A 144179-nucleotide genomic window follows, 5' to 3' on the forward strand; every position below is an offset into this window, starting at 1 on the left:
TCATTCTCTACTACTCTCTCTGCTACTCAGTCTCCACTACTCACTCTCTACTTTTCTCTACTACTCACTCTCTAATACTCACTCTCTACTACTCTCTACTACTCACTCTCCACTACTCTCTATTACTCACTCTACTACTCACTCTTTACTAATCTCTACTACTCTCTACTTCTCACTCTCTACTACTCTCTACTATTCACTCTCTACTACTCACTCTACTACGCTCTCCTACTCACTCTCTGCTACTCTCTCTACTACTCTCTACTACTCTCTCTCCGCTCTCTACTCTCTATTACTCATCCTCTACTCTCTACCTCTCTACCTCTCTCTACCTCTCTCTCTACTACTCTCTACCTCTCTACCTCTACCTCTCTACCTCTACGTCTCTACCTCTACACCTCTACCTCTCTACCTCTCTCTACCTCTCTCTACACGCACACATATGCACATATGTGCATTTATATATATGTATGTGTATATATATATATATACATACATATATAAACATATTACCTACTGGCGGTCGCCAGTAGGTAGTTATAGTTAGGACCCCTTTTCCATAGGAAAACCTCAACATTCTATTTTGAATAACTTTGGCGCCGGTCGATGAATCCTCGCGAATTTCGCAAAATAGGTGGGGCGCTACGCTCCGCTCCTACCCTGAAAGTCTCGGGGGGATCCGTCAAGCGGGGGCTGAGATAAAAGGGGGGTCCCAAAACGCGTTTTTCCCATGCATTTTTCCATAGGACCTTTAGAACGAGCTACAGCCCGAACGGCTGAACAGAATTACTCGAAATTTGGCAGAGAGGTAGTCCCTAGGTCAAGGAAGTGCCTTTTGTAGGTTTGGTGTAAATCTGTTCAGTAGATTCTGAGAAAATAGCCTTTAAATCAATATATATATCTGAGCCCGCTTACGGTACGCTTACCGTACGCTTACCGTAAGCGTACGGTGGCGTGCGCGAGCGCGATTCTGATTGGCTCTTAGATCTTAGTAAACATTCGAATCGGCCGAAACCAGGAAGCGGCGGCCGCCATTTTGTGTATTTCACTCTGAAAAAAAAGAGTGAAAACAAGGAAAGGGGGCAATGAGGAGAGTTACAGACCCCCTAACATTTGTAAGGGGGTCAAAGAAGGACAGAAAAGTACAAAAAAAACATTTATTGATTTTTAAAAAAATCACGGGGTACGCGTACGGTAAGCTTACGGTAAGCGTACGGTAAAAAAATAAAAATAAATAAATGAAAAGCAGATTTAAGAGCTGTTGTGTTTATGAAGTCATTTTTTTAGTGGTACCTACAAGTAAGTACCGATGCAGAGTCTAAGGTTCAAGAGGAAGACTCTGTTCCCTTCATCATTGAAGTGCACACCATCTCCTCTATAAATGTCTTGCATGTTGTAACGCAAGTTGTTGTGGTAAATGGCACCCATACCATAGTCACGGAGGAAAGCAGAAACAGATTTGTTGACGTGCTTTCTTGCTTTGTCAATCTGTGGACAGAAATGATTGGACCAGTTCCATTTTTGCCTTTGGCATATGTTGGAAAACACAAAGGCAGTTTTAGGGAAAAGTGAAAACAGTTGTGCAAAGGTGTCCTTCATAAGCATTTCCAGACCTACCCCAGTCAAAGTGCCTTGGTCATTGCCACCACAGTGCACTATTATGAGGTCAGGGTGTTGGATTTGCATGAAGGATTTCACCAATGGCATCAATTGGTGCCACTTTAACCCTCTCTGACCAATCCATTTAATGTCTACATTTGGCAAAGCAAGGTCTCTCACCATATCTGTTTTCTCTGCAAACTTTTCACTCCAGAAGACATAGCTGTGCCCTACAATCCACACTGTGAACATCTTCAAAGGAGAACTGGATGCACTCAGGAGGTGTCTTTCAGTAGAATGGCAATATGAAAAGAAAGACAGTTTGGAAATGGAGGCATACATATTTTTTTCAAAACAAAAAGAACTGATTGGCTGTTTCATACCATTCTAGAATAAAAACTAGGCTGTATGTGTAAATTAATAGAAGCATGTTTTGTATTGGTACAAAAAAATGTGTAACCAAAGAACAGTACTATGGACTTGCTGTTAGGTTTGAAAAGTCAAGCACTCTTGCTCTGTGGAATTGAAACATTGTTTGGCGAACTTCTGACCTAACTCCACACAGCAGTGTTCCATGAGCTGTTGCTATGGTAGCAGGCAGAAGTCAAGTTGGGGGAAGGGTACTAGGCAGAAGTCAAGTTGGGGGAAGGGTACTTTTGGAAAAGGGTTGGTTTTCAACCAATAGAAATGTGTGATTACATTTGAAAAAAAGGGGGAAGCACTGTGTCAGTCTGTAAAAGTGATTTTCACTTGCCCCGAAAAAAAAAGAGCAGTAAGTGTGCTTTCAAATTGGCAAAGAAATTTCGTTTTGGGACTAATGTGAAAACATGACTCTGTGTGCAGAGAGGAATTATAGGCAGAGATTTATTGCATATTGCTCTGGTGATTTCACAGTTGCATTAGATGGAAAGGGGGAGCGAATTTTTGGGGGAAGAAGCAGACTTAGCACACACCCATGTGCTTGCCATGTATAATCATGCACAGTATTTACAAGCGAGTGGGGTTTTCAGGTTTCAGTCTGTAATGCAAATACATTCAGCATCACTAAGGCTGGTTGCCCTTGCTGTAGTGTAGCAGTCTGGACATGGGCTTTTTACAAAATCTGAAAAGTGGTTTCATAATGTGACAGTAGTCTCTCAAGGACCTTGTAATGTGATAAATGATTTTTAGTGTTTTTTTAAAAAAAATTAAAAAAAAGTACGCGCACCGTACGCGTACGGTAAAAAAAAATAAAAAAAAGTTTTTAAAAACATATGTAAAAAAAAGATGAAAGATAAGGTTGGCTCTTAAAAGAACCGTTGTGTTCATGCAGGGACAGAGGAAAGGAAGCATGGGAAAATTATTCAAAGCGACAAATGTGCTGATCTATTTTGTTGTTCACTAGGGAAACACTGGTCTCCCTATGGCAAATTAGATCTTGACAAAATGTGCATCGAATATCAACCTTCCGAAATCGAGGGTTAATTTCCAGAGGGCCAGCAAAAGGAGATTCTCCCCCCACAGATGAAGGGCTCACCTGACCTGCAGAAGAAGGAGTCAGCCCTGCAGATGATGGTCCAGGCTGAGCTGCTGTGGATGTACTGGCTTGTCTTTCTGAAGAGTTACCTCCAAAAAGATGACCATGTGTCCTTCTGTGTACATCCTGGAGGTGTCTCTTCATGGTGTGATTCCCAAAGGAATACTTCCTGTCAGGATTACCTCTAGAAAGTACACGCTTACACAGCCTGCAAGTTACTAAGGGTGCATTCACCTTTTGCTGGCCTTCAGGAAAAGTAAAATAATCCCATACATAAGAGGGCTTTTGTTTCCTCGATCTCTGCCTCAAGACAGTGCTGCTAGTGCTAGCCTCACTCTCAGAAGAGCTCTGCTGTTCTGCCATTGTATCCCAAAGACAAACCAGCTCCTTCTCCCAAGGGATCACAAGCAGAAATGAGGGGAATGGGTGTGGTGTAGGAGAGTTCTAGAACTGAAAGTAGTTTCAACCAATCAAAAGTTGTGTTTCATGATCACATGACCTACCGTACGCTTACGGTACGCTTACAGTACGCTTACGGCAAAAAGTACGCATGCGCGTAAAAAAGACACGCGCTTGCGCGCATGCGCATAACAGTCACTCCCCGGCACTTCCGCGTAACGTGCGCGTGTAGCGTACACGCGTACGCGTCCCACGCGGAGTACGCGCGGCTATGCAAATTGCGTAGCTATACGCAAGCAGCGTAGAAAAAATACGGGCGTTGCGTAAACCGTACGCTTACCGTGAGCTTACGGTACGCGTACTAAAAAAATAAAAAAAATAGATAAAAAGTAATGCAAATAAATTTTACATGTTTATTTTAAAAAATATATTAAAAAAACATATTAAAGAATTTTAAAAATTTAATCATAGTCTTTATAAAAGGTAAGAAAATTAAAATAAAAATATGTTAGAAAAAATAGAAGAAAAACAAAAAAATAACATTTAAAAAACCTTGCAAATTCACTGAAAAAACCATGGGTTTCACACACGTTATAGTTAGGAATTAGCATTTAAAAAACCTTGCAAATTCACTAACAAAACCATGGGTTTCACACACGTTATAGTTAGGAATTAGCATTTAAAAAACCTTAGAAATTCACTGAAAAAACCATAGGTTTCACACATGTTATAGTTAGCTGGACATTTTTCTCGTAAAAAACCATTGAAATTGCCCCGTTATAGTTAGTTCAGCTAACTATAACTCGCGCGCCCGCAATGCACTGCTGATGACGTCACATATTACATCACTCATGACATGGTCAGTGACATCACTCATGACATCACTGATGACATCTCAAATGACATCACTGATGACCTCACTGATGACATCATCCTTGTGAATGTGTGTTTTTCTGAAAATTAAATATGTTTTATATATGTATATCTCAAGGTCGATGGAAGAATAAATGGTTATATTACTGTCTAAATGGATGATTTATTTTTGAAAAATTGATTGTGTAACTGACTGATTAAGTGTATCATAGTGAATACATGGCTTAGTGAGTAATGTTTAAATATGTAAATATCTGTATCAGTCTCTCACTTTGTGTATAAGTGGCTGCATGGGTTGGTGAGTAGCTACATGGGTGTCTATATAGGTTATTAGTTGTTTTTCTGAGTATCAGTCTGAGTGTCTGCATGGTTCGGTGGGGGGTATTACGTAGTGCATAGGTGCATGAATGAGTGACTCACTGTTTGCATGTGTTGAAGACAGCATGTGTGCAGGACTGTATGGGTGGATGAGTGTGTGTATGGGTGTGTTAGTGAGTGAATGACTGTCTCAATAGTGTCTTTATGAGTAACTACATATGTTTTAAACTAGTATATGTGACTATTGGTGTATATATGTGAGTATATGTGAGAGTGAGAGATTGAAAGAGTTCCTGTATGAATAAGTATGTGTTTCTATAAGTGATTGCTTAAAAGACTAAGTATGTGTAAGTTTCCGTAGAAGTAAGTGTGGTGGTGTGTGTATAACTGTATATGCAAGTAAAAGGATGTTTGATTCTTTATTAGCATGAGTGACTATGTGTGTGAGTAACTCTATGGATGAGTGGCATTGTGTAACAGGATGTATAGGTGTATGAGTACATATGATGAGTGAGTACATGTATGAGTGACTGTATTGAACAGTTGGTGAATGAATGGATGTGTATGTGGATCTTAGAATGACGGAAGAGGTTGTTGTTACTGGTATTGGTATGTCAATTCGTTTGTAAATTTTAGTCTCTATTTTTGTATGTGTGTATCAAAGGTTATATTAGGGTGAGAGGAGGTCTGCCACTCTATCACAAGGATGATGTCATCAGTGAGGTCATCAGTGATGTCATTTGAGATGTCATCAGTGATGTCATGAGTGATGTCACTGACCATGTCATGAGTGATGTAATATGTGACGTCATCAGCAGTGCATTGCGGGCGCGCGAGTTATAGTTAGCTGAACTAACTATAACGGGGCAATTTCAATGGTTTTTTACGAGAAAAATGTCCAGCTAACTATAACATGTGTGAAACCTATGGTTTTTTCAGTGAATATATATATAATCTGCATATCTATATAAATACAAATATAAATGCATGCATATATTTACATATATGCATGTTATGTACATGAAATTTTGAAAAACACTAATAAAAGCAAAGCTAAAAAGCCACCTAATTACAAACAGAATTGCTTTAATTTAAACGAGGACGAGACCTATTGCATTTTCAATGCTTGTTTACTTTGGTTCCATCAAGAAGGCATTCAGAGGTGACACATTTGCCATAAATTCTGAATGGTAGCACTCTAGTTCCTCATTAGATCACTGTAGTAAAGCTTCTGCTCACCAGGGAAGTCTGCTGCTGGTATTCAAAGTGCATGTTTCAGTCTGCATGTCAGAACTTTTTAATGAAATAGAAGAGGATTTGAGAAGTCAAAATGTGCCCTAATCTTTCTTTCTGCAGCACTAATCATAATTTCTATGGCAAAATGAACCCCCTCATTTTGTTCCTTTGCAAATTAAATGTTTTAAGTGTTACCACTTTATTCCAATCAAGATGGCATCATGTGTGCCATACTTTTGTCATAAGTAGGGGTGGGCGGAATTTGCGGAATTGCGTTACGCAAATCTCCGCGAAACGGTAAAAAATCTCCGCGAACACGCAGAAATTCCGCGAACACGCGGAATTGCTTGTTCGCGATGCTTTTTTCCTGTTCGCAATTGCTGTTTGCGTGCTCGAGGAGAAATATCTCGCGAACATGCATTTTGAGAACGCGAACAAGCAAAAATTTCGCGAAAATCGTGGAAAACAGACTTTTGAGCAATTTCGCGTTCTCCGCGGAACGCGAAATTACGCAAATTACGCAAATTCCGCGAGCGGAACGGAATTTTCCGCCCAGGCCTAGTCATAAGTAAGACTGTTAGCGCTCTAGTTGTTCTGTAAAACACTCTGGGACATTCTGTCATTGGGCTATAATTGGACTACATCTCGGTGATATTTGTGCTACATTTGGGCTCTTTTGTCTCTGGTGGCCATCTTGGGAGACTTATTTGTTTTGAAGTTTCCTAATTTCCTCATTCACAACAGTCTCCTCAGTAGGAAATACTTTCTGGTTTTTTACTTTCATTCCATCAAGAAGGCATTCAGATGGGTCACACATTTGCCATAAATTCGGAATGTTAGCACTTTAGTTGCTTATTAGATCACTGTAGTAAAGCTACTGCTCACCAGGGAAGTCTGCTGCTGGTATTGAAAGTGCATGTTTCAGTCTGCATGTCAGATTTTTTTAATGAAATAGAAGAGGATTTGAGAAGTCACTGAAAATGTGCCCTAATTTTCTTTTTTCCGCACTAATCATGATTTCTATGGCAAAATGAACCTCCTCATTGTGTTCCTTTTAAATTAAACTACTCACTCTCTACTACTCACTCGCTACTACTTTCTACTACTCACTCTCTACTACTCTCTCTCTACTACTCTCTACTACTCTCTACTACTACTCTCTACTACTCACTCTCTACTACTCTCTCTACTACTCACTCTCTACTACTCTCTACTACTCTCTCTCTACTACACACTCTCTACTACTTGCTCTCTACTACTCACTCTACTACTCACTCTACTACTCACTCTACTACTCATTCTCTACTACTCTCTCTCTGCTACTCAGTATCCACTACTCACTCTCTACTACTCTCTACTACTCACTCTCTAATACTCACTTTCTACTACTCTCTACTACTCACTCTCTACTTCTCTCTACTACTCTCTCTACTACTCACTCTCTACTACTCACTCTACTACTCTCTACTACTCTCTCTCTACTACTCACTCTCTACTACTCACTCTCTACTACTCTACTACTCACTCTCCACTACTCACTCTCTACTACTCGCTCTCTACTACTCTCTACTACTCACTTTACTACTCACTCTCTACTACTCTACTACTCTCTACTACTCTCTCTGCTACTTACTCTCTACTACTCTCCACTACTCACTCTCTACTACTCACTCTCTACTACTCTACTACTCTCTACTACTCTCTCTACTACTCACTCTCTACTACTCACTCTCTACTACTCTCTACTACTCTCTCTCTACTACACACTCTCTACTACTTGCTCTCTACTACTCACTCTACTACTAACTCTACTACTCACTCTACTACTCATTCTCTACTACTCTCTCTCTCTGCTACTCAGTCTCTACTACTCACTCTCTACTTTTCTCTACTACTCACTCTCTAATACTCACTCTCTACTACTCTCTACTACTCACTCTCTACTACTCTCTATTACTCACTCTACTACTCACTCTTTACTAATCTCTACTACTCTCTACTTCTCACTCTCTACTACTCTCTACTATTCACTCTCTACTACTCACTCTACTACTCTCTACTTCTCACTCTCTACTACTCTCTACTATTCACTCTCTACTACTCACTCTACTACTCTCTCCTACTCACTCTCTGCTACTCTCTCTACTACTCTCTACTACTCTCTCTCCGCTCTCTACTCTCTATTACTCATCCTCTACTCTCTACCTCTCTACCTCTCTCTACCTCTCTCTCTACTACTCTCTACCTCTCTACCTCTACCTCTCTACCTCTACGTCTCTACCTCTACACCTCTACCTCTCTACCTCTCTCTACCTCTCTCTACACGCACACATATGCACATATATGCATTTATATATATGTATGTGTATATATATATATACATACATATATAAACATATATATATATAATCTGCATATCTATATAAATACAAATGTAAATGCATGCATACATATACATATATGCATGTTATGTACATGAAATTTTGAAAAACACTAATAAAAGCAAAGCTAAAAAGCCACCTAATTACAAACAGAATTGCTTTCATTTAAACGAGGGCGAGACCTATTGCATTTTCAATGCTTGTTTACTTTGGTTCCATCAAGAAGGCATTCAGATGTGACACATTTGCCATAAATTCTGAATGGTAGCACTCTAGTTCCTCATTAGATCACTGTAGTAAAGCTTCTGCTCACCAGGGAAGTCTGCTGCTGGTATTCAAAGTGCATGTTTCAGTCTGCATGTCAGAACTTTTTAATGAAATAGAAGAGGATTTGAGAAGTCAAAATGTGCCCTAATCTTTCTTTCTGCAGCACTAATCATAATTTCTATGGCAAAATGAGCCCCCTCATTTTGTTCCTTCGCAAATTAAATGTTTTAAGTGTTACCACTTTATTCCAATCAAGATGGCTTCAGGTGTGCCATAATTTTGTCATAAGTAAGACTGTTAGCGCTCTAGTTGTTCTTTAAAACACTCTGGGATTTCTGTCATTGGGCTATACTTGGGCTACATCTCGGTGATATTTGTGCTACATTTGGGCTCTTTTGTCTCTCGTGGCCATCTTGGGAGACTTGTTATGAAGTTTCCTAATTTCCTCATTTACTACAGTCTCCTCAGTAGGCATACTGTCAGTTTTTTACTTTGATTCAATGAAGAAGGCATTCAGATGTGTCACACATTTGCCATAAATTCAAAATGTTAGCACTGTAGTTGCTCATTAGATCACTGTAGTAAAGCTACTGCTCACCAGGGAAGTCTGCTGCTGGAATTGAAAGTGCATGTTTCAGTCTGCATGTCGGAATTCTTTAATGAAATACAAGAGGATTTGAGAAGTCTCTCAAAATGTGCCCTAATTTTTCTTTCTGCAGCACTAATCATACATTCTATGGAAAAATGAACCCCCTCATTTTGTTCCTTTTTAAATTAAATGTTTTAAGAGTTACCACTTTATTCCAATCAAGATGGCTTCAGGTGTGCCATACGTTTATCATAAGTAGGAGTGTTTGCGCTCTAGTTGTTCTTTGGAACACTCTGGGAAGCTGCAGTAGAACACAAAGGAATCAACTGACAGTCTCTGTGATTTGTTGGATTACATGTTTTACTGAGAATGTCAGACTTCATTCTCACATGACTAAGATAATGTGAATTTACAGAAAATATGCTCTCGGTTTAGCTTATAGATCACCTTCTAAACCTCTGTGGGAAAAGCATGTGAAAATAGTTTTCTATCAAACATGATTCATGTTATCCCAGCAGAAGGCTTTTTCACATGGTAAAATCACATTAGAACATACCACAATTCCTAAAATGAGAAAGGTAGCATCAACAAATGATTTATAATGTAACTAAAGTCTTAAAACCTTCTATTAACTGCAATGCTTTTTAATGAGGTGCTATCATGTATATTGGTCCCAAGATGGCTGCCAACACTTCTTGGGTGAAGTGCTGACAGCCAATCAGCTCTCACGATGAGATGTGTTGTTAGGCTCTGCCCAGATATATATGTGATTTTACTTTTGATTTTCTCAGGAACTACTCAACGGATTTACACCATTTAAGTAAAAGGCACGACTCTGAACTAAGGTCTACCTTTCTGCCAAATTTGGTGTAATTCCTTTCAGCAGTTCGGGCTATAGCTGCGTCAACAGGTCCTATGGGAAATTGCATGGGGAAAAAGCGTTTTGGGACCCCCCTTTTTTCTCAGCCCCCGAAACTTTCAGGATAGGAGCGGACCGGAGCTGGCCAAAAGTTTGGAAAATTTTGCGAAGATTCGTCAACCGGCGCCAGACTTATTGGGAACAGAATGTTGCGGATTTCCTATGGAAAATAGGTCCTAACTATAACTACCTACTGGCGACTGCCAGTAGGCAATATACATATTTATATATATATTCACTGAAAAAACCATAGGTTTCACACATGTTATAGTTAGCGGAAATTTTACTGATAAAAAACCTGTGAAATTGCCCCGTTATAGTTAGTGCTGGCAACTATAACTCACGCGACCGCAATCCTCTGCTGATGCTAATACTGTATTTAGACACTTATTTGCCCATGTCTTCTTCCATACATTTTTAGCTATACATATATTACAAATATTTTTTTTTCATAAAGACACATATGTCATCAGCAGAAGATTGCGGTCGCGTGAGTTATAGTTGCCAGCACTAACTATAACGGGGCAATTTCACAGGTTTTTTATCAGTAAAATTTCCGCTAACTATAACATGTGTGAAACCTATGGTTTTTTCAGTGAATTTGCAAGGTTTTTTAAATGCTAATTCCTAACTATAACGTGTGTGAAACCTATGGTTTTTTCAGTGAATTTGTACGGTTTTTTAAATGCTAAGTTACTTTACGCCATTCGAGGCGTGCGCGCCCACTTAACGCAGTTCGTTCCGTGCACGGTTTTTATCAACTTTAATAAGCCCTGTACATTTGGTGGCCTTCGGCCACCAAAAGCACAGGGGGTGGGGTCAATGTGGATAGTGTTTTTTTTATTTCGATTTTATAATTTCATGTTGCCAAAATTTAGTTTTTTTTACCTATTAATACCAAAAGCACACGGGGTGGCGTTAGTGTGGATAGTGTTTTTTTTATTTTTATTTTTTTACCGTACGCTTACGGTAAGCGTACGGTAAGCGTACCCCGCGCAATTGCCGAAAAAAAACAAAACGTTTTTGCTCTTGGGGGATGTTTGTGGACTCCCTCAACATGACTATGTGGGAGGGAGTTGTCAAAACAGCCCCGTAACATGTTTTTGGCCGTCATGTTTGATAAACAACACTCAGTGCGAGAGACAAAATGGCGGACGCCGCTTCCTGGTTTCGGCCGATTCGAAGGTTTGCTAAGATCTAAGAGCCAATCAGAATCGCGCTCGCGCACGCCACCGTACGCTTACGGTAAGCGTACGGTAAGCGTACGGTAAGCGTACCGTAAGCGGGCTCAGATATATATATTGATTTAAAGGCTATTTTCTCAGAATCTACTGAACAGATTTACACCAAACCTACAAAAGGCACTTCCTTGACCTAGGGACTACCTCTCTGCCAAATTTCTAGTAATTCTGTTCAGCCGTTCGGGCTGTAGCTCGTTCTAAAGGTCCTATGGAAAAATGCATGGGAAAAACGCGTTTTGGGACCCCCCTTTTATCTCAGCCCCCGCTTGACGAATCCCCCCGAGACTTTCAGGGTAGGAGCGGAGCGTAGCGCCCCACCTATTTTGAGAAATTCGCGAGGATTCATCGACCGGTGCCAAAGTTATTCAAAATAGAATGTTGAGGTTTTCCTATGGAAAAGGGGTCCTAACTATAACTACCTACTGGCGACCGCCAGTAGGTAATATATATATATATATATATATATATATATATATATATATATATATATATTTTGATGGGCACTACTTACTGTCCATTGGAGGCATTGACACCCCCATGTGCGATGCTTCTCTGCACATGGCAGAGTATGTTTAGTCGACACAAATATCTTTCACTCAGCAGCTCAATGTTTGTTAGCAACACAACCACTACTTTGCCACTATATTGCTTGTGGTGTTACAACCAGTATGTACGCGCCGACCCCCCCCAGCCCCCGTATGTATGCGCCAACCCCCCCAGCCCCCATATGTACGCGCCGAACCCCCCCCAGCCCCCGTATGTACGCGCCGAACCCCCCCCAGCCCCCGTATGTATGCGCCGACCCCCCCCAGCCCCCGTATGTACGCACCAAACCCCCCCCAGCCCCCGTATGTACGCGCCAAACCCCCCCCAGACCCGTACGTTTGAGTCGACCCCCCCCAGGCCCGTACGTTCGAGTCGACCCCCCCAGCCCCATACGTTCGAGTCGTACCCCCCGTGTATGTACACCCGTGTACGTGTCGAACTGTACGTGTCGTACCCCCGTGTATGTACACCCGTGTACGTATGAGTCGTACCCCCACCCGTGTATGTACGCACTGTACATACACGGGTGGGGGTACGACTCGTACGTACACGGGTGTACATACACGGGGGTACGACACGTACAGTTTGACACGTACACAGGTGTACATACATGGGGGGTACGACACGTACAGTTCGACACGTACACGGGTGTACATACACAGGGGTACGACACGTACAGTTCGACACGTACATGGGTGTACATACACGGGGGTACGACTCGAACGTACGGGGCTTGGGGGGGTCGACTCGAATGTACGGGGCTGGGGGGGGGTCGACTCGAACATACGGGGCTGGGGGGGTCGGCGCGTACATACGGGGGCTGGGGGGGGGGTTCGGCACGTACATACGGGGGCTGGAGGGGTTCGGCGCGTACCGGGCACCTGTTTGGACGTCTCCATGGTTGTTATGGGAGTTCGGTGCGGACGGTCTTTTTACCATACGGTTGTAAAATCGGACGCCCGGGACGGATCGTACTTGCACGGTCGGACTTCACTTTTCACATTTGTACGTAGAATCGTCCGAGGACGTGTCGGACACTTTTTCCGACCCGAGGACGTGTGGGGAATATTTCCCAATGCGATTCGTATGGACTTTTTCCCATGCGAATCGTACTTGCCAGTTTGTACGGCACTTGTACGAATCGTACGGTAAAAAGACCGGATACGAGTCGTACGGGAATTTTTTTTACCGGATCGTAATCGGCACCTTAGTCTGTTTTCCATTTTTGTGAAACAAATGGGAGGAGTTTTTCATGCTTGTAACTTTATCTAATCACAAGAAGGTCTTGACATGTCATGTGATCAAGCCCAGGTAAACCTGGGCGAAACGCGTCATGTTGCTGTGAAGGGGAAAATAAAAACGCACACTGAAGAAATCTCATCTGTGTGGTGGTCCGTTCCTGGTTGTGTTATGCGCAACTCACGATAATCAGGACTGTGGTCGTGATATATATATATATATATATTCAATGAAAAAACCAAAGGTTTCACACATGTTATAGTTAGCTGGACATTTCACTCGTAAAAAACCATTGAAATTCCCCCGTTATAGTTAGTTCAGCTAACTATAACTCGCGCGCCCGCAATGCACTACTGATGACGTCACATATTACATCACTCATGACATGGTCACTGACATCACTCATGACATCACTGATGACATCTCAAATGACATCACTGATGACATCACTGATGACATCATCCAGTGATTGTGTGTTTTTATGAAAATTATATATTTTTTATATTTATGTATATCTCAAGGTCAAAGGAAGAATAAATGGGTATATAAGTGTCTAAATGGATACTTTTTTTGGGAATTTTTTTTGTGTAACTGACTGTTTAAGTGTATCATAGTGAATACATGGCTTACTGAGTAATCTTTAAATATTTAAATATCTGTATCAGTTTCTTACTTTGTGTATAAGTGGCTGCATGGGTTGGTGAGTAGCTACATGAGTGTCTATATAGGTTATTAGTTGGTTTTTTATCACTATGAGTGTCTGAGTTTCTGTATGGTTCGGTGGGGGGTATTACTTAGTGCATAGGTGCATGAATGAGTGACTCACTGTTTGTATGTGTTGAATACAGCATGTGTGCAGGACTGTATGGGTGGATGAGTGTGTGCATGGGTGTGTTAGTGAGTGAATGACTGTCTCAATAGTGTCTTTATGAGTAACTACATATGTTTTAAACTAGTATATGTGACTATTGGTGTATATAAGTGAGTATATGTGAGAGTGAGAGATTGGAAGAGTTCCTGTATGAATAAGTATGTGTTTCTATAAGTGATTGTTTAAAAGAGTAAGTATATGTAAGTTTCTGTAGAAGTAAGTGTGGTGGTGTGTGTATAACTGTATATGCAAGTAAATGGATGATTGATTCTTTATTAGCATGAGTGACTATGTGTGTGAGTTACTCTATGGATGAGTGGCATTGTGTAACGGGATGTACAGGTGTATGAGTACATATGATGAGTGAGTACATGTATGAGTGACTGTAGAGGACTGTTGGTGAATTACTGTATGTGTATGTGGTTCTTAGAATTACTGAATAGGTTGTTGTAACTGATATTGATATGTTCATTATTTTGAACATTTTAGTTTCTATTTTTGAATGTGTGTTTCAATGGTTATATTAGGGGGAGAGGAGGTCTGCCACTCTATCACAAGGATGATGTCATCAGTGATGTCATCAGTGATGTCATTTGAGATGTCATCAGTGATGTCATGAGTGATGTCAGTGACCATGTCATGAGTGATGTAATATGTGACGTCATCAGTAGTGCATTGCGGGCGCGCGAGTTATAGTTAGCTGAACTAACTATAACGGGGGAATTTCAATGGTTTTTTACGAGTGAAATGTCCAGCTAACTATAACATGTGTGAAACCTTTGGTTTTTTCATTGAATTTCTAAGGTTTTTTAAATGCTAATTCCTAACTATAACGTGTGTGAAACCCATGGTTTTTTCAGTGAATTTCAAAGGTTTTTTAAATGCTAATTTCTAACTATGCCTACAGAGATAGGACATGTGAAAGAAGAAAAAATGCACAGAAAGAAACAAAAGAAGTGCAGAAAGAAGCAACAGAAGTCCTCAAATACGAAGATAAGTGCAGGAAGAAGGATAACGTGCAGAAAGAACAAAAAGAAGAGCAGAAAGAAGCCTTGTTGCAAAATCATCCTGTACCCTCAACTTTTTCAGACGGATACTGGTGGTAACTGAGTCTGACTAACCAGTCCTAGAGCCAGTGATATGTTAAAAGACACTTATAATACAGTGAAAACACCTACATACACTAGGGAACATTATGCGTTGGGGTCCCCCTGTGATTAGCATGACCTCCTCTGTAAGCCCCTAGTATATAATAGGGCAGGGGGATTAAAACTACCTCTTAAAACAGGCCACAGGGCGTTTTTGCACACATTAACTCAGGCCCCGTCCCCTCCCTTCCCCACTGTGTAAACACGCCCTGTGTCCATTTTTAGTTGGGAGATTAAGTTCATTTGAATCCTGAGGGTCCCTAGGGTCCAACTAGCCCACTAGGTACCTCCAGTAAGTGCCACAGAGCTGCGTTGCAGAGAGGTGTAAAAAGTGGCACGGCCTGGACCACCTCTCTGCAATGCAGCTCAGTGGCGCTTACTGGAAGCACTTGGTGGGCTAGTTAGCCCCCAGGGGCCCTCAGTATTGAAGGGAAATTATATCCCCAATTTAAAACATGCCATAGTGCGTGTTTGCACACGTCACCTCAGGCCCCGTCCCCTCCCTTCACCACTGTGTAAACGCGCCCTGTGGCTGTTCTAAGTTGAGAGTCCCCCTGAATCCTAAGGGTCCCTAGGGTCAAACTAGACCACTAGGTACCTCCAGTAAGCGCCACAGAGCTGCGTTGCAGAGAGGTGTAAAAGGGGGCTTGGCCTCAGAACACCTGGCTGCAGCGCAGCTCCCTGGCGCATACTGGAGATGCCTGTTGGGGGCGCGTTTGCAGAGTGCTGCACGGAGGGGGCATGGCCTCCGGCACGATGCCAGTCTTTTATTTATTTTAGTTTTTTAAGAAGGGGGGCTGTTTGGTTCCCCTTCTTATTCTAATTTATTGGCCCTGATGACCCCATCCCCCAGGGCCAGTCTCCTAATTATATTTTTTAGACCCCAATCTCCAGGGCCGGCCACTGTTTTTTATTATTTTTAAAAAATATATATTTATAGACACACCTAGGACATGCTGGACAAACCGTACGTACCTATCACCATGACGATTTGCGTGATATTCATTAAAAGGCGACTATGCATGCAATGAATCCACGTGGAATGTATTTACACCACTAGTGAAGCTCTGACATGTCTGATGCCCTACCGTGCCTAATCCTGGTAGACACCCTTGTCGTTTATTTATACAAACATGGGTAGCTATTGACGGGCACATTTAATACACATGCACATTTGCACACCAAGCCATTCAAAGGGGATTCGACAAAAATTCGACCAAAACTATGCAAGAAACCCCCCTCACGGTTAATAAAACACACATCCACTGCCGGATGTGTAATACTTTTTATTTTACTCTCTGGAAAGGGGACGAACATCACTTGAGAGTCACAGCGTGCTCCTGACAGAGCCCAATGCTGTGTTACACCCACCATTGCCTGCCGAGTGCCACACACCTCTGTGTTGTATTCCACTAGCTAGTGCATATGCTATGACACTCTCTAGCCCATGTGCACTGTAACACCACCCCGTGAATATGTCATGCCACACTTGTCTTCGCACGAGTTATATTGCCCCATCTAACGTGCCTTTCTCGATGCCTATGTTATAACGCACAGTGCTATGCCATACATATTACAATCTGGGATCCATATATTTGTCACAGTGCATATGCAACGTTACACTCCCCAGCACATATTTTATATTACAACTTTAGAGACTAGTTAGGTTACACAACACTGCCCTGTGCATATTACACTCCAAGGCGCATATCGCATAGCACGCGCTAGTGCCTGTGCTATCTCGCGCTCTCCAATGAATGTCATTGCGCACAATGTATTGCAAATTATATTTCACGCCCGGTTCATCTTATATCACACTTTTTGGTGCATAGTTTATACCATACACTATATCTAGTTTTCATTTTCAATCGTGCTCTCAGGACTATGTTCTATATAACACTGTGTTCACCTACCCTTTTCACGGGCATTACATTTTGCGATAGGGGGTGGAGGGTCAGGGGGTGTTTCTGCCAAGTGAGCCCGGAGTCACAGTCACAAACGTCCTCTTCTTCCTGAATAAAAGTGAGATTATGCTGCATACTTGTTCATATTTTAAGTAGTTCGCACAGACACAATGTTTTAAAAACAATAAAGTTCCTAATACCCGCCTTCTCTGAACAGTTAGCTTGCTGCCCCATCCCCTTCCTCCCTATCCTCTGTTGTGTGAATCTATGGACTAGCCTCCTCCCTCCTGCCATGCATGGTCTGATGTGCTGCCACTGCCCTCAATTTAGTATGATGTACCAGTCCAGTCCTCCTGCCCTCCATTGCCCAATTCTATGCCCCATCATTGACCTCCTGCTTAAACTCTGTGCTTAGCTTGCTGCCCCTATTCTCCTTCCCCCTGCCCTCCGATGTCTTTGTGCATGCCCCTGCTCCATCCTTTTTGCCCACCATGTCTCATGGACCTGCCACTCCTATCTACTCTGAGTGTTCTGTTGAGCTGGCACTCCCCTCCCACCTGCCTAGCATTGTCAGATGACTGTAACCTGTCCCTGCCACCTCCACCCTGCCTGTCCACATGCCATGCCCCTATCCTCTTCCTCCTGTCCTACATGGTCCATTGTACTGCCACACCCTTCTGCCCTCCCTGGTCTGTTGTGCTGCAACTGCTCCTCCTGCCTGCCCCGTGTGGTCTGTTGTGAGGTCCCTTCCCCTGAACTTTCTTGTCTGTGCACAGGTCCTGACCCTCCCTTCTATCCTCCATTGTCCTTTGTGCATGCCCCTCCACCCTCCTTCTTGCCCATCATAGCCATTGTGCTGCCACTAACCCTCCCACTTGCCATGCATGGTATTCTGTGCTGCCATGGCCCCTCCCACCTTCCCTGTGTGGTCAGTTAGCTGCCCCTGACCCCCTCCCACCTTCCCTCCATGGTCTGTGTGTATGCCATCACAGTCTCACTGTTGCTCTTCATGGTGTGTCTTGCTTCTAGTGCCCATCCTGCCTGACCTCCATGGCTATCTTGCTGCTCCTGCCCTGCCCCCTTGCCCCCAGCCCTACTCCCTCCCTCCTGGCTTGTCTGTTCCATTGTAATGCCCCTGATCCGTCCCTCCTGCCCTTTATGGTCTGTTATGCTGCAGCTTTCTCTCCTGTCTGTCCATTATGGTCAGCTAGCTACCATTGCCTCTTGCCCCTCTGTTCTCTGTTGTCCATGTGCATGGTCCTGTCCCCTCCCTCTTGCTTTCTATGGATTGTTGTGCTGCACTCCCGTCCTGCATGCCCTGTGTGGTGTATTGTGCTGCTGCAAACCCTGATGCCTGCCCTGCAGGGTCAGTTTGGTGCACCTCTCCATGTCCCTCCTGTCCTCTGTTATCCAAGTCCATGTCCCTATCCCATTTCCTTCCATGATCCAATGTACCATACTTGCGAACATTTTGAACTTGGTAAGAGGGAGATTTTGAAAAAAAACTGGGGTATTGATTTTCCCCTTTGAGTTACATTGAAAAAGAGGATATTGTAGACAGGAGACAGATCAAATAAAGCCCATTTGAGCTTAAAAACATTGGACGTTTCCTGGCTGAATCGGGTCTGTTGGCATGTATGGTTGTACTACCATTGCCTCTTCCTTCTGCCCACAATGGTCTATTACATTGCCACAGCCTTGAAGGAGGGTAGATTTTGTATCACAGGGGGCCCCTGGCCCGTTCTGTCCACACCTGAAGTATGAGACCCTTGTCCTTGCCCTGACAGCTGCATTTGTAGGCCGTATTAAATTGACCAGCGGGTCCTGTATTGCTATATAATTATCCTGAGACATCCTTACCACTCAGCCAGCATAAAACCCCTGTGTAGGCCCTTCTGTTCAATATGTAGGCCTCTTTGTTAAATTGACCATAGCTCTGCAATTTTAGTGTATAGCAGTCTGAAGGCAGGTCTGCGAGGCCTTCTGATCCAAACTAGTAGCCCCCACCCTACCCGAGTGCTCCGTGCTCGGTATCAAAGTTCAACATCCCCCTGAAGCTGTCGACATACAGTAGGCTGCATCCTGGACTGGTACTTGCTTCCTGGGCAGGTTTCCCGCTTTTAAGGAAGTGGCAACCGCAGAGCGTCAAGTTAGGAGAACTGAGGAGATTTTATACATGAATATATTGAATTCCCGTACAATACCCATTATTTTCTGCTTGCTCTATGGAACTTACGATAAGCGATTGGCCTGAGAGACTGACCTTTTCACCCAGTCCATTGTCAGCATTAAGTGGGTAAATGACGAAATGTCTGGTAAAATCTGCAGTCGAAGCTTTTGGGTAGCATACGTAGGTAGATGTAGCGTGCAAAGGAGCCCACAAAATGATATAAAAAGGGAGCACCCACAGATATCGACTGACTACCTCGCCGTCTGTATGTAGGTTAACAGGCAGTGCAGGTTTTCCCCAAGAGCTGGGAGCTCTTGTCTTCCTTTGCTTAAAATGTCTTGCTCTGCTTTGCTTGAAGTATCTTATTCTATTTTACCTATATGAAATGTCATGTTATGTTTAACCATTGTTCTCTTTACTTTTGCATTTAAAAGATTTTGTATTGTAATTGCAGGAATGCTTGCTCTAAGAGTAAACATGAGTGTTCATAGGTAACATTTTCCTTGGTGTAACTTGTTTCTCATGATGCATTTATAGATGTGTTTTCTCTCTCTCTCTGTCAGTACATTAATTGAGATACAGAGAATATTATGACAGCTGTATGATTATCTGGATTCTGTTTTTTGTACTTTATGTCTCTATTCTGCGGTTTCTTTGAAGTTGCATCTTCTCATTAAACTGCCATTGTATTCTGCCTCCAATTCCATGTCTCATATGTCTGTTTTCTTCATTTTTGGAGCAAGCGTTCCTAGGCACCCCGGCTCAAATTAAGGTGCCCCTTTTGTCCCTGACTACCTCTCCTGCTCAGTTCTGTGGTGGCTCCCGGGGATCTGGGGACCGCCCCTAGCTTCCTTGACCCGTAATAGATCTTCCCTCCAACAGCCTCTCTTGCAAGTCCTGTATTGTTGGTTTGTTGCCCCTGCCCCCCTTTCCACTGCCCTCCATAGTCTGTTGTGCTTCCACGGCCCTTCCTGCCTGCTCAGTGTGGTTAAATTGTTGCCTTTGCACCCTCCTACCTGCCTTCAATTTTCAGAGTCCGTGCCCCTGGCCTCTGCCTCTCAACAGTATCCTAATGAACAACTAGATTGCTAACATTCTATATTTATTACAAAAGTGTGGAACGCCTGACATCATCTTGATGTAATCAAAACTGTAATACCTAGAGCATTTCCTTTAGAAATTACATATATGAGAGGGTCTTATTGGCATCAAAATTATGGTTAGTGCTCTAAAAGACTAAAATAAGGACATATTTTCTGAGTTTACAAATAGCGACAAAGCACTTTTAAATTATTTGTTATCTTTATGTTTTTTTATCCAGTTGACCACTTGATTAAATGTTGCACTTAGGGGAGAGGATGTGGTGTTACTTCCAGAACTGCAGACTTTGCAACTGGGGAACCAGGTTGAAGTTTCTGCTTCAGCTCGACATTCTGTGATTCTGGTCAAATCACTTAGTCTCCCCATGTCTACAACCAAAATGAATTTGTTCTTGTGTGATGTAACCAATGCTCATGTAAAGCACTCCAATACCTGACAAGTCTGCACTATATAACACTGCAAAAACACAAAATAATACGTGTTTTGCACACTTCTGTCATTGGGCTATATTTGGGCTACATCTGGTTGATTTTGGGCTACATTTGGGCTCTTTTGTCTCCGGTGGCCATCTTGGGAGATTTATTTGTTATGAAGTTTCCTAATTTCCTCATGTACTGCAGTCTCCTCAGTAGGAAATGCTTTCAGTTTTTTACTTTGATTCCATCATGAAGGTATTCAGATATGTCACACATTTGCCATAAATTCTGAATGTTAGCACTCTAGTTGCTCATTAGATCACTGTAGTAAAACTACTCCACCATGGAAGTCTGCTCCTGGTATTAAAAGTGCATGTTTCAGTCTGCATGTCAGAATTTTTTAATGAAATAGAAGAGGATTTGAGAAGTCACTCAAAATGTGCCCTCATTTTCTTTCTTCAGTATTAATCATAATTTCTATGGCAAAATGAACCTCCTCATTGTGTTCCTTTTTAAATTAAATGTTTTAAGTGTTACCAGTTTATTCCAATCAAGATGGCTTCAGGTGTGCCATACTTTTGTCATAATGAAGACAGTAAGCGCTCTAGTTGTTTTTAAGAACATTCTGGGACATTCTGTCATTGGGCTATACTTGGGCTACATCTGGGTGATATTTGGGCTACATTTGGGCTCTTTTGTCTCTGGTGGCCATCTTGGGAAACTTATTTGTTATGAAGTTTCCTAATTTCCTCATTTACTGCAGTCTCCTCAGTAGGAAATACTTTCCGTTTTTTACTTTGATTCCATCAAGAAGGCATTCAGATGTGTCACACATTTGCCATAAATTCAGAATGATAGCACTCTTTTTGCTCATTAGATCACTGTAGTAAAGCTACTGCTCACCAGGGAAAACTGCTGCTGGTATTGAAAGGGCATGTTTCAGTCTGCATGTCAGAATTTTTTAATGAAATAGAAGAGGATTTGAGAAGTCACTCAAAATGTGCCCTAATTTTTCTTTCTGCAGCACTAATCATACTTTTTATGGAAAAATGAACCCCCTCATTTTGTTCCTTTTTAAATTAAATGTTTTAAGAGTTACCACTTTAATCCAAGCAAGATGGCTTCAGGTGTGCCATACGTTTATCATAAGTAGGACTGTTAGCGCTCTAGTAGTTCTTTGGAACACTCTGGGAAGCTGCAGTAGAACACAAAGGAATCAACTGACAGTCTCTGCCCTTGTTGGATGTACATGTTTTACTGAGAATATCAGACTTCATTCTCACATGACTGAGAAAGATAATGTGAATTTACAGAAAATAAGCTCTCAGTTTAGCCTATAGATCACCTTCCAAACCTCTGTGGTAAAAGCATGAGAAAATATTTTTCTCTCAATCATGATATCCCAGCAGAAGGCTTTTTCACATGGTGAAATCACCTTAGAACATACCACAATTCCTAAAATGAGTATGGTACCATCAACAAATGATTTATAATGTAACTAAAGTCTTAAAACCTTCTATTAACTGCAATGCTTTTTAATGAGGTGCTATCATGTATATTTGTCCCAAGATGGCTGCCAACACTTCTTGGATGAAGTGCTGACAGCCAATCAGATCTCAGGATGAGATGTGTGGTTAGGCTCCGCCCACATATATATATGCTTTTAAATGCTATTTACTCAGGAAATACTGAACAGATTTACACCAGACCTGCAAAAGGCACTTCCTTGACCATATGGCTACCTCTCTGCCAAATTTCTAGTAATTCTGTTCAGCCGTTCGGGCTGTAGCTCGTTCTAAAGGTCCTATGGAAAAATGCATGGGAAAAACGCGTTTTGGGACCCCCCTTTTATCTCAGCCCCCGCTTGACGAATCCCCCCGAGACTTTCAGGGTAGGAGCGGAGCGTAGCGCCCCACCTATTTTGAGAAATTCGCGAGGATTCATCGACCGGCGCCAAAGTTATTCAAAATAGAATGTTGCGGATTTCCTATGGAAAAGGGGTCCTAACTATAACTACCTACTGGCGACCGCCAGTAGGTAATATATATATATATATATATATAAAACCATAGGTTTCACACATGTTATAGTTAGCTGGACATTTCACTCGTAAAAAACCAATGAAATTCCCCCGTTATAGTTAGTGCAGGCAACTATAACTCACGCGACCGCAATCCTCTGCTGATGACATCAGATATTACATCACTGTATTTAGACACTTATTTACCCATGTCTTCTTCCATTAATCTTTAGCTATACATATATTACAAATATTTTTTTTTCATAAAGACAAATATGTCATCAGTGATGTAATATCTGACATCATCAGCAGAGGATTGCGGTCGCGTGAGTTATAGTTGCCTGCACTAACTATAACGGGGGAATTTCATTGTTTTTTTACGAGTAAAATGTCCAGCTAACTATAACATGTGTGAAACCTATGGTTTTTTAAGTGAATTTGCAAGGTTTTTTAAACCCTAATTCGTAACTATAACGTGTGTGAAACCTATGGTTTTTTCAGTGAACTTGTACGTTTTTTTAAATGCTAAGTTATGTATTTATTTATTTTCAGTTTTTTCACCGTGCGCGCACCGAGTGCCCACGGTTCACCGTGCGCGCAACGTGCGCGCACCTCGCGAATTTTAAAAAACAAAAAAAATGTTTTTTTCGCCCTTGGGGGTCCTTCTGTGACCCCAGGACCAAGGGTAGGGGGTCAGGAACTGTCCACTCTGCCCCCTTTTCACGTTCTCCACCTTTTTTTTCACCCCCTCAGACTGCGAGAGACAAAATAGCGGCCGACACTTCCTGGTTTCGACCGATTCGAATGTTTACCGACATCTAACAACCAATCAGAATTGCGCTCGCGCACGGCAGGGTGCGCGCACTGTGCGCGCACGGTGCGCGCGTATAGATATTGATTTGCTTTTAAATGCTATTTTCTCAGGAAATACTGAATAGATTTACACCAGACCTGCAAAAGGCACTTCCTTGACCTTATGGCTACCTCTCTGCCAAATTTCACGTAATTCTGTTCAGCCGTTCGGGCTGTAGCTGCGACTAAAGGTCCTATGGAAAAATGCATGTGGAAAATGCGTTTTGGGACCCCCCTTTTTTCTCGGCCCCCGCTTGACGAATCACCCCGAGACTTTCAGGGTAGGAGCTGAACGGAGCGCCCCATTAGTTTTGAAAATTTTGCAAGGATTCGTCAACCGGCGCCAAAGTTATTCAAAATAGAATTTTGAGATTTCCTATGGAAACTAGCTTGTAACTATAGCTATCTACTGGTGACCGCCAGTAGATAATATATATATATATATATATATACTCACCCCTCATATTTTTACACAAAGCCATAATGAGTATTTCACGTCACCAATTATTATGATGACCAATAATACTTGATTTGATTCTATGCTTGGTCCAAAATTTTGGCATTATGTCATAAGTGAATAACGATTCATTACCGTTTTTTGCATTGCTTCTATGTCTATGATGACTCAATCACTGTGTACCATGTGACTATACACTAGCACTTTAAAAACTGTGAATGTCGTCCTCGCATGTCATGTGATCAAGGCCTCTTTGCAGGCCGAAACGCGTAATGGCGGCAGTGCTGGGTGACACGAAATAAAAACTTCTGCACTGATTTTGGGTCTGTGTTCGTCTTTCCGAGGAGACGTGGAAGTTGGAGACGAATCTTGTTATATATATATATATATATATATGTCACCTAAGTAGTTATATTTAGGACCAAGTTTTCCATAGGCTTCGTTTGATGAATATTCATGAAGTTTTCCAAACTAATTCGTTGTTCATATCAGCTCATGTGTTGAAAGTTTGGGGATGATTCGTCAAGGGAGCGGAGAAAAAAGGGGGCTCCCAAAACATGTTTTCTCAATGTTAATTTCCATAGGAAACTTTAGACCAGGCTACAGGTCGAACAGGTAAACGGAATTACCCCAAATTCGTCAGGGAGAAGGGTCTTGGTCTACAAAGCCCACTTTTGTTTATTTGTTGTAAATCCGTTCAGTAGTTTTGGTGAAATATCGAAATTTGCAGATATCGATATTTGGGAATTCTGCCATCTGATTGGCTGAGGCGTTACGAGCACGAGCTTGATGCTTATTAGCTGCGAGCTGTTGCAACTAGGAAGTGTTGGCAGCCATTTTGTGATTCTGTTGAAATGAGTAAGGGGGAAAAAGGTCGTAAAGAGTAGGAAACAGGAGGATAGGAGCACTGTAACCTCTGTGGGTGAGTGCAAAGTGAAGTAGTCACTCCTACTGGACTGAAAGTGCGGTGTTACTCAGAGTTACATGCTGCTGAGATGAGATGCTGCTACACTCGGGTATAAAACCGAGAGCCTAAACCGTGAGGTCATTTCTGTAAAGTGATGTGCTCTGGTCTTTGTAGCATACCTGTGGAAGTAGTGTTAGTAGGCGTTTATACCATACAGGGAGTGGGAAGCGAACTACTGACCTCTACCGTACGTTTATACTATACCGGAAGTGGAAAGCGAAGTACTCACGCCTACCGGTGTGAAGAGTCGGGGATCAAACTGAGCTGATTGCTGTAAAGTAATGGGCTCTGGGTGCTGTAGCATACTGGCCGCTGTAGTATAACTGTGTAAGTAGTGTTAGTATGCATTTATACTATACAGGGAGTGGGAAGCAAACTACTCAACCCTACTGGTCTGAAGACTCTGGGATTAAACCGTGAGCTCATTGCTGTAAAATCATGTGCTCTGTGTAGTATTCCAATGTAAGTCATAGTAGAATGTTAGTATAAAATGCTACTATAATGTAAGTATGTAATGTTAGAATGTTGGGCTGTCATGAGGGGAATCTTGGGGAGTTTGTACACAGTGCTGGAGAAGACGGTTGCCTTGCTGTCGGCTCCTGTTGGTGGCTGTTTAAGCTGTCTTTTTTTCCTGCAATAAATCCAATTATCGGATCCACTGCTGTCTTCCTTTTCACTACATAAATTTGGCGATAAGTGGGAGAAGGTAAAAAGAAGGCAGCACTCACCAACATTTTGAGCTTCCTTGCATTCTGCTGAAGACCCGTTTTCTTGGTGAAACTGTTTCTACTCATCCTAGGGTCATCGGCTCATCGAACTATGTGATCCTACCTCTTGTAGGATTTATGTTTTTGATTTTGGGCTTCCTTTGCCTCTTCACTACACTCTGGTTGCTGTACTACACATGTGCAAGTAGTGTTAATATGCATTTATACTAATTCTGTAGTTATGCAGTAACCAATGCATCATGGCCCTATGGAGCGCCACCTCCCAGGCGCAGCTCATACAATGTCCCGGGGTGTGCATCCGTGGGACATTTATGTTTGCTATTACAGGGCGGAAGCAAGGCTTCCACCCTGTGATAGTAAATACTTGTTTGCCTCGTTGAAGCGAAAGAAGGAAAACCTCGAATTGCTTCAATAAAGCGGATCCGGGTGGTAAAAATGGAAAAAAAACATGAAGCGGGGTCTCACCTGTTCATTTAAATAAGCCCACTGGTGGGTAATGTTCCGGGGCCAATCCTATTATATTATATTGCGGGGTCTCTGCAGCACTGGGGACCTTAATCTCACATGTAACTTAGGCGCGGGAGGGCACAGAGACGTTTCGCAGCCTAGGGGATCAACACCTCCCCAGGTATTGTTTACAAATTGTTCGGGGGGCTTTGAGGCCAACTCAAGACCGGGGATCTGCAACCTCCGGGGCTTTACTTAAATATGCAGGGTGGGCCTTGCCAGTCCTTGAAGCCTCAGTGGCCCTATGCAGTGCCTTATTGGTTCTGTAATCACACGGGCAGCACTCATGGTGTTATAAAGTGATACACTCATAGAACCCTTGCCTTGTAGAGTTACCCAGGCTTCTTTCATGTAAAAGTCTGTTAGTTTATATTTTTCTAGGTGCACCGCAAAATTACATATGTTTTCCCACTTAACCTCCTATCAACCGCTGATTTTCACAACAATCTACAGACAAGTGTTGTCAGAAAAAGAAGACCCATACACTCACTTATTTATATGTAAAAAAAATAACTTTTATTTAAACAATACAAATAAATGGAAACGTAACTTTATTCGAACAAACAACAGTAAAACATGAAAGAAGTGGGTGGGACTCCTCCGGAAGCAGCGTACAAAACCTACAAGAGAAAAAAGAAACATAAGTATGTGTGCCATGTCCAAGAGAAAAAGAAAGGTAGTCAGAATGAAAGGAAGAAAATGAGAATAGGACAGCGAGCAAGTGGGTGGAAGGGAGAAGGGGAGGGAGAGTCAAAAGAACAGAGGAAGGAGGAGACAGAGCGTCGACCTACTGCACCCAGCCCTCACTGTTCACCTCCCGTCACCTGTGTGTCTGGGATGCTGGGGTCAGCGAGAAACAGTGTGGTCCAGCAAGTCTTTAAAATGAAACAGAGATATGAATGAGGCCAGAGATTATATTATTATCTACGCCAACATAGCTTGCCTGCACCTGTGCACCCAGGCTGCTGCACCCCAGCCCCTTCTCCCACTCTGTGCTCAAATGCAGCTTCTGCACACCAAGGCTTCACTGCTCACCTGCCACAACCGGTGTGTCTAATGATGTGCCGGTGCAAGCTCCGACTCCAGGGTGCCTCTCAGGGTGGCACAGCAGGTCTCCGGTCTGGGACGGTGTCTTGGTTCCACGATGGAAGGCATCAGCAAGGCCAGAGCATCATCAATGGTTGAGCACCTGCTGCGTGCTTTTTCGTGCAATAACTCAGTGCCTGAAAAGGGAGAAATAATATAATGGTGGAAATGTCTTAAGGTAAATGAAGATTTATTTCAAGCTTGAGAGAGAACACCAGTTGAGTGCATCCTTCCTTCTTGAAGTATGATCTACCAACTGTTAGTGGTAATCGTGGTTCAAAGAGGAGTTGGAGTGCACGAGAATACACAAGGGTAAATAATAATATGTTATGCCAACGTTCACATACAGAGGAACAGAGCGCAAGCTAGAAGCATAATGTACACGTGCAATGCAGTTGTGCAAGCCTGTGTGCATGTACACTTAGTAGTCAGCTCACTACAGTGCCCCAAAAGCCAACGGCACGTGTCTGGAGGGCAGTGCTGCCCGCTGGCTCAGGTCTACAGTACGGTCCAGCAGGTCCTTAAAATGAGACAGAGATGTGACTGAACGAGGTCAGAGATCACATCATTACGCACGGCAACATCGCTTGTTTGCACCTGCGCACGCAGGCTGATGCACCCCATCTCTCCCGCCGCAACGCCCTCAATTGCAGCCCCTGTGCACCCAGGCCCCAGGCCCCACTGCTGGTGTGTGTCCAAACACAACGGCCAGCAGGATTCACAATTCAGATGTAGGTTTGATTGTCAGGATGATGTACACCTCATGGATCCCTTTTTTTTATTGCGCATTGTGATATGCGAGGTGGATGCGACCATATCAACTGAAGCAGTGAGGAAGAACTGGGACATGTGGCATCATCGTTATCCTATTTATACGTACGCAAAGTGGGCTGGGCTTGCTTACGCCAGGCCAGCGTAGGGGTGTGAATAATTATTCCGGGGACCTGGGCGTTGTTCAGTTCCTGCCTGGGCAGGAAGTGTACTTATGTTTGTGTCCCTGTTGCAGTTTTGTCGTAGTACAATCCGGAATTTACATTAATGTAGCATATCTGGGAGGGTCTGCAACTATCGCTAATGAGATGCTGTCTGTAAACATTGAATGGACAACATCACATGTTGTTGTCAAGCTGGTGGATATGCGCAGACACGCATGTCAATGGTGTGCGGTATTATTGAAAGTGTTGCTATCGCGAAGCGCACACATGTGAATGTGCTCGGATGGAGGGAGGATCAGCAATGAGGTTACGTCATACACAGTGATAACGCTCACTACAGTCAAGCAATGCATGTCAAACGTGAAGCTGAAAGTCTCACATATGACACACTACTATACTGGTAAAGCCTGACAACAGAGCATACTGAAACACAAATCTACACATTACTCTTTACTGTTCTAGGATGTGCGCTCTGCCCGTGGCTGATGATACCCCTTCGAGCCACCAATACCCAGGCCGAAAGGCAGCACAATAATGCGCGCACACACAAACACCAGGGGCATCGTGTAACACACATTTGTTTTTTGATGTAATGTTTCAGATGCATGGCTATCACACGTGGAAGGCTACTGTACAGAGCATGATTATTGATCAAGATGATCGTTGCATGTTGTGTGTACTATAAGATATGTGTACACAGCAAAAAAAAATCAAAAGAGCTCTGTAAGCAGAAGAGGTGTCTCTCATCAAACGGTGTAGAGAGAATAACTAAAATGGGTGGGGTCCTCCAACTGTTACAATGGGAAATGTTATGAACCAATCAAAAGCTTTTTTTAACCCCTTCTGTGCCCATGACGAGTTGGATTCGTCATGGGCCGCGGTTGCGCTGTGCCCATGACGAGTCCAGCTCGTCATGAACCCCGCCCGCTAATGCAACGAGCGGCACAGGGCGGGGAAAGGGCGTGGCACTGAAGGGGTTAAGGGCACATGGCAATCGCGCACCAAGCGCACAAGGAGGCCGCACACAACGTGATTTTGAGAAAATATGTTTACCATAATATACGTTTATTACAGTTAGAAATATATAAATTTGGAAAATATTTTAGATTATGGCTTGCTCTCATATACACTTTAAACTTATTTAGATATAGTTTTGAGACATAAAAAAAAAAGTGGGAATGGCGTACCCGGCGCGATACCATACGTCTGTGACGTAACACAGGGCCTGGTGCGACCCTATTCATATTCGTATATGAAGTAACGCGCGGATTGGTACTGCGCACCCGTTGCATACCAAACTGGGAGCTGGAGCGACCTTATTCGTATATGATTTTAGGCGGGACACAGTGCTATAAAGCTGTCGGATACGAAATGCGCATCCTTAACGAGTTTCGCAATATGGCGGATAGGATTTGCGTGGTGATGGAGCTTGGTACACTACCGGTATGGGAGTCTAGTTTTCTCAACAAAAATATATATATACATACTTTTTTTTGAAGATATAAAAAATTACATAATAGAGTTCCAATTTATTACAAAAAAATAGAAAAAATATAAGTTTTATAACTATTAAAATATGAAATTAACATTTAAGAAACCTTTGAAATTCATTGAAAAAACCATAGGTTTCACAGACGTTATAGTTAGGAATTAGCATTTAAAAAACCTTTGAAATTCTCTAAAAAAACATAGGTTTTACAGACGTTATAGTTAAGAATCAACATTTAAAGAACCTTTGAAATTCACTGAAAAAACCATAGGTTTTACAGACATTATAGTTAGGAATTAGCATTTAAAAAACCTTAGAAATTAACTGAAAAAAAACATAGGTTTCAGGGACGTTATAGTTAGGAATTAGCATAAAAAAAAACTCAGAAATCCACTGAAAAAACCATAGGTTTCAGGGGCCTTATAGTTAGCTGGACTTTTCACTCATACAAAACCATTGAAATTCCCCCGTTATAGTTAGTTCAGCTAACTATAACTCGCGCGCCCGCAATGCACTGCTGATGACGTCACATATTACATCACTCATGACGTCACATATTACATCACTCATGACATGGTCAGTGACATCACTCATGACATCACTGATGACATGTCAAATGACATCACTGATGACATCACTGATTACATCATCCAGTGAATGTGTGTTTTTCTGAAAATTACATAGGTTTTATATATGTATATCTCAAGGTCGATGGAAGAATAAATGGGTATATAAGTGTCTAAATGGATTTGTTTTTGAAAAATTGATTGTATAACTGACTGATTAAGTGTATCTTAGTGAATACATGGCTTAGTGAGTAATGTTTAAATATGTAAATATCTGTATCAGTCTCTCACTTTGTGTATAAGTGGCTGCATGGGTTGGTGAGTAGCTACATGAGTGTCTATATAGGTTATTAGTTGTTTTTTTGAGTATCAGTATGAGTGTCTGAGTGTCTGTATGGTTCGGTGGGGGGTATTACGTAGTGCATAGGTGCATGAATGAGTGATTCACTGTTTGTATGTGTTGAAGACAGAATGTGTGCATGACTGTATGGGTGGATGTGTGCATGGGTGTGTTAGTGAGTGAATGATTGTCTCAATAGTGTCTTTATGAGTAACTACATATGTTTTAAACTAGTATATGTGACTATTGGTGTATATAAGTGAGTATATGTGAGAGTGAGAGATTGGAAGAGTTCCTGTATGAGATAAGTATGGGTTTCTATAAGTGATTGTTTAAAAGACTAAGTATGTGTAAGTTTCTGTAGAAAGAAGTGTGGTGGGGTGTGTATAACTGTATATGCAAGTAAATGGATGTTTGATTCTTTATTAGCATCAGTGACTATGTGTGTGAGTAACTCTATGGATGAGTGGTGTTGTGTAACAGGATGTATAGGTATATGAGTACATATGATGAGTGAGTACATGTATGAGTGACTGTATAGGACTGTTGGTGAATGAGTGGATGTGTATGTGGATCTTAGAATTACTGAATAGGTTGTTGTAACTGGTATTGGTATGTCCATTGTTTTGAAAATTGTAGTTTCTATTTTTGAATGTGTGTATCAAAGGTTATATTAGGGGGAGAGGAGGTCTGCCACTCTATCACAAGGATGATGTCATCAGTGATGTCATCAGTGATGTCATGAGCGATGTCACTGACCATGTCATGAGTGATGTAATATGTGACGTCATCAGCAGTGCATTGCGGGCGCGCGAGTTATAGTTAGCTGAACTAACTATCAAGGGGGAATTTCAATGGTTTTGTACGAGTGAAAAGTCCAGCTGACTATAACGCCCCTGAAACCTATGGTTTTTTCAGTGAATTTCTAAGGTTTTATAAATGCTAATTTCTAACTATGCCTACAGAGATAGGACATGTGAAGAAAGAAGAAAAAACGCACAGAAAGAAAAAAAAGAAATGCAGAAAAAAGCAACAGAAGTCCTCAAAGACGAAGAAAAGTGCAGGAAGAAGGATAACGTGCAGAAAGAACAAACAGAAGAGCAGAAAGAAGCCTTGTTGCAAAATCATCCTGTGCCCTCATCTTTTTCATTACGGATACTGGTGGTAACTCAGCCTGACTAACCAGTCCTAGAGCCAGTGCTATGTTAAAAGACACTCAGAATACAGTGAAAGCAACTAGGGAACACTATGCGTTGGGGTCCCCCTGTGATTAGCATGACCTCCTCTGTAAACCCCTAGTATATAAAAGGTCAAGATTAAAACTACCTCCTAAAACGTGCCCTGTGGCCGTTTTAAGTTGGGAGATTAAGCCCCCTTGAATCCTGAGGGTCCCTAGGGTCCAACTAGACCACTAGGTACCTCCAGTAAGCACCACAGAGCTGCGTTGCAGAGAGATGTAAAAAGGGGCACGGCCTAGACCACCTTTCTGCAACGCAGCGCAGTGTCGCTTACTGGAAGCACCTGGTGGGCTATTTGGCCCCCAGGGTCCCTCAGGATGGAAGGGGAATTATTTCCCAACTTAAAACGCGCCACAGGGTGTGTTTGCACACGTTAACCTAGGCCCCGTCCCCTCCCTTCACCACTGTGTAAACACGCCCTGTGGCCGTTTTTAGTTGGGAGATTAAGTTCATTTGAATCCTGAGGGTCCCTAGGGTCCAACTAGCCCACTAGGTACCTCCAGTAAGCGCCAGAGAGCTGCGTTGCAGAGAGGTGTAAAAAGTGGCACGGCCTGGACCACCTCTCTGCAACGCAGCTCAGTAGCGCTTACTGCAAGCACCTGGTGGGTTAGTTAGCCCCCAGGGGCCCTCAGGATTGAAGGGGAATTATTTCCCCAACTTAAAACGTGCCATAGGGCGTGTTTGCACATGTCACCCAGGCCCCGTCCCTTCCCTTCCCCACTGTGTAAACACGCCCTGTGGCTGTTTTTTAAGTTGGGAGATTAAGTCCCCTTGAATGCTGAGGGTCCCTAGGGGCAAAATAGCGCACTAGGTACGTCCAGTAAGTGCCATTGCAGAGAGGTGTAAAAAGGGGCACGGCCTGCACCACCTCTCTTCAACGTAGAGCAGTGGTGCTTACTGGAAGCACCTGGTGGGCTAGTTGACCCCCAGGGTCCCTCAGGATTGAAAGGGAATTATTTCCCCAACTTAAAACGTGCCACAGGGCGTGTTTGCACATGTCACCTCAGGCCCCGTCCCCTCCCTTCACCACTGTGTGAATGCGCCCTGTGGCCGTTCTAAGTTGAGAGATTAAGTCCCCATGAATCCTAAGGGTACCTATGGTCAAACTAGCCCACTAGGTACCTCCAGTAAGTGCCACAGAGCTGCGTTGCATAGAGGTGTAAAAAGGGACGTGGCCTAAGAACACCTGTCTGCAACGCAGCTCCCTGGTGCATACTGGTGATACCTGTTGGGCTAGTTGGCCCTCAGGGACCCTCAGTATTGAAGGGGAATTAATTCCCCAACTTACAACTGGCCAGGGGGCGCGTTTGCAGAGTGCTGCAAGGAGGGGGCGTGCCTCCGGCGCGATGCCGGTCTTTTATTTATTTAATATTTTTAAGAAGGAGAGCTGTGTGGCCCCCCTTCTTTTTCTAATGTATTAGCCCTGGGAATCCCATCCCCCAGGGCCTGCACCCTAATTTCTTTTGTTGAAAAAAATTTATTTCGCCCTCCCAAGGCCTTAATCGGCCCCGGGGACCCCAACCCCTGGGTCATGGCCTTTTTTTTTTTATTATTCTTTATGAGGGGGCTGCGTTGCCCCCCTCCTCAGGCCACTTATGGCCCCGGGGACCCCATCCCCTGGGGCTGGCCTTTGTTTTTTATTATTTTTAAAAAATATATATTTATAGAAACCCTTAGGACATGCTGGACAAACCGTATGTACCTATCACCATGACGATTTGCATGATATTCATTAAAAGGCGACTATGCATACAATGAATCCATGTGGAATGTAGTTACACCGCTAGTGAAGCTCTGACGTGTCTGACACCCTACCGTGCCTAATCCTGGCGCCCCCGCCGGTGGGTACTCTCCAAGTAGACATCCTTGTCGTTTATTTATACATACATGGGTAGCTATTGACGGGCATATTTAATACACACGCACACCAAGCCATTCAAAAGGGATTCGACAAAAATTCGACCAAACTATGCAAGAAACCCCCCTCATGGTTAATAAAACACACATCCACCGCCGGATGTGTAATACTTTTTATTTTACTCTCTGGAAAGGAGACAAACCTCACTTGAGAGTCACAGCGTGCTCCTGGATGAGCCCAATGCTGTGTTACACCCACCAGTGCCAGCCGAGTGCCACACACCTCTGTGTTGTATTCCACCAGCTAGTGCATATGCTATGACACTCTCTAGCCCATGTGCACTGTAACACCCCGTGAATATGTCATGTCACACTTGCCTTCGCACGGGTTATATTGCCCCATCTAACGCGCCTTCCTCGATGCCTATGTTACAACGCACAGCACTATGCCATGCATATTACAATCTGGGATCCATATCTTTGTCACAGTGCATATGCAACGTTACACTCCCCAGCACATATTTTATATTATAACTTTAGAGACTAGTTAGGTTTCACAACACTGCCCTGTGCATATTACACTCCAAGGCGCATATCGCTTAGCACGCTCTTGTGCCTGTGCTATCTCGCGCTCTCCAATGAATCTGTAATTGCGCACAATGTATTGCATATTATATTTCATGCCCCGGTTCATCTTATATCACACTTTTTGGTGCATTGTTTATAACACATACTATATCTAGTTTTCATTTTCAATCGTGCTCTCAGGACTATGTTCTACATAACAGTGCGTCCACCTACCCTTTTCACGGGCATTACATTTTGCGATGGGGGTGGAGGGTCAGGGGGTGTTTCTGCCAAGTGAGCCCGGAGTCACAGTCACAAACGTCCTCTTCTTCCTGAATAAAAGTGAGATTATGCTGCATACTTGTTCATATTTTAAGTAGTTCGCACAGACACACATTTTAAAAACAATAACGTTCCTAATACCCACCTTCTCTGAAGAGTTAGCTTGCTGCCCCATCCACCTTCTCCCTATCCTCTGTTGTCTGAATCCATGGACTAGCCTCCTCCCTCCTGCCATGCATGGTCTGATGTGCTGCGACTGCCCCCTTCCATTTAGCATGATGTACCAGTCCACTCCTCCTGCCCACCATTGCCCAATTCCATGGCCCATCATTGACCTCCTGCTTAGCCTCTGTGCTTAGCTTGCTGCCCCTATTGTCCTTCCCCCTGCCCTCTGATGTCTTTGTGTATGCCCCGGCTCCATCGTTTTTGCCCACCATGTTCCATGGACCTGCCACTCCTATCTACTCTGAGTGTTCTGTTGAGCTGCCACTCCCCTCCCACCTGCCTAGCATTGTCAGATGACTGTAACCTGTCCCTGCCACCTCCACCCTGCCTGTCCACATGCCATGCCCCTATCCCCTTCCTCCAGTCCTCCACTGTCCATTTTACTACCACACCCTTCTGCCCTCCCTGGTCTGTTGTGCTGCAACTGCTCCTCCTGCCTGTCCCACACGGTCTGTTGTGAGGCCCCTTCCCCTGAACTCGCTTGTCTGTGCCCAGGTCCTGACCTTCCCTTCTATCCTCCTTGGTCCTTTGTGCATGCCCCTGCACCCTCCTTCTTGCCCATCATAGCCATTGTGCTGCCACTAATCCTCCCGCTTGCCAAGCATGGTCTTCTGTGCTGCCATGGTCCCTCCCACCTTCCCTGTGTGGTCAGCTAGCTGCCCAATACCCCCTCCCACCTTCCCTCCATGTTCTGTGTGTATGCCATCATAGTCTCACTGTTGCTCTCCATGGTGTGTCTTATTTCTAGTGCCCATCCTGCCTGACCTCCATGCTCATCTTGCTGCTCCTGCCCTGCCCCCTTGCCCCCATCCCTCTGTTTACATGCACAGACCCCTATTCCCTCCCTCCTGGCTTGTCTGTTCCATTGTAATGCCCCCGATCTGTCCCTCCTGCCCTTTATGGTCTGTTATGCTGCAGCTTTCTCTCCTGTCTGTCCATTATGGTCAGCTAGCTACCATTGCCTCTTGCCCCTCAGTTCTCTGTTGCCCATGTGCATGGTCCTGTCCCCTTCCTATTGCTTTCTATGGATTGCTGTGCTGCACTCCCGTCCTGCATGCCCTGTGTGGTGTATTGTGCTGCTTCAAACCCTGATGCCTACCCTGTAGGGTCGGTGTGGTGCACCTCTCCATGTCCCTCTTGTCCTCTGTTATCCGAGTCCATGTCCCTACCCCAATTCCTCCTGCCTACCATGATCCAATGTACCATACTTGCGAACATTTTGAACTTGGTAAGAGGGAGATTTTGAAAAAAAATGGGGTATTGATTTTCCTCTTTGAGTTACATTGAAAAAGAGGAGATTGTAGACAGGAGACAGATCAAATAAAGCCCATTTGAGTTAAAAAACATTGGACGTTTCCTGGCTGAAACGGGTCTGTTGGCATGTATGGTTGTACTACCACTGCCTCTTCCTTCTGCCCACAATTGTCTATTATATTGCCACAGCCTCTCTTGCCAGTCCTGTATTGTTGGTTTGTTGCCCCTGCCCCCCTTTCCACTGCCCTGAAGTTTGTTGTACTGCCACTGCCCTTCCTGCCTGTCCAGTGTGGTCAAATTGTTGCCTCTGCACTCTCCTACCTGCCTTAAATTTTCAGAGTCCGTGACCCTGGCCTCTGCCTCTCAACAGTCTCCCAATGAACAACTAGATTGCTAACATTCTTTATTTAATACAAAAGTGTGGAACGCCTGACGTCATCTTGATGTAATCAAAACTGTAATACCTAGAGCATTTCCTTTAGAAATTACATATATGAGAAGTTCTTATTTGCATCAAAATTATGGTTAGTGCTCTAAAAAAATAAATGAGGACATATTTTCTGAGTTTTCAAATAGCGACAAAGAACTTTTAAATTATTTGTAATGTTCATGTTGTTTTATCCAGTTGACCACTTGATTAAATGTTGCATCTAGGGGAGAGGATGTGGTGTTACTTCCAGAGCTGCAGACTTTGCAACTGGGGAACCAGTTTGTAGTTTCTGCTTCAGCTCAACATTCTGTGATTCTGGTCAAATCACTTAATCTCCCCATGTCTACAACCAAAATGAATTTGATCTTGTGTGATGTAACCAATGCTCATGTAAAGCACTCCAATAACTGACAAGTCTGCACTATATAAAACTGCAAATACACAACAAATAAGTGTTTTGCACACTTCTGTGATTGGGCTACATGTGTGCTACATCTGGGTGATATTTGTGCTGCATTTGGACTCTTTTGTCTCTGGTGGCCATCTTGGGAGATTTATTTGTTATGAAGTTTCCTAATTTTCTCATTTACTGCAGTCTCCTCCTCAGTAGGAAATGCTTTCAGTTTATTACTTTGATTCCATCAAGAAGGTATTCAGATATGTCACACATTTGCCATAAATTCTGAATGTTAGCACTCTAGTTGCTCATTAGATCACCGTAGTAAAGCTACTGCTCACCACAGAAGTCTGCTGGTGGTATTAAAAGTGCATGTTTCAGTATGCATATCAGAATTTTTTTATGAAATAGAAGAGGATTTGAGAAGTCTTTCTTCAGCACTAATCATAATTTCTATGGCAAAATGAGCCCCCTCATTGTGTTCCTTTTTAAATTAAATGTTTTAAGTGTTACCAGTTTATTCCAATCAAGATGGCTTCAGGTGTGCCATACTTTTGTCATAAGTAAGACAGTAAGCGCTCTAGTTGTTCGTTAGAACACTCTGGGATATTCTGTCATTGGGCTACACTTGGGCTACATCTGGGTGATATTTGGGCTACATTTGGGCTCTTTTGTCTGGTGGCCATCTTGGGAGATTTATTTGTTATGAAGTTTCCTAATTTTCTCATTTACTGCAGTCTCCTCAGTAGGAAATACTTTCAGTTTTTTACTTTGGTTCCATCAAGAAGGCATTCAGATGTGTCACACATTTGCCATAAATTCTGAATGTTAGCACTCTAGTTGCTCATTAGAACACTGTAGTAAAGCTACTGCTCACCAGGGAAGTCTGCTGCTGGTATTCAAAGTGCATGTTTCAGTCTGCATGTCAGAATTGTTTTATGAAATAGAAGAGGATTTGAGAAGTCAAAATGTGCCCTAATTTTTCTTTCTGCAGCACTTATCATAATTTCTATGGCAAAATGAACCCCCTCATTTTGTTCCTTTGTAAATTAAATGTTTTAAGTGTTACCACTTTATTCCAATCAAGATGGCTTCAGGTGTGCCATACTTTTGTCAAAAGTAAGACTGTTAGCGCTCTAGTTGTGCGTTAGAACACTCTGGGACATTGTGTCATTGGGCTATACTTGGGCTACATCTGGGTGATATTTGGGCTACATTTGGGCTCTTTTGTCTGGTGGCCATCTTGGGAGATTTATTTGTTATGAAGTTTCCTAATTTTCTCATTTACTGCAGTCTCCTCAGTAGGAAATACTTTCAGTTGTTTACTTTGGTTCCATCAAGAAGGCATTCAGATGTGTCAAACATCTGCCATAAATTCAGAATGTTAGCACTCTAGTTGCTTATTAGAACACTGTAGTAAAGCTACTGCTCACCAGGGAAGTCTGCTGCTGGTATTGAAAGTGCATGTTTCAGTCTGCATGTCAGAATTTTTTAATGAAATAGAAGAGGATTTGAGAAGTCACTCAAAATGTGCCCTAATTTTTCTTTCTGCAGCACTAATCATATTTTCTATGGCAAAATGAACCCCCTCATTTTGTTCCTTTTTAAATTAAATGTTTTAAGAGTTACTTCTATATTCCAATCAAGATGGCTTCAGGTGTGCAATATGTTTGTCATAAGTAGGACTGTTAGCGCTCTAGTTGTTCTTTAGAACACTCTGGGAAGCTGCAGTAGAACACAAAGGAATCAATTGACAGTCTCTGCCCTTGTTGGGTGTACATGTTTTACTGAGAATGTCAGACTTCATTCTCACATGACTGAGAAAGATAATCTGAATTTACAGAAAATATGCTCTCAGTTTAGCTTATAGATCACCTTCCAAACCTCTGTGGGAAAAGCATGAGAAAATAGTTTTCTCTCAAACATGATTCATGATATCACAGCAGAAGGCTTTTTCACATGGTAAAATCACCTTAGAACACACCACAATTCCTAAAATGAGTATGGTACCATCAACAAATGATTTATAATGTAACTAAATTCTTAAAACCTTCTATTAACTGCAATGCTTTTTAATGAGGTGCTATCATGTATATTGGTCCCAAGATGGCTGCCAACACTTCTTGGATGATGTACTGACAGCCAATCAGATCTCACAATGAGATGTGTGATTAGGCTCTGCCCAGATATATCTATCTTTTTAACTCTAATTTTCTCAGGAACTACTGAACAGATTTATACCATTTAGGCAAAAGGCACGAGTCTGAACTGAGGACTACCTCTTTACCTTATTTGGTGTAATTCCTCTCAGCAGTTCAGGCTGTAGCTGCATCAACAGGTCCTATGGGAAAATGCATGGGGAAAATGCATTTTGGGACCCCCCTTTTTTCTCGGCCCCCGCTTGACGAATCACCGTGAAATTTTCTGGATCGGAGCGGACCGGAGCTGGCCAAATGTTTTGAAAATTTTGCGAAGATTCGTCAATCGGCGCAAACGTTATTCCAAATAGAATGTTGCGGATTTCCTATGGAAAATAGGTCCTAACTATAACTACCTACTGGCGACTGCCAGTAGGTAATAAATCTATATCTATATATATATTCACTGAAAAAACCATAGGTTTCAGACATGTTATAGTTAGGAATTAGCATTTAAAAAGCCTTTGAAATTCACTAAAAAAAACATAGGTTTCAGGGGTTTTATAGTTAGCTGGACATTTCACTTGTACAAAACCATTGAAATTCCTCCATTATAGTTAGTTCTACCCGCAATCTACTGCTGATGATATCACATAATACATAATTCATGACATGGTCAGTGACATCACTGATGACATCTCAAATGACATCACTGATGACATCACTGATGACATCATCCAGTGAATGTGGTTTGGTTCGGTATTTAAATATGTATTAGATGTGTGTGTAGATCTAGGAATCACTGAGTGGGTTTTTTGAAACTTATATTGGTGTGTCAATGGATTCAAATAAGGTACTCTGTATTTTACAGTGAGTGATGAAAGGTTATACTAGTGTATGATGAGGTGTATCTGATTGTCACGTGAATGATGTCATCAGTGATGTCATCAGTGATGTCATTTGAGATGTCATCAGTGATGTCACTGACCATGTCATGAATGATGTAATATGTGACATCATCAGCAGTGGATTGCGGGTGCGCGAGTAATAGTTAGTAGAACTAACTATAACGGAGGAATTTCAATGGTTTTGTACGAGTGAAATGTCCAATTAACTATAACACCCCTGAAAGCCTATGGTTTATTCAATGAATTTCAAAGGTTTTTTTAAATGCTAAATCTTAACTATAACATGTCTGAAACCCATGGTTTTTTAAGTGAATTTCAAAGGTTTTGTAAATGACAATTTTTAATTGTATTAATTGTTATATTAATTTTTTTGATTCTGATTTACTACATTTTTTTAAACTTTTTATTTTTAGATATTTTAATTTTTAAATTACATTATAATTACATTATAAATGACATTACAAAATATACTTTCTCAGAATGAATTACTTTAGTTTAAATACTTTGCAAATAAGCAATAGACTTTTAAGTACAGTAGTTACAGTTGTTGCAATGGGCAACACAATTTCAAACACAATGCAACATTGAGCTCAATGGGAATTTCTAGTTAAATTCAATTAGTTACTTTATGGATTACTTTTCTAACCACAGGACTGGATCGTAGATTCAGTCCTGGGACATCTCCTGTAAACAGTTGAGTAAAAGCGTTTTGGGTACACTAGTGATTTTTAAGGAATAATATTGTATTTTAAAAGTTGACACTTAGAAACTTTTTCACATAGAATCACCAATGTTATCCTATGAGAGGAAATTCACTTAGCAGGTAAGTAGTGTTATCGTTACTTTTTCTTACTCAGTTGTGGATCCTGGATCCAGCACTGGTGCATCTTCTGTAAACAGTTGAAAGAATGCGTTTAAGTCATACAGGCGATTTTTAGGGAATATTTTTAGTTTGTGAAAATCGACACTTAGAAACTTTTCTGGTGAAAACAGACAATGGATTCCTATGAAAAGAAATACAAGTTACTGGGAAGTACGGTTAGAATTACTTTTCAGGGTCAGTGCCGCTGTAAAAGATGCAGCACTGGGTTCTCTCCTGATAACAGGTGAGTAAATCGGAATTCGTTGTTCGGATGATTTTAGGTGAATATTTTAAAGTTCCAAAACTCCACACTTTGAAGAATTTCCAAGTGAAACCATCAATGTTAGCCTATGGAAGGAAATTCAAGTTACTGGTAAGTACGGTTAGAATTACTTTTCAGGATCAGTCCTGGGCTCAAAGATGCAGGACTGCGGTCTCTCCTGATAACAGGTGAGTAAATCTGAATTCGTAGTTCGGCTGATTTTAGAGGAATATTTGTAAGTTCCAAAACTCCACACTTAGAAGAATTTCCAAGTGAAACTAGTCAATGTTAGCTTATGGAAGGAAATTCAAGTTACTGGTAAGTACGGTTACTTACCAGTCTTGAGGGTCCCTAGGGTCCAACTAGCCCACTAGGTACCTCCAGCAGGCGCCACAGAGCTGCATTGCAGAGAGGTGTAAAAAGGGGCATAGCCTCTGAACACCTCTCTACACCGCAGCACCCTGGCGCATACTGGAGGTACCTGGTGGGCTAGTTGGCCCCCAGGGACCCTCACGATTGAAGCGGAGTTAATTCCTCAACTTAAAACGCACCACAAGGCGCGTTTGCACAATGGTGAAGGAAGGGGGCGGGGTCTGAGATGACATGTCTGCAAACACGCCCTGTGGCACGTTTTAAGTTGGGGAATTAATTCCTCTTCAATCCTAAGGTCCCCTGGGGGCCAACAAGCCCACCAGGTACCTCCAGTATGCGTGAGGGAGCTGCGTTGCAGAGAGGTGTTCAGAGCCCAAGCCCCTTTTTACAACACTCTGCAACACAGCTCCGTGGTGATTACTGGAGGTGCCTGGTGGGCTAGTTGGACCCCAGGGGACCTCAGGATTGAAGAGGAATTAATTGCCCAACTTAAAACGCGCCACAGGACGTGTTTGCACACACATCACCTCAGGCCCCGCCCCCTACCTTCACCACTGTGCAAACACGCCCTGTGGCGCATTTTAAATTGGGGGATTAAGTCCCCTTGAATCCTGAGGTCCCCTGGGGGCCAACTAGCCCACCAGGTACCTCCAGTAAGCACCACAGAGCTGCGTTGCAGAGAGGTGTAAAAAGGGGCGTGTCCTCAGAACACCTCTCTGCAATGCACCTCCCTGGCAAAAACTGGAGGTTCCTGGTGGGCTAGTTGGCCCCCAGGGATCCCCAGTATTGAAGGAGGGGGCGTAGCCCCTGGCGCAATCCCGTTTTTTAAAATTGTATTTTATTAAGAAGGGGGGTTTCCCCAATCCCCATCCCCCAGGGCCTGTCCCCAATTTTTTTATTAAAAAAAGTAAAAATCGGAAAGGGGGCCGCACGGTCCCCCTCCCGAGGCCATAATTTGCCCCGGGGACCCCATCCCCCAGGGCATGGCCCTTTTTTTTACTTCTTATTAGTTTTTTAGGGGGGCTGCCTTGCCCCCCTCCTGTGGCCACTTATGGGCCCGGGGACCCCATCCCCTGGGGCCGGCCTTTGTTTTTAAAAAAAATATATATAGTTTATTTCAATTTGAGGAGGGGGGCCATGTGGCCCCCCTCCCGGGCCACTAATAGCCCTGGGGAACCCATTCCCCGGGGCTGGCCCTCTCCGTTTGGGCCGTGGGGGGGTCCCAAATCCCCCAGGGTCCCAGCCGGCTCCCCGCATCCTGCGGGAGCCGGCATTGCTTTTCTACAGGGGGAGCAGCTAACATGCTGTTCCCCCAGTGGAAAAGCAATCTGCTTTGCTATTTGGAAGTAAATAGCAAAGCAGTTTGCAATGACAGGGTGGGAGCCGCGAACTACAGTGTCCCAGGGGTGGGCACCCCGAGACACTGCAGGAGCCAGCCCTGGGGGTTGGCGGTCCCCAGGGCCTAAACAAGGCTCCAGGAGGGGAGCCGTGTGGCCTCCCTCCCAAATGTTCCAAAGCCGCCGGGGGTGGTGGCCCCCGGGGCTGGGGGGGTCCGTCACGGACCCCTCAAATTGAATCTTTAGTGCCCTGGGGAGGTGGCGCTCCCTGGGGCATGGGGGGGCTTGAGCCCCCCCACACAGGGTATTTAAAAAAAAATAAAGCCCCGGGGTTGGCGGGCCATGGGGCTGCGGGGGGCCGTGAGCCCCCGCCTATATTATGATAAAGCCCTGTGGGATGGTGGTCCCTGGGGCAGTGTGGGGGGTATTGGGCCCCCCCACAATTTTTTTGATCATGCCCCTGGGACTTGGCCCCCCGGGGGCTAATTAACAAAGAATCGCTTTGTTTTTATTCCATCGGCAGGATCCGCACACCCAGCGCTTTGCATAGGGATGTCCCTACCCTGCCCCATTTTTGCGTTCTGTGTTCTGAGTGTTTGTTTTTGTGCTTTCTTGTGCCTCGATTCTACGGAGGCACAAGATGGCTGCTACACTTCCTGGTTTGGAGTGTTGACAGCCAATTAGCATCCAGTTCGTGCTCGGAAGGGTGCGCGGATCCACCGCGCCCATAGATTTATCTATGATTTTACTTTAGATTCTCTCAGGAACTACTGAACGGATTTACACCATTTAAGCAAAAGGCACGAGTGTGAACCAAGTGCTACCTTTTTGTCAAATTTGGTGTAATTCTGTTCAGCAGTTTGGGCTGTAGCTGCAATTAACGGTTCCTATGGAAAAGTGCATGGGGAAAACATGTTTTGGGACCCCCCTTTTTTCTCAGCCCCCACTTGACGAATCACCCTGAGACTTTCAGGATAGGAGCGGACCGGAGCGCCCCACCACTTTTTAAAATTCCGCAAAAATTTGTCATCCGGCGGCAAAGTTATTCCAAATAGAATGTTGTGGATTTCCTATGGATAATAGGTCCTAACTATAACTACCTACTGGCGACCGCAAGTAGGTAATCTATATATATATATATTTGGGATTGTTGAAAGAATTAGCTGTTAACTTGTATACTGATACTTGTGGGGTAGGGACATTGTGGCTTTGTTCGCAACACTTTGTAATGATATTAATCACGATGTCTGCAAGGGTTTACCAAGAATGGAACTACCCCCTCCAACTGAAATTGAAAATGAAGCTTTTAATGCAGTGTTAAGAGAGGCAGTACCCATTGTCGCACCTATGGCTGTAACCGTTGAAGGTTTCGCTGTTGCAGAAACACAGATAGGGATGAACTTAAGACAGGCAGAGTGGGAACAGGCATTAAAACCACAAACAGATTCATCTCAAGGGATGGTGAGAGTAATTTCCTGGAATATTTCTGGGCTCCTATCCAAGGTTAGTAACAAGATATGGGTAGATTTTAATTTTATAAGGAACTTCAACATTCTTTGCCTCCAGGAAACGTGGCTGTTGAATGAACTACATATAGATGGCTTTAAGACCTTCCATGTACCAGCACTGCGATCAGCTCGTGGCAGGAATAAAGGGGAGATTTGCATCTATATTTCCAATATGTTAAGGGTCATTAAGATTAACATGTTTAAGTCATCTACATATTACCAAATTGTTAATATCTATTTCTCTAAACAAATTGTGGTAGTGGTTATTAATTTCTACAATAATATAGGCAAGGGAAATGTTACAAATCTCCTAAAAAATACTTAATGACGACATGTGCAATCTATCTGCACCTATAGGGAAGGATTTAATTACAATCTGGGGAGGGGACTTTAATACTGGTTTTTGTTACCAGGCGCATTGTGGGTTATAGGACAATGATGTAGATTATAACACCTATACACCCCACTTTGTTCATTCTGATAGGGGTGAAAGTCATAATGAGGTAATGGCCGCTCATGACCTTGGTTTTGCCAATAAACTTTGTTCCCCCCAGCAGAGTTTGGCCCCATGTTTATTGGCAGAGGCCTTAGCTCTACGATAGATTTAATCATTATTCCAAATCGGTATGCAACTTGGATCAATGAATTTATTATTCACCCTAATGGGTTGAGTGATCTCCTCTCGCTGAGCATTAAGATTCTGCTCCCTATTAAGAGCACTGTTTCGGTGGTTGAAAGTTTGACATGGATACAAGATAGTGTAGTGGATTGCCAAAACCACATTTTTGAGTGCCTACGCGAAAGGATCGCGTATAAGGACTGAGTATTCGCAGATTGTAGAAACGCTGAGTCGTCCCCATAAGGCGTTACCCAATAATAAGAACGGCTGGTTTGATACAGCATGTACCAAGGCTTGATCTGCACTAAAGGCTGCTTTCATTAAAACAGCTAGGGATTATGAGGAAATCAGGGGGTATAGGAAGGCATATAATTGTGCCGGAAACAAAAGAAAGAAGGAAATTAAAGATCAGGCTTAGCAGAATCTCTACAAAGCCTCTCTTCGCATGGATTGCTCTTATTTTTTGCAGGAAGTAAAGGCACTCTCCTTTGCTAACAATGAGGGAGCTAGAGTAGAGGTTTCAATTAGTGAAAACTCCTGGGCAGACTTTTTCTCCCAGGCTTATGGTAAAGAGGGTAAAGACGCTATAATTTCACAAGACCTATTAACATCGGATATTGTTACCCCCTTTCTCCCGATTGATATTCACTTCACTCATGGTGAAGTTTTGATGCCCATAAATGAGAGCAAAGGTAGAAAGGCCCCGGGCCCTGATGGGACTCCGATAGATCTGTATAAATGTACAACGGAAGTTTGGTCTCCATTGCTAACCCGAGTGCTTGCAGTCTGTTGCGCCAAGGGCTTTTTAAAAACGTGGTCGGAGTCCGTTATTATACCAATTTTTAAAAAGGGGAATATGGAAAACCCCGCTTGTTACAAGCCTATATCACTCCTAGACTCATTTATGAAAGTTGCTGGAAGGGTAATTCTTAATAGACTCCAACAGTGGGCAGAGGAAAATAATATCTTAAGTCCAGTCCAATATGGATTTAGCGAGGGTAGGGGACTGTTGAACAAGTTTTAAATTGTTCTATATTACAGGGGAAATATACTCATGCAAATGAGGGGAAATTGTTTGTGGTATTTATTGATCTTACCGCTTTTGATTGTGTTTTCCATAGCAGGTTATGGCAAATTTTGGAGGGCCTGAAGGTCCAGTCCTCCCTGTTGTTATTTTTGAGGCAATTATACGCAGGAGCCACAGCTAGGGTGAGGTACAGCCTAAAGGGAGAATGTACCAAGCCGTTCCGCGTGGAGAGGGGTGTTTATCAAGGTTGTGTATTGGCCCCGTTCCTCTTCTCATTATATACTAACGCCTTAGAAGAGGAACTGGTGGCTAGGGAAAGAGATTCTCCACAGGTTAATAACAAACAGATTGTCTCCCTCCTCTGCGCGTGCGACGTGGTCTTGATGTCAAGAACCCAACTTGGCTTACAAAGGGCCCTTACCACCTACATTGACTTTATGGATAACAGGGGTTTGAAACTTAATGCTAAGAAGACCTTTGTAATGTCTTGTGGTAAGGGAAGGAATACACAGTGTAGCCTAATAGTAGCAAGTGGTAAAATTGAATCTACTAAAACATTTTCTTATTTAGGTATCCTGTTAGAGGATACGGGATCTTGGAGATCTGCCATTAAGAATAGGACCCTCCTTTTTAAGAGAGCAACTGCGGCTGTGATACTTTTCGCGAAGAAAATTGGTAGAAGGCCCCCGGGGATCCTATTAAAAATGTATCAAGCAAAATATTTAAGTATAGCTACGTATGGGACAGGAATCTGGGGGTTTTATGATGTTCCCTCTATTCAGGTAATAGAAAATGCTTTTTTAAGATTTATATTAGCTGTTCCTCAAAGTTCATCGGTTTTTAACTGTCACAGCGAACTGGGGATTTCCCATATTGCCGATGTGATTAAAATGCAGCCCATGTTACTTTGGCACAGAGTATGGACGTCACCCTATTTAGGTGCCGATCACGATCCGGTAAAAAATTCCCCCGTGCGACTCGTATCCGGTCTTTTTACCGTACGAATCGTACAAGTGCCGTACGAACTGGCACTCACGATTCGCATGGTAAAAAGTCCATACGAACCGCATTGGGAATCATTCCCCACACGTCCTCGGGTCGGAAAATGTGTCCGACACGTCCTCGGACGATTTACCTAACAAACGTGAAAAGTCAAGTCCGACCGAGGAATCACGATCCATCCCGTGCGTCCGAGGTTACAACCGTATGGAAAAAACACCGTCCGCACCGAACTCCTATAGCAACCATGGAGACATGTGCCCGCATACGCGCCCAACACTCCCCCCAGCCCCCGTATGTCCGACACGTACCCCCCGTGTATGTACACCCCCACCCGTCTAGGTACACCCCAGTACGTTCGAGTCCTACCCCCACCCCTGTACGTGTCGTACCACCGTCTATGTACACCCCAGTACGTTCGAGTCCTACCCCCACCCCTGTACGTGTCGCACCATCGTGTACCCACACCCCAGTACGTTCCAGTCGTACCCCCACCCCTGTACATGTCATACCCCCCGTGTACCTACACCCCAGTACGTTCGAGTCCTACCCCCACCCCTGTACGTTCGAGTCCTACCCCCACCCCAGTACGTTCCAGTCGTACCCCCACCCCTGTACGTGTCATACCCCTGTGTACCCACACCCCAGTACATTCCAGTCATACCCCCACCCCTGTACGTGTCATACCCCCGTGTACCTACACCCCAGTACGTTCGAGTCCTACCCCCACCCCTGTACGTTCGAGTCCAACCCCCACCCCAGTACGTGTCGTACCACCGTCTATGTACACCCCAGTACGTTCCAGTCGTACCCCCACCCCTGTACGTGTCGTACCACCGTGTACCCACACCCCAGTACGTTCCAGTCGTACCCCCACCCCTGTACGTGTCATACCCCCGTGTACCTACACCCCAGTACGTTCCAGTCGTACCCCCACCCCTGTACGTGTCGTACCACCGTGTACCCAGTACGTTCGAGTCCTACCTAGGCCTGGGCAGTAAAATCCATTCCGCTCGCGGAATTTGCGGAATTTGGGTAATTTCGCGTTCCGCGGAGAACGCGAAATTGCCCAAAAAGCTGCGTTCCGCGACTTCGCGAAATTTTTGGCTTGTTCGCGTTCTCAATATGCGTGTTCGCGAGATATTTCACCCCGAGCACGCAAACAGCGATCGCGAACAGGAAAAAAGTATCGCGAACAAGCAATTCCGCGTGTTCGCGGAATTGCTGCGTGTTCGCGGAGATTTTTTACCGTTTCGCGGAGATTTGCGTAACGCAATTACGCAAATTCCGCCCACCCCTAGTCCTACCCCCACCCCTGTACGTGTCGTACCACCGTGTACCCACACCCCAGTACGTTCCAGTCGTACCCCCACCCCTCTACGTGTCGCACCATCGTGTACCCACACCCCAGTACGTTCCAGTCGTACCCCCACCCCTGTACGTGTCGTACCACCGTGCACCCAGTACGTTCGAGTCCTACCCCCACCCCTGTACGTGTCGTACCACCGTGTACCCAGTACGTTCCAGTCGTACCCCCACCCCTGTACGTGTCGTACCACCGTGTACCCAGTACGTTCGAGGCCTACCCCCACCCCTGTACGTGTCGTACCACCGTGTACCCAGTACGTTCGAGGCCTACCCCCACCCCTGTACGTGTCGTACCACCGTGTACCCAGTACGTTCGAGTCCTACCCCCACCCCAGTACGTGTGGTACCACCGTCTATGTACACCCCAGTACGTTCGAGGCCTACCCCCACCCCTGTACGTGTCGTACCACCGTATATGTACACCCCAGTACGTTCCGGTCCTACCCCCAACACAACCTCCTAAGTACGGAGCGCACCCCAGGCCCCAACATCACAACCGCATGTACGAGTCGTACCAACCCACACACAAGGACAGCACCGTACAACCAAATGGCCCATGTACACACCGTACACACGCTCAAAACGCACGTACACAACCAGGACAAAACAAAACAACACAAGAATACACTATTCGAATGGCACAAAGCCACTAAACATGGCCAACAAACACTACAAATACACCTTCACTGACCTGCAACTGCCAAAGACAAACAGAGGCCCAAAACACCACCACTACTTATAACACACCCACCAAAACTTCAAACACTGCCACACCCACCCATGGACCAATAAAAAGGGCCCACACACACAAACCATGAGCCTTTGCAACAGACTCACTGCTGCCAGACACCACAGAACCATACTACAAGCCACACCACACCTTACACTTGCACACCTTCACACAACCACCTTCACAAACACCCCCTCATCACATTCACACCCACACACCCACAACCATCCACACACCCCCCCCAACATCCACACACCCCCCCACCATCCCCACCCACACCCCTCACCATGCCCACTACCAAGAATCCAAAGTTCAGAAACCGAGAGTTGGAGGTCCTTGTGGATCAAATCCTCAGAGTCGAGCCACAGATCTTTGGAACATTGGTCAGAAACACCAGCCTGGCAGCAAAAACAGCCATGTGGCAGACCATCGTCGATGCTGTGAATGCTCTTGCGGACACCAGAAGGACCAGGCAGGAATGCCAGAACAGGTGGTACGATCTGCGGAGGAGGGTCCGAGCCAAGAGGCAGGAGGAACACGACCAGGCCAACGCCACCGGAGGAGGTCCCTCCCGCAGACCCGTACACTACCATCCTTGGGAGGAGAGGGTGATGGCCATACTGCCGGTGGAGGCAGTCGAAGGATTAGAAGGACTCCGAGACCCGGGTGAGTACACAAACAACGTACCTCACAAGGGGGGAACGGCATCCACAACCAAAATCACTAACAGGCACGCAACCACCACAAGCCATTGCATGACTCAACCACACTCCATGAGCACGCACATGCCACTGCTGCCACCATGCCCCATGCACCCAGCTGGACAATGTCAAGTCACAGGCCACAGAAGACAACAACACATGACACGGTAACCCGGATGGCGGGAGGCTGGGCCCCAAAAATCACCTAGTGCGACTCCGAAGCAGACAACAATGCACTCTGCCCATATGGCCTAGGTCACAGCCAGACAAACAGTGTGTACCCACACAGGAATGACTTGCCAGCAAATGACGGACGCCTTGCATCAACACATGGGGGTGAAGGCACTGTTTTGCACATGACAGCAGCTAATGAACAGCCAACGTTGTGAAAGAGTGGCAGCACACACCACCACAGCAGCAGCGCACAGACACACATCACACCCAATGGGTGCCTGGAGATCAGAAACAAACTCACATCAACAAGCCAAGGGCCACTCAAAGATCTGCTAACAGTGTGTGCCCAGGAAGCTGGGCTGAGGTGACAGAGGGTGACACACAGAGGGAGGGAGAGGGGGACAGAGAGGGAGGGAGACACAGGGAGAGCAAATCAGCCGTGTGGTGTGTGGGAATGTCTGCTCATCAGCAGGTAGACTGCGTGCATGTAGCCAAGTGTGGCCCGTGCCAGAACCCCCCCTCTTCTCCATGGCAAAACACAGGGCCATGTCACAACCTGTGCATGAGCACAATGACAGCTACCTGCATCATATAAGTGTGTGGAACAACTCCATGTGCACATGTACAGTGCTACACGGAAGGCGCCAATGCATGGCTCGCAACACCTGCCCACTCCACTGCTGACTGCAGTCACACTTGACGCAGCAAGTAAGACTGTGCCACACATAGTTAAAGGGGCCAAAGTGGTGCCCAAGGGACACACCCATGCACAAGTGCACTGTGAGTGGAATGCAAGACAGATCCTAATTCCAAGAGGAAATGTGCCAACTTTGAAAATGAAGAAACATGGATGTTGCATGGACCAAAATTAACATTGTCTCTCTCACACACAGGTCAACGTCGTGGTGCACCCCCCAACACTGGGGGGGAAGACTCACTGGACCCGGATCTGCAGGAGCCCGATCCCACCGGCAGTGACCACTCTCACCACTCTGTGGACGACCCCGACCGACCTGGCCCCTCTGGTGTCCAACCACCTGCAGCACCTGCGTCAGGTACAACTGTGCCAACCACCACCCCCACTCCTGCCACATCCCAGGAGACACCCAGGATCCCTGCCCCAACACCACAATGCAGCCAGGCTGGCCAGGAGGGACACGGTGTCCCGGGCACCCAGGAGGAGGCAGGCGACAACGCCAATGCCACCCCTCAGGGGTCCCGGAGACCCGATGTGCCCACAAGGGCACGCCAGGTGCAAGTGGGCAGGGGTGCTGGGAGTGGAGGACGGCGGAGGCGCGAGCCTGACCAGTTGGCTGGGGATCCGGTATTTGCCCATGTCCCTAACATCCTGGACTCATACCGGCAGGACACCACGGGCATGGCCCAGGTTGTGTCCACCCTCAATGAGATCAAGGGGAGCCTCGATGAGATAAAGACCCAGCAGGCCCAGCAACATGCGGAGCTACATGCCTGTCTACTGGTACACCAACGGAGGATGGAGGACAGACAGGCTGAGCAAGTGACGGCATTCCAGGGGATTCACGCTACACTCCGTCGGATGGCCGACAACATGGCTGACCCTCCCTGTGCCAGAAGGCGGAGAACATCACCACCCACAGGGAGGGATCAGGAGGAGGAGGAGGAAACATCCGACGGAGCATCCCAGATGTCGTCACGGCCTGCTGCTGAGGTTCCCCGCAGGAGGGCGGGTCGTCCACGGAAAGGACCGTGAGGGTCGGCGCTACATCACCATCTCCCAGGACACCTGGCCTGGCACCTGGCCCACTGGAGCAACAGCATCACAGCATGAAGAGACATTCTCTGCCACATGGCCCTGCTGGTCACTGGCTGACCAATGTTGACAAAGACTGTGGCATGAACTCTGAGGATTTCCAATGGCAAGGACACCAACTCCCCTACTGAACTTTGGATTCCAAATTCCCGGAAAGACACTCACTTTGTTGTCCCCCCCCCCCCCAATAATAAATCACACTATGAAGAGTAGATGCCTGCTGGTAGCATTATTACCTAACATGTGTCATGTAAAGTCAAAACATGCCTGAGTCATCTTTTGTCTTCAACCACCCACACCCTGGGGCCTGAGTCTGGCACAGGACACATGGGTCACAGTGTATTAGGCAAGACAGACATGGAGCACCATACACACCCGTGATGGGCCCAACCAGCTGAGGGGGTTACCGAACAACCGTGCTGACACACACATTGAGTACAGCAACAGTCATGCGCAGAGGTCAGGGATCCAGTCCAGTGTCCTGGGGGGCACCCAGGTATGTGTAGACAGGTGGCTGAAACATGTCCTGCAAGCATGAGTCCGGTGGATGCAGAGAATGGGGGCCTGGCCAACGTTGGATGCATGGGGATGGCACATGTCACAATACCCACACAGTCATGGACATCATGCCCAATACACAGTCTCAGCCCACACACACAGCTTGCATCTTGCCACTCGACACATTGACACATAGCCACAACCAGGGAATACCATGCCAGACAAGCAGGATGCACCGTGACAACACACCAGCATTGACTGAGAAGAGGCACCTTGGAGGGATAGGGACACCTTTATTAGTCATGTATTCGGGATTGCAGAGGCAACTCGAAGTACACATGAACACATCATGTGGAGTAACATGTGGGTCCAACACTGGCACCCCCCTTCAGCAGCACACATGCGTGTTCGCCATGGAACTGGCACACAAGCATTGGCTAACAGCTAAATACCCACAGCTGCACACGGAGAGCCTGCCATACACCATAGATCCGCTGATGTGGAAGTCCCACACCATGTCAAGCCAATGCTAACCGAATGTGTCCAAGGGCAGTGTCACACACATTGATGCCATCATCACAATCCCCTATCCCATCACTGATGACTGTCAACCAGGCAGACCATCTATTCAGGTGTACACAGCTGCATGTCGTGTCCCATGGGGATGCGACATGGCTGCAGAGGAACCAAACATCGACAGGGGCAGTGTGCATACATCGTGAACAACTGCCACACCCAATACACCCCAGATGCATCCCTTACCCCATGGAGACTTCCAAACGTGTCCGTGCCTGTAACGCTGAGTCAGCCCACGATGTCATGTCCATGAGGAATAGCAGTGCCACAACAATGCAACCAGCAGACGGCATGCACAGGTACCTGGGGATGAGAGACACACAAGAAGTCAGCCACAAAAAGCACAGCCACTTGCATGTGCATTTACTCGACACATGTATGGATGACAACATGCTAGGTCACAATTATGACTGGGGAAGTACAACCATCACTGGCACCATCACTCCAGTGACACACCCACACACACCTCTGACTCACGTGCCATACATGCAGGTGGAGACACACATCACAACGCATGCCACACGGGGACCAATGCGTGCACACTCAGACACTGGTACTCACCACTATGCAAAGAAGTCGCGTATGAGCCGAGTCCGGATGTCCTCTTGCGGCTCCACATCCTCCACATCACTAGCCCCATTGCCAAGCCCTTCGTCCTCCACGGGTGGATGGTCCTCGTCATGTTGATCCAGGATGAGTGGCACAGCTATTTCAACTGCCATGTTGTGCAGCATGCAGCAGACCATGAAGATCTTGCAGACCTTCGCCGGGGCATATGGGAGTGCGCCGCCGGTCTTGTGGAGGCACCTGAATCGGCTCTTCAGCATGCCAAACGTCCTCTCTATCACTCGCCTTGTCCGGCCATGGGCGGTGTTGTAGCGGAGCTGGGCCGGCGTGATGGGGTTGCGGAGAGGTGTGAGCAGCCAAGGCATGTTGGGATAGCCAGCGTCCCCTACATGGAAAGCACATGGTCATCGTTAGAAGTGGTGAAGCGGTCGTGCTGGTAGGCTATACTGAATACAGGACAGACAGACTGTACCCACCAACAACACATGCCCGTTCGTTGCGCAGCTGCATCATCATATCAGGCATCCCGCTACGCCTCATGATGTAGGCATCGTGTGCTGATCCTGGAAAACGAGCACAGACATGTGAAATCCCCATGTTGGACTGACACACCACAAGGGGATTGATGGAGTGGTAGTGCTTCCGATTGCGGTACGCCACCTCCCGTGCGTGTGGTGGTACCAAAGCCACATGTGTCCCATCTATGGACCCAATGACATGGGGCATCCCTCCCAGGGCATAGAATCCACGCTTGACCTCAGTCATCTGTTCAGGGGTTGGGAACTTGATGAAGTCATCCAGGTGAATCAACATGGCCTCTAAGAAATCATGCAGCACACCGCTGAACGTGCTCTGGGACATGCCACCAACATGAGCTATGGTATTTTGAAAGGTACCCGTGGCAAGAAAATGTAGGGCAGCCATTACCTTCAGCTGGGGTGTCAGTGCCGTGGGATACCTGTGCTGCGGTTGCAGGTGTGGTGCCAGTCTCGCCGTCAACTCCAGAATCAACGGTTGGGTGAAGCGGTAGAGCCGGATGCTGTCATTCTCCTGCATGGCAGCCAAGTCTGGAATTCTTCGGGCAAGAGGCGGCGCTCTGCAGTAATTTGGAAGTGACAAGGAAGAGTGAGTGCACTACGACAACAACTCATGTGTACTGAGCACATGTTAATCTGTCAATACACACATGCTACATAGGGAGTCAGGTATGTGCTACATGGCCAGGACACGTATGGATGCAAGGTGACACTCCTTCCAAGACCCAGCTACACACGGAGATTGAGAACCTCCCCATGCCACGCCATGGGAATAGCTGTGTCCCAGTGCAAGTGAACAGCCAGACGCAACACAGGAGTGACATACGCCCACACATCAGCAGCAGTAGGATGCCGATTGCAGAGATTGGTAGCGGAACACTGGAGCCACAGGTCACATGACATTACACTAGGCCAGCCCACACACCTTGCCATGAAGGTGCACATGTCATGACTCACCACACATACCTTGTGAGGATGCTGACATGTCCTTGTTGTCACGCTACTCCGTGTCCCATGCATACATGTGCACCTCACATCCGATACCACATGTGGTATGGTGTGCGGAACAGTGTGCAATGACAATCTACACACAGACACATGTTGGTTGCTGCGACGGCTGCAGCTTTTGATGGTGCTCCAACATCAACCTGATGGGAAGCCCCCACACATACATGACATAGTCACATTGTGCACCGTGGGTAGTGACATGTCAGGTGTCATAACCCCTGTACCGGGCATCAGGGGACACTTCCGTGTGTTGGTGTCCGTGCCATGCCAGTGACGCTCACCCCAAGTGCGCAGTACGACATGCACACATGTCAAAGGAGTCAAGGGCATGCCTGGCACACATTGCACCATCACACAGTACATCTGTAGACATCTCATCATACATCTGGTGCCTTCTCGACTCAGGAGTAATGTTCCACATCACAGGCCGTCACACCTGTGCCCCACACATGTAGTGATGCACAGACGATGCCTCGATGTCAATTAATGGACAAGTATGTCCATCCATGGACAAGTATGTCCGCCCTATCCCTACCTGTGTGCCGCCTGTCACCACTGTGATGTGTGAAAACCGCTGTACTGCTGCCAAGAGGGCCTGTGTACGTTCCCATATCACTATGGGAGGGCTGCCGTATGTGTACCCATCGTGATGGCGAGCGTACAGGCATGTGTATGGCCCGTACCACTACGAGTACGCATACGCGAGGCCACCCATACTGATAGGGAGCGTACAGGCGTGTGTACGGCCCGTACCACTATGGGTGGCCTCGCGTATGCGTACTCGTAGTGGTACGGGCCGTACACATGCCTGTACGCTCCCTATCACTACGAGTACGCATACGCGAGGCCACCCATACTGATAGGGAGCGTACAGGCGTGTGTACGGCCCGTACCACTACGAGTACGCATACGCGAGGCCACCCATAGTGGTACGGGCCGTACACACGCCTGTAATCTCCCTATCAGTATGGGTGGCCTCGCGTATGCGTACTCGTAGTGATAGGGAGCGTACAGGCGTGTGTACGGCCCTAACCACTACGAGTACGCATACGCGAGGCCACCCATAGTGGTACGGGCTGTACACACGCCTGTACGCTCCCTATCAGTATGGGTGGCCTCGCGTATGCGTACTCGTAGTGATAGGGAGCGTACAGGCGTGTGTACGGACCGTACCACTACGAGTACGCATACGCGAGGCCACCCATAGTGGTACGGGCCGTACACACGCCTGTACGCTCCCTATCAGTATGGGTGGCCTCGCGTATGCGTACTCGTAGTGCTACGGGCCGTACACACGCCTGTACGCTCCCTATCACTACGAGTACGCATACGCGAGGCCACCCATACTGATAGTGAACGTAGTCACGCGTGTACGGGCCGTTGCAATGCATTTGGGGTGCCCTGGGGCCCCGGAACGCACCGTACCTGTGTGTGAAGCTCCAAATTACATAGGGGACACATGAGGGACAAGTATTAAGGCCTACATGCATGCTGGTTGTCATGGAGACCAAGTTCAAAATTCAAATTTCTTCTGGAAGGTGAACAGCAGAAGTCAGTTGGAATTAAAATACTTTGTTGCAATGTGTTTGTGGAGCTGACATCATGCAGGAGAATGAAACCGATAGAGTACACACAGACTGCTAGGTTTGAAGGGATTGGTGGAAACATAGGATGCAAATGTGAGTGACCAATCACTCTGTACTCCTGTGCATGAGACAGGGCAGAAAGGCACATATAAGGCAGCCAGGTCCCATGAGGGAGTACTTGCCTCCACATCTTTGAATTCGTCGACCCAGCTGCTGCTACTGATTCCCTGGAACCATGTCAAGGGCTGTGGAGAGGTCACAGCCATTCACCCTGGAGGAGAACATGGCATTGCTGGATGTGATCCTCCCACAGTACCCCATGCTGTATGGGCGACCAGGGTATCAGGTGAGTGCATAGGCCACTGGCACAGACTGTCCCTATGTTGTGACTGTGACTTCTGGCATTGTGTCCTGGTGTGACACACATGCCATGTACTGTTGGGGGGGTCCCAGGGGGGGGATGCCTGATGTCTCCCAGCAGTGCCCTGAGACAGGAGGGGTGTGTGTGGAGTCCTCCCAGCAGTGCCCTGAGACAGGAGGGGTGGGTACAGAGTGCTCCCAGCAGTGCCCTGAGACAGGAGGGGTGTGTGTGGAGTCCTCCCAGCAGTGCCCTGAGACAGGAGGGGTGGGTACAGAGTGCTCCCAGCAGTGCCCTGAGACAGGAGGGGTGTGTGTGGAGTCCTCACAGCAGTGCCCTGAGACAGGAGGGGTGGGTACAGAGTGCTCCCAGCAGTGCCCTGAGACAGGAGGGGTGTGTGCCTATCACTAACAGCAGTGCCCTGAGACAGGAGGGGTGTGTGTGGAGTCCTCACAGCAGTGCCCTGAGACAGGAGGGGTGGGTACAGAGTGCTCCCAGCAGTGCCCTGAGACAGGAGGGGTGTGTGCCTATCACTAACAGCAGTGCCCTGAGACAGGAGGGGTGGGTGTGATGCACAGTGTGAGCCTTGATCATTGATTGTGACATTGCCATCATTCCACCTGTGTACCCACTATGGCACGTACTGCTTTGTCCCTCACCAGAGGATCATGTCCCTATGACAAAGGTGCAATGCGTTGGCTGCATGACATGCCTTATTGTTACCAGCTAATTTGTTATCAAATGTCTCTCTGTGACATGTGGCTGGTGTATTGATGTGGTGTCACTTGTTCTTCCTCACAGGTAGGCGCCACTGCCAAGGAGCAGATCTGGCTGACCGCCGTCAGTGCCGTGAGGGGTGTGGATGGTCGGAGGCGGAGCATGTCCCAGGTGAGGAAACGCTGGCAGGATATCCGGTGCTGGACGCGGAGGATTGCACGGGTCCTGCTGGGGGACTCACCTGAGAGCCACAAGAACCGCGGCCGCCGCCGTCTGAGCCACCTCCACAGGCGTGTGCTGCCGGTGGTCTTTCCAGACTTGGATAGGCGCTTACAGGCGATGCAGCAGCCGGAAGGGGGTAGGTACATGTGTGTTTGTTGTGTGTCACCGGCATTTGTAAGGGGACAGTAGCATGAATTCACTGCCAGGGTTTAAAGGTGCTGTGCAGATCCAGTTTGCCCCAGTCTAGCGCTGCGCCCCTGCCACCCTTCCCCTCCTTGCAATGTGTTCCCTGGTCTGTGTGTAGTCACTCCTTCACAAGGTAATGTAGGCTGGCGCTTTGTCCACGAGAACTATGCCTGTAGCATCATGTGTGGGGGTGGTGTGTAACAGGTTTTGGGACCTTGGCTGTGCCCTGTCAAGTTCACTGCATGTGGGTTCCATGTCAGTTGGCACTGATGCTGAGTCCAGACATGGGAGTTGGTCTCTCATGTGTCATGCCTTACAGCGCGCATGTCCTATGTAGTGGCCTGTGACATGATGTGCATGAGTGTGCGATACGCATAGTGCAGGGATGGTGGCGTGTGTTGCAGTCATTACCATTCAGGAGCATGGAGTTGCGTGGCCACTACTGTCCCCTGGGGCACCTTTTCATCGGTGTTGTATGTGTCATCATAAACGTGGACACTCTCAGTGTCTACAGCGTAGTTTGTGCTCTGTGCCATTGTCCCCTGGCACCATGTATATAGACGTGCTATTTTGTACAGGTGTCCACTGTGCAGCCTGACCTGAATGTCCTTCTTCATACTCACAGTTGCTAGTGCCTGTGTGTCTTGTTATACTCATCTGAGGATGGGCACTGGTACCTCATTATTTGTACATGCGCACCTTGGCTGTTTGGCGTCCAATCTTGCATTTTGCCTGCCCCTGTGTTTATCACCCAGACTATGAGATGTTGGTGCCACCTGTGTCTCAACTATTTGCCTCGTGTAGGGGGTGGCTGGGGCGGGCAAAGCCTATATGTCAAATCCAGCTTTCTACTTGCTGGGTCTGGCCAGTGTGTGATGTTTGTCTGGACACACACGCAAGGTGCAGTGACCGAGTCATGTTGGGCATGTTTTCAGCATTACCTATGCAGCATGTGTCTCAAGTTCATGGATATGGTCCCTGGTCATCGGTATTTTCGACAACGCTGTGTGGTGCAGATGCAGTGCTGGATTGTCCCCAGGGCCTGGGTGCTATGTCAGACTCCGTTTCCTGTCTTTAGCTATTGTCTCATGCTCTCCATGGTATTTCAGTGGCATGGTGGCTCAACCAACTGTGTGTTTCATGCCCTACATCGGTACCTTGTTTAGTAGATATTAGTGATCTTCCTTTTCAGGCTATGCAATGTTACCTATGTAGATTGGACTCATGTGACAGATGTGTACAGGTGTCTGATTAATTTCTGTCTCTCCACTCTGCCCACAGCATCGTCGGGGGACACAGAGGGAGACATGGACACAGACAAGGCGGAGGGACCGAGCACCAGTGCCAGCCGTGACATCGGGGCTGGCACATCGAGTGGGACAGAGGTGGAGGATAGTGCGGCCGAGGACCTGTCGACTGGCACGTCAGAATACGAAGCTGACAGGTCCGAGGAGGATGTCTCCGAGTGGGCGGTGGCTGCACCAGCAGCTGACAGCGGAACAACACCTCGCACCGCCCCCTCAGTTCCCATCAGCCGCCTCCCACTTGCTCGTGTCCCTTCCCAGCGTGCCCGGTCACCGCATGTCTCCTTCATGCCAGGCACCGCACCCCCTGCCCCTGTCTCCACTGCTGCCGCCAATGCTGAGTCTGTGGACATCCAGCGGCAACTGCAGGTTGGTCAGGCTGCGATCCTTAATGTCCTCCATGCCCACGGCCAAACCCTCACCAACATCGAGGCATACTTGGAGGGCATTCATTCATCGCAGTCTGACCAACGCAACTTGCTGAGGTCCATAGACTCCACACTGACTGCAGCAGTGGGTCTCCTGCGGCGCGACCTCCCCCCACCTACCCCTGCCCAATCCACACTTCCCACTCCCATGCCTGTCCCACGTACACCCAGACGTCGGCATGCACCCACATCAACAGACACAGGCACCACACCAGCAGGGAAGGTCCACCGCACTCCTCCTGACACGCACACACAGGGTGAGGTAGGCACACCCACTGGGTCGGGGGGCAAACGTGTGACACGCAGCCATAGTGGGAGTCCGCATTCCACCCAGTCCACTCCCTCCAAATCCCCTCCCCTCAGCTCTCCTGGCCACATCTCCCCCAAGGACTCCTTCATGGCCGCTCTGTCCCTGAGCCCCACAGTGACACCACCACGCAAGCGGTCAAGGAAGTCCTCGGTCAGGGTGGTTGATTCTCCCCCCCTGTCTACACCCTCCCCCGGTGGCACTGCGACCCATCCCTCTGACCCCCCCTCCTTGGGGCCTGTGGATCCTTCGGGTGCAGGGGAATCCCTGGAGGACCTTGCAAAGGTGTGTAGTGCCATCCTGGCCTCCGCCTTTGGCCCTGCCCCACCCCCTGTGGTGGAGTCCTCCATCCCTGCACCCACAACGCCTCCCCTTTGCCCTGATGTCCCTGCGGTGCCTGTTGCTTCCCCCCCCCCATGATGCCCTCACCCCTGTGGAAGACGATGGCATGTAACTGTGCAGGCAAGGTAGGGGACACGCATCCCACTGTGTCCCCCATCCAGCTGAGACTCATTGACTGCCCTATGGGCTTTGTGAATATTGAACTGCCTGCGATCCACGGACATTGTGCTCATGCTGAATAAAGCTTAATTTTTTTTTCATTATAACACTACTGCTATGCTGGTATTGGTGTTGGTGGGGCTGCTACATGGTTTTGGGTGGTGTTTATGTGTTGGGTGTGTGGGATATGTAGTAGTGTGCTGCTCATTGGGGGGACCCTGGGATCTGTGTGCCATCACAAGGTGTTAGCTAACTTTCTTTGTTCATGTGAGCAGTTACTGCATGGTGCAATTGTCCCAGGGTGTATTCCTTCCTCTGTGTACCCTGATATCTTCCCTGCAGGGTGTTCCCAATGTTTAGCGCAGAGATGTGTCTACATGAGCTGTGTGTGTGGCGGAGCCCTTCTACTTTGGCCATGCATGCAGGGCCATGCCTCCACCTGCAACATTCGTGGCATCCTTGGTGATCACTGTACTTGTGTGTGGAGTCTGTTGACATGAGTTCATGGGGACATGTTCCCTTGTAGGCAGTATGCATGTGGGTACTTCCAGCCTCACACACATGTGTTGCACCCCTCCTGTCTCTGGGCACTGCTGGGAGTGATAGGCACCCACCCCTCCTGTCTCTGGGCACTGCTGGGAGGACTCTGCACACACCCCTCCTGCGTCTGGGCACTGCTGTGAGGACTCTGCACACACCCCTCCTGTCTCAGGGCACTGCTGTGAGGACTCCACACCCACCCCTCCTGTCTCAGGGCACTGCTGGGAGGACTCTGCACACACACCTCCTATTTCTGGATATGTACGCTTGGAACATACACGGTGGGGGTACGCTCCATGCATTCGAGGTGAGGGTACGAGTCGTACTTACACTGGTGTGGTGGGGGTGCGGTCCGTACGTCCGCGGGTACGAGTCGTACTTACACTGGTGGGGTGGGGGTGCGGTCCGTACGTCCGCGGGTGAGGGTACGAGTCGTACTTACACTGGTGGGGTGGGGGTAGGCTCCATGCATACGCGGGTGAGGGTACAGGTCATACTTACACTGTTGGGGTGGGGGTACGCTCCATGCATACGAGGGTGAGGGTACGGGTCGTACTTACACTGTTGGGGTGGGGGTACGGTACGTACATACGCGGTTGGGGTGGGGGTACGCTCCATGCATACGCGGGTGAGGGTACGGGTTGTACTTACACTGTTGGGGTGGGGGTACGGTACGTACATACGCGGTTGGGGTGGGGGTACGCTCCATGCATACGCGGGTGAGGGTACGGGTCGTACTTACACTGTTGGGGTGGGGGTACGCTCCATGCATACGAGGGTGAGGGTACGGGTCGTACTTACACTGTTGGGGTGGGGGTACGGTACGTACATACGCGGTTGGGGTGGGGGTACGCTCCATGCATACGCGGGTGAGGGTACGGGTCGTACTTACACTGTTGGGGTGGGGGTACGGTACATACATACGTGGTTGGGGTGGGGGTACGCTCCATGCATACGCGGGTGAGGGTACGGGTCGTACTTACACTGTTGGGGTGGGGGTAGGCTCCATGCATATGCGGGTGAGGGTACGGGTCGTACTTACACTGTTGGGGTGGGGGTACGCTCCATGCATACGCGGGTGAGGGTACGGGTTGTACTTACACTGTTGGGGTGGGGGTACGCTCCATGCATACGCGGGTGAGGGTATGAGTCGTACTTACACTGTTGGGGTGGGGGTACGCTCCATGCATACGAGGGTGAGGGTACGGGTCGTACTTACACTGTTGGGGTGGGGGTACGGTACGTACATACGCGGTTGGAGTGGGGGTACGCTCCATGCATACGCGGGTGAGGGTACGGGTCGTACTTACACTGTTGGGGTGGGGGTACGGTACGTACATACGCGGTTGGGGTGGGGGTACGCTCCATGCATACGCGGGTGAGGGTACGGGTCGTACTTACACTGTTGGGGTGGGGGTACGCTCCATGCATACGAGGGTGAGGGTACGGGTCGTACTTACACTGTTGGGGTGGGGGTACGGTACGTACATACGTGGTTGGGGTGGGGGTACGCTCCATGCATACGAGGGTGAGGGTACGGGTCGTACTTACACTGTTGGGGTGGGGGTACGGTACGTACATATGCGGTTGGGGTGGGGGTACGCTCCATGCATACGCGGGTGAGGGTACGGGTCGTACTTACACTGTTGGGGTGGGGGTACGCTCCATGCATACGCGGGTGAGGGTATGGGTCGTACTTACACTGTTGGGGTGGGGGTACGCTCCATGCATACGAGGGTGAGGGTACGGGTCGTACTTACACTGTTGGGGTGGGGGTACGGTACGTACATACGCGGTTGGGGTGGGGGTAGGCTCCATGCATACGCGGGTGAGGGTACGGGTCGTACTTACACTGTTGGGGTGGGGATACGCTCCATGCATACGAGGGTGAGGGTACGGGTCATACTTACACTGTTGGGGTGGGGGTACGGTACGTACATACGTGGTTGGGGTGGGGGTACGCTCCATGCATACGCGGGTGAGGGTACGGGTCGTACTTACACTGTTGGGGTGGGGGTACGGTACATACATACGTGGTTGGGGTGGGGGTACGCTCCATGCATACGCGGGTGAGGGTACGGGTCGTACTTACACTGTTGGGGTGGGGGTAGGCTCCATGCATATGCGGGTGAGGGTACGGGTCGTACTTACACTGTTGGGGTGGGGGTACGCTCCATGCATACGCGGGTGAGGGTACGAGTCGTACTTACACTGTTGGGGTGGGGATAGGCTCCATGCATACGCGGGTGAGGGTATGAGTCGTACTTACACTGGTGTGGTGGGGGTGCGGTCCGTACGTCCGCGGGTGAGGGTACGAGTCGTACTTACACTGGTGGGGTGGGGGTGCGGTCCGTACGTCCGCGGGTGAGGGTACGAGTCGTACTTACACTGGTGGGGTGGGTGTACGCTCCATACGTACGCGGGTGGGGGTAGGGTCCGTACATATCCGTCCCCTCGCTATGTGATGCTTGTGCGGGCCATACCCAGGCCTTTGCCACGTGGGTACGATCCGTCCCGCCATTGTTGGGGTGACGTGGGTGTGGGCGTGGTACGTCTCTTACCCACGCTCTTCAGGCGTGGGTACGGGACGTACCGGTCTGGTTGTGTTGCCGGTTCGCGTTGTGACGGACTTCCGTTGTGGCGGTCGCTGGCTTAGCTGGACACGCCCCCACCCCCTCGTAGTGACCAGGGCATGGGTGTCAGGTATGTCCTGGGCATGTGTGGTGTGTGACTTTGGTGGGGGTTTTGTGGCCTGCCCTGGTCCTGCCACCCCCACCCCCCCCTTTCCCCCCTCCCTTAGTTGTTCTGACCTTCTGCGGCGTCTGCGTCGGAACCTGTAGAGGAGGTGGACTGCTATGAGGGCCGGGATGACACGTAGGTTCGGGTCCATGTCTGTCCGTCGCGTACGGGTCATCCTTGTTTGCGTCGTCTTGTGTGTCCATCGCATACTGGTCCTCCTTGATCGCGTCGTCCTGTGTGTCCGTCGCGTACTGGTACTCCTTGATCGTGTCGTCCTGTTGCGTACTGGTCCTCCTTGTTCGCGTCGTCCTGTCTGTCCGTCGCGTACTGGTGGTCCTTGTTCGCGTCGTCGTGATTTCCCGGCAGTTTTTGGCAGCCGGAAAATATTCACCGTGCGGGATGACGTCGGTGCGAATCGTGATTCCTGGTTCGTGAATGGCAGGCTGCGAGCATCCCGACGTCAGGTCGGCCCTTTCCCAGATCGCATTGGTAGGTTTATTTTGTTCGGTCGGGCCTTTTTACGAATCGTACGGAAATGGTGTTCCGTGCGATCCGTAATTCCTTGTTTGTAGATTTTGACGACCGGGTACGCGTCGGACGGAGAATATGCTCCGTCCGACGGTTCGTACCCGGTTTTTACCGGATCGTGATCGGCACCTTAGTGTTAAATAGAGACATTATAAAAGACTCCTTGGTATTAGAACAATCTGGAAAAATTCCCTAGTTGAATTATATAAGAAAGTTTTCCAATGTTCTAGGGCGATCAGACTTTTATACTAACCCGGATTCAATGTGCACAATATCTAGAAAAGAGCTAAAAGTTTTTTGTTTAAATCACTTTGAGTCTCTAAGAATTGGGCTGCAAATTAATAAATACACCGTGCTTCGGCATCAAATGACATTGGCTTGTAGCTCTTTTCAACTATAGTTAGTATGGTGCCTAGGAGGTTACGATAGATGTGTTCTGACCAGGTTCAGGTTCGACTGTTTTCATTGTCTAGTATCTTTTCCAGCCACAAATGATTGGTCTAGGCAGCTCTGCCCATGTCCGTGTGATAACCTATCTCCTCAAAATACAATGCATGTGATTCTTTTTTGTAAATTTTATGACAATGAATGAGCAAGATGGATTATCCCTTTTTTAAAGCAAGCAGCATGGCGGCAGTGTCGTCCGGCCTTTTTATTCTTACAAATACTTGAAAATGCGTATGTTATTGGAATCATGACTGGTTTTTAAAAATGTATATTAAGAAAAAAAAAAAGCATACATTTTTAACTGTTTTAATATTTGTAACAATTTGTGATTCATGGGGACAGCTGGTTTTGTAATTTACTTTTAAAAGATATAATGTACATATGAATTGTTTCTGGTATTTTTGGCTTTTTATGATTTTATCTAGTACTGAAAATCGAATAAAGCATTTTCTGAATCTGAATATATATATATATATATATATTCTTCATCATCTTACTGCCAAAGCTTCCCCCAGGCCTGCGACGCTGGTGCCGTCAGTGGTGGCAGTAACCACTTCAAATAATTATGATCCCGTTCCCCCAAGCGAATTCCGGAGGAGAAAGGGACAGCACACCAGGAAACAGCACAAAAAGACTTTTATTTGTGCACTAAATTACACTGAACTGAATTAAGTTAGTGCACAAATAAAAGTCTTTTTGTGCTGTTTCCTGGTGTGCTGTCCCTTTCTCCTCCGGAATTCGCTTGGGGGAACGGGATCATAATTATATATATATATATATATATATATATATATATATATATATATATTCACTGAAAAAACCATAGGTTTCACACATGTTATAGTTAGCGGAAATTTTACTGATAAAAAACCTGTGAAATTGCCCCGTTATAGTTAGTGCTGGCAACTATAACTCACGCGACCGCAATCCTCTGCTGATGCTAATACTGTATTTAGACACTTATTTGCCCATGTCTTCTTCCATACATTTTTAGCTATACATATATTACAAATATTTTTTTTTCATAAAGACACATATGTCATCAGCAGAAGATTGCGGTCGCGTGAGTTATAGTTGCCAGCACTAACTATAACGGGGCAATTTCACAGGTTTTTTATCAGTAAAATTTCCGCTAACTATAACATGTGTGAAACCTATGGTTTTTTCAGTGAATTTGCAAGGTTTTTTAAATGCTAATTCCTAACTATAACGTGTGTGAAACCTATGGTTTTTTCAGTGAATTTGTACGGTTTTTTAAATGCTAAGTTACTTTACGCCCTTCGAGGCGTGCGCGCCCACTTAACGCAGTTCGTTCCGTGCACGGTTTTTATCAACTTTAATAAGCCCTGTACATTTGGTGGCCTTCGGCCACCAAAAGCACAGGGGGTGGGGTCAATGTGGATAGTGTTTTTTTTATTTCGATTTTATAATTTCATGTTGCCAAAATTTTGTTTTTTTTAACTATTAATAAGCCCTGTACATTTGGTGGCCTTCGGCCACCAAAAGCACAGGGGGTGGGGTAAGTGTGGATAGCGTTTTTTTTAATTTTATTTTTTTACCGTACGCTTACGGTAAGCGTACGGTAAGCGTACCCCGCGAAATTGCCGAAAAAAAAATAAAACCGTTTTTGCTCTTGGGGGATGTTTGTGGACTCCCTCAACATGACTATGTGGGAGGGAGTTGTCAAAACAGCCCCGTAACATGTTTTTGGCCATCATGTTTGATAAACAACACTCAGTGCGAGAGACAAAATGGCGGACGCCGCTTCCTGGTTTCGGCCGATTCGAATGTTTACTAAGATCTAAGAGCCAATCAGAATCGCGCTCGCGCACGCCACCGTACGCTTACGGTAAGCGTACGGTAAGCGTACCGTAAGCTGGCTCAGATATATATATTGATTTAAAGGCTATTTTCTCAGAATCTACTGAACAGAGTTACACCAAACCTACAAAAGGCACTTCCTTGACCTAGGGACTACCTCTCTGCCAAATTTCTAGTAATTCTGTTCAGCCGTTCGGGCTGTAGCTCGTTCTAAAGGTCCTATGGAAAAATGCATGGGAAAAACGCGTTTTGGGACCCCCCTTTTATCTCAGCCCCCGCTTGACGAATCCCCCCGAGACTTTCAGGGTAGGAGCGGAGCGTAGCGCCCCACCTATTTTGAGAAATTCGCGAGGATTCATCGACCGGCGCCAAAGTTATTCAAAATAGAATGTTGAGGTTTTCCTATGGAAAAGGGGTCCTAACTATAACTACCTACTGGCGACCGCCAGTAGGTAATATATATATATATGTGTATATTCCACGCTCGCTGCTGGTGAATGCCGCCGCTTTCCCTGAACAGAGGGTGCGTCATCTCGAAGGACCACTCAAGCACAGTCCGAATTAATTCACCAACTTCCCTTGCTGTCAAGGATGACGACGCCGTGTCTTTAAAAAAACAATAATTTATTGTAAGCTGATAAGCGTTGGACGTATTTCGCCTGCGCTGCAGTCTTGCTCACCAACAAAATGCATAAAGTTGTCAACCGTTTTAAAATACCATGTTGTGACGTGTCATGTGACAACTACAAATGAAGTGTATTAGACAACAGACTTGTAGTTTTACATACAATTCTAAGCAAAAACGTATTATGGTTTAAATACTAAATTGTCTATGAATAGTAGATTTTCAATTAGCATTTCGAATATCAGTAAATTAGACCTGATCTTTGACAAGCATATTAATTATGGAGAAATATAAAAAAAATTCTGAAAGAAGATTTTATTTCCTCTCTTCTCCTCCCATTACTTTTGGCAATGAACATATTCATTTGGTCTCACAATGTAGCCCATGTGGGCACATTAATTGTATAAATAATTTGCCGCCTTAATGTTTGTTGTTATTGTTACCACCACAGTCATTTACATAGAATGAATACTACAATATCTAATCAAGCCCTAGTGGGCAAAAGATTTCAGTAACAATTGTTGCTGTTGTCACCTTAATTGCAAAAGTGCTACTACCCACACAGGGCACCCTTCAAATAATACAAAAACAAAAGTCATAAAAACAGTTCAAAACTCCAGAGAAATTTCAGAAAGGCTCAATACGTATTATTTCTTAAAGATGCCCATGGAGCTCTTCCTCCATATTCATGCCATATTCATACCTCCCTGGATTTTTGTGTCAAGTTCAATTATGTAACACAACTCTAACCTTCTTGATTTCTTCTCCCGGTCCCCACCTCTTATGTTTTGTGGGACTGCATCAATTATAAATATAAAGCTATTAAAGCATATTAAAAATATATATATATATTCATTATGAATAAATACATTTAAATGTCATTAAAAAAATAATACAACATGCATTGAACAGATATAAAACAAAAAAATACACTTTCATACCAAGAACTCCAAAAAATCAACAAATAAAATAATAACATAAAATAGTACATAAATAAAACAAATAAAGTAAAAACAAATATTATATATAACATTCATTTTAACACATAATATAAAATGCATTTATCAATGAATTAACAACAATGTATAAAATACAACAACTATTGGACATTGCAAATAATCAAATTTATAGTTTACATCATAAATTCTGAAGTTAAGATTTAATTAACATAAAAACATTATTTTGGAAAAAATATATAATTTAAATACCTTCCGACCCTATTCTCCTACAGTCACAAGAGCCCACTGCTAAATTAAAAATACCTAATTAAACAAAAAGAAATTAAAATAGCACATAAAAAATCGCAAACCGAACTAAGTAAACCTAAGTAATAAAAATAAAAATCAATCTATTATATTAAATGTACATTAAAAATGTATTTTAAATAAAACACAATAAATTATCATTAAAATAACTTCCCACCCTGTGCCCCTACAATACCAAACACCTGCTGCTAAATTATGCATTGGTAAGTAAAGAATTAAAAATGTGAATTATACATTAAAAATATTAAAGAACACTTTCATAATTATAATTACAAATAGCCATTCATGTAATTAAAATAGTTAATTTCATTTAAATAATGTCACATCTGATTTCTCTACAAATCCAACAACTCACTAAATTATAAATTACTTAAAAAAGTACACATTCAAAGTTACAAACAGTATTTAAAAAATTATAATAATACCATTTGCTAAAATTAATATCATAAGTGATATATATTACATTAATTAATGTGTAATGATTAATTGTAGATACCCTACACTGGCTAGGCGTTTTCTCCAAAGTTATAACGTGCAGTACCCTCTAGAAGAGGGGGTAGGGTTTTTCTATAGACTCTTACAGTTCACCTCCAGGAACAAGCCAACCAAATTTGTAAGAACTCTTGAAAAGCCCTCTATTCCTAAATTTAATAGGTTTCTTTCTTTGAAAAGTCTGAATAATAACAATTGACTCCCAGACCTTTCTCTCACTTCGGACAGCAATGTAAATGGGGAACAATCTTTGCCATTGATCCCAATTGTAATCAAAATCTCAAAACAGGATTCTGTTGGAATATTTCAGGAATTAAACCTAAACTGTCAGATCAAGAATGACCCAGTATGACATAGATGGGTATGAGTGTTTTTGCGTATCAGCCAAAGCTGTTAGAGGGCAGAGAGCCCAAGGGGGGTTAGCTACCTTGATTCATATCTCAAAAATGTTAAAATATGCTGCTGTCCCTGTGAGGCTTGGGGGAATCCAGGTTCTGTGGGTTGTGTTATCTTGTAATTTTAGTTTTTTTTAGGTATTTTTTAGAATTATTTATACAACAATGGCTGTTCCAGGTGATATCAGGATTAGAGTCTTGAGCCTTCTCTAAATTAGAACATTTTAATTTGGTGTTGGGTGGGGATTATAGTGCCAAGATAGATACTCAATGATACTGATTCTTTTGGGAGAGATGATACTACCTCTGGGTCAGAAATGTATTATTGAAGCTCTGGGGCAGACTGATGTTCTTAATTTGGGGTCTGTGAAGGAGCTACAGTTTGACCAAATGACAACTTTTGTGAGATGGGGAAAAGAGTCAGTAATTGAATATGTATCTATCTTGAGGCTCCTGGGGAAAGTAGTACAAGCAGGGGGAGTCTTGGAAACCTCCTATAGTGACCATACTCCTATTTTTTTCGATATGTTATTGCCCATAGGTGATTCAATCAAAAATGAACCGGGCTTAACAGGATTGAAGTATTTTGTATCTAATGTTTATTTTTCTTTACTGTATATATAAAAAAGAAATTCTTAAAAACACATGTTTATCTATACAAACAAACACAATTAAAAAACATTTCATATTACATTAAATCGTATCAGTTAAAAGCATATTACAATACATGTCATTTACATTTCCAACCAATGTGAAACAATTATGAGAATCCTATTATGACCAGCATAACAAGGAGACAGACGAACAACAAGATCCAAATTACTCTTTTTCTGTGCACATCAAAAAAACCCTAAAATACAGCTTTTCACACGTTAACGTATTTGTGCGTTATTGAATCTGTATTGGGACTTCGATTTATGCAAATCCACTGCGTCGACGCGTTTCGATGGTTTTTAGGGATATGACCATCTTTATCAAGACAAATATTATGCTGTCTCCGAAATGCGAGAGATTCCTCGATTTAGCGAGACCTTTGTGTTAGCTCCTGGTTCAGTAGACTTTGAGCAAACACCAACTCTCCATCTATTTCTGTTCTGATATTTGTTAATTGGCAAGTCGCCTATTCTCTTTTTAGGCGGTATTAGAGGTGTATACTGTGAACCTTCTTTTTCCTTGAAATGTCAGGACCAGATGGTCACACCATAGGAATTTGTATTGTTAAATTCTCTCCGTTATCGGCAGCGTGTCTCAATTACGCTTTCGTATGTCCGTCGTGTTTTCTCACTGGATCCAGTGAGAAAACACGACGGACATACGAAAGGGTTTTTTTGATGTGCACAGAAAAAGAGTAATTTGGATCTTGTTGTTCGTCTGTCTCCTTGTTATGCTGGTCATAATAGGATTCTCATAATTGTTTCACATTGGTTGGAAATGTAAATGACATGTATTGTAATATGCTTTTAACTGATACGATTTAATGTAATATGAAATGTTTTTTAATTGTGTTTGTTTGTATAGATAAACATGTGTTTTTAAGAATTTCTTTTTTATATATACAGTAAAGAAAAATAAACATTAGATACAAAATACTTCTCTTTTGATACAACGTATTGTTTCTTGAAAAATAGCAACAAGGGAAAATTTCTCTCTCAATTGGTCTAAAGTACCCCATTTCCCTTGAGTTTCAAGGGGTCCCTCTCAAACTCGTTTTTCCCATATTAACAGGATTGAATACACAACATGGGGTAAGTTCCCTACCATACAGAGCATCACCTGATGCTCCTAGTCATGCGAATGAGTGAGTGTCGGAGCCATTACTACAGGGGCCACAAGTAGGGGTGGGTGGAATTTGCGTAGTCGTGCTACGCAAAGCTCCGGGAAACGGTAAAATATCTCCGCTAGCACACAAGAGTTCCGCGGACACGCAGAATTGCTTGTTCCACCCGTTTGCGATGTTTTTTTCCTGTTCGCGAACGCTGTTTGCGTGCTCGGGGGGAAATATCTTGCAAACACGCATTTTGAAAGCGCAAACAAGCAAAAAATTCTGCGAAGCCATGGATCGTGGAAAATTTGACAATTCCGCGTTCTCCGCGGTACACGAAATTACCCAAATTCCACAAATTCTGCATGCGGAATGAAATTTACTGCCCACACTTCTAGGTTCATTCAAAAGGTACATTGTATGTCTATATAAATTATATGACACAAGAGATCCAAAATCTTAGAGTACAGTACCACATAGACATGCACCTACACCGTCCCTACGTGAGTAGACAAGGATCTCCTGGTCCTGATGAAATGCCAAGATCCTATAGACTATAAAAGGCATTATTGACCCCTCTCACTTCACATACAATAACTTGAGCTTGAGAGTCCTAGAATATCCTCTAGCTACGTCTCTTGTTTTTACGCTAGCACAGGAACCCAGCCAATAGACAACCCTGTAGGATTCCTGTAGCTATTTTTAGCTTGCACACATCTTTGTCTCCACCTCTAGTCATACCACTCCTAAGCATACTCCCTTACACCCCGTCCATCTCACATTGGCAAAAAGAAAGGTTCGCCAGGAAAGAACCCCCTCGTGGGTCCATTGGGCATTGCAGTCCAAGAAGGAGCTAATGAAGGTTGACACCCCTTGGGGTGTGTGAGGGTCCTAGCTCCTAAAGGATCAAATCCCCATCCGTCTTTCTTTCTTTGATACCTGGAACTAAAACGTTAACCCCGCTCCTGTTGCCACAATTAGGAACTGCATACCCTTGTTCTTTCTATTGACTGGGTTGAGCACCAAGAATAAAGGTCTCCAAATTAAATGGCGCAGAATCTCAATTTACATCCTGTTAAATTCCCGTATTGGGGCAAACCTAAGTTTGCTTATGGTTTCTCTACTCATAGAAGAGTCCTGGAAGCATATCACTCCTTAAATAATTCAGCTAAGCAGATCAATCACCGTCTTTCTGGCACCAGAAGATCAGCCAAAATTGGGTGGGTTGACAATAACTGTAGAGTGGCTAGCCAGTGATTAAGTGAGGCCCTTAATGTCTGGCCAAGTATTTAAGAGGACATTTCCCTTGCTAAAGCCCAATAAAGGGTAATCATTAGAAAGAGTAAACACACTCTAAAAGAAGAGGGATGAGACCGTCTGGTGTACACCTATGAAACTGTAGACACTAAAGGGTTCTGGGTGATAGTTAAGGGGCGACAATTGTCCCCAGGTCCCCTGTAGACTTAGGTACCCATACACCCCCAGAACAGTGGCTGACCCATTTTAGTAAAATCTATTCTACTGACTCTAGCGGGCCAACTGACAGTGTTGAAGTAACACCTAAGTTCCCTTTGGATATTAGATTCCAGCTGGAGGAGGTGCAAAGGCTATAGAAGGCATTGACAAGGCATGGAAAGTTGCAACAATTGTACCCGGTCTAACAAAAACTAAGGGGCAGATTTACAAGCCCCTTGCCCCACTTTTGCATCACTTTTAATATGGGAAAAATGACGCAAAAGTGGCGCAAGAGGCTTGTAAATACAAGCCTAATTAGGTAAGACCCAAGCCTATCTCTCTGTCAAATTCAATTGATAAAGTGGTGGGCAGAATAATTCTGAAATATTCCTGAACCGAATAGATGAGTGAGCCAAGCTCAACAATATCCTTACTCCTGTCAACTATGGGTTTAGGGAGGTAGGTGCACATTGGAGAAAAGTCAAAACCTAAATCTTGTGATAGGGAAATATGTTGTGGCTAAGCAAGGTACTGTCTATTTAGTATTTATGGACTTAATCAGTGCCTTTAACCAAGTTAACCAGTCAAAGTTGTGGATCCTATTGGCTGACGTAGGAATGCTCCAAACCTTGCTTGCTTTTTTTAAGAGCTCTGTGCACAGATATTGCTGTTAGGTACAGACAGGAGGGGGAATGCACAGAATGCCTAAACCTTTCCCGAGGGGTCAGGCAAGGGTGTGTCTTTGTGACTCTTTTTTGTTCTATATAAACTGCTTGAATAATTTTCAGTTATTAAATGGGAATTGCCCCTGCTATGTGCTGATGATGTGGTTTCGTTATCTCATACCTCGAATGGTCTTCAGAGTTTGGTGGACCTGTTTGTTAAATTTATGGACAAGATTGACTTAGACACTAATATTGCTAAAACCAATTACTTGGTTTTTGGAGGTAGTCCTCTAAAATGAGGCTCCTTACTATCAAAGAGAAGTTTATCTCAAGGTTCAATGCCTTTCCATACTTTGGGGGTACCTTCGACCAACATAATATTTGGTCTCCCTGTCTGGTAGTTAGGAGCCAGCGATTTAATCAAGTGTGTGTTGCCCTTTTTAAGTTTGCGCTATTGATAGGAAGCAAACCAATAGTCCCTTTGCTATATAAAGAATGAAATGTTACCAGTTCTTACATATGGTGCTGCTATATGGAGCTATGCTAAAAGCCAAAAATTACAGCAGGAGGAGAACCAGTTCTCAATATTGACGATCATGTAAAATCAGCCCCACTGTTTCTCTGGCTATCAATAAGGAGTGGGAACATACACATTTTAACAGGGAAGTGATTCAGGCAGAAAATCCTGTGGCTGTCTTATTTGAAAATTTTAGCTACTATGTTGAGATCTCCTGAATTGTATGACACTCCCCCCAGTTCATCACTAAGAGTGATGGGAGGAAGATCAAAGAGCTGTTTTTTAAAACAGGCCATTGAGAGTAGGGTATCAGCACCAGAAAAGTTAACCATGAACGGTGGTAAGATCATCCATACTAGTAATTGACTCAAGCCTTTCCTTTCTCTAGTCTGAAATACTTGGTAGAGATCATTTCTCTCTAAATTTTGACAATACAACATATGTTATGTTTCCCTCCTATGCAATATGCACCCTAAGTCCATCTTTTTCTACCCCTTTCAGGATAGTTCATTACAGACTTTGCTACATTTAGTGGGTGATTACGATATCCGGTGGACCGATGTGGAAATGGGACCGACCTGCCACCGGTCGGCGGTCCCGACCACCTGATTACAATGCGACCGAAGACTGTTTGGTTGCAAACTCCCATTCTTCTATGGGAACTCATGTTACAGTCATAAACCAGCCATAACACGAGCTCCTATAGAGGAATGGGTGTCTGTGTTCATCCCTGTGTTGTGTGGCAGGCACCTCAGGGTGCCTGCCACACAGTGCAGGGAAGAAAAGGGGAGCACCATAGGTGCCTCTTCGGCCCCATCCGGAGGCCACAGAGGCACGGGGGCCCTGCCAGAGGCTCCTATACTCGCTCTCCAACAGGCTTTTCATGTCGTAAAGCCCGGCATGGAAAGTCAGCCGGAGACCGAGTATCATAATACCATGGGGGGAAAGGCTGCCCTATGGGATTATAGGCCAGCCTCCTACTGCCTGATGGGCTCCTCAAGCCCATCATAAGCCAGCCGTAATTACCTGCTGGTTTAATTTCTAATTGCCAGTATTGTAATGCAGTGGTCGGAAACTAAACTGGGATGTGGCACGTAAAGGCTTTTCTGGGCCACATCATAATAAAGGCCTTCATTTAATTTTTTTAAAGGTATGAATTCCCTTGAAGAAGTTACCTCTTGTCCATTTTGAGTTCAAGGTTTGTTTTTTATCAATATAGGCCTGCTTTTCTCTACCTTCAGATGCTTTGGCATCCTGACAGTGTATCTGAACCTTGCACTAAACGCATGATCGCTACGCAAATCTCAGCGAAATGGTAAAAAATCTCCGCGAACACGCAGAAATTCCGCGAACACGCGGAATTGCTTGTTCGCGATGCTTTTTTCCTGTTCGTGACCGCTGTTTGCGTGCTCAGGGGGAAATATCTCGTGAACACGCATTATGAGATCGCGAACAAGCGAAAATTTCGCAAAGCCGCGGAGCACAGAATTTTGGGCAGTTCAGCGTTCTCCGCGGAACGCAAAATTACCAAATTCCGTGAGCGGCCTGGGCGGAATTTACCGCCCAGGCCTATTTGTCATACCATATAAATAGCAGTTGTATCAATTAGACCTATACTGTATCCTTATATGTTTTAATCGGGTATTATACAGCTATAACGGTTTGTGTAATAACTTTTATCTTTCTTTTTATCTTTGTGATATTTGAATTTTTATGTTTATGCTTTTAATTTTTACCTGTTCTTTTAACTGTTCTTTTATGATTATTAATTAATAATTGAATAAAGATATTTCATTCTCATCATTAATACACACTATTTACATCAATTGCATAATGGTAAACAATGGAATATACAACAATGGGGCCGATTCCGATTCCGGCCGCAAAATGAACCGACGACACGACCCGGACCGAATACCGACCGTCACGGACCCGCGCCGTGCGACCCGTGCAGTACGATGCAACGCGAGTGAATTACAACCGACACATACGGAATACAAGCCGCCGCGACCGCCGCGTATCAAACACAGAAGATAGGCAGCGTGAACGAGGCGGAGAAGCCCGCATGACACAACAGCAGCATCTCGGTCAGAAGAACGTCTCCTTCATGCCTACAAAACTCAAAGGAATAAAGGCAAAAAAAGGAACAAACAAGCAATGACAAAGCCAATGAATACCAAATAAAAAAAATGGTACAAAGACACACCCACAACTCCAACTATATAAAGGACTACAATCACTAACATCATCCCTTGCAAACAGGAGACACAGCCAGCAGCGAACACCATTACCCAGCAACCACAGACACACTCACAACTCCCCCATCACACAACTCACACACCATCACCCTCATATAAAAGCACACACACATACGCCCAGCTAACCCAACACCAACCCACCCTCACTTGCCCTCTCACACACACAACTCTCACCACCACCACCCATCACCATGCCCCCAAAGAAGAATCCAAAGTTCACAGATAGTGAGTTAGAAGTGCGGGTAGACGAGATCATCAGAGTAGAGCCACATTTGTTTGGTACATTGGTCCAAAGGTCCCCCATCTCACAGAAAACAAAGATGTGGACGAGGATTGTGGACAAGGTGTACGCTCAAACACCAGCAAGGCATACAAAGGACGATATCCAGAACAGGTGGTATGAAATGCACAGGAGGGTCAAGAAACTAATTGAAAAAGATCACGCCTTGAGTCAGTGCACCGGCGGTGGCCCTCCTGCCAAACCAGTCTACTTCAGGACCTGGGAGGAGAAGGTGCGGGACATCCTACCAACAGAGAGCGGCTATGGCCTAACAGACATCCCAGAGCCTGGTTAGTACACAAACAACATACCCATGATTGTGCGGCAAGGGGACAGTGAAACCATGCACCATGATCATACCAAGATGTGTATGCCAGTCAGACAAACACAATACCTGCCATCTCATAGTGACTGGGAACTGTGCCATGACATGCACCAACCTAGAAAAACATAGAGCAAGCCAGTGGCAAAAATCTAAATAGACACTGCCAGACAGTTTGCCACCACAAACACACTACCTCACAGTGCAGCTGACTGACAGGAAGGAATAGTAGGGGTGCAGGTGAAGTGAGTGTATCCAAAAGCATGATGGGGCCTGTAGTCACAGATAATGCTCTCCCTCCTGATTGGCCCTTCAAGACCTCTCTGAAACATGCCCACATCACAAGGAGTGGAAAATGACTGACAAGATGGCTGGCACTGGATCCTGCTGTGGGGAGCACAAGGCCCTACTAGGGGATGTGTGCAAATCAGAAGCATGACACCACTGACTGACATCCTGAAAGACAACTTGCACGGCCTGCAATGGAAGCACGTTTCATGATGGAAGGAGGACTGACAGCGCTGACCATACTTACCAGCATGAGGAGACACCCCCCCTCAACACAAACTCCACACAACTCACCAGGTAGAATGCATTGACACACACCTCAGTGAAATATCAGCAACAGATACCCCTTACTGGGTGCTGCTGTGTGAAGCACAGGGGCTCTCTTTTAACTTGTAGCCAAATAAACACCAGGATTTCATAGTCAGCCATCTTGCCATTGCTGTCACACCCCGTCACAGGGAAGCAGAGTGAAGAGGGAGGAAGTATGTGCATGCTGGGAAGGGGGGTGTAGCCAAGAGTATGATGGGAGTTGCAGTCACAGAGAAGCTACACCCACCCACATAGCCCAGCAAGCTCAAACTGAACCATACTTGCCTCACAGGGAGTGGGAAGGGACTGACAAGATGTCTGACACTGGGCTCTTTTGTGGGGAGCACAAGGCCATGCTGGGACATGGCCAACAACAAACACCAGGACTTCACAGTCAGCCATCTTGCCATTGCTGTCACACTCCCTCACAGGGAAGCAGAGTCAAGAGGGAGGAAGTATGTGCATGCTGGGAAGGGGTGTGTAGCCAAGAGTATGATGGGAGTCGCAGTCACAGACAATCTACACCCACCCACATGACCCAGCAAGCTCAAACTGACCCATACTCGCCTCACAGGGAATGGGAAGGGACTGACAAGATGTCTGACACTGGGCTATTTTGTGGGGAGCACAAGGCCATGCTGGGAAATGGCCAACAACAAACACCAGGACTTCACAGTCAGCCATCTTGCCATTGCTGTGACACCCCCTCACAGGGAAGCAGAGTCAAGAGGGAGGAAGTATGGTCATGCTGGGAAGGGGGGTGTAGCCAAGAGTATGATGGGAGTTGCAGTTATAGACAATCTACACCCACCCACATGGCCCAGCAAGCTCAAACTGAACCATACTCGCCTCACAACGAGTGGGAAGGGACTGACAAGATGTCTGACACTGGGCTCTGTTGTGGGAGCACAAGGCCATGCTGGGAAATGGCCAACAACAATATCAAACTCTGTCCGTGACAAGCTGGGAAAAAGCAGTGTACAGGCAGGCATCTGTTCGAAAAGTAGAAAATGTCATGTTTGTGAACCATCGATGCATGTAGAAACATAACTCACATTGTGTGTCTCTTCCAAACACAGGTGGTGCTGGGCACCCAGCAACAAATGATGAGGATACCCAGTCCCAGACTCTGGCGGACACTGAGCTCTCTGGTCTGACTCTCTCTCTGTCCTCTTCGGATGATGACAACCAACCTGGCCCCTCCGGTGTGAGCCCTCATGCAGCACCAGCAGCATCAACATCTGCACCCCATGTACCCACACCTCCAGCATCTGGACAACGACAGTGCACCCCCGCCAACACGGACAGACCAAGGCCAATCAACACCCACAGCACAGGGACACAGGACCCCCCGGAAGCTACAGCAAACACCACCAGCAACACCACCTAAGGGGTCCGAGTGTCACCTGTGCATCCCGCCGCTGGTCCTGCCCGTGTGGATAGGGGTGCTGGGAGGGGTGGGAGGCAGAGGGCACGGGGTCTGAACTGCATGATGGCCCCCACCTGGCATGCAACTTAGATGCGTACCAGGATAGCACCGGAGGATATGGCCAGGTAGTGGGGATCCTCAATGATATGCAACACGAGCAGGTCGCCCACCATGCCCGCATGGAGGCCAAGTGGGATGCCATTACTGCGGTGCATCGGGACATACTCTAATGCCTCCGCCAGATCAACACCAGCCTGTCCACACCTCCCTGTGTGGCCACACATCTGTCACAACACCATCTGCGAGCGCCTCAGGGAGGGAGGAGGACACTAGCGGAGAGTCCCCTGCAGCGCAGAGGCCTGCACCTGAGGATCCCCCCCCGGAAGAAGAGGGGTCATCCAAAGAAGGACATGTGAGGGCCTCTAAACCTGTTCTGGACAATGTCCTTTGTGCGCAACCAGTTCACCTTGTCAAATCGCACACAACTCGCCCACATGACATGGAGGGTTCATGTTGGGCCAATGTAGCAGATGACTGTGGACTTTACTCTGGACATTTCATCTACCAGCACTTCCAACTCTAATGTGAACTTTGAAATCCCAAACCAATGTACAGCACCCACCATCCTGTGCACTTCCCACACACATGTTTGAAAATAATCTCACCAGTACACCATACTTGCCTCTATTGTGGGAGATGTCGATCTGCAGCACAACACAGTGCATGCCAAATACTGCAACCATGTGACCAATGTAAGGTGAGTCATGGTGATGTGACACACGTGAGGGAGACACACCACTATGGCACCACAACACATACTTACCATGGCCATGTTACTCATCACACACAATGATGTTGACCTGAAACACATTGGCATGCACAGACACAACACCAACCCAAGTCATTGGTAACAAGTCCACAGGTGAGGTAAGCAGATGTCACTCAGATGTGGGAAGACAGACAACGCACATAAGAAAGCATAGCACAGGTTCATTACACATCAGCAACACATTTATTCCACAATAGTTGCACGGTAATTCTGTGTAACAGTGGACACACGCTCACAATGTGTTGGAGAATGGAAGTCCAGGGATGTGTGGTACATCAGTTAATGGGAATTGTCAACTTCCACACTGGTGTTGGCTTCTGGGTGTTGGGGGTCAGTGTTGACCAAACAACAGGCAAAGTACCCTGGAAGGGACAGACACAAGACACAGTCAAAAGCACAGAATAACAGGAGAGAACTGCAATACACATGCACAAAACATGTTGCAAGACACCTGCAAAAAAACTAGTTAGCAGTACTACCCTATTGTGGAGTACACACCACCTGAATGGACACATCACTGCACGCATCCAGTCAAGTGGCACACAGACACACTCATAAAGCAACAGAGCTGGCTCAACACATTCCAGGCTACCTCCTTCCGCACTGCCATGTTGTGTAGCATGCAGCATACAAGGATTATTTTGCACACCGTTGCAGGCTCATATGGGAGGGCCCCTCCGGTCTTGTCCAGGCAGTGAAAGCGGCTTTTCAGGAGGCCGAATGTCCGCTCAATCACCCTCCTGCTCCGGCCATGTGCCCCATTGTAGCGCATCTCAGCTGGTGTCACAGGGTTCCTGAGGGGTGTCAGCAACCACGGCATGATGGGGTATCTGGAGTCACTTACACACACAAAAATGAACAATTAGCTGAGTTTTATAGCAGTGTGGAATACAACATTGACAAACACACACAATGAGAAACAGTCAGTACACACCGACAAGCCAGGCATGCTGAGCTGGCATCTGTGACATCAGCGTTGCAATGCGACTACTCCTCATAATGTAGGCATCGTGCGCAGAACCAAGGAACCGTGCACACACATGTGTGAATGACATGTCAGCAAGACATACCACCAGAGCATTAATCGAGTGGTAGTGCTTCCTGTTCCAGTATGCCTGCTCATGTGCCTGTGGTGGTATCAAGGCTACATGTGTCCCATCAATTGATCCGATGACATTCGGCATCCTCCCCAGTGTATAAAAGGCATGCTTTATTTCAGGGAGTTCAGCTGGGCTAGGGAACTTGATAAACAGGTCTAGGAAATGCAACATCCCCTCCAAGACATCGCGTAGCACCCGACTAAACATCGTTTGCGACATACCACCAGCAGTAGCCACAGTGTACTGGAAGGTACCAGTAGCAAAGAAGTGCAGGCTGCCATAACCTTCACCTCTGGGGTCAGTGCTGTAGGGTATGTCCAGCAAGGTAGCAGATGTGGCACCAACTGTTCCGCCAACTCCTCAATCAAGGGCCTGTGAAGCGGTACCGTCTGATGCAGTCGCGTTCCTGCATGGTTGCAAGGTCTGGGAACGGTCGATGGACTGCTTTGTGCCCTGCAGTACAGAGATGCACAAAGAAAGATTTTCAGTTCATCCACCCATGTGGCCATGACCAGGCTGAATATAACATGCTAGATCATGACATTACACAATGTACTGAGGTGTGTGCTGTTGGGCATGGACACATATGTCACCTACATGACCACCACCTCACATCTCAGTTCCACATGTCCACATGCGTCCCATGTAGTGCAATGGCCAATCATCTGGCTGTGTCACCCAACCTATGCACTGCTGCAACGTTCAATACACACACCACAGTGACAAGTGAGGCCTGATGTCTCCCAGGCATCACAGATCTTTGCCATGCAGAGACCCAGGGTCCCTGTATTCCCATATCGACACAGCAATGGACATAGCGTAGCACATACACACCACAAGGCAAGCGCAAGTCCCACAGGTAGTGGCCACTGTTGTTCCTGCCGGCCCTACATGTACGTCTCTTAGACACACACCCCATCAAGGTTGATCCATATACCACATGGATATGGAGACTGTCACCCATTGGGCACATTTGATCAGACACATTTGAGACACAACATGCACACAGACTGTGGGTGAACATCAGTATTGTGGCAACAGGTCTCACTGTGACGTACATGCCACCACCCCCAGGACTCAGGGTGTATGTGACATGTCCTAAACATATCCAACCTGAAACTGTGTCAGTGACTCATGCCCATCACTGTACAATTGCACATCACAGTGGTAATGTGCACAACACACAAAGGATTCTGCCGCCATGTACAAGTGCACAGCCTGGGAGTGGCTGCACAAAGTGCCACCCAACAAACCATATGTGCCCCCCCCAAAACACCCAGGGAATGCAGCCTTACATGCCATGGGACACTGTGTGGCAAATGCTGTAGTGTGGTAAGTGTGCACAGGTGCACAGGTGTCCCTGGCCAGTAAATGTGTGTTGCATCCGTATAATAGTCACACCAATGAGGTCTAACGTGGGTGACAATGCGTACGCATTGCACGGTTCATGACCGAGCCGTGCGTACGCTTTGCCATTGCCTGCAATGAGGTCTGACGCGGGTGACAATGCATACGCATTGCACGGTTCATGACTGAGCCGTGCGTACGCTTTGCCATTGCCTGCAATGAGGTCTGACACAGGTGACAATGCGTACGCATTGCACGGTTCATGACCGAGCCGTGCGTACGCTTTGCCATTGCCTGCAATGAGGTCCGGCGCGGGTGACAATGCATACGCATTGCACGGTTCATGACCAAGCGGTCTGTATGCTTTGTCATTGAATGCAATGAGGTTCTGACGCGGGTGACTATCATGCATACTCGTCGGACAGGCATGGTCCGAGACAGGCGGACGCCTTGGCCATTGAATCGTATGGAGACGGGTGCATGTGTATTTTCAAAATACGTGTTGTACAGTCAGTTGAATGAGCCGGGCACACCCACTTGCTCCGGACTGTCATGGAGACGGGTACGGATTCAAAACTTGTACGAGTCGTGCACTGGAAAGTCAGTTGGATGCCTACAACAATGTTGCAATTTCAAGTGTTCCATGAAGGTGAAGATTTGAACAATGCGTAAGGCATGTACGAGTCGTACATTTAAATGGATTGGCCAGATTCATAGAATGCAACCGTGTTGGACCTATCACCTGGGACACATGGCACCGATTCTGCCTCTGCAGCACAGATATAAAGCTGGCTGGACCCCAGGGAGCTCACTTGCCTGCACTACACGCTACTGGACCATATCCCTGCTACCACTGCTGCTGTCTCTGCATCCTCTGGCTCCTGCTATGGCACGTACTCTGGAGAGGGCCCCAGCCTTCACTGAGGAGGAGAACCAGGCCCTGCTGGATGGGCTCCTTCCACAGTACAGCAAGCTGTATGGGAAACCAGGGGAGCAGGTGAGTGTGCAGTCCACTGCCTTACTAATTATGCATGTTGTCTGACTAGCAGTACTAGCAGTGTGTACACCTGTGGCAAGCATTCTCACTGACTACTTTCATCCCCCAAAGTGTGTAGGTACATGTAATGAACAGGTGTCCTGCTGCTAAAGTGCATTAGTGCAAGCTTAAACTATCCAGGCATTGTTAACATGTCAGACATGCAGGGCATTTGTCCTTCACCATGGTTGCACTACCTGTGTAACTCATTTCCCTTTGTGATGATGACATGTCTATCCAAATGTGTGCAGTACAAAAATGGGGCATGTGTGTCAATGTACTTTTCACTTTGTCACCCTCACAGGTTGATGCCCACCAGAAGCAGGAAATATGGCTGATCGTTCGGTGGGGGTCTACAAGCGCCGGATCCGCAACTGCCAGAAGAGGTGGCAGGACCTTCGGGGCTGGACCCGGAGGATAGCTAGAGTCCAGCTGAAGCTGTCACCTTCACGCATGAGGGGCGGACACCGGGCCTTGACTCCCCACATGCTCCGGATACTGGCGGTTGTCTTCCCAGACCTGTATAGGCAGTTGAAGGCCAGACAGCAGCAGGAAGGGGGTAAGTCCATGCCTAATCTGTGTACTATGTCTGACATGCTAATAGCAGTCTTTTGGCCTGGTCACACTCCCACATTACGTAGGTCTTGTAGTCCAATACTCAGGTCCCTCAATTATGTGATGCACCCTCCTCATCTGTTCCACAGGTGTGGCCCCTACAGTCTGTTGCTTGTGTCACTAGGGCACTGTGTCCCTGCAGTCAGCTATGCTTCAGCTACCGGACAGCATCTGTTCCTGTGACTCTGTTGTGGGTCTCATGAATGGGTAATTGTTTACACAATGCCTGAGATCTGACATGTGATCGGTGTATGCCCTTGAGATGTGTCCCAATTGCTAGTCTGACTCGCCACATGTGGCTGGGGTATTCCAAACAAACCCATGCAGCAGGGGACTCCAATTTTGGGGCCTCAGGAGTATGTATATCAAGTATGTCACACTTGCTTAGCCACCTGACTACTGTCCATGGCCAAACACTGTTTCACGTAGACCCGGCTAGTCATGCCTCCTCAAGGGCATTTAGAAACACTCGGTAATCCCACTCCTGTGTATGAAATTGCAGGTTGTGTTTAGTGACATGTGCCCTCAGGTGTCTGCCTCTGTGTCATTAGGGTGTGGCTTGTTGTTACGTACAACTGGAGTGTCCATGATTCAGAGGGTCAGCATGACATCTGTGATGTGACTGTGAGAGACAAGACCTGTGTGATATATAGGTGTGTGATCATCTGACAGCGCACAATGGTGTATGCAACTGTGTCCTTCATGCAGCTGGGTTACATGCATGGCAGACTGTGATGTGTTAATGTACAGGGAGTTGTGTTTGCAGAGACTCAAATGTCTGATTTGCATTAGGTGGGGTTTTCTGGGTCCTGTATATGTTGTTTGCATGGGACGGGCAAGTGCGCCGGTCATCTGCAGTGTTAGCTTTACCCCTAAGCTAGGATTGTGAGCCAGTGCATATTGTTGTTGTCTGGATGCCCTGCCCCTGTGACAGGAGACAGCGTTGACTGACATTCAGGGCATTCCAGTGCCGTGGCATTTAACTTGCTATGAGTGATCCTGCATTGGGTTCAAGTGTACACCATGCACCCCATTGTGGCATTGTCCATCAGGACATGAGAACATCGTAGTGTGTGTTGCTGGCATGCATCACAAGCATGTGAAATGAGTCTCTGCCCATCCCTTCATCCGGACACCTGTACTGAGTCAGTAGCAAGAGATGTGTTGTGTGTATAGTGACATACTCCTACATGTTCACTTGCATGTCAAGCTAATGTGTGGGTGGTGCACATTGGCACATTGGGGTGTTAGCATCCAGCATGCAACAGACATGTGTGAAAGTCAAGGAGGGATATGTGTGCCATGGTTGATGTTGAGAATGACAATTGGCTTATTCTAAACGGTGTTGGCATTTGAGCTGTGTTCAGCTGATGATGCCAGGGCTTGCCCTGTGATGTGATGTACTCACTGTGGTGTGTGCAGTCTGTGCAGGTGACTGATGTTGTTCTCTTACTTCCTATTCCTTTCCAGATACATCCACGGCCACAGGAGGGGACAGCTCCACAGACCAGGAGGAGCCACAGAGCCTTACAGGGACAGAAGGAGAGGAGTTGGGGGGACCCAGTGGCACGGAGGTTGAGTGGAGCCACACAGAAAAGTGGTCAGAACCATCCCCCCCAGCTGAGGGCCACAGCAGCTCTGAGGATGACTCCCTTGTGGAGACGGGTGTCAGCAGCCACCAAACCCCAGCTAGTGAGGCTGTCCCCGCCACTGCCACCACCACCACCACCCTTCCATCGGCTCCCATACCAGAGGTCCCTGTAGGCTCCCGTGTTTTGTGAGCATGTCTCCTTTGTGCCAGGCATCGCACCCCCTGCCCCTGTGTCCCCTGCTGCCCTGAGTGAGTAGTTTGTAGACTTACTTAGACAGATACATGTAGCGCAGACGTCAATGCTGAACGTCCTCCATGCACACACAAGTCTGTTGACACAACTGGTGTCATTCATGGAGGGCATTTCCTCGGGCATGTCTGCCCTACAGAGGACCAATCAGTCTGTGGCCTCCTCCCTGATGGCAGCAGTGTCCCTCCTCCAACAGTCCTGCACCCCTCCTACCCCTGCACCACCCACGATTCCTAGCAGCCTACCTGTCCCAAGAACACAAACACCCAAACCAAGGTCTAGACGTGCACACAGGCAAGCGCAGGGGACTGATACCACACTCACAGGGGCTGGTCTGCAGACACACACACAGTCATCCACAACCACTCCGCAGTCCTCCGAGACCTCTCCCTCCCAGCCCCCTTCCCTTGCATCACCTGCAACCCCGTCTCCCCAGAAGCTCTTCCTCTGTGACCTTGGCCACTTCCCAACTGACCCAGCAGATCCTGATTACAAGAGGAAGAGGAAGTCCCCACACACAGAGGGGAGTGCCCCTCACACCCTCCCCCAGGCCCAGTCAGACTGAGACCCCCACCCGCAACTCCCCCTGGCACCGGATGAGCAAGACCCCCCCGCCACCACGCAGCTCCAAGGCAAAGTCTCCGTCCTCCATCCCCCAGGCCACCACTCCAGAGGTTCCCCTGCCAATCCCTGCCCCGATTTCCCCCACCCACAGATACACCATCCCCAAAATGCTAAGGCCATCCCCCCCTAGCACTTGCTCCTCTACACCTGGTCAGACAGTTGGTGCCACTGATGTGGGGACCGTGTCCCCCCCCTGCCCTGCCGACCTCACCTGTTCCCCATTCCGCTCCCATTGATGTAGGCACTGCAGTGGAGTCCACAACCACCCTGTCTGACTTGGGCACTGCAGTGGTAACCCAATCCACTCCATCTGACCTGCCCACTGGAGTTGTGCCGGCACCCACCCCATCTGACTTGTGCCCCACAGTTGTGACAGCACCCACCACTACAGTCAGCTCCACTGCAGTTGCAAGTGTCTCGCCTGCATCCACCACCTCTTCACTGCCTCCTTCTGCTGTGCTCTGATCCTGTCCCTGTGGTGTCTGGCCTGCCCCCATGTATGCCCATCCGAGGGGATGACCCCGGTCCTTAGCAGTGCAGGCATGCAAGGTGTGACAGTTGTCACTCTATTTGGCCTTTTGTTTGAACGGACGTTTAACTTTTAATATGCTGAATAAAGCTTTTTTCTTTATCCCTGTGAACTAGATTTAGCTGTACATTATGTTGATGATGTTTAACATGCCCTTGCACCTGTGATACTTGGTTTCCAATGTTGAATACTGATGTGTTGCTGTGAGGTACTCCCTGTGGTCCATGAGATATGTATCCTATTCTGGTGGGTATCTATGTCATACTTTGCAGCTACCTGGGTGTGTCATGATCAACTATTTGTGTACATCTCTGTGAACATTTCGTTTGCATGGTCGCATCTCTGGCTTGCACCCATGCACATATGATGTGTTTCCCATTTTCCAAATTGTCACTTCCACAGACTTTGTGCGCATCACCACTGGACCTACAAGTGTGGGCATCATTGGTATAGGAGCAACTGGGTCCTCTGTGCAACTTGCTAGACATATGTTTTGGGTATGTGCAGATGACTTAGGGGAGACTCACGTACCCAGGCTGTTGTGACCAGAGCCTTCATTGTGTGGTAACTGATGGCTGACTGACCAAGGGTTCCGCAGACATGAGTGAGACGTGCGGTGAATATGTTTGGCACAGCTGGGCTTCCACAGGAGTTGGGTCCCCTCAAGTGAGTGTGTGACATAGCCTGGGCCCATGGTGTGTGTTGTATGAGCATGTGTGTATGTCCACATCCCTGTTCATACACAGACAGTGTTCCCTTGATATGTTCCTGTTGTTGATGCTTGCTGAGTGGTACTGGGTTCATCCCACTACTTTTCCAATGGGCTACCAGTTGTGTGGGTGCATGACACACTACTGTCAATTGGTGTATCATCATTGGGATTTGTCAGTTCTGAGTGGTGATGATGTTGTCAGACACATATGGGACACAGTCAGGGTTCCCCAAGGCACCTGTTTATTTGCTAAATCATGTAGTTGTCCCTAGGTGGTACCTTTCAGTGATTGAGACATTTGTATGTGTGTGTGACTGCTCCCACTTGTCGGGTTCATGGCTGCAATGCTGGCAGGTGTCAGCATGTGTGCCTTGTGGTTCTCCTTGACTTCTGCATTGTCCTGGGACTGTGGCAGGGATTGTGAAGGTTACACAAGCTTTGAGATCATGGCCATGTACCGCATACTGTGCAGTATGTCTGTCATTCTCCAGGGTTGTAAACTGTCCGTGTTATTTGTCTGTACACCTTAGTTCCTCCCAACATTCCTGTGTTTGTCATGGGTGCATGTGCAATGTCACCTGTCCATGTGGGCTTCACAGATGCACATTGTTGCAGTTCAGGGTGTGTGCTGTTGAGGGTGGACTGATGTAAATGTTTGTATGGATGGTCCCCTAGCTCCCATTTGTCGATGGATGAGTGGCCATGCTGAGTGATTTGTGTTTGTGTATGTGTGATATACGTTTGTGTAACAGGACACATGTCTGGGTTTCCCGGTTTGTATGACATCTGCCATTGTCATCACAGTGGAGGTGTCATGCATGCTTGTGTCATCCCAATGTCTGGTACCTGGGGGTAGTGCTGTTGTGTGTCAGTCTCTTGCTTTGTTAGTTGGTGTTCATTCCAGCTTGTGTCACATGTGTCTGTTGTGCTCCCTCTCATCTCCCAATGCCTGATTGGCCACTAAAGTTGTCCCAATGATGGTTTACTTTTGTATGGCACTGTGTCCACATCTGTGTCACTGTGGGTCAGCCCGCATCATGTGTTGTGTAGCTGCCTGGGGATACTGTGACACACACACACATGCTGTGTCAGATGTGCAGTGTGAGGTTGCTTGTTTGTGTTTGTGCATCTGCACCAGTGCATTGGTATTGCTGTTGTGGGCCTTTGTCTGGATGCTGTTTCTGTGATTTTGCCTGCTGTCCCTGTGAGTCATATCACATCATTGTGCACATTCATCCTGGTTGTTAGGAGCCATTGCTGGCATGGAATGTGAGTTTGTAAGCTGACACCTACAGTCTACACATGTTGTTTTGATTAGTGTGTTTATTTTCAAGATGTGTGCATGCTTGGTGATGGTCACTTCTGCTCTTGTCTCATTGTACACTGTATGCATTGTCAGCCCCCATGTGTGGTGCTTGTCTGCACATGGCCGAGAGTGTGTTATGTTTTCACAGCACTGTTAGCCTCACCACATCTCTGTGGGAATGGGACACAACCACTAGTTTGCCACAGAAGTGTTTATTGTGTTGGGAGCAGGGATCATACATGTTGTTTGTTATTTGCAGCTTTGACCATGATGACACTTACCTTATGGTCACTGTGATGAGGGGGGGTTTAGACCCCCATCACCAGAATACTCAACATCTGCTGCAGTTTGGAAGCCCCCACTTAACCTCTGTTCTACTCAGTGAGGGGGTGTTCTTTTTACATTGCCACAGTGCTATAGTGATGCTTGCCTTGTGTATGGCACACTCATGTGTTGGTCACACATGTGCTGTTAGTTACATTGTATGTTTCGAAGTCATAATCACTGTTGTGGGCATTTGTCACAGACTACACACTGTTGTCTTGATGTTAGGGGGGATGTATTTTGTTTACATACCTGCTGGTGGAGTATGCTGGCTGTGTGGTGCATCACCCATCCTATGGCTGGGGGTGGCAGCGGGTGCTGTGCAACATATGCCCTATGGGTGGGGGTGGCAGTAGTGATTGGCAACATAAGCCCTATGGCTGGGGGTGGCAGTAGTGATGGGAAACATAGTCCCTATGGGTGGGGGTGGCTGTAGTGATGGGCAACAGGTCCCCTATGAGTGGGGGTGGCAGTAGTGATGGGCAACAGGTCCCCTATGGGTGGGGGTGGCAGGGGTGATGGGCAACATAAGCCTTATGGCTGGGGGTGGCAGTAGTGATGGGCAACATAGTCCCTATGGGTGGGGGTGGCAGTAGTGATGGGCAACATGGTCCCTATGGCTGGGGATGGCAGTAGTGCTGGGAAACATAAGCCCTGTGGCTGGGGGTGGCAGTAGTGATGGGCAACATGGTCCCTATGGGTGGGGGTGACAGTAGTGCTGGGCAACATAGTCCCTATGGGTGGGGGTGGCAGTAGTGATGGTCAACAGGTCCCCTATGAGTGGGAGTGGCAGTAGTGATGGGCCTCTCCGTGCTCTGCCGAGATGTCGCCATTGGGAGTTGGGGTCCCACAGGGTTCTGTGTTGAGCCCGACTCTCTTTAACATCGTTATGACACCTCTGGCGGCACTGGCGGAGTCCTCTGGGGCCCGGATCGTATCCTACGCTGATGATACCCAACTGCTTTTCACGTGTAGGCAAGGACAGGCTTTCGATGGAGAGAACATCCGGGGCTGTTTGGAGTCGGTCTTTGGCTGGTTCCAGCGAAATGGCCTTAAGGCAAACTCCAGTAAATCGGAGGTGTTATTCTTCGGCTGTTCTCGGGACCCTGAGTGGCAGGCCTGGTGGCCATTAGGTATGGATTGCCCCGTGCAGGCATCGCTCGTGGCTAAGAATTTGGGAGTGAAGGTTGACAATAATTTGTCACTGAGCTCTCATATTTCTGGCCTGGTGGGTACCTGCTTTGGTATGCTTAAGATGCTCCGGAAGTTCCTGCCTTTACTCACAGAAGAGCACAGAAAGATCACGGTGCAAGCCTTGATAGGCTCTAGATTGGACTATGCCAACGTCCTCTATGTTGGTCTTCCGGAGTATCTAGTTCAGCGGCTGCAGGTTGTGCAGAACTCCGCTGCCCGGGCCATCTTTGGCCTTCATAGGCGAGCGAGAGCTTCGGGTCTGGTACGATCACTTCATTGGCTACCTATCCGGAAGCGGATTATGTTTAAAGCATTGACCCTGGCGCATAAAGCGCTTTTTGGCACAGGAGCAAGGTATCTACAGCAGAGACTGTCTTTCTATTGTCCAGCTAGATCTCTGCGGTCGGAATCTTTGTTTCTCGCGGTGGTTCCTCGGGTGAGGAAGGCCCGCACTGGGGGTCGCTCTTTCAGTCTGAGGGCCCCTCAGTTGTGGAACTCTTTGCCTCTGGACCTACGGTCTTCTTCTTCTCTTCTTCTGTTTAGGAAGAGCCTCAAGACGTGGCTTTTTAATCTTTAGGATGTCTTTGTTATGTTTTTCTGTCTCTTTTTCTCTTGTGTTTGTTGTTATGTTTTTGGTTTTTACTGAGCTGCCTCGATAAAGCGCCGGGACACTCTACGGAGTAGCCGTGCGCTATAGAAATACAAGTTTAACATTAACATTAACATTAACATGATGGACAACAGGTCCCCTATGGGTTGGGGTGGCAGGGGTGATGGGCAACATAAGCCCTATGGCTGGGGTGGCAGTAGTGATGGGCAACATGGTCCCTATGGCTGGGGGTTGCAGTAGTGCTGGGCAACATAAGCCCTATGAGTGGGGGTGGCAGTAGTGATGGGCAACAGGTCCCCTATGGGTGGGGGTGTTTGTGGTGCTGGCCATGCAACCCCTACGGTGGGCTGTTGTTAGTGGCCAGGATGTGGATCCCATGTGTGTGTGTGCCATTTTGCGGGTACGTATCGTTTGTTTATGTGGTAGGTGTCTGACTTACCACCTGCGCCGTCAGCGTCGGTTCCTGAGCCGGTCAAAGATGTAGAGTACTGGTATGACCTGCGTGATGGGATTCATGATGTGTTTGTGTCATACACGCTGCTTGTTGCTCTGTCTCGTACCCACTGCGAGCTGGTCCATCTCATAGCCGTGGATTGAGTTGTGGCGTGAATCGTAGCTGATATGCTTGTTTTCCGGATGCTGTGATGTCCCGTACGTGGCGACCCGTCCGGCGCGTAGGAAGTAAGCATCGTACTTGTCATGCCGGAAACTGCTATGGATACTGCTTCCGGGCGACTCGGTTCAGCATTAGGAGTTACGGCTCGGATGGAGAATGGAGCTTGAATCACAGCGTACGTGTCGGTCGTGTTTTTGACAGTTATGCGCATCGTACTTCCTCTGCAGGACGGACCGGCTACGGGTACGTGTCGGAGAGCTGTTCGACCCGGTATCGGATCCAATACTTTTAAAAATCCAAAAAAATATACACTCCTTATTTTGATATAGCTTGATACTTTTGATATGATATTTTTACAATTCAATATTTTTGAAACAATATTCTTATCATTAACCTCAGCGGTTCCTAACAAAGCACTAGATATCGGGACTATTAGCTAGATGTACATAGATTTCTGTTTGTGATTACCTAATAGCAATATTATGAGATTTACTATTAGGAAATCGCAAACAGCTAAGTACAACAGAGTGGCTCGTTATACTGTCGATCGAAGTTGCCTCCGACTAACATCGCCACAGTTTCAAGACCAACTGACCTCCGGTCGACAGTCCCGAAACCTCAATTACAATGTGACCGCACATGGTGCGATTGCAAGCTCCCTTTTCTCTATGGGAGCTTGCTGTGGTCAAAAACCTGCTGCAGCACAAGCTCCCATTACGAAATGGGAGTTTCTGTTAATCCCTGCACCAGGTGACAGGCACCTCATGGTACCTGTCACACCACATTGCAGGGATTAACAGGGGGGCACCATAAGGGCCCCCGTTTCCACATTTGGAGGCTGCTGAGGCATAGAGACCCTGCTAGGGGCCCCTAAATTCGCTTTCCAAAGCCCGTCAGAAAATCCGACATGAAAAGACTATCAGAAACTGACATCATGATCCCCATGGGGAAGCGCCGTTCATAGAGATTTATGTGTGGCCTCCAACTGGCTGAAGGGCTTCTTGAGCCAATCAGAAGCCACTCAGTCTGACCAGCCAGTTTAAACTCTGACCGCCTATATTAAAATTATGCAGTCAGACTTTAAATCAACTATGTCAGTCTGAGAGCCTCTGACGAGTGGTTGCAGGCTCACTGACCAACATCGTAATAGGGCCCAGAGTGTTTTCCTCTGTGTGCGATTTCCAGTAAGCCTGGGCGTTGAACTACGCTCCGTTCGCGGAGCTTGCGAAGTTTTGGTAACTTCGCGCTTCGCGTAGAGCGCGAAGTTGCAGATTGCTACGCAATCTAGCGCGTAGCGTAGTAAATTTGCTTCCTCGCGCGCTCAATATTCATTCTCGCACGCGCGGTAATGTCTTACCTTGATTCTGCGATCGCCAACTTGCTTTTCTGTCTGTTTGCGAGCGCCACGAGATTTGTACTATGGCTGCCCAAGCCCGCGAGAGTGTGCGCCCCCGAACACGTCATTGGTGCGCGCGAACTGACTTCCGGCGGCTGTTTTGGTAAGATCGCGATCCCGAACATGGAAAAACTGCAATCTGGCAAAGAATATCTCGCGAGCTTCATAAAACCTTCTCTAAAATGATCATTTTGCTCAGAAAACTCCTCAGATTGTGATCTTGCTGTAGTCTTTGTGTAAGAAAGAGTCCTTTAATTTTTTTAACACTTTTTTTTCAAGAGGAAGGAAGTGCCCCTGACACTACAACTTCCTGTTCCTGTCAAGCAGGCTCCTCCCACGTGCTTTGTGCATGTGTTGTTCACTTTCATTTGGATTTGGAGCTGGAAGGATCACTTTTTGTGTCTGTCTGCTGCATCACACCATTTTTTTGGATTTATTTGAGGAATTTTTGATTTGAGATTTAATTTACGACAAGTAAGTTGGAGAATTGGTGTGTTTGTTTCATTGGGGCTTGTTTGTACCTACATTTTTCTGGGATTTTTATTGTTTTTAAAAATTATTGTTGTGGTGGGTGGCCTGTACTACTTTCAATATGGGCCTAGTTGTTTTTCTCTGCAATTTCAGCCAGTAGGGTACCCATGGGTCCATGTTTTGTGGTGTCTGTAGAATTTCTACATCATGTAGGGCATGGATGGCATAGGATTGAAATGCTAAACGTGGCTGTGGTGTATTTCACTGTTGGTGTGTGTGTGTGATTTACCTTTGTTGGATGTGTGTGCTTGTGGCCTAGTAGTCTTCCACTAGGCCCAGAGGTAGTCAGCCTCCAAGCTGTGGTGCGTGATTTTAAATGTACAGTTTGTGTTGTCTGGTGATTTTCCTTTACTCCATGGATGGCTTTGGATTTTGTTGCAAAAGGTGTGTTTGGGGTGCAATAGCATTTTTTGGGTGTGTGCTAAACAAATTGGGCTATTTTGGCCTGCATTTAAGGCAAGGGATTCAGCTCGCGAACTTTCGGTAACTCTGCACAGCGCGACAACGCGGACTTACAGTTTCCGTCATTTTTGCGCTCGCAATATGCGTGTTCGCGCACGCGAGAAAGCCTTTTTGTACAGTTCGCGATCCCGAACACGCAGCTTTTGCAATCTGGCAAACAATATCTCGCGAGCAACATAGACCCTTCTCGAAAACGCTTTTTTGTGCATTTCTGCACAAAAAACTCCTCAGGCTGTCATTGAGCTGTAGGTTTGGAGCAGGGAGAAGCTGTTATTTGTCTGGAAAACATTTTTATGAGAGGGATTAAGTTCCACAGACACTACAACTTCCTCTTCCTGTCCTTTCCAATCACTTTTTGTGTGTTATTGTGGTGGGGGGGCTGAGCATGTGTGTGGCGGCCATTTTAGGAAGGCATGCATTGTGCCTTTGCCATAGGCGTCCATTGACTGTCTCCCATTTCTTGTGGTTGTTGTGGGTGTGTGGCGGCCATTTTGTGAAGCCATCCAAGCAGTGTGCTTGCTTTTGCCATCCGGTTCCAAGCTTGTGGCCTAGTAGTCTTCCACTAGGCCCAGTGGTAGTCAGCCTCCAAGCTGTGGTGCGTGATTTTAAATGTACAGTTGGTGTTGTCTGGTGATTTTCCTTTACTCCATGGATGGCTTTGGATTTTGTTGCAAAAGGTGTGTTTGGGGTGCAATAGCATTTTTTGGGTGTGTGCTAAACAAATTGGGCTATTTTGGCCTGCATGTAAGGCAAGGGATTCAGCTCGCGAACGGCCATTTTAGGAAGGCATGCATTGTGCCTTTGCCATAGGCGTCCATTGACTGTCTCCCATTTCTTGTGGTTGTTGTGGGTGTGTGGCGGCCATTTTGTGAAGCCATCCAAGCAGTGTGCTTCCTTTTGCCATCCGGTTCCAAGCTTGTGGCCTAGTAGTCTTCCACTAGGCCCAGAGGTAGTCAGCCTCCAAGCTGTGGTGCGTGATTTTAAATGTACAGTTTGTGTTGTCTGGTGATTTTCCTTTACTCCATGGATGGCTTTGGATTTTGTTGCAAAAGGTGTGTTTGGGGTGCAATAGCATTTTTTGGGTGTGTGCTAAACAAATTGGGCTATTTTGGCCTGCATTTAAGGCAAGGGATTCAGCTCGCGAACTTTCGGTAACTCTGCACAGCGCGACAACGCGGACTTACAGTTTCCGTCATTTTTGCGCTCGCAATATGCGTGTTCGCGCACGCGAGAAAGCCTTTTTGTACAGTTCGCGATCCCGAACACGCAGCTTTTGCAATCTGGCAAACAATATCTCGCGAGCAACATAGACCCTTCTCGAAAACGCTTTTTTGTGCATTTCTGCACAAAAAACTCCTCAGGCTGTCATTGAGCTGTAGGTTTGGAGCAGGGAGAAGCTGTTATTTGTCTGGAAAACATTTTTATGAGAGGGATTAAGTTCCACAGACACTACAACTTCCTCTTCCTGTCCTTTCCAATCACTTTTTGTGTGTTATTGTGGTGGGGGGGCTGAGCATGTGTGTGGCGGCCATTTTAGGAAGGCATGCATTGTGCCTTTGCCATAGGCGTCCATTGACTGTCTCCCATTTCTTGTGGTTGTTGTGGGTGTGTGGCGGCCATTTTGTGAAGCCATCCAAGCAGTGTGCTTGCTTTTGCCATCCGGTTCCAAGCTTGTGGCCTAGTAGTCTTCCACTAGGCCCAGTGGTAGTAAGCCTCCAAGCTGTGGTGCGTGATTTTAAATGTACAGTTGGTGTTGTCTGGTGATTTTCCTTTACTCCATGGATGGCTTTGGATTTTGTTGCAAAAGGTGTGTTTGGGGTGCAATAGCATTTTTTGGGTGTGTGCTAAACAAATTGGGCTATTTTGGCCTGCATGTAAAGCAAGGGATTCAGCTCGCGAACGGCCATTTTAGGAAGGCATGCATTGTGCCTTTGCCATAGGCGTCCATTGACTGTCTCCCATTTCTTGTGGTTGTTGTGGGTGTGTGGCGGCCATTTTGTGAAGCCATCCAAGCAGTGTGCTTCCTTTTGCCATCCGGTTCCAAGCTTGTGGCCTAGTAGTCTTCCACTAGGCCCAGAGGTAGTCAGCCTCCAAGCTGTGGTGCGTGATTTTAAATGTACAGTTTGTGTTGTCTGGTGATTTTCCTTTACTCCATGGATGGCTTTGGATTTTGTTGCAAAAGGTGTGTTTGGGGTGCAATAGCATTTTTTGGGTGTGTGCTAAACAAATTGGGCTATTTTGGCCTGCATTTAAGGCAAGGGATTCAGCTCGCGAACTTTCGGTAACTCTGCACAGCGCGACAACGCGGACTTACAGTTTCCGTCATTTTTGCGCTCGCAATATGCGTGTTCGCGCACGCGAGAAAGCCTTTTTGTACAGTTCGCGATCCCGAACACGCAGCTTTTGCAATCTGGCAAACAATATCTCGCGAGCAACATAGACCCTTCTCGAAAAACGCTTTTTTGTGCATTTCTGCACAAAAAACTCCTCAGGCTGTCATTGAGCTGTAGGTTTGGAGCAGGGAGAAGCTGTTATTTGTCTGGAAAACATTTTTATGAGAGGGATTAAGTTCCACAGACACTACAACTTCCTCTTCCTGTCCTTTCCAATCACTTTTTGTGTGTTATTGTGGTGGGGGGGCTGAGCATGTGTGTGGCGGCCATTTTAGGAAGGCATGCATTGTGCCTTTGCCATAGGCGTCCAAACTTGTGGCCTAGTCGTACAGTAGGCCCAGGGGTACAACTCAGCAATCATCACGGCGGGTTTTTTTTCCTTGCTATTCTTCTTCCTAAGTGTACACTACACAGTACAAATACAACAGGATCCCTGGCCTTGTCAGTCTCTTAATGGCTGGCTATACTGTTGATGTTGTTCACTGACTGCATGAAATTTAATAATTGTGATGACCACCCACGAGACACTAATAAATTATATATTATATTATGGATCTTTTGACTGATGTTCTTCTGGCTTTTTTGCTTTTAGGTGCACAAAAGACAGAGGTGTGTCATCATCATCCACTGTTGTGGTGCCAGACCGACGTCCTGCTGCTGTAGTGTACACAACGTGACGTGTCAGTGACCTGACCAGGCATCTCTGCAACTTGTGCAACTGAGTGCTGTTTTGACATCTGTTGAAGATGCCCCCAAAGAAAGCAGGTAGCAGGTCCTCCGGTACCAAGAAAGTTGCCATGGAGAAGAAGGAACAGAAGAAGAAGGAAGTGTCACTTAAGTCTGGTGTGCCTCCCAAAACCTTTTTTGGTTCACCAAAAATGAGGCCTGCAGCAGCGGTGTCGGGGGGGCAAGCTGGGGGCAGCACCTCCACATCAGTGGGCCCAACCCACCAACGCATGCCCAAGCAGATGAGTGTGGAAGAGGTAGCCAGCCTTATGGTAGAAAGCAGTGATGCTGAGCCTGAACTAAACTTATCGCTATCTCAAAGTAGTACACAATCAACGCAGGAGGGAACATCATCAACACAGCAGATAAGTGGTCAACAGCCGCAGCTACCGCCCGCAATAGTAGCTGTTCCTCCTGAAGTAGGGGCAGTTCAGGAAATTGAGCCTCATGCAGAGGAAGCAGAGGAAGCCACTCCTTTAGAAGTTGCATTGGCTTTTAAATCCCCAGCAAGGAAAAGGAGGGTTAGTACATCAAGTTCTTCACCAAGCCCCCCTTCTGATGATCTAGATGTCACTTGGAAGCCACACACAGAGTCTGAGAGGGAAACACATCACAAGAGCAGGCATGGCAAAAGGAAGGTTCCAGAAAGCCTTACACTTATGGATGTTGATGTAGAAGATCAGGTTGATGATGATGATGATGATGAGCCAGTCATCACAAACATCACTCCCGGGCCTGAGGAGATGGAGAGCGACATTTTTACATTATCCAAAATGGATGCGAGGGATGTAGCACGCATACCTCCAACACAGGTAACACCAACACGACCTCCAGCTTCCATATTTACATTAGCAAAGGGCCGGCAGCGTCCTACATCCAGCACAACAAGCACCACCTCAGCAGAAGTAGGTAGTGGTCCTGCACAGAGTCAAATTCAACACACACCCTCCAGTTCATCCGGCATTGGAAGTGGGAGTGGCACCTCCAGCAGGAGACAAAAGTTAAGCTCCCCAGTGTGGGACTACTTTACGGTTAGCCCAAAGGAGGAGAACATTGCTGTATGCTCCGTTTGTCATTCCTCTGTTAGCAGTGGAAAGCTTGGTACAAACTATGGTACCGGAGGCCAAATGACCCATCTGAAAAAACACCACGCAATCCAGTGGGAGGAGCACCTTAGGCTCATCAAAACTGGAACCATTGCTGTTGGGCATAAACGAGTAGAAAGTCCGCTCACGGTGGAACAGGAAGAAGAGGGAGACATTCTCTGTGCTAGTGGTACACAAAGTAGCCCTGTCCCCAGCACTGCAGTGGTAACGCCCACATCCTCAGCCACATCTCATTGGCACAAGAGTAAGAGCCAGCCTGAGACACCAAGGAGTACTGCTGGGCCAAAAAGTGCGACGTCGACCACCGGAAGGAATACCATGCAGCCTACCATTCTTAGCATGTTTAGTAGGCCGGGGGGGCAGTACGAACGCAATCACCCAATAGCACGTATGTACAATGCTAAGCTGGCAAAAATGTTAGCACTGGACCTTCTCCCTTTTTCTTTTGTTGAAGGGGTGGGTTTTCTTGAGTTTGTGACCACCATCTGCCCAAAATGGAAAGTTCCCAGCCGCTACTATTTTGCAAGAGTTGCTGTTCCAGCACTACATCACGACGTGCTGGAATTGCTTGGAAAAGCCTTAAAACAGAGTGCTGTTCAGAGTATACACCTGACAACAGACATGTGGACCAGTTGCCAAGCCACTGATTACATGTGCATCACTGCACACTGGGTCTCTTTTTCGGGTGTTAAAGATAAGATATCTGACGGCGTTGTTGACACCGCTGAGATTTTTAAAGACACTCGCAAACATGCAACTGTAGCCATGTTTGCAATGGAGAAATCTCATACTGCTGCTAACATTTTGGATGAGTTTAACAGCAAGGTGTTGGAGTGGCTGCGACCAAGAGGTCTTACCATTGGTTTTGTTGCCACGGACAATGGCAGTAATGTAGTTCGGGCCATGAAAGATGGTGGGTATTTCAGGGTGCCATGTTTGGCACACTGCATTAACATTGTTGTGCAAGACTTTCTGAAAAATGAAAGCAAAGTCAGCAGCTTACTGACCACCTGCAGAAGAATATGCACACATTTCAACCATTCTTTTAAAGCCCGGAAGGAGCTGAGGGTGATTCAACGTGAGCATAAAATGCCAGTCAAAGCACTCATCCAAGAGGTGCCAACACGTTGGAACTCAACGTATTACATGCTTGAGCGTCTGTTTGAGCAGTACATACCACTTAATGCTTATGTCATGAAAAGGTCAGGGGATCCTACAGTGAAAGGCATGAGAGTTGAGATGACCCAATGGCACCTTGTCAAAAGCCTGACAGAGATGCTACTTCCTTTTGAGGTCTTCACCCGTGAAGTGAGCCGGGAGGACTGTACTATGGGCCAAGCTATCCCATTGTTGTACATGCTAGAGCAACAGCTGAAGGATGTGGCAGAAATGTACGCAGATGTGGATGACAAAGTAGAAGCACATTCTTTGGCAGACACCTTATCCGCTCGCTTATCTCACAATACAAGGCTTCAAAATAACATTCTGTCAGATCCACATTACATTACTGCCTTAATTTTGGATCCACGTTACAAATTATTGCTGCGCAGTAATGAAGTCATTCCTTTTTCAGAAGTGAATTTTGCCCAGTACAAAACTTGGATAGCTGAGGAAGCCACTGAGTTTGAAAACGAAAGGATCTTCATTAAAGGCCCGCCCCTCCAGGGCAGAAAAAGTACTGCAGGGCACCCAGAACGAAGTTCTACTTCAGAAGCCAAGAGCAGTGCGTTTGCCTCCCAGCAGTCAACACTGCCAGCAGCAATAACATCAACAGCACCAACAGGATCATAAGGCACATTTCCAAAAACGGCAGGTGATTGGTTCCTACGGAAAGGGTATTGCACATCAATGACTGATGCAAAGGCAAAAGAGGCCCAGGAAATCGGAGCACCCCTGAACATTGAGCGGATGGTTCAGGCCTATCTAGATGACACAACAGAGGTCTACATGGAGCAAAGCCCATTGGTGTATTGGTATGGGAAAAGAAGCCAATGGCCAGTGCTCAGCAGGCTGGCGATAAAGTATGTGGCTTGCCCTGTTGCAAGTGTCTCTTCAGAGCGTGTTTTCAGTGCTGCTGGTGCCATTGTTACTGTCAAAAGGACCAGTCTCTCGCCCAAAAGTGTTGAGAGGTTAACCATGATCAAAATGAATCAACACTTTATACCACCGGAGTACAAAATACGTGAATCACAGGAGGAAGAGGAGAGTGACTTTGATGACATAAGTAGTGGATTGTTAGACGTACTGCTGTCCGAACCACCAGAGTTTGAGGACGAGCTCCTCTTCCCTGACAACTAGGCTTTCAAATTGTTCTCCCTTCCTTTATTTGTGTGTGACTGTGTGTATCTGTTTTTCTGGTTCAAAATCTACATTCATAACAAAGCCATCAACAGTCTCCTTTTTTTATTTCCCTATTGGAGTTGCACGTCTGTGCATAACTGTCCACTCCACTCCTCAGGGTCCTGCTCCATGTTCCTTACTCTCCCTAAGTACATTTCAAGCAAGTCAGACATTGGATGGAGATGGAGAATAGTACAATACATGTTGCCTCTAACAGTCCCTCCATAAGAAGTGAAACGTGACCTATATTCCATTTTGTTTCCAATCCGAAAGAAACTCATCACTGACTGGCAGAAGGCTAGGCAGGCATCAGATCAGACAGCCAAAGAGAACACCAAGACAGGTAATGAGTGATTATTGTGAATGATGGTGGCATGCATTGCCTTGGATGCTGGCTGACTACGAAGAATTGTGCATGCCATGAAGTAGAACTATACTAGTTTACCGACAAATTACATGTGACTCAGGAGTGGTGACAGTTAATGTTTCCTTGCTGTTTAATAATGACCACATTGTACTCCTACCACTGCAGGTGCCGGCCAATATCCGTTGCAATTTGGTAATATGGAATATATTATAAACTTAATCAGTCACTACAGACTGAGTTGGTGTTGGAGAATACGTACCACACGGTCACCATCATTGAGGATGCTGAGCATACTATCTTTGCACACAGTCAGTTGGATTGGAGAAAATTTATGGAATAACGGCGTTTCATGGGCTGACATAAAAGGTAAAAAGTTTGAACAAGAACCACAGCAGTCCTAGGCTAGATGTCCGTGTAGTGGTGTGGACTGGAGTAGAGTGTAGTGGTATGACGGACAGTGGCGCATTGATTTAGTCACTTCATTGGGAAAATTCTAGGTTGCTGCAGTGCATTTGACATTTCTCTGGCTCGGTCAAAATGTAAGTAAGGGGTAGGGTGCCTGGCCTGTGCCGCGGTTCTCCTGTTCTGTGGCTGTGCTGGCTCCTGAATCCTGTCCCGTTGTTGTTGTACCTTAATGCTTGCTGTAGAGTAGACACACTATGTAGCCTATCCAAGCTGCCTCAGTCTGAAAGTGCTCTCTCCAGAGTGTTGTCTTGCACTCCACTGTAATTGAGTTTATTGTTGTAAAGGCTGTAATTTTTCAATACCCCGTTTGTTTTTCCATCTACACTTACAGGCCGGCCTTTACCCTGTGCTACAGTGGGAGAAACGACTCACACGTACCTTACCAATACGCATCAGGCTTTTCATGGGCTGACATAAAAGGTAAAAAGTTTGAAAAAGAACCACAGCAGACCTAGGCTAGATGTCCTTGTAGTGGTGTGGACTGGAGTAGAGTGTAGTGGTATGACGGACAGTGGCGCATTGATTTAGTCACTTCATTGGGAAAATTCTAGGTTGCTGCAGTGCATTTGACATTTCTCTGGCTCGGTCAAAATGTAAGTAAGGGGTAGGGTGCCTGGCCTGTGCCGCGGTTCTCCTGTTCTGTGGCTGTGCTGGCTCCTGAATCCTGTCCCGTTGTTGTTGTACCTTAATGCTTGCTGTAGAGTAGACACACTATGTAGCCTATCCAAGCTGCCTCAGTCTGAAAGTGTTCTCTCCAGAGTGTTGTCTTGCACTCCACTGTAATTGAGTTTATTGTTGTAAAGGCTGTAATTTTTCAATACCCCGTTTGTTTTTCCATCTACACTTACAGGCCGGCCGGCCCTTTACCCTGTGCTACAGTGGGAGAAACGACTCACACGTACCTTACCAATACGCATCAGGCAGGCAGTGATACCCAAGATTGATGTGCGGAGTGTCCATGGAAGGGAGGACCAAGAAGAATGACGAGAATGATGCAACTCCTCATTTGGACCAGGATAATACAGTAACTTTAGTATCATCATTCGTCTTTACATTTATTTGCTTGCTTTTTTCTCTTTAATCATTACGACTGTGTGTTGTGGTTTGTTTGTTAATTGATCCAACTTTTTTTTAGTTTCCTTAGCTAGCTTGAAAAATGAAAGTAAGCCCGGTAGAGCAGGTAATTGGGTTCGGTCTGAGCTCTGAGGGCGTCAGACAGGCAAGGCAAATTTCAATTTCGTCCCTGACTGTACTGTCTCATTGGGTCATAGTAGTTATAGTACAACTCATTATCTCATTAACCATCAAGTTATCCTCCTCAGCATGCATGCATTTGCTTTCTCTCACTTCATACTTTGATTTCTTTGATAATGGATCATGGTCGTCTTACAAGATTGTGTTTTACTTTTGTTGTGTCCATGCATATTGTCTGTTTTTCTTTCTCAAACCTTTCCCAAAACCCCACTTCCCATCCAATCATCAATCCCTAACCCTCTTCCCCCGGGCTGTGTGATTTATATTGAGGTGTGATGTGATGACTATGTACACCAATTGATCACACGCTTGCTGGGGCAGATGTGGTGAAAGCAACACTAATTGAATTTCAACTAAGGCAGGGCAAGGATCTTCTTCTGCTTGACCACCCATGCTGTAGTTTACTTTGTGTTCTGTTCCACTCCTCCTCCCTGAGTCTCAGTCAAGTGACTTTCTCTTTCTTTTTTCAAACGCTATTGCCAGTGTCTACTACTACCACCACTATAATGGCATCTACTCCGTCAATTTGGGAAACCAACCATGCAGCCATCAGTGTGCCGAACTTCATCATCAATCACAGGTAAGATAAGTTTGGTGGGAGGTATGGACTAGGAGGAGAGACTGACAGTACTATGACAATTAAAAATAACTCAGTGAGAGGTACTGCATCTATCGGTTTGTGTGTTACAAAATCGGCAGATCTTTTAAATCAAACACTGGCTGTGGGCATGCAGCAGCACGGAAACAAAGTAAACAACCATGTAACTTACATTGAATTCGGAAAACTGTAACCCACCACAAAAAACATTAACATCATATAAATAAATAGTAAGTATATTTTTAATATCCCCTAACAAAAATAAACTATCCCGCTCTGACCTAACCCACCCCCTCCCTAACCCCAACGAAACGAAAGTCCAAAGTCCCAATGTCCTTTGAAATCCCCAACGCCCACAAACCCACCCACCAACAAAAGGAATTAAAAAAGGGGCAAACGACGAGGTCCTCTATTGTCGGCGGGCCTTAAGGTGTTTGTCCACCAGGATCTTGACCCGCTCCTCCATGTTCTCCTCCCAGCGGGCCATCCGGCGGAGCAGCTGGCGGCGAAATGCCCTAAAGTTGCTTCCAGGGTGGGGGGCAGCAGTGCTGGAAATCGAGGCGCGGCGGCGGGCAAATGCCGGACCACGGCGCCGTGAAAGTGGAGGCCGGGCCTGACTGGGGCCCGGGGCATTGGAGGAGGCTGCAGCTTCAGCCGCCTCCTCCTCCTCCTCCTCCTGAGCCACCAGCCGGTGATAATGCTCGCAGATGGCCTCCAGTTTCCGGCGCCGGGCCCTAGCGGCCAACTCCTTCCTTGATGGTTTATTGGAAGGAGTATCATCTATATCAAAAAAGAAAAAGAACATGTTGGAGCCAATACTCTTAGCAAAACAGGAACACTAAAATCATTCAACACATAGTGTCACAGTATCACCAGCAAGCACAGTTCATAACATTTGGGATTTGGTGCTGGGGTAAGTATCTCTAATCCTACTTCCTTGGACTCTAACATTTGTGACCGTTTCAGACATTATTTATAAATATAATCGTACTATGTATGTACTGCGGTACACCAGTCGTGCTGTTCTTATCTGTAGTTTAGCCCAATTACATAACCTTGTTGTAGGCGGCATGCCAGGTCCATCAGCTAAGCTTGCACCCAAGAGAAACAGATATGAGCCACATGATGATGCAGACTCACGTTACTTTTATTTACTACTACTGTCTGCAGGTGGGGAAGCTCATCTTTTTGTCTGACGCCTTACGGCCGTTGGCACTGGTCATACTCTGTTACATGAGGGCAAATGGCATGCACAATTTCACTTACACCCTACCATGGGTACTACAAAAAGGCTGATTATTTATTTATCGGATCCAACGATCATTGCTTATATTCATATTATAGATGCTGCTAGTGCTAATACGATATACGACATCAGGTCGGTAGCGGTCGGTGGTGGGAGTGCTGCCGGTCGGTGACGTGGGAAGGTGCAGGGTGGGGATAGTAAACGATGGATTAAGGACATTCACAGGTAATTAAAGAATACATAAAAAAAAACCATTGCTGCACACAGTAGCACACACTGCATCGCATTCGGCGGTGCAGTGCGCACCTTGAAAATAGTTTTATTTATTTTTATGTTGATTACCTGTATTTGGCCGTAACAGTAATACACAGTTTACTCGCCAGTGCCACCCACCCGTCCCCTCCCCATGTCGCCGCCCGCCAACAATCCCACCACCAACCGCTACTGCAGAGGGTACTTTGCTTTCATTGCTTGTGTAACCAATATACATAAACATTAAACAACAGATAGGCCACCCTTTGCAGGCTGGCTGCCCCAATCGAAAATACATTAATAATAATAGGTAGGGAGTGGTCCCCAGAGTGGGAGGAAGGGGTTTCCGCTTGATAATATATGACGTGCTTGCAAACTACTGCAAGTGTACTGTATGCTCATAATACTACCTTGATTCCTCTAGGCTTTGCTACTGTCGCGCAGTTTCTGTTACATTTTCTTCAAAGTAAGAATCTCCAGTGACACTTTCCACCTATACTGTCTCTTGGTGATAGTACATCCAGGCATACATCCATTAAAGTAAACGTCTATCCTTTTGTATATATCTCTTAACAAACCTTAGTTGGTTTCACCAACAAACACCCATGCTTCTGCTCCTTCCTTCCTTGCCTTGGCTTTGAGTTTGAACCAAAAACACCGCTGATTCTTGCTATCTAGTACTATCCACCCATACTGTGTCGCCCACCCAGGCAGGCATTCTTTCACCTTCCACCCATCCTTCAACAACCCATGCATCTGATCTTATTACTATCAGACTCCTATACATGCTTCCAACAACATATCCTTCTCTGCCGGTCAGTCATATTGTTTATCTCGCCCGTCCTTCCACCCTTAGTGCTTTCCCTCTATGTTCAACACATCCATGAAGGTCATCTGATCTGAGTTTGTCTTCTCCATAAAACATTCACAGCTGATTTTGGAATCAAATAGAAGAGGCCATTGGTTACTCTACTCACGCTGGTAATGCTACGTAAAGGGTGTCTTCTTCAACCGTTGTATAATGTCGCACAGTACAGTGAAATAGTGAACACAGTTCCATCTAGCTGTAATGTCAAGAAGTAATGAATATAACGTACCGCCGCCGGCCACTGCTGCTGGATCCCCCCTGGGCCCTGTGTCTCCTGCAGGTGCCGCCAGTTCGCCTGCCCCCTCCGGAATGGCCGCATCGCTGGCCCCGACGGCACTGGTGGATGGTAGTGTGCCTAGAAAAAAGCATCAAAATTTTTTTAGATGCCTGTAAACCTCCCCCTATTTTAAGTGTTCACTTGGAACATTGAACAAAAAGTTAATGCGATGCAACATACATCAGCACTAGACAGTAAGTACAGTCAGTAGACAGACACTAGTAGGATATGGTTCCACTTCCTAGGGTCATCTAGTCCTACTCTACTCTTTTGAAAGTTAGCCTGAGCCATGAGTAACCCTTTTAGATTCATCATGTCGACTACTACTCTTTTGGTGCATATTATACCTGCCAGCGTATTGACATGTGCAGTAGATGCCTTTAAGGCCGCTTGACTGTTGCGTACAAGTGAAGAGGTCGAAAAAAAAACAACATATTGACTTTGTTTAGTTTATATTGCTTAGCCATCACACATACATGTTACACTTTTTGGCATGACTGCAAAATGCTAGCATCATTCACCAGTATACTATCTAACGGCTAACTCGCAGCGTTTTTCTCATATATCATAGGCGAAAGATTCCCTTCTACAAACCAGAGATTTACAGAGCATAGTGGATGCAAGATGATGTAACCAGTATTTCTACGTTCTACGGTGAGGGATCTTCCAGAATTATAAAGGTCTTGGCTAATTAAATTTCATATTAACGATGTACAGAGTTTGATACTTGTTTCAAATAAACCTTTTGAACTTACACATAGACTCTGTGGTATTTGGTGTGGTAGAGTGGACTTACACAAGTGTGTGAGCAAAATGGTGTTTGTTATTATGTTCTGGATTGTCTCTGTCTCCGTCATCATCAACATTGTGTATCGTCTTCGTGGGGGGGTCGGGAGTGGGACCCTAATGTGAGACACTATAGCTAGTCTGTTAGGGGATCCTGGGTTTTTCGGACTGAGGTGTGATCAGTAAGATCCAACCTCCCATCAGCACCATCCTATTTTGTTGTGCATAGTTCTGTATGTGGCTCTGCAGAATCCTAGACAATAGTAGTATCATGTACTATCCGATCAAAAATACTAGTCAAATATCTGGTTGGGCATTTTGTTTGTGGTAATTGTCAAAGCCTCAACATTGAGAAGACTTGAAGAGGACAACCCAAAGGACAGGAGCCAGTGGCTAGAGCTATTGGTCAATCAGAGTTTTATTGTTGCAAAGAAAACCTTCTATTAAAGAGTGGGCAACTGTGCAAGCTTCGCTACACACAGAGTAATAATAGTAATAGTAGTAGTAGTATTAGTAGCACAGAGAGTCATAGCAGAGGGAGTTAGAAGCAACTTCGAGGCAGGGATAAACAGAATTAGTAAACAGATAGTCAAGGTCAAAGAAGTAAGCTTTTGTAAAAAAGAGATTCAGAAAGTGGAACCATAATTTAGAGTTTGGGAAAAAAAAGATGCAGTAACATAACATTTAGGGAAATATAAATGTCAATCTAACCAATGGAGGACTTACTGGGGCCAGCTGCAGGAGCCTCAGTAGAGGAGAGGTCCTGGGGTTCCCCCGCCGACTCCGACCCCGTCTTCTTGCCCCTGGGTGGTGCTGATGATCATGTAAAATATAATAAAGAAAGAGACCAACATTAAGGAGTGCTGTGAGAAAAATAATAAATCATTTGGAAAAACAATAAGTCAAAGAACATTTTAGGAAACAACAAGTGCAATAAAATTGACCTATCTAATCAGATGGATCGACTACTGGCTGCTTCCTAGTGCATTTACGGATCGTCTACTTATTTATGAACACTCCAGTGTTCCTTGATCATTCTGATTCCAAATACTAACAAAGCCTAGTAAGTACCACCTGACCTACACCACCTATTCCAGACGGGCCAATTGTTCACTAAGTCTGCACTTCAATTTTTTTCAGCCATCAAATGCATAGATGATGAGATGGAGGACACATGCATAGTTGCATACATTAGTGCATACATACAACAAATTGTGGGTTGGTTGCATAATGCTGATCTAGTTCTGCTACTGACTGACCATGCTAAGCCTACCACTCACTAAACAAAGTACAAAAGGTTCGACGGAGGACTGGGGTAAGCAGCACTCAGTGACAGAGGATGCGTCACGCAGACCGCATAAAACAATTAGTAACTACTACTAACAAACTAAACCTATTATCCAATATCCATCCACCACTATTTCACAGTAGGACAATGGAAGGACTAGAGTCTCTCTAGCAAATCGCATTACCTAACTTCAGTTCTGTAAAGTAAACTCTTACATAATCAGCATCAGCACAAGCTAGCGCAAACTACGTTGCAAACAAGTAAGAGTACCACCGTGCACCTGGGTCCTTAAATCAAAGAACATTTTGCTTTTTGGAACGTAATACCAGCAACGCTTGGCACGCAGCAGTAATCTTGTTGTTCATCTAATTTAATATACACAATCAGTTACTCACCAAGCCCGATGACCTCGACACCTAGCAGGTCCAACAGGTCCTGCTCCCGGTCCAGGATGTCGGACCACCGGTGAGCTAGCTGGTTGTGGGTGCGCCGGATCCCAGTGCACCGGAACACGGCCCGGCGCACCTTCGCCCACCGACGGTGCCGCTCCTGGGTAGCGTACCCGTCAAGGGGAGGAGGCGCTGGATGAAAAAAACAAGAGCCGCCACCTCCTCCTCCCCAAACAGTTGCCGGGCCTGCACCCCTGCAGGACGCATTCTGCCGCAAGGCAGGCGGCGCTTCTCTGCGCCTGCAGGTCCCTTGCCCTTGGGACTTGGTGTGCCCTTGGCCATGGTTCTGGGGTGGGTGGGAGGTGGAAAAGAAAAGTCCGAAGGGGAAAAAAAGTTAGGGGGAAGAAGATAGAAAGAACTTTATAAAAGTAACAAAAACACAGTAAAAGTAGAAATAACATGCAAAATATAAACTGAGGCAAACAGAGAGATAGATAATAACTAAAAAAAGTCAGGAAAAAGGCTTTAAAGACAAAGGATTGCTGAGATAAAGGGAGGATACAAAAGTAGGCCCAGAAACATGGCATAGAGTGAAAAACAAGATGGCCGCGCCCATTCGCGACCGCGTGGGTAAGTTTGCGCGATATTTCTCGCGAACATGTACAATTTATCGCGAACAAGTAAAATGCACTCCCGAACACGTCAATGCACATCGCGAACACGCTATCCGCGACCCGGAACAGGAAATAAGGCATCGCGAGCGGGCGGGACTATAGAAAAACAAGATGGCCGCGCCCATTGGCGACCGCATGGGTAAGATCGCGAGATATATCCCCCGAGCATGCAAACAGTTCCCCGAACATGCTTACCGCGCTCGCGAACAAGAAAAAGCCATCGCGAACAGGTTGCCACAAGCAACTACGCAAGCTCGCGAAGCTTCGCGAAGGTCGCGTAGTGCAATGACATCTTCGCGAAGCTTCGCGAAGCGCGACTACGCGAACTACGCCCAGGGTTAATTTCCAGTGGGTCGCAAATTGAACTACCTCATTAATATTCATGTGGTAGGTCACAATTTGCGATCCATTTGGAATTGATAAAAACACAGGGATGGTGGCCTGCTGGGAACAACAGACCACCATGTCTGTGTTTTCTTTCAAATAAAGCAAAGTTTTTTTTAGTTTTTTTTTTAAATGCAGCCCATTTTCCTTAAAGGAAAATGGGATGTATTTCAGAAATAAAAATTAATATTTTCTTTTAATTTGTTGCTCTTTAAAAACATTTCAGAAAACATTCACATAGAGAAGTGGTCTCCTGGGGACCCCTTCCAGGTTGTGAAAAAGTAGGGCGTAAAATGCAAATGTTTGACGGCTGCATTTTGGTCGCAAAAGCGTTCACCCAATCCACTGCGAGTCGCTAATAGGAAGGAACGCCCTTAACACGCCCTTTCCTAATACCAAATTTGCTAACCCATTTTGCGATTTGGTAATAGGTTACCAAATCGCAAAATAGTATTTGGTACATGGCAAAAGGCTATTTTTGCGGTTGCAAATGGCATGATTCTTTGAAACATCAAACATCCTACGTACATATGGCCCCATATGATAGAAAGGTGGAGTACGTAAGGAACAACTTTAATAGCTTACTGCCTGAAATGGGGGCTGTTAGAGCCTTTCTAAAAAGAATATGTACTTGATGTCTGCTTATCTGTGAATGGTGGGGGATGACAGAGTGGTGTGACTGGGGATACAGAAGATAGTTGTGAGAGAAAGGTATTGAATTCTTCCATGATGGAGCAGCACACACATCTATCTATCCCTAAATAAACTTGCTAGTGCTTTGAAAAAGTAGCTGGAGTATAATTAAGCCATTGAAATATATCCATATATATATATATATATACATATGCAGGCCCATCATAGCAGCCATTGGAAGTTTAGGGGAGAAGGTGACACAGTATGTGGAATATTTTTTACAGGACCTAGTGAAACAACTGCCTACATACATAAAGGATACAGGGGATTTTTTGGATAAACTGTTGAATATACAGTGGCCAGAGGATTTGTTGTTTATTACTTTAGAAATTGAATCTCTTTACACAAGCATAGAACATGATACAGGATTAAATGCTCTAAAACATTTTCTGGATTTAAGACCCCTGGAATGTTAGACTCATAACAAAATGCTTTTAGATCTAGCTTCGTGGTGTCTTTTTAACAACTATTTTATGTTCGGCAATGATGTATATTTGCAAAAGAGCGGTGTGACGATGGGGGCCTGTTTCCCCCCCAGCTATGCTTGCTTGCATGTTGGTTGGTGGGAGGAGCAGGTCCTTAAGCGCACATTCCGCTCTGATTACAACAACCATGTTCAACACTGGTTGAGGTATATAGACAATGTTTTTATTGTATGTAAAGGTGATAAGAGGAGTGCTATGGATTTTATTGACAGAATCAACATTAATACTGCCAATCTTAAATTTACATCGCAGATCAGCAAACAATATGTGGAATTTTTGGATGTCAAAATCTACATCAAAAACGGAAGTATAGCAACAACTCTACATAGGAAGGCCACAGCTGGCAATATGACTCTCCATTGTGAGATGGACTATTTACAACACTAAGTTAGCATAACCGAGATCATGGTTAACAAGCAAGCTTGTAGTTTTTGCTGCGCTGCACACGACACTGTTGTTATGTGTTATTCATTTTGTAAAATGCTGACTCGTCTTTGCCCTACAGAATAACAAACGGTTGTTATACATTCTTAACCGTGAAATGTGCCCTTGGTCTGTACATCATGCAAAGAACGCGTCTGGGTCACTAGAAGGTACAGAGTGTTGTGTTTAGATTGATCGTAGACACTTGTTAGACATATCATGCATACAGCTGCCAATGTTTGAATGACGAGCGTCTTTAATATTGCAGAACAGTTTGGTTTTACATTCATTCGAACAAGAAGAGCTGATGCATGCTGTGAGAGCTGATCCTTTGATGTGATTCTACTAAGCTGATCTATACGGTATGGGGTCCCCCCTGTTAGCCTAAGAGACCTTCTAATAGTCTAATAATAATAATGTATTAGATTATAGTGAAAGGAGTGTGGCCGTATGCCACTGTCATTAATAGTATGATTGCTCCTTTCATTCTATATGGTATTGTACTAATGCTTATGGTTCTGATCTGTACTATAAGTCTGCTAGTGTTAGCCAAAGTACTGCATCTTAGGATGCGAGGTTTATAAAATAAACTCTTTAAACTTTACCGTGTCTGTATTATTATGTTGTGGACTAACAAATAAGTACGAACAGGTATTTCAGATTCCCACCACTCCTGAGAAATATCTAAGTCGCTTGTTCTGGTTTTTCTATACATTGGGACCACCTAGCTAGATCTAGGTTAACGAATGGGATACTAAGCTAGTCGGATATGGGGTTCTAGGTTCTGAGGGGAGTTTTCTGGTACACCACAATTCTCTGAGGTCCTGGTCTCCTGCGCATAGTTCTGTGCAAAAGCAGAATCCCTGCAACACCATGCCAGCAGTGCACACCCCAAACATTTAATTAAAAGTATTCCATTTGGGGAGTGAATATGCCTTAAGAGGATCTGCAGTACAGATGAGGATTTCACTATATGCAAGCATGAGGTTCTAGAAGGATTCAGACCAAGGGGTTACAGTGAGTCCATATTAGCAGAGGTAGTCAATAAAATCACCATGAAGTCTAGAGATTCCCTTTTGTACAAGGTGAAAAACACTTTTATAAAGGAACAATGGTCCCATTCAAGTAGAGTAAATTAAGATGCCACAATTAGTACAATGAAAAATTGGGTTTTATGTTTGAGAACAGTGCAAAAATTACCAGTAAATTACATTAAATAGTACGGAAAAAATATAAAACAGTGAGTGAGTTGGTGGCAGGGTATTAGGAAATCAGCCGATTTCCGGTACCCAGGCAAGTGATTTAAAAGGTGACTTTTTGGTGCACGAAGGTAGTTATTAACAAAAAGTCAGTAAGACATTTCATACTCCGACATTTCAATTTGCAATACAATGGAGTTTAGAAATGGTTGTCGACGACGTTTCGATCCCTTAGCAAGTGGTGGGATCTCTTCAGGACAGGAGAATGACAAATATTTGCCTGGGGGGAAGCCAGAATTACAGTGAGCCACTAGGAGGAGTAAAATGGCCCGTCAGATGCGAGTCCGCCCAATTCCTGGAAATGTAAACGGTTACGAGGGAGCCGGAACGTCCGTTTTGGTAGCGTAAGGAAACAATGAAGCCGTGGGGCAGGAGCCCAGATAAATACAACGTAGTAGTTGCGAGGTAGCCGATAGTTCCGCGGCAGAAGCGTATGGTAACGCGAATGACCTGGGGAGCTTGCGAGGATCCGGGTAGGCGTGAAGGCTCAGGCTGTGTGAACGAGTTTTATATTTTTCCCGCACTATTTAATGTAATTTACTGGTAATTTTTGCACTGTTCTCAAACATAAAACCCAATTTTTCATTGTACTAATTGTGGCATCTTAATTTACTCTACTTGAATGGGACCATTGTTCCTTTATAAAAATGTATTCACCCTTGGTCCCTTCTGACTCCTAGGGTCTCCTTGTTCCTTATAATCAAGGTGAAAAACACAGCAAGCCCTGAGACTGCAGAAAATGTGTCGAGACTAATAACCTCCTTTAACAAACAGGAAAGAAGAATCAGGTCCATCATTAGGCGCAATTGGGCAATAATCATGACTGATGGAGTATTGGCTCCTGATCTTCCACCTCAACCCACCATAACATTGATTAAGGGCCCTACCATGACAAATCACATCGTGAAGACCAATCCCGAACTAGCAGCAGCTAAGATGTGGCTACAGCCAAAGCAATAGTTCACTAAGTGTTCCTCTTGCAGAGCTTGCAGGTTCGGTGTAAACACTACCTCGTACTCGGCTCCTTTTATTCCAGATGAAGTTTTAATTGTAAAACTGAGCTCTGACGTGCACCTGTGGCCTTAGATATGTGGGGAGCACCAAGCTACAGGTGCACGTCAGAATACTTCAGCACTTACGAGCCATCATTAATAATGATTCTACATATCCGGTGGCCCTTCATTTTAAACAAACGCATAATAACAATCGCAGTTGTCTGAAATATTTTGTCGTGGCAGCTATTCCCAAAACCCGTAGTGGAGGTGAGGAAAGTAGAATCTAAAATGATACTCGAGTTAGACAGCAAGATACCCAATGGCCTCAACAACACGGAGGACCTGTACCGCTTTCTTTAATGTATTATATCCATAATTAGGCTTGATAATGAAGTAGTACTGTTGTACAAATCTTGATGAACTATATGTAGATTTCATGCCGCAGGGTTTTATGGTTTTACCCTTTCTTTGTCAGCTTTTTATTAGGGTTTAAACTTAGTTACCGGTGTGGTTTGAGATTGAGACAGCTAATTAAAGGTAATTTTAGAAGCACTAGCACTTTATAAGGGTCACTTTGGACCGTAATAGCACTTGATAGACATAGGGCACTTTTTTGCATTTTTTGCACATTGGAATCTAGCGCAATATTTCCTTCCCTCAGCAAGGAAGTGTTGTAAACAGGAGGACTTATAAGTATATAGGCATGATTTTGCACATTGTGTTGTTTACATGTAAATCTTGTGAAATTTGCACAGTTAAGGGCTTTATAAAAATAGTATTTTCATTTTTTTATTCAGTTATTTATATATGTAACATGATTTTAATTTATTTATCAAATATGTATGAAGCCCATTGTATGATTACATATATTTATATTTAATGGCATTTTATTTTCATCTTAAACTGTGATTCAATAATATTATAATATCTAATTGTAACTTCGATAAGTAAGCAATATGATTTGGTTAAATTTTGACTTCGCAAGTTACACTGTATGCATTTACGCAGCTATTTGAAATTCATTGCCTATTGTTTGTGAATATTAAGAGTGCTGACTCCATATGTTTAGAAAACAGACTTTTCTTTACGAAAATAGTAGTGCCAATATGTCCTCTATGTTAGTAATCATGTGGTGACAGCACTAAGACACAGCAATATATATAAAACATGGCGAATGGCGTTTTTGTTGACCTGTGTGCAAGGGCACAAGGTGTCCGAAACGCGTCCGTTTCGAGGAGTTTAATAAATTAAGATCTGCCTCATACCGCTGGGTTCATGTCTCTGTTCGCCGGAGGGAAGTGCATAGAGTTGAAGAAATGTTTATATATATATCTTTATATATATAACATATATGTGAACAAGGGCTCTCGAGCCCGAAACGCGTCATGTTATGCTGAGTGAAATGGTCGAATAAACACCTTGCCTGAAGAGTCTTGTGGTCCGTCTCACCTTCTTCGCCGTTTGGAGGTTGTGGGAGTTCCAACATATCATATATATATATATATATACATCCAAACAATCTTTCATCAAATAATAATAAGAATCTAAACCCTATTCCTTAGTAGCGTGTAATTTAATAACACATGTGGCAAACAACGTCCGACACGTTCCGGTGCAGCCACACCTTGGTCACGGATCAAAGACTGTATCAATCAATCACATATAGTGCACACCCAACATAAAGGTAGGACTACATATCCCATTGCAAGTTGAGGAAAATTGGCATCCATTTTGAAGTGGTGTCTTCTTATACATGGATAATAGGGAGTCACAACATAAGTCATACTGACAGTTTAGCTGAATTACATGTTTATATATATATATATGTGTGTGTGTGTATATATATATATATATATATATAACCTACTGGCGGTCACCAGTAGGTAGTTCGAGGCAGGACCTATTATCCATAGGAAAATCGTAACATTCTATTCCTAATAACTTTGGCGCCAGTTGACGAATCTTCACGAAATTTTTAAAACTAATGGTCCATTCCGGTCAGCTATTATCCTGAAAGTTTGGGGGTGATTTCTCAAGCGGGGGCCGAGAAAAAAGGGGGTCCCAAAACTTGTTTTCCCCATGTGATTTCCCATAGGAAATTTTAGACACGGCTACAGCCTGAACTGCTGAACGGAATTATACCAAATTTTGCAAAAAGGTAGCCCTTGGTTCAGAAAGTGCCCATTTTTTAAATGGTGTAAAACTGTTCAGTAGTTCCTGAGAAATTCAAAAAATAGTGGCGAAAAAATAATTTTACCATAGGAAACTTTAGAAACTGTTATAGCAAAAACTGCAGAACGGAATTACACCAAATTTGGCAAAAAGAAAGCGAACTTTTTAAAAATGTTGTAAATCTGTTCAGTAGTTTTTGAGAAATTAAGAAATAAAGATAGTGATATCTATGGCCGCGGTGGATCGGCGCACCCTCCCGATCACAAGCTTCATGCTAATTGGCTGTCAACACTCCAAATCAGGAAGTGTTGGCAGCCAAATGCACAAAACAGGAAAATGGGGCAGGGTAGAAACACCCTGACCCCCTATGCCTGCTCAGGGGGTCCCACAAGGACCCCCAGGGCCCAAAAACATTTTTTTTTTTTTTTAAATCGCGGGATGTGTGGAGGATCCGCGGATCCGGGTGAAAATAAAAAAACATGAGTCGCGGGCTCCTGAGCTTCATGTTACTAAAGCCCCCGGGTGGGCCAGGTCCTGGGGACAGTTGGAAAAAAAGTGTGGGGGGCCCCAATCCCCCCCACACTTGCCCCGGGGACCGCCACCCTCCGGGGCAAATCTTTAAATGTGTGGGTGGGCCTCTAAGGCCCCCCCAAGCCCTGGGGACCACCACCCCGGGGGCTTTCATTAATTGTAAGTGGGGGGCACACAGCCCCCCGTAACCCTGGGGCCTGCCACCCCTGGGCTTTTAAAAAAAATTATTCCTGTGTGCGAGCCCCCCCACACGTCCCGGGGACCACCACCTCCCCGGGGCACTAATTATTCAAAATAGGGGGTCTGTTATGGACCCCCGAGCCCCGGGGACCACCACCCCCTGGGGCTTTGCAAATGGTGGGAGGGGGGCTGCACGGCCCCCCTCCTGGAGCCAATGATGGCCCTGGGGACCGCAAACTCCCAGGGCTGGCTCCTGCAGTGTCCCAGGGTGCCCACCCCCGGGACACTGCTGTTTGCTATGGCAGGGCGGGAGTCTCGTGGCTTCCACTCTGTCATAGCAAACTCTGCTTTGGTTTTTGAAAGAGAGAGCAGGGAAACCTGCTCTCTCTTCCAAAAACCAAAGCTGATTGCTTTTCCACACGATAAGGAGGTGGAGAGCCGGCGGGACCGTGGGGGGATTGGGGACCCATCCACAGTCCCCAACGGATAGGGCCGGCCTGGGGATGGGGTCCCCAGGGCCAGAAGTTGCCTGAGGAGGGGGGCAACACAGCCCCCTTCCAAATACATTTTTTTTTTTAAACTGGCCATGCCCCGAGGGATGGTGTCCCCGGGGCCGATTATGGCCTCGGGAGGGGGCCACGCAGCCCCCTTACAATTTAAAAACAAAATAGGGGTCAGGCCCTGTGGGATGGTGTCCCCAGGTCCAATAGAATAGGAAAAGAAGGGGGCCAAAAAGCCCCCCTTCTTAAAAGAAAAAAGAAAAAAAGACAGGCATCGCGTCGGAGAACCCGCCCCCTCACTGCAGCACTCTGAAAACGCACCCCCTGGCGCGTTTGCAGATGGGGAATTAATTCCCCTTGAATACTGGGGGTCCCTGGGGCCAACTAGCCCAACAGGTACCTCCAGTATGTGCCAGGGAGCTGCGTTACAGAGAGGTGTTCAGAGGCCACGCCCCTTTTTACACCTCTCTGCAACGCAGCTCTGTGGCGCTTAATGGAGGTACTTGGTAGGCTAATTGCACCCCAGGGACCCTCAGGATTCAAGGGGAGTTAATCCCCAAAATTAAAACGGCCACAGGGCGTGTTTGCACACGTCACCTCAGGCGCCCCCCTCCCTTCTCCAGTGTGCAAACGCTCCCCGTGGCGCGTTTTAAGAGGTAATTTTAATCCCCCTGCCCTATTATGTCCTAGGGTCTTACAGAGAAGGTCATGCTATTCACAGGGGTACTCCAACGCATAGTGTTCCCTAGTGTATGTAGGTGTTTTCACTGTATTCTAAGTGTCTTTTAGCATAGCACTGGCTCTAGGCCTGGGTACTCAGAGTCAGTTACCACCAGTACCCGTCTGAAAAAGTTGTGGGCACAGGATGATTTTGCAACCAGGCCTCTTTCTGCTCCTCTGTTGGTTCTTTCTGCACATGTCTTGCTTCTTCCTGCAATTTTCTTCATCTTTGTGGACTTGTGTTGCCTCTTTCTGCATTTCTTTTGCTTCTTTCTGTGCATTTTTTCTTCTTTCTTCACATGCCCTACCTCTGTAGGCATAATTAGAAACTAGCATTTGAAAAACCTTTAAAATTCACTGAAAAACCATAGGTTTCAGGGGCGTTATAGTTAGTTGGACATTTCACTCATACAAAACCATTGAAATTCCCCCGTTATAGTTTGTTCAGCTAACTATAACTCGCGCCCACGCAATGCACTGCTGATGACGTCACATATTACATCACTCATGACATGGTCAGTAACATCACTGATAACATCACTGATGACATCTCAAATGACATCACTGATGACATCATCCATGTGATAATTTCATGCATCTTCTCACACCGTAATATAACTTTTGATCCACCCACTCTAAATTACAGACTGACATTCTCAAAACCATAGACACTCCAAGACCTATTAACTACATACCTGCTCACTGATTCTTAAGTCTACACACACATCTACTCACTCACCCGTACAGTCACTCATACTTACTGTCACTCAGTACAGGACTATCATATGCACTCATACACCTATATAGACACTCACACACTGCCACTCATCCATAGATGTACTCACACACCTAGTCAGTCATGTAAATATTTAATCACACTCCCATTTACTCACCTATACAGTTATACACACACCAACTCACTTACTCAAACAAATACTAGCACATTCTTACGCTCTTATACAATCACTGATACAAGCACACACGCATCCATACAGCCACTCTCACAATCACACACTCTCACTTATAGCCATTTAAATACTCTAACACACATATATACTACCTTTCACATATGTAGTTACTCACACATGTACCACTGAGATATACATTCACTCACTAACACACCCATACACACACTCACCCACCCATACAGTCCATCACAGATGCAGTCTTGAAACCATGCACCCAGTGAATCACCCACTCACACATCTATGCACAGAGTCACACACACCCCACCCACACAAACTCTCAGGCACCCATACAGATACTCAGACAACCAATGAACGACTCATATGGACACTCAAGTAGTAATTCACAAACCTATGCAGCCGCTTAGACACCAACAGACAGACGGATACAGAGATTCACAAAGTTTAGTCACTAACCCATGCATTCAGTTTGATACGTTTAATCACTCACTTATAGTCAGTCACACACCTAGTAAATCATTCATTCAGACACTTATACACCCACTCATTCTTTAATACGCCTTTCCCTATATATATTAAACATATTTAAACTTTAAAGAAACACACAGTCACTGGATGATGTCATCAGTGATGTCATCAGTGAAGCCATTTGAGATGTCATCTATGATGTCATCAGTGATGTCACTGACCATGTCATGAGTGATGTAATATGTGATGTCATCAGCAGTGCATTACTGGGGCGCGAGTTATAGTTAGCTGAACTAACTATAACGGGGAAATTTCAATGGTTTTGTACAAGTGAAATGTCCAACTAACTATAACACCCCTTAAACCTATACACCTAGTCAATCAACCATTCACACATCTATGCATAGAGTTACACACACCCCATCCAACCACACACAAACTCAGTGTCCCATACAAATTCTCACCCAACTAATCAATAACTAATATACACACTCATGTAGTTAGTGACCAACTGATGCAACATGTTATAAAACAACAGAGACAGTGATGCACACATTCACATAGTTTAGTAACTAATCCATGTATTAAGTGAGACACTTTTAATTACTCACTTAAACAGACAGTCAGACAGCTACTAAATCCTCCATCCAGATAGTTATATATCTATTCAATCTTCAATACAGATTGGTATATATATAATACATATTTAAATTTCAAAATAAACCACATTCACTGGAGGACATCAGTGATGCCATTTGAGATGTCATCAGTGATGTCATCAGTGGTGTCACTGACCATGTCATGAATGATGCAATATGTGACATCATCAGCAGTGCATTGCGGGCCTGCAAGTTATAGTTAGCAGAACTAACTATAACGGAGGAATTTCTATGGTTTTGTACGAGTGAAATGGCTAGCTAACTATAACATCCCTGAAACCTATGGTTTTTTCTGTGAATTTCTAAGCTTTTTTAAAGGCTAATTTCTAATTATAACGTCTCTGATACCTATGGTTTTTTTCAGTGAATTTCAAAGGTTTTTTTTAAATGCTAATTTTTAAGTGTGATAGTGGTTATACCTATTTTTTTGTACTGATTTTCTACAGTTTTTTAACTGTTTATTTATAAATATTTTATTCATTAAATAACATTATATATTTTTCTGAAAATTGCAAAAAAAAAAAATTTTTTAATTCAAACTGAAATATTGATTATTTTTTTTGTTCATTTTTTATTTCAATATATTTATATTAGTTTCTTTGTAAAAGAAAAATTCAAAATCTTTCCGGAGTCACGCACTCAAAGCGTACACATCACGGTGGGTACGTGGATTCTAGCCGCCATTTTAGAAAAGTTGTGAAGCATGCACGTACAGTTTGCAACGGCTGCGTGTTTTTCAGTTAGCTCATATACATTTAATATTACGTGATGTGCACGATTGGTATGTGACCAGTCCGTGACTCCTGCTCCTGCGCATTCGCGACACATGCGCATTACGGTACGAGATGCTTGCGCGGTGGGGGGTCCTGCGTGATGTCATATACGTGCTGGTATGCGCTGGGTGCGTGACTCCCGCAAAAAAGAAATTATGTTCCAAAATGATATGTTAGTGTCTTTAATATACATATTAGGGCAAGAGATTATCTAAGATATTCATACAAATAATATATTTATACTTATGATAAACTTATATTATTTTTAAATATATTTTCACGAAGTCGGGTGCGTGCATCATGAGCTCAGAGAACCAGGTCAGCAGAGCTGCTGTAGAGCCAGAGAAACCAGGTCAGCAGAGCCGTTGTACAGCCAGAGATCCAGGTCAGCAGAGCTGCTCCAGAGTCTAAGAAGCAGGTCAGCAGAGCTGCTCTAGAACCAGAGACCCAGGTCAACAGATCTGCTCTAGGGCCAGAGACCCAGGTCAGCAGAGCTGCTCTAGAGGCCGAGAACCAGGTCAGAGGAGCTGCTGTAGAGCCAGAGAAACCAGGTCAGCAGAGCTGCTTTAGAGGGAGTTAACCAAGTCAGCAGAACTGGTTTAGAGCCAGAGAACCAGGTCAGCAGAACTGCTCTAGAGCCAGAGAACCAGGTCAGCAGAGCTGATTTAGAGCCACAGAAACAGGTCAGCAGAGCTGTTGTAGAGCCAGAGAACCAGATCAGCAGAGCTGCTCCGTAGCCTAAGAACTAGGTCAGCAGAGCTGCTCTAGAGCCAAAGAACCAGGTCAGCAGACCTGCTGTAGAGCCAGAGAAACCAGGTCAGCAGAGCTGTTTTAGAGGGAGAGAACCGGGTCAGCAGAGCAGCTTTAGAGCCAAGGGACAAGGTCAGCAGACCTGCTCTAGAGCCAGAGAACTTGGTCAGCAGAACTGCTTTAGAGCCATAGAACCGGGTCTGCAGAGCTGCTTTAGAGCCAGAGAACCAGGTCAGCAGAGCTATTGAAGAGCCAGAGAACCAGGTCAGCAAAGCTGCTCTAGAGCCTAAGAACGAGGTCAGCAGAGCTGCTCTAGAGCCAGAGAACCAGGTAAGCAGAGCTGCTGTAGAGCCAGAGAAACCAGGTCAGCAGACCTGCTTTAGAGGAAGAGAACCAGGTCAGCAGAGTTGCTTTAAAGCCAGAGAACCAGTCCAGCAGAGCTGCTTTAGCACCAGAGAACCAGGTCAGCAGAGCTGCTTTAGAGCCAGAGAACCAGGTCAGCAGAGCTGCTCTAGAGCCAGAGAACCAAGTCAGCAGAGCTGCTTTAGAGCCATAGAACCAGGTCAGCAGAGCTACTTTAGAGTCAGAGAACCAGGTCAGCAGAGCTGCTCTAGAGCCTAAGAACCTGGTCAGCAGAGCTGCTCTAGAGCCAGAGAACCGTGTCAGCAGAGCTGCTGTAGAGCAAGACAAACCAGGTCAGTAGAGCTGCTATAGAGGGAGAGAACCAGGTCAGCAGAGCTGCTCTAGAGGGAGAGAACGATGTCAGCAGAACTGCTTTAGAGCCATAGAACCGGGTCAGCAGAGCTGCTTTAGAGCCACAGAAACAGGTCAGCAGAGCTGCTCTGTAGCCTAAGAACTAGATCAGCAGAGCTGCTCTAGAGCCAAAGAACCAGGTCAGCAGACCTGCTGTAGAGCCAGAGAAACCAGGTCAGCAGAGCTGCTTTAGAGGGGAGAACCAGGTCAGCACAGCTGCTTTAGAGCCAGAGAACCAGGTCAGCAGAGCTGCTCTACCTGACACTGACTGACTGACACTGACTGATTGACTCTGACTGACACTGATTGACTGACACTGACACTGACTGACACTGACTGACTGACACTGACTGACTGACACTGACTGGCACTGATTGACTGACACTGACTGACTGACTGGCACTGACTGACTGACACTGACTGACACTGACTGACACTGACTGACTACTCTCTACTACTCTACTACTCACTCTCTAATACTCTCTACTACTCTCTCTCTACTACTCACTCTCTACTACTCACTCTCTACTACTCTCTACTACTACTCTCTACTAATCACTCTCTACTACTCTCTACTACTCATTCTACTACTCTCTACTACTCTACTACTCATTCTCTACAACTCTCTACTACTCTCTCTCTGCTACTCACTCTCTACTACTCACTCAACTACTCTCTACTACTCACTCTCTACTACTCTCTCTACTACTCACTCTCTACTATTCACTCTTTACTACTCACTCTCTACTACTTACTCTCTCCTACTCGCTCACTACTACTCTCTACTACCCACTCTCCACTACTCACTCTCTACTACTCGCTCTCTACTACTCACTCTCTACTACTCTACTAATCTCTACTACTCTCTCTACTACTCACTCTATTACTCTCTAATTCTCTCTACCACTCACTCTCTACTACTCTACTACTCACTCTTTACTTCTCTCTCTCTACTACTCACTCTCTATTACTCACTCTACTACTCTCTACTACTCACGCTCTACTACTCTCTCTCTACTACTCACTCTCTACTACTCTCTACTACTCACTCTCTGCTACTCACTCTCTACTACTCACTCTACTACTCACTCTCTACTGCTCTCTACTACTCACTCTCCACTACTCACTCTATACTACTCGCTCTCAACTACTCTCTACTACTCACTATACTACTCACTCTCTACTACTCTACTACTCTCCACTACTCTCTACTACTCACTCTCTACTACACACTCTCTACTGCTTTATCTTTACTACTCGCTCTCTACTACTCTCTACTACTCATTCTACTACTCACTCTCCACTATTCTCTACTACTTACTCTACTACTCAATCTCTACTACTCTCTACTACTCACTCTCTACTACTCCACTACTCTCTACTACTCGCTCTCTACTACTCACTCTCTACTACTCACTCTCTGCTACTCTCTACTACTCACTCTCAACTACTCTCTCTCTACTACTCACTCTCTACTACTCTCTACTTACTCTCTCTCTACTACTCTCTACTACTCACTCTCTACTACTCACTCTACTACTCACTCTACTACTCACTCTCTACTACTCATTCTACTACTCACTCTCTACTACACCCTACTACTCTCTACTACTCGCTCTCTACTACCCACTCTCTACTACTCTCTACTACTCACTCTCTACTACTCACTCTACTACTCACTCTACTACTCACTCTCTACTACTCACTCTACTACTCACTCTCTACTACTCTCTATTACTCTCTACTACTCACTCCATCAAGAAGGCATTCAGATGTGGCACACATTTGCCATAAATTCTGAATGTTAGCACTCTAGTTGCTCATTAGATCAATGTTGTAAAGCTACTGCTCACCAGTGAAGTCTGCTGCTGGTATTCAAAATGCATGTTTCAGTCTGCATGTCAGAATCTTTAAATGAAATAGAAGAGGATTTGAGAAGTCAAAATGTGCCCTAATTTTTCTTTCTGAAGCACTAGTCATAATTTCTATGGCAAAATGAACCCCCTCATTTTGTTCCTTTGCAAATTAAATGTTTTAAGTGTTACCACTTTATTCCAATCAAGATGGCTTCAGGTGTGCCATACTTTTATCAGAAGTAAGACTGTTAGCGCTCTAGTTGTTCTTTAGAACACTCTAGGACATTCTGTCATTGGGCTATACTTGGGCTACATGTGTGTGATATTTGTGCTACATTTGGGCTCTTTTGTCTCTGGTGGCCGTCTTGGGAGACTTATTTGTTATGAAGTTTCCTAATTTCCTCATTTACTACAGTCTCCTCAGTAGGAAATACTTTCAGTTTTTTACTTTGATTCCATCAAGAAGGCATTCAGATGTTTCACACATTTGCCATAAATTCAGAATGCTCATTAAATCACTGTAGTAAAGCTACTGCTCACCAGGGAAGTCTGCTGCTGGTATTACAAGTGCATGTTTCAGTCTGCATGTCAGAATGTTTTAATGAAATAGAAGAGGATTTGAGAAGTCACTCAAAATGTGCCCTAATGTTTCTTTCTGCAGCACTAATCATACTTTCTATTGCAAAAGGAACCCCCTCATGTTGTTCCTTTTTAAATTAAATGTTTTAAGAGTTACCACTTTATTCCAATCAAGATGGCTTCAGGTGTGGCATACGTTTGTCATAAGTAGGACTGTTAGCGCTCTAGTTGTTCTTTAGAACACTCTGGGAAGCTGCAGTAGAACACAAAGGAATCAACTGACAGTCTCTGCCCTTGTTGAATGTACATGTTTTACTGAGAATGTCAGACTTCATTCTCATATGACTGAGAAAGATAATGTGAATTTACAGAAAATATGCTCTCAGTTTAGCTTATAGATCACCTTCCAAACCTCTGTGGGAAAAGCATGAGAAAATAGTATTCTCTCAAACTTGATTCATGATATCCCAGCAGAATGCTTTTTCACATGGTAAAATCACCTTAGAACACACCACAATTCCTAAAATGAGTATGGTACCATCAACAACTGAGTTATAATGTAACTAAAGTCTTAAAACCTTCTAATAACTGCAATGCTTTTTAATGAGGTGCTATCATTTATATTGGTCCCAAGATGGCTGCCTACACTTCTTGGATGAAGTGCTGACAGCCAATCAGATCTCACGATGAGATGTGGGTTAGGCTCTGCCCAGATATATATGTGATTTTACTTTTGATTTTCTCAGGAACTACCGAGCTGATTTACACCATTCAACCAAAAGGCACAAGTGTGAACCAAGGGCTACCTCTTTGCAAAATTTGGTATAATTCCGTTCTGTGGTTCAGGCTGTAGCTGCGATTAAAGGTTCCTATGGAAAATTGCTTGGGGAAAACACATCTTGGGACCCCCTTTTTTCTCGGCCCCCACTCGACGATCACCCTGAGACTTTCAGGATAGGAGTGGACCGGAGCGCCCCACCAGTTTTAAAAATCTCGCAAAGATTCGTCAACCGGCGCCAAAGTTATTCCAAATAGAATGTTGCGGATTTCCTATGGATAATAGGTCCTAACTATAACTACCTACTGGCGACCGCCGGTAGGTAATATATATATATATATGTATGCACATAGAAATTCTTGCGATTTGCACTTTAATCTGCATATTTTGCACAACAAGCATCTGCACTTTATAAGAACTCATATTCATGTATTTGTACACGTGCGTAATAATTCATCATGTCAAGTGACAACTTCTGTCTTTAATTGAATACGATCAATCCAGATTTCTTTTATGTCGTTCTACACTACTCATCACGTGACCACTTAGTGTTGTGTATATAAGGATGTTCAGTATGGTTGTTACTCTATGTGATCAAGGCCACCTGCTGGCCGAAATGCGTAATGGCATGTCATGCCGATGCTGACTTTGAATAAATCTCCTTGAAGCACGACTAGGTGTCTGTGTGCTTTCTCCTCGCCTGCCTGGAAGTGGATGAATGCGCCTGGTACTCGTATCATTTTGTTGGTAGTGGGACTGCTACCAATCACGGACCCCCTCGGTGTTAGCTGGCCGCCACTTTCAGCCACTTTAGGACTTTCTTTCATGTACGGAAATCCGTGGCGACCCCCCGTGGAAACTACGAATCCCAGAAGAACCTTGCTAGTGCACTGCCGGATGTTGCCCTGCACGGCATTTCCCGACAACTCTTTCAAGACGAACTATAACTACGGAAGATCACGGGTGCCGAGGTAGTGCTTCCTCATCATTCTTTCACAGTCCAAGCAAATTCTGGACTACAGAAGAAATTACAGTCAGCACGGCGCAGACATGTCGAGTAACGCCCAACGAGAGCGCGAGACAGAAGCTAAAGAGCTGTTCAAAAATGTGGGTGCGACGACTACAAAACGAGCTGAGGAGGGTAAAAATACAACTATGAGCCCCAATCCTGACATGAAAACCCTTTTAAAAACACTCGAAAAACATCAGAGAAGCGAAATGATGAAGTGGTGGGAGGAAATCTCACTTACCAAATACGAAGAAGCAGGTCGAGTCCCACGAGGTTTAAGAATTATGTTAGCGCCCAATTTCGAAAATATTCATCCTGAAATGCTTGTAGAGTGGGCAGATAACAACCTCAACGCTTCCATGAATGCGGTCAGGATCTTAATTAAATATGCTCGAATTGATCGCAATGCACTCCTTAAACAAATTGAAGAAACCAATGAACAACTCAATCAACGACCAGAAATAGAAGAAATCCTGAAGGCAAGAAAGGAAATTGATGACAGAATTAAAAAACAGGAAGAAAAAATCAAGCTAAGAAAAGTACGCAAATTCACCAGAGACAAAGAGGACTACGAACTGGGACAGATTTTTACATTTGCCCGTCGTTACGATAACGCCAGAAAAAAACGTTCCGATATATTGACGGCAACCACACAAAACATACCAACTACAAGTGGACATCTCATGACGGTTGGATCGGACACACCCTATTCTGTTTCCTTGACTAGCGGAAGTGAGGGGGAAGAAATGGATCGTACGAGTTCCAATATGATGCTAACCGTTCTTCAACCAGGAGAGGAATTGAATTTTTTGGCCGAGGACCGCCGCCAGACCCTGAGGCCGCGGAATCCACAAACATCCACAGGGTTGAGCGCAACAAGAAGCGCAGCGCCAGGAGAAAAGCCCGCAACGCAAAGAGGCAGAAAAGTGCAATGGCGACGAGGCTAAGTAAAGGGAGTGACAGTAACACCATAGTCAACCTTTCCAAAATTCCACTTACTACTGCTGAAGAAAATATTTTGTCCTTGGGCCTCTCCTATTGTGCAATTAACAATTTCAATTACTGCAAAACCAGAGTGGACATGTTCAGTTTCTCCAGGAAACTGAAATTAAAGAAATTTTTCACTATCAAAGATGGAAACAAACGTCATACTTCCTCAGACACCACAGCCACCGCTACTAATTACAATCTAGAAGCAGCGGATACACATCTGCTCCTCACTATGGCTGAACTCAACAACGTCGAGACCAATTCCTCAAATGAACCAAATGACACACGATCCACACAGGAAAGGCTTTCAACCCTCATTAATGTCGATTCTTGTGCCGGACTCAGCCCATTCAAAGGGAAATCGAGCTTCACCCCCATGATGCCAAAAGACGCCGTAGACATCTTCCAGGAGATGGTCACCAACGATTTGAAAAACCTCTACAGGATGATTAGCCACAAAAAAGCCAAAATCAATCAACAAGAGCTACAATATAAAAATGTAATAACCAAACGCAATAACAACTCGAATTTAATAATCTGCACGTCCGACAAAGGAGGTAACGTAGTCTTATGGCCGAAGAATGAATATGAGACTGAAGCTAAAAGGCAACTTTCCGATGGCAGCTGTTACGAAAAAACAAATATAAAGAGCTACAACACCGCCAAAGAATCACTAAGGAAGATGTTGCATTCCTATAAGAGACAGGGTTTGATCTCAAACAATGAATTCAACTTTTTACATAATGAATTCCCTATAATCCCTACACTTCGTCTCATACCAAAAATTCACAAAGGAGTGAAGCCGGTTCCAGGCAGACCCATTATTTCGGCCATTGACAGCATCAGTGAAAACACCAGTAGGTATGTGGATTATTTTTTACAGCCTTTAGTCCAGAACTTATCTACCTACATCAAAGACACAGGTGATTTTATTAGAAAATTAAACAATGTCAAATGGCAAGAGGGATTTTTGCTAGTGACTCTAGATATAGAGTCACTATACACAAGCATTGATCATGTTACCGGTATGGCTGCCACCAAACACTATCTGGAGCACAGACCAATCCAATTCCACAATCACAACGCTATGCTTCTGGAATTAATTGACTGTGCCTTACACAATAACTATTTCATGTTTGGCAATGATCTATATTCCCAAAAGAGGGGAGTCGCCATGGGAGCTTGCTTCTCCCCCAGTTATGCCTGTCTCCATGTAGGCTGGTGGGAGGAGCAGGTTCTCATGGGGACATATGCGGATATCTTTGATTCTCAAATTTGTACTTGGTACAGATTTATCGATGATGTTTTTATGGTCTGGAACGGGGATTTTAACAGTGTGATGAATTTTATTGAGGTTTTAAATAACAACACTTTTAATCTCAAATTCACTTCGCACATTGACATCAGCTTAGTTGAGTTTCTTGACACTAAAGTCATGATCATTGACAACAAAATTGAGACAACACTCTATAGAAAACCCACTGCTGGCAACTCCATCTTGCACGCCAGCAGTGCCCATCCCCAGCATCTCATAAAAAGTATCCCCTATGGGGAACTCCTCCGCATTAAGCGTATTTGCAGTACACCTGAGGAGAGAATAAGATGCTCAGAGGAAGCTATAATGAGGATGAGGGAAAGAGGGTACACTGAGAGGATCTTGAGGGACGCTTATAAAAAAGTGCAGAGTCTGCCTAGAGATGCATTATTAATTGACAAATCGAGCATCCCTATTCCGAATACACCAGATCCAGGGACAGACGATCCATTTCCGGATGCCCCACGTCTGATCATGACTTACAACAAACAACACCACAGAATTAGGGCCATTATCAACAAAAACTGGCCCATTCTGCTCACTGACGGTGTTCTGGCCCCTATGCTACCCCCTAAATCTATAATCACATTCAGAAGGGCCAGGACAATGAAGGGAGATCTCATGAAATCAAATAAGGATAAACCCTCAAACAGTGCATGGCTCAAACCTAAAAATGTTTTTTTTAAATGCACAAGTTGTAGGGCCTGCAAGTTTGGTCAAAACACCACTGAATATTTTGTTCCCTTCAGTCCCATGCAAGACAAATCAAGGGCCACTACACCTGTAGATCAGAATTCGTGGTGTATGTTCTTAATTGTACATGTGGTTTAAATTACATCGGCAGTACGAAACTCCAAGCCCATGTCAGAATCCTCCAGCACTTGAGAGCCATCGTTAATAATGATTCTAGCTATCCCGTAGCGCGACATTTTAAAAGGTGCCACAACAATGACTTAGGTTGCCTTAAATACTTTGTGGTTGATAATGTTCCTGCATTACGCAGAGGGGGCAACAGAGAAAAAACCTTAAGACAACTCGAAACAAGGTATATCCTTGAGTTCGACAGTAAGGCACCTACGGGACTCAACAATACCGAAGATTTATATAACTGTATCTGAAAATAGCTATACTAATATTTACCATTTTTTCAATTTGACTCAAGATGATGCCCATTGACATTCTATTTCTATTTATGTGATAAATTGTTCCCTGTTTTTAGTCCTTTTATCTCTTTTATCTCTCTATTTGTATCCCTCTGTTTTTGGTTGTTAGATACATCTTTCCTGAAATTGGTGTCTTCGGCATTTCCAATTGACATCCCACACAATTTGGTTTTTGCAGTATCTACCGCAATGTATTTGGGACCATCGCTACCGAAGACACGTTAACAAATATCTGGTTGATTTCATTTGCCTATTGAATCAGCTTTTTGTAATTGAATCTATATATGATGTTCATTGTAGTATATTTCAATATTCTGCATATTTCACATTTATCAATACCTCCTTCTTTTTGCTTTTAGTCTTTCTCTCATCCTTTTATTATATTGTTCTTACACATTTTTTGCACTTTGTTCACTTTAACAAAAAAAAGGTATTTATATACTAAAAAAACAAACACAAATTTGACCGACATACTTGTTACCAGTACAGTAGTTTCTCTGGTTCATGAGCAGAAGGATGCTTTGTACTCTTATTTCATCAATAATCATGAATAGGGTTAAGATTTTCTTTGCAGACCAATGTAGACATCTCAATTGCATATTTTGCTTTAATATATCTTGGTATTTTATATTGTCAATTGTGCCTCGATAACTAGGTCTGGGTTTTATTATATCATATATATTTCTGTATTTTGATATGGTCATTTTATGCATATACCTTATGTGACTAGTTATATTGTGCACTTTATTGCGTATTTTGCACATAGAAATTCTTGAGATTTGCACTTTAATCTGCATATTTTGAACAACAAGCATCTGCACTTTATAAGAACTCATATTCATGTATTTGTACACATGCGTAATAATTCATCATGACAAGTGACAACTTCTGTTTTTAATTGAATACGATCAATCCAGATTTCTTTTATGTCGTTCTACACTACTCATCACGTGACCACTTAGTGTTGTGTATATAAGGATGTTCAGTATGGTTGTTACTCTATGTGATCAAGGCCACCTGCTGGCCGAAACGCGTAATGGCATGTCATGCCGATGCTGACTTTGAATAAATCTCCTTGAAGCACGACTAGGTGTCCGTGTGCTTTCTCCTCGCCTGCCTGGAAGTGGATGAATGCGCCTGGTACTCGTATATATATATATATATTCACTTAAAAAACCATAGGTTTCACACATGTTATAGTTAGGTGGACATTTCACTCGTAAAAATCCAATGAAATTCCCCGGTTAAAGTTAGTTCAGATAACTATAACTCGCGCTCCCGCAATCCACTGCTGATGACGTCACATATTACATCACTCATGACATGGTCAGTGACATCACTCATGACATCACTGATGACATCATCCTTGTGATAGAGTGGCGGTCGCACGAGATATAGTTATCTGAACTAACTATAACGGGGTACTTTCTTTGGGTTTTTACGAGTGAAATGTCCACCTAACTATAGCATGTGTGAAACCTATGGTTTTTTAAGTGAATTTGCAAGGTTTTTTAAATGCTAATTCCTAACTATAACGTGTGTGAAACCTATGGTTTTTAAAGTGAATTTGTAAGTTATGTATGTATTATTATATATTTTTTTTTAAGGTGTTTTACCGTGCGCGCACCGTGCGTGCACCGTGCGCGCACCCCGTGATTTAAAAAAAAAAAAAACAATGTTTTTTTCACCCTTCGGGGACCTTCAGGGACCCCCTGACAAAGGCTAGGGGGTCAGGAACTCTCTACCCTGCCCCCTTTTCACGTTCGCCACCTCTCTTTTTCACTGTCGCACCCAAAACAAACAAAATGGCGGACAACACTTCCTGATTTCGACCGATTCGATTGTTGACTGACATGTAACCACCAATCAGAATTACGCTCGCGCACTTTAGGGTGTGCGCACGGTGCGCGGCTATAGATATTTATGTACTTTTAACTGCAATTTTCTCAGGAAATACTGAACAGATTGACTCCATATATGCAAAAGGCACATGCCTGACCTGAGGACTACCTCTTTGCCAAATTTCAAGTAATTCTGTTCAGTCGTTCGGGCTGTACCTTCGACTAAAGGTCCTATGGGAAAATGCATGGGGAAAATGTGTTTTGGGACCCCCCTTCTTTCTCAGCCCCCGCTTGACGAATCACCCCGAGACTTTTAGGGTAGGAGCTGAGCCGCGCACCCCATTAGTTTTGAAAATTTCACGAGGATTCGTCAACCGGCGCCAAAGTTATTCAAAATAGAATTTTCTGATTTCCTATGGAAACACGGTCGTAACTAGAACTATCTACTGGCGACCGCCAGTAGATAATATCATTGTAATTGACTTCTAATAACCATTTGTGAAAGAAAGGACAGCATTACATCCAGAACGGTATATTTAAATAACTGTGCCTCTGAAAGCAACTTTATTATATTTTAGCAATGTTACCCTGAACTGCCAAAGTTCTTGGGCCTTGTCCACCATCATCTTGGCCCATGGTCAACGTACATAGTGAGCTAACATGTTACTGACATCCATGTCAGCTAGATGTTTTTTATAATGAGTGTGGGAGGCTGGGATGATTGACAGGTGATTACACGTGGGATAGGTTCAATGAACTCAGCTGTAGAGGATCCCTCACAGGCAAGTGTAATCACATTGAAATAGCAGCAGTGCTCAAAGAAATGTTAAACAGTTAATATTACTAAAGTCTCTTCTTACAGTAGCATCCACACTCCGCACCACTGAGTAGCTTTTTGTATTGATGGTGGGCTGGCAGTGGGATGGACATGAAATTGGCTCAACAAGTCCAGTGGTAAAGAATACCTCTTCAATACATGGGTAGTGCAATCACATCAAGATGAAAGCAGTGTAGAGGGGAAAGTTAATCAATTAATAGCAGCAAAGTCTCTTCTTACAACTAACCCTGGGCGTAGTTCGTGAAGTAGCACTTCGCGAAGCTACACAAAGTGCAGTTCGCACTACGCGAGCTACGCGTAGCACTTCGCGAACTGCGTAGTACCTTGTTCGCACTGTGCCAGATGTCGTTTTCAATGATTGCACAGTGCGGACAAGCAACCGGTACTGTGCAATCATTGAAAATGGCATCTTGCACAGTGCGAGCTGTAGTTTTCTGCTGCTCGAGTAGATTTTTACTCGAGCGGCAGCTTTCTCAACGCGAACTGGTAGTTTCTCATCGTGAGCGGTTGCGAGCATACGCGACCACTCGCAATGAGAAACCTGACCTCCTCGCGTTGGGAATCTCGCCGGAAGGTTTATTTTCCATGCTCGCGATCGCCAACTTGATGTTGCTGATCGCGAACAAGGTAAAAGTCTCGCCGGGATGTCATTTTGCTTGCTCGCGGTCGCCAACTTGACGTTGAGGACCGCGAGCAAGCAAAAAATGACCGCAGCACTACGCAACACTACGCTACGCGTGTTCGCACTGTGCTACGTGCAGTTCGCGTAGTGCGAAGTAGCGCGAACTTCGCAAACTATGCGAGCGTAGCGTAGTGCTTTGCCCAGGCTTACTTACAACATCATTCATTACTGGTCTCATTTTGTAGTATCAGTGTATTTCTGTAAAACATTGGTCCAGTGGGACTCTTTTCTATAAAACCATTTGTCTTTGTATCAATGGCATCATATAACCATTCACAGTTTTTTATCATTATAATCAATATAAAAATGACATGAAAAAAGCGTTCTTCGCGCAATCACTTATTCACTTATTTCAAATAGAAGTGTCACATAGGTGTGACACATATTTTTTCATAGTGATACTAGCGAAGACGGTGCAGTGCATGAACATGTTGCAAAACGTGTTCCTGTACAAGATAAAAACAACTCTATAAGGATGGACCCCTGGCCTCAATATCAATAATAAAGGTTTCTCAAAAAATATCAATATTCCTCTTTTGTATGTAGGCTAAACATGTAGACTATGGGGTCTTTGTGTGGACGTTTGACTCTCTAATTACTCATACGGCCTAACTAGGACAAGCTATTTCACCAGTATGGCACCCACGACCAATTTGCTTATGGTGTGTATAGTGTTGTTCAATGCTGGACACTACTCAATCTGATCGTTTACATAGTTTTGAGGAACTTCTTGTGGAATAAATTGCTGAACATTTTTGTATTGAGGTCTGGCCGGGCTTCAAGTAACTCTAGCTTAATCCTTCGTCTTTCTCTTTAAATAATCATTCTTCTATTCTCACTTGGTCCTATTCCTCGTTAGACTAGAAGCAATGTGCATGTTTCCTTTCATGTGTATACATAAGTGTGTGCCTGCAGGTTATGCCAAGCTTTATTCATAAATAGCCAATGAAATTCTTCCACAATCCAGGCGGTCAACTTGTCATTTTTCAAAAAAAGTGTGCTGTGAGTTGATGCATATAGATAACTACAAACTTGCGTCAAGCTGTCTTTTTTTTATAATCCAAGCATACTGTTCTTTATAATTATATTGATTATATTTTTTGAAGCAACTTACTTGAGGTCCAAATCAATATTTACTGCCCTTGTAGTGATCTGTGTTAGAAGTAGCTTTCAAGGTATTTTACTAAGATTTGTCATGTGCTATTTTATCAAGTTTTTTTTCTTCTCAGGAAGGATGATGATCTGGCAATCATTAGTTTACTCCTACAGATAATTCCTCTTTTGCAACTAGAATATCTTATTCTTATTCTTATGAATCACCTATATTTTTAATTAGCAAATGGGCATTATATGGGAAAGTACTGCATGATCATGATGATCTTAATACCTCTCTTGTTAGGTGTACCATACTGTATTATTACAGGAGTCCTGAAAAATGGTTAACAATCCATCTTTGATGATGCTGATAATATTATATTTTATCTAGTTAATAATAAACATATATATGTTCTTCCAATTTAAGGATGAAGCAACAAGAGAAGTTTCATATTGGGAGAACCCTATTAGCGTCTCTAATATAGATCAATAATATGTATTAGAACCCTAGAGCAGGGCGTCTAAACACATAGACCTATATTGTAAGTACCCTGGATGTTGTAGGATCATATGCAAAAACATTTTTCAACAAGGATCACAATAACTAGTCATGCAATGTTTACAACACCTGTTAATTCTAGGTCATTACTGGGTGCAATAAGGTTCACTGCCCCTTAATAACTTTGGCAGTTCAAACCTGACTAGCTGAAACTTACACGTGAAAAAAAAGGAGTGAAGGCCTAGTAAATACTGAGATATGCATACTTTGCTGCAGGTTATGCCCCGTTTTGGGCCCTGATTATGACATTTGTGTTCTGACCGCCAGCCCGCAGCTGCGGTGGTCATAAGAATGCGACCAAGCTTGCTGTAAACCGACAGCCAATGTCAACCATGCTGCCATGCTTCTGAGCGGTTGGGTGCACTGTTTCCCTGCAGCATGGTGTGAAGGAGAAACAGTGAGCACAACCATGCAGATGGCATGTGGGCACACATTGATGTCACCATGATCATGTCTCCATGGCACACTCACCCTGGAGACATGAATTCATCTCTAAAAACCTGGCTGTCTGCCAAAAGAATCATGGCAGTGTTCCTGCCATGAAAAGCTTGGCAGAAAAGCACGACGTAATAGGCATGGCGGTGCCAATGACAGAACTGCCTCCATTACCAGACGTGGGACCCGTGCTCACTACGCCACTGGAGTCAAGCTATCCTGGCTGATGACAGCTGATAGCCAGAAACCGGTCCTAGGATGCTTGATTCCGGTCCAGGGAAGACATGGCTTGGCAGTTCGGGCTGGACTGTTCCCATGAGGCACAGGGTCAAGACTGATTTGCAAATGGCCATGCCTAAACTGGGGTGGCGTAGTGGGCAAAAGAACGATGGATTTAACCCAGATCTCTTGACTGGGGGAGAATGTCTGCATTGTCAGCATTCCGTCCATCATTTGTTTGTTGTAATGCTTTTCGCCCTAAGTGGGATGGGTATTCCCAGACGTGGGACCCGTGCTCACTACGCCACTGGAGTCAAGCTATCCTGGCTGATGACGGCTGATAGCCAGAAACCGGTCCTAGGATGCTTGATTCCGGTCCAGGGAAGACATGGCTTGGCAGTTCGGGCTGGACTGTTCCCATGAGGCACAGGGTCAAGACTGATTTGCAAATGGCCATGTCTAAACTGGGGTGGCGTAGTGGGCAAAAGAACGATGGATTTAACCCAGATCTCTTGACTGGGGGAGAATGTCTGCATTGTCAGCATTCCGTCCATCATTTGTTTGTTGTAACGCTTTTCGCCCTAAGTGGGATGGGTATTCCCAGACGTGGGACCCGTGCTCACTACGCCACTGGAGTCAAGCTATCCTGGCTGATGACGGCTGATAGCCAGAAACCGGTCCTAGGATGCTTGATTCCGGTCCAGGGAAGACATGGCTTGGCAGTTCGGGCTGGACTGTTCCCATGAGGCACAGGGTCAAGACTGATTTGCAAATGGCCATGTCTAAACAGGGGTGGCGTAGTGGGCAAAAGAACGATGGATTTAACCCAGATCTCTTGACTGGGGGAGAATGTCTGCATTGTCAGCATTCCGTCCATCATTTGTTTGTTGTAACGCTTTTCGCCCTAAGTGGGATGGGTATTCCCAGACGTGGGACCCGTGCTCACACCGCCACTGGAGTCAAGCTATCCTGGCTGATGACGGCTGATAGCCAGAAACCGGTCCTAGGATGCTTGATTCCGGTCCAGGGAAGACATGGCTTGGCAGTTCGGGCTGGACTGTTCCCATGAGGCACAGGGTCAAGACTGATTTGCAAATGGCCATGTCTAAACTGGGGTGGCGTAGTGGGCAAAAGAACGATGGATTTAACCCAGATTTCTTGACTGGGGGAGAATGTCTGCATTGTCAGCATTCCGTCCATCATTTGTTTGTTGTAACGCTTTTCGCCCTAAGTGGGATGGGTGTTCCCAGACGTGGGACCCGTGCTCACTACGCCACTGGAGTCAAGCTATCCTGGCTGATGACGGCTGATAGCCAGAAACCGGTCCTAGGATGCTTGATTCCGGTCCAGGGAAGACATGGCTTGGCAGTTCGGGCTGGACTGTTCTCATGAGGCACAGGGTCAAGACTGATTTGCAAATGGCCATGTCTAAACTGGGGTGGCATAGTGGGCAAAAGAACGATGGATTTAACCCAGATCTCTTGACTGGGGGGGAATGTCTGCATTGTCAGCATTCCGTCCATCATTTGTTTGTTGTAACGCTGTTCGCCCTAAGTGGATTGGGTATTCCCAGACGTGGGACCCGTGCTCACTACGCCACTGGAGTCAAGCTATCCTGGCTGATGACGGCTGATAGCCAGAAACCGGTCCTAGGATGCTTGATTCCGGTCCAGGGAAGACATGGCTTGGCAGTTCGGGCTGGACTGTTCCCATGAGGCACAGGGTCAAGACTGATTTGCAAATGGCCATGTCTAAACTGGGGTGGCGTAGTGGGCAAAAGAACGATGGATTTAACCCAGATCTCTTGACTGGGGGAGAATGTCTGCATTGTCAGCATTCCGTCCATCATTTGTTTGTTGTAACGCTTTTCACCCTAAGTGGGATGGGTATTCCCAGACGTGGGACCCGTGCTCACTACGCCACTGGAGTCAAGCTATTCTGGCTGATGACGGCTGATAGCCAGAAACCGGTCCTAGGATGCTTGATTCCGGTCCAGGGAAGACATGGCTTGGCAGTTCGGGCTGGACTGTTCCCATGAGGCACAGGGTCAAGACTGATTTGCAAGTGGCCATGTCTAAACTGGGGTGGCGAAGTGGGCAAAAGAACGATGGATTTAACCCAGATCTCTTGACTGGGGGAGAATGTCTGCATTGTCAGCATTCCGTCCATCATTTGTTTGTTGTAACGCTATTCACACTGCCACAGAAGCTCAGCTCTTGCTGAGATGGCATTCTGGAGGTGGTATTGCGGTGGTCTCACCACAAAGCTTGTTTTCGGGCAGTCGGACCACCATGGTGGTGGCAGTCGGACTGCCAATGCGTGTACATCGCCCCAAGATCACTGTACTCATAATCAGGCCCTTAGTGTTGTATTTTACAGCTGATAAATTCAGAAATCATAGTTAGGGATTTGATCAGGTACAGTACATGTCACATCCTACACCAGGGCATTTGTTATCACAGCCATAGACCAGAAATTCAAAAATATTAGGGCACTGTTATAGAAGAAGGGCTGACCTAAATATACTAGGGGCTCTGTAAATCCAAGGACTTCAGTCATGGCTACAAGGCAAAAGTAGATCAAATCTTATAACTTAACTACATTCTGCAAGAAAATAGATTACAAAGAAAATGTTCATCTAGTTAACAGTTCCTGACTACAAAATGAGTTTAGAAATTATTCTGCCTATGGTCGACTTTTCAAATCATGCAGAACAATATAAAACTTTTAATAAATGCAGCACCCCAAGATCACAGGACAAATACACCAAATTTGCCAATGTATCTCTACATGAAATAAGACATCTCCCACACAATATCAACTCCTCCTCCATTGAATAGGTCAGACAATCCTTTGAGAAATTTACAAAAACACAGTGCAGCATTTTCCACTTATTATGAAACACCTATCCAATATTGCGAGCTATCTGTGACCTAATCATTTCCCAAATTGAACCCCTTGCAGCAACCACCATGTCTGTTTTGGAGAACATTCTAAACAAAATCTTGGTACATTATTATCAATTCCTTACTTTGTCTCATTCTTATCAACCTGATCCTGTCAGGATGGAGAAATCCTTGTCATGGGAACCCTAGAAAAGGGTCTGAACAAAACAGCAGGAACAATTGATTTCTAAGCTCATTACGAAAGCCTATTTACAGTCTGAAATTGAAGCAACTTCAAAATTAACCTACAGCATCAAGGTGTGGTTTTCAGTTGACAACCATATGCACCTCTCTCTTCCTATGTTTTTCAAGAATGATATCTTGCTTGTAAAATTATTCTGTGAGGTATCACAACATAACATTGCTAATAGCCTTCTATGAGCATGGTTAGGAAGAGTATTTGGTTTGTAATACTCCAGTTGGTATGTATGTGAATGTAGAGTTGGAAGACTCCACTTTTGCTAGCCTGGCAGCAAACTATCCACTAAATTAAGACATCCAAGATGATCTTGGGGTGGTTGCTTGTTACTGAAAGTGCTCCCATCATTTTGGTGTGAGACCCTTTGCCATAAATCTATCGCCAGCCATACACCATGTTATGGCATCTAGTCAGTATTTATGTGGATTTTCAGGAGAAAAAACCCCTAAAGGAGGGGTTGTTTCTCAAAGTCACTAAAGCAATGAGTCAGTTTTGCTGGGTGTTTTCTCCAATCATGTGATGTGTGGAGATGAGGTGACATTTTTTTCCTACCTGCATCCAACACCCATAGTGTACATTGTGGTTAGAAACACAATAAACAGATTGTGAGGCTGGCCTTGCAAATGCTCTGATTTTGATGCTTTACTGCCTTTGCCTTTGTAGCCGATGTAGCAAATGGTTTCCAAATAAGGAACCAGCTGAATGTATGCTGTTGGAAGCTAAGCATTTTTCCCACCTTTAAATGTGGCACCAGAAACACAAGCGTGGTGAAACAGGGCACCTGTCAGTTTGAAGCAAATATCAAGTCATTTATATTAGTTGCTGTTTCAATTTTAAGAACAAAAAGGTCATTCAGAACGTTATACTTGCAGAAAGAAGGCTTCCAGTAGATATAATGAGTCTATTGTGGAATGCAGGATGAGCTTGTGGAAAGAATATGGGGAGAATATTCTAGGAGATCTAAAGCACCTAATCAAAGACCCCATTGCAAATGTGGGAGGTAAATCAACCCTTCATTGACACTGTTTAGAACCATTTACCCCTTACTTATGGTCTCTGACCAGAGTGGTGGAAAGCTGTGGCTAGGAGGGAAGGGACTGAAATATCAACTGATGATCTTAAAGGGGTGACTTCAGCAACAAAGAGATCTGAGTAATTGTTAGAGAACTTACTGCGTGTTGTAAATTGCAGTGATAATGAGTGATGATAGAATGATAGCTGAACTAATCCAAATGAAGAACAAAACAGGGTGTGAGTAAAACCTGATACTAGAATCATGCATGACTTCAGTAAGCAAAAGACTGGGCACTGAAACTGAATACTGTTTAAAGTTTACCCCAATACACTTCGAAGAAGAGTATTGTTCTGCTGGGATAGGGTCCACAGTACATTGGCATCATCTGTAGTGCTCCTTGGCACTAGCAGCCGTAATACCAGCAACCTATTTCTGATAGCCCCAGACTGAGCTGACTGACAAGGAACCCTTTGCGTTGACACAAACAGTAGATGGCGATTGTACCTGGGTATTTTCACAGAAAGCTCATTCAATCTTCACCGACCCTTCTTTTAATGCATGGTCAAGAGGTGTCTGGGAACATAATGATAGACTATGCATGCTCCTTCTGCTTAAGAGGTGCAAAAGGTTGGATTAAGAGAGGATTGGATGGTGTGTGCTCCTGGAGCCTGGTCCTGATTCATCGCAACAAATCGTTGGTCAATAAGATTAGACACACACCATGGAGTCATCAAACACCCTCTGCCTTAATTGGGTGGCATCACACTGAGACAATTGAATATAATGAAAGACATTGCACAATGTATCCTACTGTTCCTCATGGGCAGTCACCCAAATATGACTGAAATGTTAAAATCAATTACATGGATCCCTCTAGGCAAGGTACACTAGATTCAAATTACATAATACTTTGACTGCCTCCTGTGGACCACATTCCCTAATGAGGTTTCCTAACAAAGAAGAAGCTGGCCTATACATCCACTTGTATTGTCTGGGAAAGTGGATGTATGTTGGAACAACGGATGACTTTACCACCCAGGACAATACAATGTTGACTTTACCACAAACTTACCAGTACAACGTACGTCTTAACTACACATGTCACTACACAAAGGGATACATTAAAACTACCATTAGCACGCATACCATTACCAAGTATACCTGTTACAATGTGCAATTAAACTATATGTTGATATGTATTTTTAAACTCAATGTGTATAAAAAAAACCATAAGGAATAAACATTATTAATGGACATGTCACAATACACCTACTACACATTTTCAATTGTCCCATTTCTACTTTTGTCCTTCCATTATTTAACCCTATGAGTGCAGATAATCCACAAGCAAAATAGCTGACGCTGTATATCAGGAAGTCCAATAAACAATATTTTCGACCAAATAAAAAATACACATTCTGTCAGAATCAAACACACATTAAAATATGCATTCCAAAACATATTTTTGTGTTTGAATTATGGTTTACCAGTAAAAAAAAATGTATACAATCAGCTGTCACCCATTTTGTGATCAGTAGTACACTGGCTCTGCTTCTGACCACATGCTTCTGGGAGACTCTGAGAGGAGCGACAGTTTGCTATGGAGACATTGCCATCTATCAGTCGTAGTGGGTACCACGTTAACACACAACTTATTTACGGTGAACTACCTGGAAGTCTAATAATGTAAGTCACGATATGAAACATTTTAACAATATTTTAATTCTGTTATTTGCCGGGATTTTTTAACCATTTTTAGTTTTGTCAAAAAAGTGCATAAAAAGATATATGTTTTAAAAAATACCTTTGCCTGAGAGCAGGTGCTGTACAGTGATTGGGGGATAAATTATTATTCTAACTCCGTCAGGGCCATAACTCAGGGCACGTGCTGGACAGTCACAGGGAGCAGCATTACTATTCAAACTCCACCGGGGGATTCCCCTGTGGCAGGTGTTGAACAGTGACAAGGGTCACAATTACTAATCTAATTCTGCTGTGGGCTATTCTCAGGGCATGTGCTGTACAGTGACTGGGGACTAAATTATTAAGCTAACTCTGCCAGGGGCATAACTCAGTGCAGATGCTAGTCAGTGACAGGGGGCAATATTATTATACTAACTCCTCCAGGGGCATCCCTCAGGGCAGGTGCTAGATAGTGATTGGGGGGAAATTGGTATTCTAACTGCAGCGGGGGCAAACCTCAGGGCAGGTTCTGGACAGTGACAGGGATGATGAATAAAATACAAAACATCTAAGACATTTTCTACCGTTTCTTTGCACAGCTAAAAAGAAAATTCAAGGTAAGAAAATACCTGAAAAATCTTCAAAGTTTAGCAGAAATTCTTCACAAAAAAATCAATTTTTTTGAAGTAAGTTAAGTGAGAAAGCATAACAACAGCAAGTTAATCACAACACTCTCAGCATGTATAAAAAAGATAACATATTTAATTTTTATCTCGATGAACAGAAAACACCATTTCAGAATTTTCCAACATCCTGAAAAACCTCTTCCAAAACCAAAGTTCCAAGTTCTAAATCTTTCCCTCAAAAAGAGAGAACAGACCATACTCCAAGCAAAAGAAACCTGAGATTACATTACTCCTCACTTAACTCAATATTTTTTTGTCTTGGTTAAACAGGTAACAAACAAACAAACCTCACATTTCAACATGGCATCTTTACTGTTTACTTTATTCACAAGAAACCAAGATTAACAAAACCTTTTTCTTTTTTCTAAACAGGAAAAATAACATAGGATAAAAGTGAAAACAGTACAGTAAACATACCAAGTTATACTTTTTTCTGTTTTTTTCTTAACAGAACCAACAATAATGGCATCTGCTCGGCAAGCAAGTTTTGTTAAATCAAGAAGAGGCAATAGGCTCTTACAGTGTGGTAGCTACCTTTATTGTAAGGACCGATTAACTGAGTCCAGGGGTCATTGGTGGTGTCGGCAGAATTTTTCATCCAATTGCACAAGGAGAGAGTTGAAAGTACCTCAGAGCATACCCACTCTGCCTCTGCACTGGAGATTGAAGTAAGAGAAAATATACAGCACATTAAATCACTTGCAGTCACCTTCAATGAGCCCTGTGTCTCAGTTCTGAGGAGAGTATCCCAAAAACATTCCCATGCATGTATCCACTAATATGCCCACAATAATCATAATGCCCAATCTTGGGAGGATGATAGAAAGGTAAAAACAGGCAAGTAGTCTCCAAAGTGTGAACCCACAATACTGTTCAGACTTTAACAACCCCCTCCAAACTGTTTCCTTTTGCATGACAATGAGAACCCTCAGAAAAGAATACTAATATTTAGCACAGCCCATATCCTGGCAACCCTTGAGAATAGTGATGCTTGAATGATGGATGGAACTTTTAAGTCCAGACCCCAGAAAAGGAAAAGTTTTCAGAGTTTCTGGAACAGCTCCTTTAGATCACCTCTAAGGCTTCCAGAACCTCCGAGACAGCACTTAGAGACCCGGATTCAATCGACCAGAGGCGATCAATAGGGTCCAGTTCATGTCTGGTCAACTGGTGTCACATACCTTACACCAAGATCTTCATGCCCAAAAGCTTCAGCCCGTTATTCCTGCTTTAGGAAAAACTTTCACACCTAATTATAAGGAGGCATAAACATGTCAGCTTCTGGCAGCCGGATGCCAATCAGCCTAATGGAGGTTCAAGCACACACAGTCTAACTATTTGAAATGTACTTATTGTAAATATTTATTAAAATCCAACCACCACTAAATTGGATTTTTAATAAATATAAAAAAATGTGTTTGTCCCAACCAAATTTATCAGAAAACGTAAATGTTACTAGGAGGACATCTACTGCCCTTCGCAGTGAAATATATTTTGGGAGAAGTCACTCTGGATACATGCCAAGTCTAAAGTCTTGTATGTACCACTTTTTAATACTAAGCACCCTGCCTAATCGGCTCAAGGCATACCTAGGTTTGACGTATTTAGTATTTAAAGGTAGGATCCTTACTTCTCACATTTCTTTAATTTTACATGTCTGCCATCAGGTTTAAAAGATGTAAAAGTCAGGCTGCACAAGTAGGCCTGAAGCCATATTTTTGTATGCCTAGTGGATGGCACAAATTGTGCTCCAGTCTAAAGTGGCATTTAACTCATCCATGCCATTGGTGTATTTTCCTACCATGAACCTTACTAGAAAGTTAAGTAGGCCGATGAGGAGCTAACCAATTTTACCACGCTATGTTTAGTGGTCAGATGTTTGCCAGGGTAGTGGTGGTTATAACCTCTTCCACCCTGGCAGAATACCACCCACCATATTTAGACATAGCCACTAACCTGGCAGAGTTCTCTATGCCTTCAGAGGAGACACCATCACACCAGCTTCTCTGTAGTCACAATAAGTTTGAGGAGTGGCTTACATGTTTCATGCAGCCGCTCAGAAAATATATTTGTGTTTCCCAAAGAAATCCCAAAGTGGAAGTTCTTTTTAAGAAAACAGCAAATGAATGGCCCTGACACCCTGCAGGTTTACTACTAAAATGTGGGGGTTAGGTTGCACTACTGAATAATGAACCCTAGAATATTGACCTATATGACTATTATTGACAGAATAGTGAGAGATATAATTTTGAAAGAGAAGAGCTCATATGGAAGTATGGGTTTACTATTCTTATCTCCACATCTATGTATCTCAAAGATACATATTTAGCCACGTTGCATGTTTGTGTAGTTAGGTGTAGAAAATCTGTACTTACCCGTTGATATTTCAGATTCTATATTATGTACTCGATATTCTGTGCCACTGATACTCAGGTTTCGATATTCAGAATGCACATCTGGGGGGGTCATTCTTATTTTTTTCTGTCCGGAACACCAGGCCGTTACTGGTGGCCCTGAATAGGGAAAAAAGTATGTCAGAACGCTTGCCCTAAAAAGCCAATAGCCTAATCTCTGTTGGGCAGTCAGACTCAGGTGTCCGCCAGCAGAAACATGACAGCCGGCGGACTGTCAGATTTGCAGACTCCACTGCAAACATTGCGGTGAACATTGTCTGCAAATCTCCAATTAACCGCCTCAGTCTGGATGGGGGCCAACCATGTGTTCCTCTGCACCTCACTTTCTTTTCTTGGATGAGCTCTTCCTAGATGGTGTGGTCGTTGGCAGGGTAGGTCCTGGCACCCTGGCTCATACTCCCCAGGGCTCACCTGGTCAGCTAAGTAGAATGGTGTGAAACAGGAAAGG

Source organism: Triturus cristatus, chromosome 10, assembly GCF_964204655.1.
Source record: "Triturus cristatus chromosome 10, aTriCri1.1, whole genome shotgun sequence".
Taxonomy (NCBI): Eukaryota; Metazoa; Chordata; class Amphibia; order Caudata; family Salamandridae; genus Triturus; species Triturus cristatus.